At 44.9% G+C, this 144,179-nt stretch overlaps 2 protein-coding genes across 2 annotated transcripts in view; both read left to right on the top strand.

The window, feature by feature from the left end:
* The first annotated feature begins 44,236 nt into the window (after positions 1 to 44,236).
* On the top strand, positions 44,237 to 127,112 carry TMEM145 (transmembrane protein 145). The gene is made up of 15 exons (XM_073570718.1): positions 44,237 to 44,566; positions 87,992 to 88,066; positions 90,997 to 91,074; positions 91,154 to 91,240; positions 104,421 to 104,522; positions 104,617 to 104,701; positions 105,118 to 105,189; positions 105,853 to 105,921; positions 106,060 to 106,140; positions 107,489 to 107,567; positions 107,762 to 107,855; positions 118,156 to 118,328; positions 122,439 to 122,559; positions 122,867 to 123,058; positions 123,186 to 127,112. Exons 1-15 carry the CDS (start codon positions 44,468 to 44,470, stop codon positions 123,420 to 123,422), a joined length of 1,644 nt encoding a protein of 547 aa, XP_073426819.1. The 5' UTR covers positions 44,237 to 44,467; the 3' UTR covers positions 123,423 to 127,112.
* A 15,864-nt stretch (positions 127,113 to 142,976) lies between these two features.
* Positions 142,977 to 144,179, top strand: part of MEGF8 (multiple EGF like domains 8) — a 73,208-nt gene continuing 72,005 nt past the window's right edge. The window contains exon 1 of the mRNA XM_073570716.1: positions 142,977 to 143,128. The gene's annotated coding sequence lies outside the window, so the exon portion shown is untranslated. The remainder of the gene's footprint in view (positions 143,129 to 144,179) is intronic.

Here is a 144,179-nt window from a genome sequence, read left to right as displayed (position 1 = left end):
CCAAGATGAATCTGACATGGAGTGCACTGATGCACAGCCGCTGATAGATGATTCTGCTGGTACATTCACTCAGAGCACTACATTGTCCTCGCAGTGTACAGAGCCAGATTCTGACCCTGATGAGACTCAGGTGCCCCTTCCCGCACACTATACCACCATACACGGTGACACAGAGGAAGGTGCACATGACATTGAAGAGGAGGTGATGGATGACCCAGTTGTTGACCCAGATTGGCATCCATTGGGGGAAGAGGGTGCTGCTTCCAATAGCTCAGATGAGGAGCATCCACAGCAGACATCGACATCGCAACAGCTGTTATCTGGCAGGCCCGGAGCACTCCAAAGACAGGTTCCAAAAATCAAAAGAGTTGCTGGACAGCTTGTCCAGAGGGTCAAAAGATCACAGCATGCTAGGCCGCAAAATGTCTGCCAAAGTAGGAAGAGTGCAGTGTGGCACTTTTTTGAACAAAATCCTCATGATCAGGCCAAGGTTATCTGTAAGAAGTGCGCAAAGACCTTTAGCCGAGGGAAAAATCTGAAAAATTTGAATACCAGTTGCATGCTTAGACATTTAACCACCATGCACTTGCAAGTGTGGACACAACACCAAACCTCAAGTGCCACATGTGCAACTGATCACAAAGAATGTAGTCAGCAACGCTACATTGTTTCCCCCACTGTAAGCCCACCGGTTAGCACAGCAGCAAATGTTGAGGTGTCGTTGCAAGGCCACAGCAGTCAGGGAATCCCACTGTTATATCAACGAAATACTGAATCTAGGCCATCAGAAAGAACACCAACTCCATCACCATCATCAACCCTCTCTCAGTCCGCCCTGTCCACCGCTACTTCCACCATATGCAGCTCTCAAGTCCAGCTCACCCTCCCAGACACTATGAGTAGGTCAAGAAAGTACTCAGTCTCTCATCCGCGTACACTGGGTTTGAACGCCCACATTGCCAAACTAATCTCGTTTGAGATGATGCCCTATCGGTTGGTGGAAAGCGCAGCTTTCCGCGAACTCATGGCCTATGCAGTACCACGCTATGACCTACCCAGTCGCCACTTCTTCTCTCGCAAAGCCATCCCAGCCCTCCACCATCATGTAAAAGACCGCATTGTCCATGCACTCAAGCAGTCAGTGAGTGGAAAGGTGCACCTCACAACTGATGCATGGTCCAGTCGGCATGGCCAGGGCCTTTACGTGTCCATCACTGCGCACTGGGTTAATGTGGTGGATGCAGGGTCCACAGGGGACAGCGGTGGTGGGACAGTGCTGCCTAGCCCACGGTATAGGAAAGAGTTGGCTGTAGGCGTTCGACCCTCCTCCTCCTCCTCCTCCAGAAGCGAAAGCTCGTCCACAGAGCGCAGTCGTACGAGCACTCCATCTGCAGCTGCCACTGTTGCACACGAGGTGTCCCCCTATCGAGCAGCTAGTGGAAAGCGTCAACAGGCTGTGTTGCAGATGATGTGTTTGGGCGACAGACACACCGCCGAGGTGCTGGCCGAGTACTTGAAGCGACAAACTGAGTCATGGCTGGGCAGTGTACATCTTGAGGCAGGCAAGGTAGTTAGTGATAACGGCCGTAATTTTGTGGCAGCCATAGCCCTTTCAAAACTCAGCCACATACCTTGCTTGGCTCACACCTTGAACCTGGTGGTGCAGTGCTTCCTCAAAAATTATCCGGAGTTAACAGCCCTGCTCCAGAAGGTGCGAAGACTGTGCGCGAACATCCGCCGGTCGCCTGTACACTCCGTTCGTATGCAGAAGCTGCAGCGATTGCTCCACCTTCCCAACCACCGCCTCATTATCGACATTGCAACAAGGTGGAACTCCACCCTGCACATGGTGGAGCGGCTGTGCGAGCAAAGGCAGGCCATAATGCATTTGTGGGAGGATACATGGCCAGGCACTTTGAGAGCAGACATGGAGTTGACAGGTGTGCAGTGGTCGAAGCTGAAAGACCTCTGTAAAGTCCTACAGTGTTTTGAGGAATGCACACGGCTGGTAAGCGCAGACAACGCCATCCTAAGCATGAGCATCCCACTTATGCGTCTGCTCATGCAAACTTTGACGCACCTTAAGGAGCAGGCGTCTGCAGCCAATGTTGATCAGGAGGAAGAGGAGGAGGGAATCCTTGATGACATTCAGCCATTGTCTGCTCAGGGACCTCTCCTGGACGAGGTGGAGGAAGAAGAGGAGGAGGAGGATGATGATGGGGATGATTACTTAGGGGAGGAGGATGCATCTCGTGGGGCAAGTGAAAATGTTGGCATGGCAAGGTCTGGTACAGGGTTTGTGCGTGACTGGAGGGATGTGGATTTGCCAGAAAGTGCTCCTCCAACCAGCACTCGCAGTGCATCATTGACACCGGGAACATTGGCCCACATTTCAGATTATGCCTTGCAGATCCTAAAAAGGGACCCCCGCATTGCCAAAATGATGAACGATGACGACTACTGGTTGGCCAGCATCCTGGATCCACGCTATAAAGGCAAATTACAAAACATCATGCCACAGGAGAACCTTGACCTAATATTGGCTAATAAACAAGCAACTCTGGTAAATCGGTTGCTTGAGGCATTCCCAGCACACAGCAGCGGTGATGGTTCTCACACGAGCCGTACGGGCCGGGGGCAGCTTGGCAGAGGTGTTCATGGTGCACACAGCAGAAGTGGCGTTGGAGACAGGGGTTTCATGACAATGTTGTGGACTGATTTTTCAAGTACCGCTCACACAACTGGTAATACTGCATCGATGGAAAGTGACAGGAGACAGCAGTTGTCAACTATGGTTACAAACTACTTTTCCTCCCATATCAATGTTCTCCCACACAGGTCATTCCCCTTTGACTATTGGGCCGCTAAACTGGACACCTGGCCTGAATTGGCACAATATGCCTTACAGGAGCTCGCTTGCCCAGTTGCAAGTGTGCTATCGGAAAGAGTCTTCAGTGCAGCTGGATCAATCCTGACAGAAAAAAGGACCCGTCTGTCAACCCAAAATGTGGATGATCTAACCTTCATTAAAATGAACCATGCATGAGTTTCCAAGGATTTTGTCCCACCTTCCCCTGATGACACATAGGGTGACAGAAAAATGGCTTGCTTTGGTCCACCTCTTCCTGTGACTTGACCTATTTCGCCTTTTGAATCAGCTGAATGTCCAACATCAACATATGCCACTTTCTAAAACTCCCTAACTGTGCTGCCTCCCCCCCCATGGCCGGGGTCACCACCTAGCGCACGACACCGTGCGAGTGCCGTTGCCCTGGACAGGTGGGTAGGCCGACTCTTGGGCGCGGGCACTGGCACAGGGTCCCTCATAGTGCAATCAAGTGTCTCTGATGGTGGTGGTGCACACCCGCCGTCAGACACACCGCCGTACTATGAGGGGCCCAGTGCCAGTACCGACGCCCACGAGTGGGCCCCCCTTGCTTGGGCAGGGCCCCAGCATTTGCAATCTTTACCTCTCCCTGCTCCTCCGCTGTGTAGTCTGGGCCGTCAAATCCATACTGTGCCTGACACCGTCTGAGCCTGCCTCCTGATGTATAGACATATCTTTTGAATGTGTACGCTATCCATACATGTTATCCGGGGATACGGTACCCTTTCTCACCTTTGTGCAATCACGTGCAATCCATACTGGGCCTAACACCATCTGAGCCTGCCTCCTGATGTATAGACATATATTTTGAATGTGTACGCTATCCATACATGTTATCCGGGGATACGGTACCCTTTCTCACCTTTGTGCAATCACGTGCAATCCATACTGGGCCTGACACTGTCTGAGCCTGCCTCCTGATGTATAGACATATATTTTGAATGTGTACGCTATCCATACATGTTATCTGGGGATACGGTACCCTTTCTCACCTTTGTGCAATCACGTGTAATCCATACTGGGCGTGAGAACGGCTGGCGAGCTGTTAAGCAAGCTACAGCACCTGTGGTTTGCACATGTAAGTTTTTCATTTTTTCAGGAATGACGGTTAGGCCTAATTCCGGAACTGCGGTTGACCTGCACTTACTGGGAAATCATCGTTCACGGGTAATAATTGTAATCAGTGATCCCCATCACTAACGTTGTTCAGCGGGTTATCTGCACCTGTAAGCGACAAACGCTGGCTTTTCAGTGTAGCGCACACGCAGCCACGGACATGTAAGGGCATGACACACCAGTTATTGGCCAATCTCATGTGCCAGAGCCTCACGTGTCCCTCTAGTAAGCCGGACTCGGACCGCGGGGCATGACGGAGTCTCGTTCGTTAACGGAATTAAGCTTGCAATGTGTGCATCTTTTCTGTAGCTGGCATGTTTGAGGTTTCCCAGGTGGAGTCGAATTTAACCGTAGGCTCCACTCCTGGTGGTGCCCTTCTGGACATTCCTTTAAGGTTCAGCTTTGCAACCATACTGCCCACGTAAAACAAACACTTTGCCTTCATGAACGCTGTTTGGAGGGTCATGACTCGTGGGAATAACGCCGCCCAATCAGTTAACCTGCTAGAGAGATCCTTCGTTGCTCCCAAGCATGACATCACACTCCCTAGGAGGAAGGTAATGCCACTGTGGCGACCGTACTCCTCGGGGCGACACAAGTGCACTGATGCCCAGCCACTGCTTGATGAATCTGCTGGTACATTGACCCAGACCACTACATTCCCCTCGCACGCTACACGGCCTGAATCTGACCCTGATGAAACTCAGGTTACCCTTCCCATATACAGTTCCATCTTACACGGTGACAAAGAGGAAGCTGCAGATGAAAGTGCAGGTTTGGCCCACCCGCCATCAGACACACCACCGTACTATCAGGGGCCCTGTGCCAGTGCCGTCGCCAACGAGTGGGCCCCCCCTGATTGCTCAGGATCACAGCACTTGCAAGGTTGAAATACTGTGCAGTGAGATGGAAGATGGGGAAGACGAGGAGTCCAGACTAGTACAGGGATTCCCTAGCGAGGAGACTTATTTGATTGTTTTCAATGTTGGGACAGCAATTTTTGGGGAGCACTATACTCTGGAGAATGATAGATGGGGCCCACCATACACTGGAACATTCCAAAGGTGGACATCAGACACTGGAGCAGCATTTACAGGGCCCATTATACAGAGCATTAGAAATGGGGCCCATTATGTTTGGAGCATTATTTGGGCCCATAAGACAGTGGAGCTTCATCCATGGGGACCAACATATACTGTAGCATTATGTGGAGCTCATCATATACTGTTTCAAACATTATATGGGACCAATGATTCTGTATGGAGAAATAGATGGGCCTCGTCATGAGATGTAAAAAGTGAAGTATTTTTCATTGTACTATACCGTTATTTCTCTGCCGTATCGGAGCATGATGAGTTGTGGTATGTGTTAAAGGGGCGCTCTTTCGCCCAGGGCACATGAAAACCTGGAGCCAGCCCTACCCCCCCACAACTTTAGCCAAATAACCCCCATTTTTCAGTGCGTAACTTGTATTATGAAGTTCATTAAGGTTGACAAGCTTAAGTAAGAAGAATTGATGCTTTTGGCATTCAAATGGGCACTGTAGGTGTGTTTCCTGTCCTCCTCTCACTGCCGACTTTTATTCCCCATTGACTTACATTGGGTTTCGTGTTTCGGGACGACCCCGACTTTTCCCTATAATCGGCCGATCTTGCTCGACCCGACTTTTGGAAAAGTCGGGTTTCACGAAACGAAACTCGACCCTACAAAACCAAAAGTCGCTCAACTCTAGTCACGAGTTGTCAACCACCACAGCTTCAAGTTCCCTAGGGATACTTGAAAACTAAGAAAACTTTTTTTACATTTTAATTAAATAGAAGATTGAATCATCCTTTTTTCCCCAATTTAAAGATAAATTAAAAAAAAAATTAATTAGCGCACTTCAAAAAGTCTGATTTATGAAAATATAAAATTAATTAACGCCATATAAAGAGAAAAATAAATAGAAATAAACAGAATTGCCATATTTCAGCCACTTACCCAAAACAATGCAATAAAAAACAATCAATATATTGTATAGTCACCAAAACAGTAATAATAGAACACAGCTAGCCACACAAAAAAGTCCTCACACAGTTCCATCGATGAAAAAAAAAAGACTTGACGGATGAGTTGCTGTCAGCAGTTCAGTACAAAGAGGGTTAAGGAAGAGGATGGAAAAATTCATGGATTTGACAGATTGACGGAGACGTTTGTGCTCTTTGCACTGTGCTATATTCTGTTCATTCTTATCTACCTTCACAGTTCCTGCACAGGCAGTAGAGTGGCTGAAAGAATGAACGCAGATAGAAGAGGCAGCAAGTCGCTGGTTCATTAACACAAGCATTTGTTAGGTAGAAATTCTAATATTTGGATATGTCAATATCTACCAGGTTATACACAAATTTCTAGCAGATGGAATTACATTTACACATATACCTTTGGAAAGGCCATTTAAAGGAAATATCCACTAATAGAAACTTTTATAATTAATATACCGTACAAAAAAGTAAGTAGTTCGCTTTCAGAAATAGAAGTGTTGATAGTTTACTTATCAATGATCAAAAAGTGAAATAAAAAAGAGAACTCTGAATCCGAACAATATTTGGTGTGAACGTCCTTTGACTTCGCCAAATCTTTAAGGTAGAAAGTCAAAGAAATGATCAAAATTCTCATATAGGTTGAAAAACGGTTGTCAACTGAAACAGCTGTGTAGGATGCTTAAAACCGGGTGAGTAACAGTCAAATTCTATCTTCCACAACCTCACCTTTTTAGCAATTTCTTGTCACAGATCATACACCATGGAAAGACTGACACAATAATAGAGCACAAGTGTTGTGAAATCGCTTTCTGGCCTACCTCTGGTTACTGCTGAAGGTGGTGGGGCTGGTCTGGTTGACGGAGGGGTTGCGAGTTCTCTTTCTGGGCTCCCTCTGTTGGTTGCTGGAGGTGATGGAGTTGATCTGATTAACAGAGGCTTGCCACCTGATAATGAGGACGACGATTGGAGATCTGGGGTTTCAGACTGGATTTAAGACAGACGACTCCCTCTATCCCTGCTGGTGATTTTTTCCTGCCTCCTGAGGTCTTAGTTTCCAGCTCAGTCCCTGCGTGCTCGGCTGAGTGTTCTTTTGCTATTCTGTTCACATTTGATCTGGTTTTGTCTATTTCAGTTTTGTGTTGGTCAGCCAGCTCCGGCTGGGGCTGTGCTGAATCACCATACATACAGTCATATGTAAAAGTTTGGGCACCCCTATTAATGTTAACCTTTTTTCTTTATAACAATTTTGGTTTTTGCAACAGGTATTTCAGTTTCATATGTCTAATAACTGATGGACTCAGTTATATTTCTGGATTCAAATGAGGTTTATTGTACTAACAGAAAATGTGCAATCTGCATTTAAACAAAATTTGACCGGTGCAAAAGTATGGGCACCCTTATCATTTTCTTGATTTGAACACTCCTAACTACTTTTTACTGACTTCCTGAAGCACTAAATTGGTTTTGTAACCTCATTGAGCTTTGAACTTCATAGCCAGGTGTATCAAATCATGAGAAAGGGTATTTAAAGTGGCCACTTGCAAGTAGTTCTCCTATTTGATTCTCCTATGAAGAGTGGCATCATGGGCTCCTCAAAACAACTCTCAAATGATCTGAAAACAAAGATTATTCAACATAGCTTTTCAGGGGAAGGATACAAAAAGTTGTCTCAGAGATTTAACCAGTCAGTTTCCACTGTGAGGAACATAGTAAGGAAATGGAAGAACACAGGTACAGTTCTTGTTAAGCCCAGAAGTGGCAGGCCAAGAAAAATATCAGAAAGGCAGAGAAGAAGAATGGTGAGAACAGTCAAGGACAATCCACAGACCACCTCCAAAGACCTGCAGCATCATCTTGCTGCAGTTGGTGTCACTGTGCATCGGTCAACAATACAGCGCATGCATAACGCCTTTTTGTATGACCAAACAACTCAATCTTTGTTTCATCAGTTCAAAGGACCTTCTTCCAAAATGTAACTGGCTTGTCCAAATGTGCTTTTGCATACCTCAGGCGACTCTGTTTGTGGCGTGCTTGCAGAAACGGCTTCTTTCGCATCACTCTCCGATACAGCTTCTCCTTGTGCAAAGTGCGCTGTATTGTTGACCGATGCACAGTGACACCATCTGCAGCAAGATGATGCTGCAGGTCTTTGGCGGTGGTCTGTGGATTGTCCTTGACTGTTCTCACCATTCTTCTTCTCTGCCTTTCTGATATTTTTCTTGGCCTGCCACTTCTGGGCTTCACAAGAACTGTACCTGTGTTCTTCCATTTCCTTACTATATTCCTCACAGTGGAAACTGACAGGTTAAATCTCTGAGACAACTTTTTGTATCCTTCCCCCTGAAAAGCTATGTTGAATAATCTTGGTTTTCAGATCATTTGAGAGTTGTTTTGATGAGCCCATGATGCCACTCTTCATAGGAGAATCAAATAGGAGAACTACTTGCAAGTGGCCACTTTAAATACCTTTTCTCATGATTTGATACACCTGGCTATGAAGTTCAAAGCTCAATGAGGTTACAAAACCAATTTAGTGCTTCAGAAAGTCAGTAAAAAGTAGTTAGGAGTGTTCAAATCAAGAAAATGATAAGGGTGCCCATACTTTTGCACTGGTCAAATTTTGTTTAAATGCAGATTGCACATTTTCTGTTAGTACAATAAACCTCATTTGAATCCAGAAATATAACTGAGTCCATCAGTTATTAGATATATGAAACTGAAATACCTGTTGCAAAAACCAAAATTGTTATAAAGAAAAAAGGTTAACATTATTAGGGGTGCCCAAACTTTTACATATGACTGTATGTTACTGCTTGTGCCAGTTTGTTTTTGTCCCTTAGGCCTCTTTCACACTTCAGTTTTTTAGCATCAGTTCAAATCCGCCAAAAAGTCAGAGAAGCGGATCCGTTGTGAACTGATGCGAACGGATGTCACAGGATCCGTTTTCAGACGGATCCTGAAAATGAGGAAATATAAAGGAACTGCTGGCCGGGAAGGAGAGAGAGAGAGAGAGAGAGAGATTTTTGTCCGGCACCCAGAAAGAATTTCGGGTTAAATCAGTGTCTGAAGGATCCGCCAGAGAAAAAAACGTTGCAAGCTCCGTTTTGAAATCTTTCAGGATGGTGACGGACAGCAACTTTTGGCGGATCCTCACAAAAAACGGATGCAACGGACAGCAATCCGTCACAATCCGCCATTAATGCAAGTCAATGGGGAAAAAAATGGATCCTCAAAAGAAAATTGAGGATCCGTTTTTTTCAAAACCTGGCGGATTGTGACTGATTGTAAAAAACGGAAGTGTGAAAGAGGCCTTATTAGATTGGCCTCTTTTTGCTCTGCTTTCAGAATATACCAGAGTGCTGATATAGTGGGCGAAGTCGTGCAACTTCAGTATTTTTGCATCAGATGTGTTGGACCTTTTTGCAGGGTTTTTTGCATGATTGCAGACAGTGTCTTTCCTTTCCTGTACTGTCTAGTCAGTGTCTAGTCATTTGCTCAGTCTATTTTTCTACCTGCGTTTGTGTTTTCATCTTGTCTCATGGAAAATATATGTTTGGGGCTATCTATTCCTTTGGGGTCTGCTCTGGGGCAGTTTAGATTTCCCCTTTCTTGCTTTAGGCTTAGTTAGCTCTCCGGCTGTGCTGAGGCGTCTAGGATCATCATAGGCACACTCCACGGCTACTGCTAGTTGTGTGGATAGGACCAGGGGTCTGCAATCCGCTTAGTTACCAACCTCTCTGGTTTTCTGTGGCTTAGCTTGGGCTTGCTTTCCCCCTTGGTGACCCAATCGTAACACACAAGGTAGTTATACTGCATCAGCAAGGTGTCTCCCAGGCAAAGATTTCATAGTAGTGTGGGGTTTCAGGATGCGCTGTTCAAGATTTTAAAGAAAATGCAACAATAAGTGGGCAAGGTTTAGTAGCATAGATGAGGTGGGTGGCCAAGGAAGGATAGTGTAGCAGATGAAAGACATCAAAATCAGAAGATGTCCAGCATTGCCATCAGCTCAGCACTGGCATCAAACAGAGGGACCCAGCTACACCCATCTACTGTTTGGAGAAGTCTGGATGGAAATGGTCTTCATGGAAGAATTATGGCCAAAAGTCATACCTTCAAAATGGAAGCAATGCCAAGTGATGGCACAATGCATGAAAACAGCAGTGCAGAAAATGGCAGCAGATGCTCTGGAATGAGGAGTCACAATGTGAAATGTTTGGCTGCAACAGGAGGCAGTTTGTCTGCTGAGGGGCCGGACATGGGCAGAATAATGAGGGTGTAAGGATTCCGGATGCCTTTTTTGTCCTTGTCCAAGATGGATTCTGGTACTTCGCTCTGTCCTGGAACTTCATGTCTGTCCTGCTGTTTAAGTCCAGGTCAGGAGATCCTCCTTGCCTGAGTATTTTGTTGCTGTCTGCTTCTGAGCTCCCTCCTGGCTTGCCTCTGGAGTCCCTGCTGCTGCTTGTTACTAGGTGCTCTGCCTCTCCACTACCAGTTGTCTTCAGTCCTCTGAGCTGCTTTCAGATCCTGCTGGGGTTTCATACTGTTCTACTTCTAAGAGAGACTGCGTCTGTGCAGGCTGCTGTGCGGGACTTGAGCAGGACTTTTCAGCCCAAAAAGGTACTTTAAAGGATCTTCTCCTTGTTATGCTCCACCCGTGTTTTTCTGGACTTCCATGAAAGGTGTCTCCTCTGTCTACATAGTTCTGGACTTCCACACATAAAGTGCCAATCGTACTCTTGCCTCTAAGAACTGCTGGACTTCCACTTATAAGTGCAGTCACATTATTGCTTCTTATTATTGCTGGACTTCCACATATAAGTGCTGTTCGCACTATTGCTTGACTTCCACGTATCAGTGCAGTTCACACTCTCGCGTTATATTACTGCTGGACTTGTTTGCTTTAGCGGACATGCACTGCTATTGTTTGCTGGACACTTCTGTTTGTGCTGTGCATTTCACCATATTTGCAGGAAAGCCTCTGTTAGTTTTTGTTGTATTCCTTACTTTGTTAAAATACAGTTTGTCTCAACTTTGGTCTCAGATCCATTTATCCCACGCCATCAGATTCCATAGTACCTACATAATTGTTACAGAGGGTCTGCAGGAACAGTGAAGCATGGTGGAGGGACCTGCAAGTTTGTGGCTGCATGTTATCAAATGGAGTAAGTGATTAAGTCAGGATTAATAATCTCTATGCTGAGAAGGCAGATACTTATCCATCATGTAATACCATCAGTAGGCGTTTAAATGGTTCCAAATTTATTCTGCAGCAGAACAATGACCACAAACATCCAGCCAATGTCATGAAGAAGAACAAGGAGTCCTGGAAATGATGGTACTGACCCCACAGAGCCCTGATCTCACATCATCCAGTCTGTCTGGGATCACAGGAAGGATCTGCACAAGACTCACACACACAAGATCTGGGGTCAATTCTCCAAGATGTTTGGAACAATATCCTGCTGAGTTCCTTCAAAAATTGTGTGTAAGTACCGAGAAGAAGTGTTGAAGGCAAAAGGCGGTCTTCATATATTTAGTTCATTCTATTAAACTATTAACACTTCTATTTTTGAAAAAAAAAAATTACTTTGCAGCATTTTTTTCCACACCTGCCTATTACTTTTACACGGTACTGTATATTATTAATCAAAATAAAATGAACGATCACTGTGTACATACATTACATTACTGATCCTGTCCTGATACTGAGTTACATCCTGTATTATACTCCAGAGCTGCACTCACTATTCTGCTGGTGCAGTCACTATGTACATACATTACTGATCCTAAGTTACATCCTGTATTATACCCCAGAGCTGCACTCACTATTCTGCTGGTGCAGTCACTATGTACATACATTACATTACTGATCCTGTACTGATCCTGAGTTACACCCTGTATTATACCCCAGAGTTGCTCTCACTGTTCTGCTGGTGTAGTCACTGTGTACATACATTACAGATCCTGAGTTATATCCTGTACTATACCCCAGAGCTGCACTAACTATTCTGCTAGTAGAGTCACTGTGTACATACATTGCATTCCTGATCCTGAGTTACCTCCTGTATTATACTCCAGAGCTGCACTTACTATTTTGCTGGTGCAGTCACTGTGTACATACATTACATTCCTGATCCTGATTTACATCCTGTATTATACTGTAACGGACAGAGATTCCTTGGATGCAGTGGAAAGCCTGAGAAAGAGAAGGGGTTAGCAACAGGATTTACTGAACAGGCAATTAAACAAGAAATACTCCACGCAGGGAGACAGGACTAGTAGCAGCAATGACGGGAATCATGCACAAACACAATGCACGAAAGATATACAAAAACAAGGTAACTTATCGCTTGCAGTTCTTGCAGGGGAAAGGCTGGAAAATCTCCCAACGGCGTCGCAGATCGTGAACAAAGTCTCTGGCTCGATTACGGAGGAACGAGAAGCACTATTTCCCAACAGTGCTGATGTATCCGGTTTGGCTTGAGTGCGCTGACACGTGGAAACTGTCCTTTGTGTAGATTCTTCAAGAATGCTGTTGGACAAGAACCGTGGGTACATTCACAGACCACGGCAGCGAGCGGCCTTCCGGAGTAGTCTCTAGTAACGGAGCGGGTAAGCTTATCTGCAACTGCAGGTAGAACAGAGTTGACCAGGAAAACTCAGTAGTGTCAGTCAGTATTGAAGTCAGTGCGCTGAGGGATCTATGGCATAGAGTTGTCAGCCGGAGCAGCGGAAAGGGAGACAACCTTCTCCTGTCGTTTTCTCGCCAAGTCTGACCCATTCCCGCTCTCAGTCCTCTTTATATTCCCCGAGCCCCCTGCTGTCCAGCGTGACGGTCCATCCCCCCCAGGAAAACCCTCCCCCAGCAACAGTGGTGACAGTCCCGATAGTTTGGGCCTTAAAGGGCACTGGAAACCACTGACTCTGTCTCGGCTCATATTCTTACAATACCACAGAGCTGCACTCACTATTCTGCTGGTGCAGTCACTGTGCACATACATTACATTACTGATCCTGTACTGACCTTGAGTTACATCCTGTATTATACTCCAGAGCTGCGCTCACTATTCTGCTGGTACAGTCACTGTGTACATACATTACATTACTCATCCTGTACTGATCCTGAGTTCCATCCTGTATTATACTCCAGAGCTGCACTCACTCTTCTGCTGGTGAAGTCACTGTGTACATACATTACATTACTGATCCTGAGTTCCATCCTGTATTATACTGCAGAGCTGCACTCACCATTCTGCTGGTGCAGTCACTGTGTACATACATTACATTACTGATCCTGAGTTACATCTTGTTTTATACCCCAGAGCTGCACTCACTATTCTGCTGGTGCAGTCACTGTGTACATACATTACATTACTTATCCTGTACTTATCCCAAGTTCCATCCTGTATTATACTCCAGAGCTGCACTCACAATTCTGCTAGTGCAATCACTGTGTACATACATTACATTACTGATCCTGTACTGATCCTGAGTTACATCCTGTATTATATTCCAGAGCTTCACTCACTATTAGAGATGAGCGAATATTTAAATGTTCGGTTTGGCTCACGATCGCCGAATTTGCAATATTCGCCGATTTAATCTTCGATTAAACGCCGAATATAGCCGAACATAGCTGAACATATACAGTACAAAAGCCAGTGTTTCCCAAGCTGTGAGATAGTGTGGGAAAACACCGGCGTAGCGCTTCGATCAGCGGTGAAATCCCGCCGTTCAAAGAGCCGCGGTTCCCACGCTGTAAGAAGATAGCGTGAGCCCACAGCTGTGATAGGAGCTAAAAAGTTTACTTCTGGTCACTGGTGTCAGCTGATAGGACTACAGCTCCCATCACCTAACACTTGCTGCCACTAATAAGAAGCGCTACATTAAGCGCTGTTCCCCGGTGGCAGGTGCTGAAGCCTGCTCTCATCATTCTCCCTGCTCTGCCGGCGATTGGCGCGAGCAGAGGAGAATGATGAGAGTTATATTAAAGTCTGAGCGATGACAGCAGGTGGGGGCTTTAGGGACTCTTACTCCCATCATCCGTCACCTGCTGCCGCTAATAACCGTGACAGCAGGAGCGGATGATCGGGGTATTCCTCAGCCGCCACCTGTGATATAACTAAATAAAAGAATGAATGAAAAACCCGACGTGGGTTCCCCCCTATTTTCTTGAAAAAAACAGACAAAACTCACAGCTGGGGGCTGCAACCCTCAGCTGTCAGCTTCAGCAAGGTTGGTTATCAAGAATAGATGGGTTCCCACGCTGTTTTTTTTAATTATTTAAATAAATAATAAAAAAAAACGACATGGGGTCCCCCCCCATTTTTGACAACCAGCCTTGCTAAAGCTCACAGCTGGAGGCTGGTATTCTCAGGCAGGTAAGGGGCCATGCATATTGCCCCTCAGCCTAATAGCAGCCCGCAGCTGCCCAGAAAAGGCACATCTATTAGATGCGCCAATTCTGGCACTTAGACTGGCTCTTCCCACTTGCCCTGTAGCGGTAGCAAGCGGGGTTCATATTTGTGGGGTTGATGTCACCTTTCTATTGTCAGGTGACATCAAGCCCACGGCGTATTAATGGAGAGGCGTCTATAAGACACCTATCCATTACTAATCCTATAGTTATACAGTCATATGTTAAAGTTTGGGCACCCCTATTAATGTTAACCTTTTTTCTTTTTAACAATTTTGTTTTTTGCAACAGCTATTTCAGTTTCATATATCTAATAACTGATGGACTCAGTTTCTGGATTCAAATGAGGTTTATTGTACTAACAGAAAATGTGCAATCTGCATTTAAACAAAATTTGACCGGTGCAAAAGTATAGGCACCCTTATCATTTTCTTGATTTGAACACTCCTAACTACTTTTTACTGACTTCATGAAGCACTAAATTGGTTTTGTAACCTCATTGAGCTTTGAACTTCATAGCCAGGTGTATCAAATCATGAGAAAAGGTATTTAAGGTGGCCACTTGCAAGTAGTTCTCCTATTTGATTCTCCTATGAAGAGTGGCATCATGGGCTCATCAAAACAACTCTCAAATGATCTGAAAACAAAGATTATTCAACATAGCTTTTCAGGGGAAGGATACAAAAAGTTGTCTCAGAGATTTAACCTGTCAGTTTCCACTGTGAGGAACATAGTAAGGAAATGGAAGAACACAGGTAAAGTTCTTGTTAAGCCCAGAAGTGGCAGGCCAAGAAAAATATCAGAAAGGCAGAGAAGAAGAATGGTGAGAACAGTCAAGGGCAATCCACAGACCACCTCCAAAGACCAGCAGCATCATCTTGCTGCAGATGGTGTCACTGTGCATCGGTCAACAATACAGCGCACTTTGCACAAGGAGAAGCTGTATGGGAGAGTGATGCGAAAGAAGCCATTTCTGCAAGCACGCCACAAACAGAGTCGCCTGAGGTATGCAAAAGCACATTTGGACAAGCAAGTTACATTTTAGAAGAAGGTCCTGTGGACTGATGAAACAAAGATTGAGTTGTTTGGTCATACAAAAAGGCGTTATGCATGGAGGCTAAAAAACACAGCATTCCAAGAAAAACACTTGCTACCCACAGTAAAATTTGGTGGAGGTTCCATCATGCTTTGGGGCTGTGTGGCCAATGCCGGCACGGGGAATCTTGTTAAAGTTGAGGGTCGCATGGATTCAACTCAGTATCAACAGATTCTTGACAATAATGTGCAAGAATCAATGACGAAGTTGAAGTTACGCAGGGGATGGATATTTCAGCAAGACAATGATCCAAAACACCGCTCCAAATCTACTCAGGCATTCATGCAGAGGAACAATTACAATGTTCTGGAATGGCCATCCCAGTCCCCAGACCTGAATATCATTGAACATCTGTGGGATGATTTGAAGCGGGCTGTCCATGCTCGGCAACCATCAAACTTAACTGAACTGGAATTGTTTTGTAAACAGGAATGGTCACAAATACCTTCATCCAGGATCCAGGAACTCATTAATAGCTACAGGAAGTGACTAGAGGCTGTTATTTTTGAAAAAGGAGGATCTATGAAATATTAATGTCACTTTCATGTTGAGGTGCCCATATTTTTGCACCGGTCAAATTTTGTTTAAATGCAGATTGCACATTTTCTGTTAGTACAATAAACCTCATTTGAATCCAGAAATATAACTGAGTCCATCAGTTATTAGATATATGAAACTGAAATAGCTGTTGCAAAAAACAAAATTGTTATAAAGAAAAAAGGTTAACATTAATAGGGGTGCCCAAACTTTAACATATGACTGTATGTTAAATACACAGCCAGAATAAAATCCTTTAATTGAAAAAAGACAGACTCCTTTAATATTCTCAAATAAATCATACAGCATCGCCTAATTCCAGCAAAGCCCTCGATCTCCTGTAATAAAAATAAAATAAAAAAACAACAATATACCATACCTGTCCGTCGTTCTGTCCCATGCCATAATCCATGTCTGGGGGATGACTAGTTTTCAACCTGGATGATGCCAAGATGCGACCGCCCAGGCTGAAAACCACTGGTAAATGAGCTACTGAAAATGCAGCCTCAGTGACTAGTGGTGACGTCACTGAGGCTGCTCTCCCAGCCAGCCTGAACTGCGGTGACCTCACCGCAGTTCAAACTCAGTGTCTTCACAGCAGATCACCGAGAAAAATTCATCGGTCACTGCAGTTCAGGCCGTCTGGGAAGGCAACCTCAGTGACGTCCCCTATTTGTATTTACTGTATGTAATCCATCTCTTCTATCCTGTCGGCTCCTGCAGTGATTTTACAGAACCCGGCAGATGAATTACCGGCTGTTCTTCTATCTATCTATGTAATATATATACATATACACATATATATATATATATATACTGTATATATATATATACTGTATATATATATAAATATATATTTGTATTCTACGTGTATATACCTATTATATCTTTTCTATTCTAACCTGTCACGCTGTGATTTCACTGAACGCGGCACTTGAATTACTGGCTTTTATTCTCTCTTTTACTGAATGTAACCGACTTTTCCCGATTTTAAGAAAAATGCTTGTGTTACCGATCATGAATCCGAATGTACCATATTTGTGCTGAATTTATGTTTAGCGATTGTTTTCCAAACATATTCGCTCATCTCTACTCACTATTCTACTAGTACAGTCAATGTGTACATACATTACATTACTGATTCTGAGTTGCATCCTGTATTATACCCCAGAGCTGCACTCACTGTTCTGCTGGTGCGTGCAGTCACTGTGTACATACATTACTGATCCTGTACTGATCCTGAGTTACGTCCTGTATGATATTCCAGAGCTGCGCTCACTATTCTGCTGGTACAGTCACTGTGTACATACATTACATTATTGATCCTGTAATGATCCTAAGTTACATCCTGTATTACACCCCAGAGCTGCACTCACTATTCTGCATGTGCAGTCACTGTGTACTTACATTACAATGCTGATCCTGAGTTATATCCTGTAGATCTTTTATTATATTAATGAAAAACATAAAAATAATAATAACAGATACAAAACAAAAATATCAGCCAGAAAAATAATCAGTATAATGAACACTGGTCCAGTCGCTCATTCTCTCCTCTCACACATATTATACATATATACAGAATAATAACTAATATTAAGTACTTACACCTTCTGGTCCGGTCACTAAACAAACTTATAACAAACAAATAAAATAAACAATAGCAAACAAAAACTATAAACATAAATTTTATTTTATTTTTTTAAAATTTTAAATAAAATAACCACAAACTATACAAATATATACAATACTAAGCTAATCACCACCCCACACTCAAGCCCACCATTCCCAACCCCCGCATTGACCTGAGAGCTGGTCCTGCGTCTCATGCTTCAGTCCATGTCCAACGTCCATAGGCCAGATCATGTGTGGCATCCCAGAACTTCGGTTGCAAAATGGCCTTGCCTCCCTCCAGGGGAGAGTGATGTCATGCCTGGAAGCAAAGAAGGAATCCCCATACCAGGTAATTCCAGCATACAACACAGTTCCTGCTCCAAGCCAGCAGAGGGAGCTCTAAAGCCGATTTGTGGGGAGCTGCTCTCTGGTCAGAAGCAGGAAGTTAGTAGTTAATTAGTGCCTGAACAGGGTAGAGACGGGATGTGTGGGGAGAAGCTGGGGACAGGAGCTATAGCTGAGCTCACCCCCAGGCTTGAGCGCCAGAGACCGGACCCCGGAGTCCGAGGCTGTGTGGGTACTAAAGCCCCAACAGCAGACTCCAGAGGACAGAAATCCGCAGATCCTTTGTCCCCAACTGATATTCGATGACACAGCAGCATGTGTGAGCCGGAGATGCCAGAGAGGAGCGATCCCTGAAGCAGGCTACAGCTGCCTGTCATGCCAGTGGAGTTCTACCTAAGTAGCAGAAAGAGAGGGGGACTTGAATAGAGTTCACAGCAGCAAGCACCTCAGAAAATATCGCTAGAAAGGAGTCCTCACAACCCACCTGAATAAGGAGATTCCCAAATTGCTTTCAGGCTGACCGACTTCAGAACCATCTGTAACCTGAGCACTAGACTGTACCTGCACAGCTCAGTAACAGGTAAAGGAAACTGCAATCTGTTGTATCCTCTAATTATTCCTGCGTCACCTATCCAACTCTCTACATCTATCATCAAACACAACATTTTTACTATAACAACTGCCCTGGGACAAATCTCTGCCTGTGGAGAGCTATACCAACTCTGCTGCATCACCATCAGTCCCAGAGGATCTGCCCTGCAGCGCTGTTCACCTCTGACCAGAAACCACAGGTGGCGTCACAAACACTTTACAAACTCTTTATTTTCCCCTGTAAATATCCCCTTTTATTGGACTCCCAGGGCCACGGACCGGGTCACTGCCACTGTCACTGTGACACATCCCTTTAAGAACCAGCCCGGTACCGAGTATCCCCACTGCCCTGGTGGGAGCTCCACAGGCAGTGTCAGTGTTTCCCCCAAACACCCCAGTGTCCCATAGTTCCACAAGATGAACCCACCTCCCCCCTTTTCCCACCACCCAACCTAACACCTACACCCAAATCTATATCCCTTTATACAATCCGTACAGAAACAAACACTACAATACCCACAAATCACAAAGCCCAAGTTTGGTGCCTGAAGCCCTACATCACTGTATACCGATCACAAAACAAAAATCTACAGTGTCAGCAGCAGCCCACCACCAGGAAAGGAGATGACCAGACTAGGGCACACTAAAAGAAAAGCCACTCCAGAGGAGAGCGACCCTACGTGAGCCTAGGCTCTCATACTCCAGAGAGCGCACCTTCCCCAGGTCATCGAGTATGGTCCTAAACACATCATCCACTGGGAGGATTTTACGTTGCGTCGATACTAAGCACCATGCGTTCCACGTGTGATATCTAACCACTGCGCTAACTAGAAATAAGGTGCAGCGGTCTCAACCACCAAGGTCTCCGATTGCTCCATAGGCCCATTCCGCATAGGAGGCGCCCACCCTGTTGTACACCTCTGTGTTGAAGGGACAATGAAGCAGGAAATTGTCCATGATTTCCAACACAGTACCACAATGCTCCCGAGGACAGTTCCTGCCTCAGTGCTCCTACAATTCAGATTGTCCCTCACACACAGTTTCCCATGGAAGCAGCGCCAAGTCCCAAAACTTCAAGGGGATCCTGATAGAATTCAAAAGATGCAAACCCACCCCAAGATCCCGACTTAGGCAATCCCTGAGTGCCAGAGGCCTCTGGAAATGGGTCAACAGAACCCTATTGTCAAGGAGTTTCCTTGGCAGAGTCCTGATCTCCCACATTCCCAGACCCCACCGGCGAATTACCTTCAGAACCAAGGTAGCATAAGCCAGAAGATGTCCATGCGGTGTGCAAAGATCCTTCACTTGCCCTCATGTCTCCCATTCCAGGAAGAAAGGCTGAAACCATCCCCTACAGGAGAATACCCATGGAGGAGCCCTCTCTTTCCAGAGGTTTGCAGTATTGATCTTAATGAAGGTATCCACAAGGAATACCACAGGGTTGACAATACCCAACCCTCCTAGTCTCCTCGTACAGTAAGTTACCTCCCTCGACCAGGTTCAGTCTATTCCTCCATAACAGTTGGAAGAACGAACTGTAGACCTGAGACCAGAGAGACCACGGCAAGATGCACACAATGCCCAGATAAATCAGTAAAGGGAGCAGGTAAGTTTTGATCAGGTTTATCCTTTCCCTTAGGGTCAAAGACCAACCCTTCCATTCGTTCACCTTCTGAGTGGCGATCTCTAGCCTGCTGTCCCAATTTTGCTTGAGGTAATCCCCCTGGCCAAATTCGATGCCAAGGACTTTTGCAAAGACTTTGGGACCTGGAAGGGTGTCCGGGAGATGAAAACCAGGATCTCCTCCTTCCATCCAGAGATTCTCACAATTATCCCAGTTGATCTTGGACCTGGATGCCTCCGAGTAGTGATCTACCTCTGACATCAGCCACCCTGCCTCCTCATGAGAGGAAACAAAAACAGTAATATCATCGGCATACGCCACCACACTTAGAGTGGCTTCCAGTGCTACCCGGTCCATCCCGATCCTGGCCAACGGTCTACGCTCCACCCTCCTAAGAAGTGGGTCAATCACAAACACGTACAGCAGCGGGCTCAAAGGACAACCCTGGCGAACACCAGATCCAACCTCAAAAGAGCTGCCAACCGTTCACAAGCAGGAAACTCTCTGCCCCACAGTACAAGGTTTTAAGACAATCAACAACCCCCCCAGCAGGCCTTATCTCAGAAGGACAGACCAGAGATACTCGTGATTAACCCGACCAAACGCTTTTGCCTGGTCCAGTGACAGCATGTACCCCTTCCAGTGACTAGCCCTACCCTGCTCCACTGCCTCCCGGACACAGAGCACAGTACTAAATGTGCTGCGACCTGGAACAGAGCAATGCTGGGCTTCCGAAAGGAGTCGGGGTGCAAATTTCACCAGCCGATTAAACAGCACCTTTGCCAGCACCTTCCTGTTTGCATTGAGAAGCGCTATGGGATACTAATTCTCAATGCAAGATGAGTCCTTATCCTTTGACAAGATGATCAGGGCAGACCTCCTCATTGACTTTGGCAGCGTGCCAGAGTAAAGACACTTATTGAATACCTTAGTCAAGAGGGGAACTAAAGTGTCCTTAAAGGTCTTATAGAACTCAGATGTTAAGCCATCTGGACCGGGCAATTTTTTTTTGGGCAAGCCTTTCAATCACCAACTTAAATTCCTCTTCCCTGCTCATCTCTGTCAAAACATCAAGAGAGGGGTCTACCCCTAGTTCGAGAACGGCTTCAGCCAGGAAAGCCGACATCTCATCCCAATCAAGATCCCTCTTCCCCAAGAGGTGCGAGTAGAAGGGTCTGACAACCTCCAGGATCCCTGATCTGGATCGCCTCAGGGACCCCGTAGTGTTGACCAGTCCTGTAACCACTTTACTATTCACTGACATCTTGCAGTTCCTGTAAGGGTCGGGCGAGCGGTACTTCCCGTAATCCCTCTAAAAAACCAAAGATTCGTGTCTATCATACTGACACCTCATAAGCAAAGATTTCACTCTGGAGATCTCCTTGCGGCTACCTCCAGTTGAGACAAGATGCTCGAGTTTCCTCCTCAGACCCTGATACAGGCGGTACCTGCTCAGACTCCTGAGGCTCGAGTGCTGGTGGAAGAATCTCGCCACCCTTTTCTTAAACATCTCCCACCACTCTGACTTACTACTACAAAGATTTAGTAAGGGTACCTGGTGTGATGTACAATGTCTGTGAGGTATGGGGTTTTGTCCACAAAATATGATGTTTTCTGTTGTAACTTTCCAGAAAGATCCGGCAGATATGACAATCCAGGCTGCTAGCTCTGCAGCTTCATCCCTCCTCCCTTCACACACACACAGAGCAGTGCCACCCCCCCTCCTCTACAGCCTGTGTTCGCACTAGTAATAGGAGACCCCCCTGCTGCTACAACCATTTGTTTCCTTCTCTCCTCTTCAGAGCGGGAAAAACTTCTTTGTTTGAAACGAATAAAACTATGAGAGACTATACCATAAGAACCAAATACCCTAGAGATATGAAAATCACATTTTTGTAATCCGGGCGGTCACAGCGTCGCTGCCGTGGTTCTGGCGAAGCGTAATCCTTTCAGAACCTGAGATATGTGTTCCAGCTAAACGGTGTATCAGAACTACTGCATATTTGGTCTTGAATTATTGTACTCAACAAATCACAACCAATGATGCCCTATATGTGTCTGTGCGGGCTGCCCCCACGGAGTTATGATTAGTATAAGTTTTCTAGTGTAATTCTACATCCAAAGGAGAGAGGTGGGATTAACCCAGCATGCATCTCTCCGTGATGTCACATAGCAAGTCTATAAAGCATTTCCTGGACAAAACCAGAGCAGAACAGCTCAAGTCGTCGTGCTAGAAAGACCCAGATGAGCGGAGAAGTGCAGCTCCGCCTCCACCCACCTTAGCCGCATGGTCTGCCTAAGGAACAATATGGAACTGTGAGTGTACTCTCTTTGTTTTCTCCACTTTTATTTTATACCTGTACTGTACATATTTTATGTCTCAATTTTATAGCAACTTTTATCTGTAATCACTGTCCTCTTTCGGAAAATAAATGAAATAATTATTTAGATCTGTCTCTATGCTCTAAGACTCGAACTATACGCCTTTGATAGATAATCGCTACTAATTCAAGGGGTTTGCCACGGACCCTCTTAATTTAACACTGTGAATTAAGTAACCGTGACTGGTGGCAGCGCGTTGTGTACGGCTATTGCGGCTTGCTGGCAGTCTAGAAGGGTCTTATATAGCTGAATAAGGGTCTGCGGCACCAGCATTCATAATTCCCTTACTGCAGAAGCCTAATTGCCGGTTCACAACAGGCAGCCCGTCCGGCGACCAATTATCCTAGGTGCAGTTCCCTGACTGACCTGAGGGTAAGGGGGGCGCCGGGGAGCTGCAAGTTCCAAAGTGGAACTGAGAAAGTGGGATATACATAAATCCCCGCAGTACTTGGAAGATTGATAGCAGTGGTGGGGCATCCAAATTAAACTCCCCCTGCGGCAAATTGTAGAGCGAGATTAGCTTGCTGGATATTTTTGGTCACATGGTGCCAGTGTTGGGATAACTAAGATAAGCCCCACTGCGCCTGTGATAGCCGTGTGCCGGCATTGTGTCACGCCCCTCCGTCCGCTGATACACTGGTGTCAGTGGTGGGATTGTGACATAGTGGTGACACAGGGTCCGCTGTCCGTCGCGTTTTGGTGGCAGCGGGACCCCCGTTAGTGTCGCCCGTAAGTGGACGAACGGCGGTGGGCTGTTCGTCACATATTGGTGTCAGAGCGGTGGGATCATCCTAGAGCATTAGTGATTTGGTTTGAGCAATCATTCCTCTCACTAAAAACCTGCACGGTTCCTGCGGGAATCCTGCATCATAGGTTTTGGAGAACAGACTCAGTGGTTACTAGTCCTGAGACATTAGTGTGTACTTGCAAGTATCCCCCTCCCGTTTCTTCGTTTTTCTTTTTCTATCTTTTATTTGGCAACCATGGCGGCAAAAGGAGAACCTTGGTACAACCGGCAGACAAAGGAAGTTCTTGCTGGGTTATGCACGTACCAAGGCCTTGACGCCACGAACAAAAACAGAGCTCAAATGATCGCAGCTCTAGTGCAGCTGGACAACGACCAGAATCCAGCGAGCGCAGAAGTTGGCCCAAGTGACAATGGGGCTGCAGCAGAGGCTCCACTCATGAGCGCAGGCCCCACATTCAACCAGAGCACGCTGGACCCCTACCTGCAAGCGGCCTTGGACGCACTCCCTGCCGAAGACCGTGACGGACGTCTGCAGCTGATCCAGCAAGCTTGAGAGAGAGCAGAGCAGCGAGCCGAGCGGGAGGCGGAGAGACGCGAGCGCCAAGCTGAGGCTGAGAGAGCAGAGCAGCGAGCCGAGCGGGAGGCGCAGAGGGCCCATGAACTGGAGGTACTCCAGCGGGGTGGGAATGCCCCCACAGCCCGAAGCAGTGAGACCAGCAGCGTCCAGACTCCTAAACCCCGGCCAGAGCACTTTCCCGTGATGGAAAAGGATGGGGACTTGGACACGTTTCTGCGAGCCTTTGAGAAAGCCTGCAGACAGTACCGACTGCCCGAAGACCAATGGGCCAGGTACTTGACCCCAGGGCTAAAAGGCAAAGCTCTGGAGGCGTTTGCTTCTCTTCCGCAAGCGCATGATGATGACTATCGCGCCATAAAAGAGGCGCTGATCGCCAAATATCGGCTGACACCTGAGGTATACCGAAAGAAGTTCCGACACCTCCAACATGGCCCACATGATAGCTACAGTGATGTGGTGCAAGGACTCAGGACCCACTTTGACCAGTGGATCCATGGACTGTCCGTTGAAACCTTTGAGCAGCTACGGGACCTGATGATCAAAGACCAGTTCCTGCATCTCTGCCCAGCTGAGGTCCGACAGTTCATCCTGGACCGCGAACCAACGAACGCGGACAAAGCGGCGCAGATCGCCGACAACCACGAGGCCAACCGGAAGCCCGAGACGCGGAGGCCAGTCGCCACCAGCTGGAAAGGGGGTAAGCCAGCAACCAACCCCAATGCCCCAGCTAGCCGTCCCTCCGGAGGCCCTGTCCCTGTTGCCAACAACAGGCCGGCTACTGACAGTCGCCTGTGTCACCACTGCCAGCGGCCTGGTCACTTCTTTTACGCCTGTCCGAACAGGCCGAAGAACCCCCCAGCCAAGGCCCCCGGGCCCAACGCCTCTGTTCTTTTGGTGGGAGGTGTGGTTGGGAGGGCTGACGACAACGTTCAACCTGTTCAGGTGGGGGCCTGTCTTGCTACAGGCCTCAAGGACACCGGGGCTGAACGAACCCTCATCCGTCCTGGACTGGCGGCCCCTGAAGAGTTTGTTGAGGGGAAAACCCTGACTGTCACCGGGATTGGAGGCACCCGTTGTCCCTTGCCAGTGGCACGAGTTTTTCTTGACTGGGGTGCCGGGAGCGGGTTGAGGGAGGTGGGAGTGTCTGAAAACCTGCCCACTGATGTTTTATTGGGGACTGACTTGGGGCGGATGGTTGCATACTACGTCCCTGACACCCTTCCCCAAACTGATAATAAGGGTAACGTTAACCCTGATGATGATGATGATGACGGGAAACTAACTGTGTTACCTGCTAATGCCTTGATGAGTAATGATGCAACTAACAAACATTCCTTCCCCAGGTATGATGCTGATGCTGATGTGAATGTACCAAAGCAAACTGATAACCATTCTTCTCCTAGGAAGGATGATGATGTTGATGTATCTGTGCCGACTGAACCCGTTAACCCTTTCTTTGAAGCGGTAGATGTGTCCACAGGTACCGAAGTGCTCAGCCCCGTCACTCTGCGGAGTGAGACGGCTGAGGAACCCCTGGCAGGAGTAAGCAGCGGTGCTCAAGGAAATGGGGAGGTGCGTGGGGACCATGAGGAAGGTAATGCCATGCAGCTGACCAGTGCCACCGAGGAAGGTAACTGGCCCATAAGTAGCACTGCTCCTGAAGTGTTGGGGGTGGATGGGGAGGTAGAGCCCAGGGCAGCACCGGCTGGTGGGTCTGTAGAGATCCCCAGGGAGACAGCATACATAGCAGCTGTCACACGCAGTCAGAGTGCCCAGATCGCAGGTAACGCACTGTCTTATGGACCCTCTACTGCTACAGGAGAGACTGAACCAGAGGTGAACCCAGAGCCGATTCCAGAGGGTCCCAGTAAAGAGGGGACCCTGACGTCACTTCTGGCAGCCTCCAGCATGGAGTTCCAGGCTGCTCTGCACACAGATGCCAGCCTGGAGAAATTGAGAGGTCTCGCCGAGACGCCCACCTCCAAGTCTGATAAGGAGAGGGTGTTCTGGGAACTAGGAAGGTTGTACCGGGAGACAGTACCCGGAGATCCTAAAAAGGAGTGGTTGAGGGAAAGACAGCTGGTCGTCCCCTATCAGTTCAGAACCGAGTTGTTGCGGATTGCCCATGAGATTCCACTCGCTGGACACTTGGGGATCAGCAAAACAAAGGCACGGCTGTCTCAACACTTCTATTGGCCCAAGATGGGGACAGATGTAACACACTACTGCCGCTCCTGTGCCACCTGTCAAAAAGTGGGTAAGGCGGGGCCTGCTCTTAAGGCTCCCCTTATTCCTTTGCCGGTGATAGAGGAGCCTTTCCAGAGAATCGCGGTGGACATTGTAGGACCGCTGTCCGTCCCCAGCAGCTCCGGAAAGCGATACAGTCTCACCGTGGTAGACTACGCTACCCGGTACCCAGAGGCAGTAGCTCTGTCTTCAACCAGGGCAGATAAGGTGGCTGACGCACTGGTGACCATCTTTTCAAGAGTAGGATTTCCCAGGGAGATGCTTACCGATCAAGGGCCCCAATTCATGTCTCGCCTAATGGAGGCTCTCTGTGAGAAAATGCAGGTGACGCAGCTGGTATCGAGTCCGTATCACCCACAGACTAATGGTTTGTGTGAACGTTTCAACGGTACCCTCAAACAGATGCTCCGCATACTGGTTGAGACCCAAGGGCGCGACTGGGAGCGGTACCTCCCACACCTGCTGTTCGCTTACAGAGAAGTTCCGCAGGCCTCGACCGGGTTCTCCCCCTTCGAGCTCCTGTATGGCAGGCGAGTCCGGGGACCCCTTGGGTTGATAAGAGAATCCTGGGAAGATGAGCCAAACCCCACAGAAGTGTCCATCGTGGATTATGTCATGCGCTTCCGTGACAAGATGCAGACCTTGACGCAGTTGGTGCATGACAACATGACGCAGGCTCAGGCTGACCAGAAGCGCTGGTACGACCAGAACGCCCGGGAGCGGACCTACCAGGTGGGTCAAAAGGTCTGGGTGCTGGTCCCCGTACCAACGGATAAGCTTCAGGCAGCCTGGGAAGGCCCATACGTCGTCCACCAACAGCTCAACCCGGTCACCTACGTGGTCACGCTTGACCATGCTCGGGGTAGGCGCAAGGCCTTTCACGTCAACATGCTGAAGGCGCACTACGAATGTGAAGCTTGCGTCCCACCGGTCTGCAATCTGCCAGAGGATGGGGAGGAAGATCCCCTCCTGGACATGCTGGCCCAGGCCAAGGCCAATGGGTCCATTGAGGACATGGAGATAAGTGGTTCGCTCACCGTGTCCCAGCGGTTGCAGTTGATGGCCACCCTGAAACTCTTCCGGTCCGTGTTCACCAACCAACCGGGGAGGACGGAGTTAGCGGTTCATGAGGTGGACACCGGGAATCACGCCCCATTACGGCGAACACCCTATCGGATCTCTGAGACGGTGCAACAAGTCATGCGCCAAGAGATCGATGAGATGTTAAGGCTGGGGGTGATTCGACGGTCAAAAAGCGCGTGGGCTTCACCTGTAGTCCTCGTGCCTAAAAAGGATCGAACCACCCGGTTCTGCGTGGACTACAGGGGGCTCAACGCCATCACAACCTCTGATGCCCACCCAATGCCGCGCATCGAGGATCTGCTCGAGCGGTTGACAAACGCCAACTACATATCCATCATGGATTTGAGTCGGGGATACTGGCAGATTCCCCTGAGCCCTGAGGCGCAGGAGAAATCCGCCTTTATCACCCCCTTTGGACTGTACGAGTCCACGGTCATGCCCTTCGGCATGAAGAATGCCCCTGCCACTTTCCAGCGGAAGGTCAACCACCTGCTTCGGGGACTGGAGGAGTACGCAGTGGCGTACTTAGACGATATTGCCATCTTCAGTTCCACCTGGGAGGAACACCTCCAGCACCTCCAGGAGGTTCTCAAGCGTCTTCACCAGGCAGGCCTGACCATCAAGCCGGGGAAGTGCCAGATAGGCATGCACAAGGTCCACTACCTGGGGCACCGGGTAGGCGGGGGTTCCATGAGTCCGGAGCCAGGAAAAGTGGACGCAATCGTGTCCTGGCCCACCCCCAGGACCAAGAAACAGGTGAAGTCCTTCTTGGGCACTGCAGGGTACTATAGGCGGTTCGTACAGGACTATAGCGCCCTTGCCAAACCCTTGACTGACCTCACCAAGCAGAGGCTACCCCAAACAGTCAACTGGACAGATGACTGTGAGGCGGCTTTCCAAGCTTTGAAAGCAGCCCTGTGCAACTCTCCAGTGTTGAGAGCAGTCGACAGCAGTCGCCCGTTTCTGGTACAGACCGACGCCAGCGAGTTTGGCCTCGGTGCTGTGCTTAGCCAGGTCGACTCGGGAGACCAAGAACACCCCGTGTTGTACCTGAGCCGGAAACTTTTGCCAAGGGAAGTGGCATACTCGACCATCGAGAAGGAGTGTCTGGCCATGGTGTGGGCACTGCAACGTTTGCAGCCCTACCTGTACGGGCGCGCCTTCACGGTGGTAACTGACCACAACCCTCTGAGCTGGTTGCACACAGTGTCCGGAACCAATGGAAGGTTGCTCCGCTGGAGCCTTGCCCTTCAACAGTACGACTTCACTGTAAAACACAGGAAGGGCAGTGAAAACGGCAATGCCGATGGGTTGTCCCGCCGGGGCGAATCCGCTGAGGTGCGCATGGCCGATTACCGAGAGGTAATGCCTCCTTAGCGCCCTCTTAAGGGGGGAGGTGTGATGTACAATGTCTGTGAGGTATGGGGTTTTGTCCACAAAATATGATGTTTTCTGTTGTAACTTTCCAGAAAGATCCGGCAGATATGACAATCCAGGCTGCTAGCTCTGCAGCTTCATCCCTCCTCCCTTCACACACACAGAGCAGTGCCACCCCCCCTCCTCTACAGCCTGTGTTCGCACTAGTAATAGGAGACCCCCCTGCTGCTACAACCATTTGTTTCCTTCTCTCCTCTTCAGAGCGGGAAAAACTTCTTTGTTTGAAACGAATAAAACTATGAGAGACTATACCATAAGAACCAAATACCCTAGAGATATGAAAATCACATTTTTGTAATCCGGGCGGTCACAGCGTCGCTGCCGTGGTTCTGGCGAAGCGTAATCCTTTCAGAACCTGAGATATGTGTTCCAGCTAAACGGTGTATCAGAACTACTGCATATTTGGTCTTGAATTATTGTACTCAACAAATCACAACCAATGATGCCCTATATGTGTCTGTGCGGGCTGCCCCCACGGAGTTATGATTAGTATAAGTTTTCTAGTGTAATTCTACATCCAAAGGAGAGAGGTGGGATTAACCCAGCATGCATCTCTCCGTGATGTCACATAGCAAGTCTATAAAGCATTTCCTGGACAAAACCAGAGCAGAACAGCTCAAGTCGTCGTGCTAGAAAGACCCAGATGAGCGGAGAAGTGCAGCTCCGCCTCCACCCACCTTAGCCGCATGGTCTGCCTAAGGAACAATATGGAACTGTGAGTGTACTCTCTTTGTTTTCTCCACTTTTATTTTATACCTGTACTGTACATATTTTATGTCTCAATTTTATAGCAACTTTTATCTGTAATCACTGTCCTCTTTCGGAAAATAAATGAAATAATTATTTAGATCTGTCTCTATGCTCTAAGACTCGAACTATACGCCTTTGATAGATAATCGCTACTAATTCAAGGGGTTTGCCACGGACCCTCTTAATTTAACACTGTGAATTAAGTAACCGTGACTGGTGGCAGCGCGTTGTGTACGGCTATTGCGGCTTGCTGGCAGTCTAGAAGGGTCTTATATAGCTGAATAAGGGTCTGCGGCACCAGCATTCATAATTCCCTTACTGCAGAAGCCTAATTGCCGGTTCACAACAGGCAGCCCGTCCGGCGACCAATTATCCTAGGTGCAGTTCCCTGACTGACCTGAGGGTAAGGGGGGCGCCGGGGAGCTGCAAGTTCCAAAGTGGAACTGAGAAAGTGGGATATACATAAATCCCCGCAGTACTTGGAAGATTGATAGCAGTGGTGGGGCATCCAAATTAAACTCCCCCTGCGGCAAATTGTAGAGCGAGATTAGCTTGCTGGATATTTTTGGTCACATGGTGCCAGTGTTGGGATAACTAAGATAAGCCCCACTGCGCCTGTGATAGCCGTGTGCCGGCATTGTGTCACGCCCCTCCGTCCGCTGATACACCGGTGTCAGTGGTGGGATTGTGACATAGTGGTGACACAGGGTCCGCTGTCCGTCGCGTTTTGGTGGCAGCGGGACCCCCGTTAGTGTCGCCCGTAAGTGGACGAACGGCGGTGGGCTGTTCGTCACACCTGGCTCTGAATAAAATCCTCAAAGTACTGTCTCTTCCAAGAGAGACGAATTGAGCCACCAAAAGTCTCTTTCCATCCGGAGGGTCTCTGTAACTTTCAAAGAAAACAAAATTAAACAGTGGTCGGAGAACTCCACCTCAACAACAGACACAGCTGAAGAGACAGCTTCCTCCTTTAAATAAAACCTACAGTTGTGGCCAAAAGTATTGACACCCCTGCAATTCTGTCAGATAATACTCAGTTTCTTCCTGAAAATGATTGCAAACACAAATTCTTTGGTATTATCTTCATTTAATTTGTCTTAAATGAAAAAACACAAAAAGAATTGTCCTAAAGCCAAATTGGATATAATTCCACACCAAACATAAAAAAGAGGGTGGACAAAAGTATTGGCACTGTTCGAAAAATCATGTGATGCTTCTCTAATTTGTGTAATTAACAGCACCTGTAACTTACCTGTGGCACCTAACAGGTGTTGGCAATAACTAAATCACACTTGCAGCCAGTTGACATGGATTAAAGTTGACTCAACCTCTGTCCTGTGTCCTTGTGTGTACCACATTGAGCATGGAGAAAAGAAAGAAGACCAAAGAACTGTCTGAGGACTTGAGAAACCAAATTGTGAGGAAGCATGAGCAATCTCAAGGCTACAAGTCCATCTCCAAAGACCTGAATGTTCCTGTGTCTACCGTGCGCAGTGTCATCAAGAAGTTTAAAGCCCATGGCACTGTGGCTAACCTCCCTAGATGTGGGCGGAAAAGAAAAATTGACAAGAGATTTCAACGCAAGATTGTGCGGATGTTGGATAAAGAACCTCGACTAACATCCAAACAAGTTCAAGCTGCCCTGCAGTCCGAGGGTACAACAGTGTCAACCCATACTATCCGTCGGCGTCTGAATGAAAAGGGACTGTATGGTAGGAGACCCAGGAAGACCCCACTTCTTACCCCGAGACATAAAAAAGCCAGGCTGGAGTTTGCCAAAACTTACCTGAAAAAGCCTAAAACGTTTTGGAAGAATGTTCTCTGGTTAGATGAGACAAAAGTAGAGCTTTTTGGGCAAAGGTATCAACATAGAGTTTACAGGAGAAAAAAAATTCAAAGAAAAGAACACGGCCCCTACAGTCAAACATGGTGGAGGTTCCCTGATGTTTTGGGGTTGCTTTGCTGCCTCTGGCACTGGACAGCTTGACCGTGTGCATGGCATTATGAAGTCTGAAGACTACCAACAAATTTTGCAGCATAATGTAGGGCCCAGTGTGAGACAGCTGGGTCTCCCTCAGAGGTCATGGGTCTTCCAGCAGGACAATGACCCAAAACACACTTCAAAAAGCACTAGAAAATGGTTTGAGAGAAAGCACTGGAGACTTCTAAGGTGGCCAGCAATGAGTCCAGACCTAAATCCCATAGAACACCTGTGGAGAGATCTAAAAATGGCAGTTTGGAGAAGGCACCCTTCATATATCAGGGACCTGGAGCAGTTTGCCAAAGAAGAATGGTCTAAAATTCCAGCAGTGCATTGTAAGAAACTCATTGATGGTTACTGGAAGCGGTTGGTCGCAGTTATTTTGGCTAAAGGTTGTGCAACCAAGTTTTAGGCTGAAGGTGCCAATACTTTTGTCTGGCCCATTTTTGGAGTTTTATGTGAAATGATCAATGTTTTGCTTTTTGCTTCATTCTCTTTTGTGTTTTTTTCATTTAAGACAAATTAAATGAAGATAATAATACCAAAGAATTTGTGTTTGCAATCATTTTCAGGAAGAAACTGAGTATTATCTGACAGAATTGCAGGGGTGTCAATACTTTTGGTCACAACTGTATCTATTCTGGACCTACAGTTACCTCTATGATAGGTGAACCCCTTGTGGCCTGGGGTGTGCCGAATGTGGACATCCACCAGGCGAGCCTCACTAGCTATACTATTAATGGCGACGCTATCATAAGTCAGCTTGTCTCTGGAACCTCCTCTAACTCGGGGCCTCGTGACAGTATTGAAGTTCCCTCCAAAGACAACCTGCTGACTTGTAAAAAGGTGGGGCTTGATAATCATAGAGACACTTCCGGTCCCACTTAGATTGGGGACTATTGATGTTAATAAGCCTGAGCACTTGTCCCTTCATGAGGACATCTAAGATCAGGCACCTTCCCATTTCTAACTCAATAACCCGTCGGCATTCCACCGATGAGGTAAAAAAGTCCGCCACTCTGCTATATGGCTCGGACGCAAGAGACCAAAAGGAGGGCCCGAGTCTCCACTCCCTCTTAGCTTTAAACACATCTGCCATATTTGGCAGCCTGGTCTCTTTCAAAAAGAATATGCCAGCTTCAACCCGGCTGAGAAGATCAAAGGCAGCAAATCTAGCTGTATTTGACTTCATGCTGGCGACATTATTAATGGACACTAGCGTCAACGGAGTGTTTACCGCCATCATTGGTGATTGAGTTAAATGGCTTTCTTCTTTCCACTCCCCTTATTCTCTGCCTCAGAGGAGGAATCCTTCGCCCTCTTTAATGACAGCTGTCCATTTCCGTGTGTTTTTTCTTTTTATCATCCTCGTCTCCGGACTCTGGACCAGTCCCTCCTTCCAAGGACCTTACATTACAGAAGAAGGAGACTCGGCACCCCTGTAAGCCCCACCGAAGCCGAAACCTCACCCTCAGCTTCCTCCTCAGAGGAAGAGATGTTCTCAAGAGCTTGGAACCAGTTAGAAAGACCAACCAGAGGGGAGTCAGTTTTTCCTACCTTAGGTACCTTGGTGAGAGCGGGAGATGTTTTATCTCCCTTCTTTTTGGTGCTGAGCATACGCTTGTTCTCTAGCCACCGCCTATTATCCTCATCCATACTTTCATAATGGGAGGATTCGGAGGCAGTGGCGCTTTCCTCCCTGTAGATCCTCCTGACTTCCTCATCCAACTCATCATCCCTCGGGGCCTCAGCAGCAAGACTGGGGTCCAGGACAGGGGCCACCTCAGTAGCCCGGGGCTCGCCCAGCTCCCTCTCCTGTCTGCGCTTGTCTAGACGCCTCAGTTGGCCAGGCATCTTTTTATTGCTTTTCCTCCTTGGCCCCTCAGCTCCCTCGCCCCTGCTAGTCCCTTCCCCAGCAGAATCAGCCTCAAGGCTTTCTCCCACCAAGGTCACGACTGCATTAGCGAAGGAGCGAGGACAACGACTGAATGGGTGACCTAAATCACCACACAGGTGGCACCTAATCTCCACACAAGATGCAGAAAGATGGCCGATATCCCCACACAATGCACATTTCTGCACAGTGCAGTTTGCACTGAAGTGTGCGGGGTCGCCGTACTTGTGACAGCGCTTTGGTTGCCCCTGGTAGAAGACCTGGATATGATCCCTACCCAGGAAGGCAGATGATGGAGAATGTGGGCAATCATACCACCTGAACGCTTAAGTTTTACCATAAACGTCCAGGCATCTGACCAGATACCAATCTCATCACGGTTTTTCTTCAGCATCTCCACCACCTCTCCATATCAGTCAAGCCATGTCATGATGTCATAACAAGAAAGCGACTCGTTACAAGTAATCACAGTCACTTTCTTAACTTGATTTTGGCGAGACACTGCCTGGATGGCAAAGTCTCGCCAACCAGGCTCATTTTTTGCCATTTGCCATCTCATAATTCAACCAGAAGAGCTCACGCCCATCTGGCTGAACAAAGCTGACATCAAACTCAGGCGTGGAATAGGGATGTATCAAGGAGTAGATGTCAATAGCCTTGAAACCCATCTTCAGCAGGAGCTCCAAAACCTTAGACCTTGGAGGACACGCATCACTGCCCGTCCACCGAAGACGGACCACATTCCGACGCACACTACCTGAATCGGCTGTCGGGAGGGACCACACTGTATTTCCCCCAGTTTACTCTCGGAAGGCTCCGAGGCCATGCCTGTCTATCCAGAAGGATAGATCAACCTCTCGACCCTCTACCATTAGTGATCTCTCCCCCTTCTTTAGAGCCTCCAGGAGACGCCGTTGCAACATGCTGTCCCCAGAACCCGGAGACGAGGAGGGTGCCCTATTTTCCCCGGAGGTGAAAGCGGCATAACTCCTGACGGGTTCTGCCTCCATCAAGGGGGCAACCGGACCAGTGACCACATCAACACCAACAGTATCACTATTACCCTCCTCCTTAACACACTCACTCTCCACCAAACCAGCAACTACACCACTAGACACAGAATTTTCCACATTCATACCCCTCACCACTTTCACTCCTGCTGGACCAGTGACAACAGGGGTGACACTTTGACCTCCGCATTATCAGGCACAAGGGGCTCAGTCTCCTCCACAGAACTGGAAGCGACCTCACCCCTGGTCTTACGTGTGCCCTCCGCATCATCAGTTGATATTTTCTTCTGCTTTATTGTTGATATCAGGTGCCGCTGATCCTTAGCCACTGTGAGGTGCCACTGATCCTTTATATCAAAATCTTGCTGACCAGTGGCGCCAACACAGAACAGGACATTGGGAGGATCGGAACGCCCTGCCCCGACAACCCCCTCACACTGCTGCCGCTTCTCAACTAAGTGGCAACAGCATTCAGGGGTGCCGAAGTTACCGGAGCTGCCCCCGACACCGGGCCGCTCCCCCCTCCCTCTGAGGAGCGCACCACAGTATTGTGGCCTAACCATATGCCCACCGCACGGGCCACCCTCACTGTCCAGCCTCTCGGCTGATGCACCTCCTGCTACGTCCCCGCTACTACAAGCAGAGATGGAGCTCTGTGCCTCACTACCGTGCTCTGTACTCTCCTCTCACCTTTGCATCGGATCCACAGCAGAACCCGGGCTGGGCAACGGGGCTTATACAGCGAGCTGACCCTGCAGCTGACTCAGGGGGTACAGGGAGGGGGGCATATACATGGCTTACCGCTTCCTGGAGCTTTGGCTTGGTCTTCTCTGCCTTTTAATTCTGGCCCCCAGGTGCCTCCCCTGGTAAATCGTCACCATGATGGAAATTCTGAAGGCACACTGGGGACTCCAGGAGCTTGATCTCTGCCATTAGTGCCCCTCCCTGGCCGCTGTTATCACTGTCCTCCCCAGAGCCAGCAGAACTGCGACCAGATGACAGTGTCACCTGTTCTGCAGGGAGCTCGCAGTATGTGGCCTGCGGTTGACTTTGCAGGCTGCCACATGGGGCTTTCTGCTGGTCATCATCCTCATCATCATCCACCTGGCTCCCAGGCTGCAGCCCCATCTGCCTTTGTTCTCTGTTATCAGCCGTTTCTCTGAATCTGTCCTCATTCAGTATTTTCTCTTTAAATGGTCCACTTTTTTCTCTAAGGAATGCTTTCCTCACCTCCAGCTCATTAATTTCAAGCTTCAGCCTCTTTACCTCCGCCTAGAACTGATTCTGCCTCGGATTGGAGGTACCGGCAGCTTTGGCGCTTGTGCAGCGCAGCTCCTCCCGGAGCCTCCTGAGGGTCTTACTCCCCTCTTCTTACTCACGGTGGTTGCTCATGACCCGGGAGGCATATATGGACACAGACTCCTTGGGTTTCTGCAGCACCCCAGCCTTCCTCAGTGAGGTCGGCCTCACCTCCGTGAGCACTCAGCTTTCCTCCAGAAGGACCATCATGCACCCTTGCAGGCTTCTCCATGTTGTAAGCCTTGCGGCTTCTCTGGGTCTCTGCAGACCCGGGGGGAATAGGAGCTACATTGCTGCAACTCCTAGTGGAGTGTCTCACCCCCAAGTCCTCTGATGTGCAGGCCGGTTACTGGTTTCTCCTGCGCCTCGCCGGCCTGGGAAACAGTAGCCTGGGACTTGGCTTCATTGCTCATCCCAGGACACCCACTCCTCCCTGGGTAAGAGAGAGAGCAGGTCCCCGGCTGGAGAGGTGTTGGATCTCAGAGCTCAGGAGCACACAGCAGGATCAGTGTCGACTGCACCCACAATCACCACAATGAACAGCAGCTGAACAGAGCTGCACTCATTTTTCTGCTGGTGCAGTCACTGTGTACATACATTACATTACTGATCCTGAGTTACATCCTGTATTATACCCCAGAGCTGCACTCACTATTCTTCTGGTGCATTCACTGTTTACATACATTACTTATCCTGTACTGTTCCTGTATTACACCCCAGAGCTGCACCCACTATTCTGCAGGTGCAGCACTGTGTACTTACATTACTGATCCTGTACTGATCCTGAGTTACATCCTGTATTATACCCCAGAGCTGGACTCACTATTCTACTGGTATACATTACATACATACTGTACATTACTGATCATACATTACATTGTACATACATTACATTACTGATCCTGTACTGATCCTGAGTTCCATCCTGTATTATACTCCAGAGCTGCACTCACTATTCTGCAGGTGGAGTCACTGTGTACATACATTACATTACTGATCCTGAGTTCCATACTGTTATTATCAGTCTTTTGCTTTTCTTTATATTTGCAATTGACAACTACCTGTTTTGGTGGAATATTCTGGAATTCCACTAGTGGAAGAGGATTTGGGTTTTAGTTGTTGATAAGTCTGGGTTTTACACTGGAGCCCAGTTTCGCCTCTGATGCTTCTCTATCAGGTTGTTACACACTGTATGGGCAGCCTAATGATCTCCTGGTGGTGGTTATGAAAAGCGCTGACAATGTACGCAACTTCACATCCGCTGATGTCTTGGTTTGTCGACTCCTGCTGTGCTCATTAGATGGAATGAGAAGTCGTTTCCTCCACCCATCTCTAGACACAAGCTCATCATCTCCCTGAACAAGAACCAAGAACATATATATATACACACACACAATATTTGTCTATATATCATAGTGTGCAAAGGAGTTAGGTAGATGTGAAAAAATGCTGCAAAGTAGGAATGCTTTCAAAAATAAAAGTGTTAATAGTTCATTCTTGTAAGTTAGCAAAATAGAAAGTAAAAGAATAAAGGATAAATCTAAATTTTATCAATATTTGGTAATCACCTTCAACAATTCTTCTAGGTACTTGTCACTTGGACTCAGCAGGGACCTTGTTGCAAACATCTTGGGAGAACTAACCTCAGATTTTCTGTGTATGACATTGGCTGGATGTTTTGGGTCATTGTCTGGCTGCAGAATACATTTCAAGCCAATCAGATGCCTCTTTGAAAGTATTACATGATAGATAAGTGTCTGCCTGGATGTCAAGCAATGCCTTGGAATTGTCGGCACTGACCAGGTCCCTAGAACTAGGGGCACCCTAGTCTATCCCTGTTTCCCAAAACACTCCTGAAGGTGGAGATGTCGGGTGCAAAAGCCTTGCTATGCTCCTATATCAACCCTAATCTATCCCCTCCCCCACCAGGGAGATAGGAAGCCGAAGTGTATAGGATAAAACTAACCAGACAAACAAGGTAAGACGGACAGGGATGAATGAAAAAAACAATCATACAAAAAATAATCAACAAACAAAAGAGTGGTAGACAGGGGAGTAAAAGGAAGGAGAGACCAAATAGGAGAGGATGAGGATGTACTCACAAATGAAACTCCAAGGAACAATCTGCTCAACAAATCTCCAAACGCCAACTCCTACCACAAACTACACCTCCAACTCCTAACCAGGCCGTAAGAATTAACACTGGCAATTCCTAAGTGCCAGAGGTGAGCATATATAGCAGAGGGGAGTGGCAAACACTGAACTGCTGAGACAAGCAAAATACAAAATCTCCAGGAGCTTCAACTGAACAGATACACCCTTCCACTGCCAGCAAGGAAAAAACCTGCACTGTTTAGAAAGATGGTGAAGTACTTCTAACCAGTGCATGAGTGTGTGAAACCGGAAGCTGCAATCTTCTGGACCCTCACTGTTGCGGTATCCCCATGACACTGGATTTCTCAGCATTGAGGACACTATTAATCCTGACCAAATTCCCAATTTTATTTGCTGAAACGTAGCCATAAACTTGCAGGATCCTCCACTGTGCGTCATTGCTGCTTGCAGACACTCATATCTCTCCTGACCTTCACAAACAAGCTGCCTTCTGTTGCATCCAAATATTTCACATTTTGACTCATCAGTCCTGAGAACCTTCTGGCCTTTTTCTGCACACCAATTCCAATGTTTTGGTGCATAGTTGAATCACTTGGCCTTCTTTCCATGTTGAAGGTTTGGTCTCTTTCCATAGAGATGACTACTGGCCAGACTTCTCCAAACAGTAGATGGGTATAGCTGCGTGCCACTGGATGATGACAGTTTTGAGCTGATGACACTGCTGGATATCTTCCAATTTTGAAGGCAAACATAATGTCTCTTTTATCTGCTGCACTGTTTCCTTGACCGACCACAGCATCTACAGTCCTCTACATTGCTCATGCACTTGCCGTTTCTTCAAAAGATCTTGAACAGCACATCTTGAAAATCCAGTCTGCTGTGAAATTTTTGCCTGGAAGAGACTTTGCTGATTCAGTATAAGTACCTTGTGTCATATTGCTGTGCTCAGTCTTGGCTAGGTGTTTGACCTGCAACATGAAACTGTCTTCCATAACCTCACCTTTGTAGTAGAGTTTGGCTGTTCCTCACCCAGTTTTAAGCCTCCTACATAGATGTTTATGACTGTTTATCAACCTACATATGAAAATTAACTATCATATTTGGTATAATTGTTAGTCATACACTTGACTATAATCCTACAAAATCCCTTCATGGAAGTGTACCTAGGAGAACTGATGCTTTCATGCTGTTTTAATCTAGATTTCTCTTTTGTTATTCATATTGCATTTTCTTAACTGATAAAAAAATACTAACACTTTGATTTTTGAAAGCTTCTTACTTTACAGTATTTTTGCCCACTTGCCTAAAACATAGCACATGCACTGATCAGCTATAATGTTTAAACCATTGACAAGTGAAGTGATTATCCTGGCGCGTGTCAAGGACTGGCCTAGTTTAGGAATCAAGTGAACTGTCAGTTATTAAAGCTGATGGGTTGGAAGCAGCAAATATGAGAAAATGTAAAACCCAAGTGACTGTGACAAGGGCCCAATTGTGATGGTTGAGTCAGGGTATCTCCAAAACTGCAGGTCTTGTGGGCTGTTCCTGGTACACAGCTGGTCTTGTGGGATGTTTCTGGTATTCAGCAAGTATTGTGGGGTATTCACGGCAATGCTCATTCAAACTCACCTGCGGCAAGTAACAGGTGTGGGCAATATGAAACTCACACCTGAAACCAGATAAAAAGGGGAGAAGTTGACTCAATATTTGCATTGTGTGGTGGTTCCACACTAAGCATGGAGAACAGACAGAGGAGAACTGTCTGAGGACTTGGGAACCAAAATTGTTGAACAATATTCAACAATCTCAAAGTCCTTCTCCAGAGGTCTTGACCTTCCTTTGTCCATGGTGAGAAACATAATCAAGAAGTTTACAACCTATGGTACTATAGCTAATCTCTCTGAATGTGGACAGCAGAGAAAAACTGATGAAAGGTTGCAATGCAGGATAGTTCAGATGGTGGATAAGCAGCCCCATTCAAGTGCCAAAGAAATTCAAGTTGTCCTGCAGGCTCAGGATGCATCAGTTTCAGCACAAATTATCTGTAGACATTTGAATAAAATGAAACGCTATTGCAGGAGACCCGGGAGGACCTCACTGCTGACACAGACATAATAAAACTAGACTGCAGTTTGCCAAAATGTACGAGAATAAGCCAAAATCCTTCTGGGAAAGAGTCTTATGGACAGATGAGACCAAGAGAGAGCTTTTTTGGTAAAGCACATCATTCTACTACTTTCCGAAAACAGAATGAGGACAACAAAGAAAAAAATACAGCACCTACAGTCAGATATGGTAGAGGTTCAACAATGTTTGGCGGTTTTTCTGCTGCTTCTGGCACTGGGTGCCTTGCCTGTGTGCAGGCATCATGAAATCTGAAGATTTTAAAGGGATTTTGGGTCACAATATAGTGCCCAGTGTCAGAAAGCTGGGTTTGCGTGTTAGGTATTGGATCTTCCAGCAGGATAATGACCCCAAACATACTTCAAGAAGCACCCAGAAATTGTTGGAAAATTAGTGCTGGGAAGTTCTAAAGTGGCAGCAATGAGTCCAGATCTTAATCCCATTTATCACCTGTGGAGAGATCTTGAAATTGTTGTTGGGAGAAGGCGCCTTTAAATATGAGAGACTTGGAGCAGTTTGCAAAAGAAGAGTGGTCAAAAAATTCAGCTGAGAGGTGTAAGAAGCTTGGTGATGGTTATAGGAAGCGATTGATTGCAGTTATTTATTCCAAATATAAAGGGGAGGGTGCCAACAATTTTCTCCGGCCCATTTTTGAGGTTCTGTATGAAATTATGACCAATTGGCATTTATTTCTACATTTTTTGCTGTTATTCCAATACACACAAAGGAAATATATGTGTGTATAACAAAACAAGTGTAATTGCAATAATTTTATGGGATAAATACTTAATTTTCTGGAACAATTTCAAGGGTGACAACACTTTAGGCCATGACTGTTCGTCACGTCTTGTGAGGTGTTCCTGGTAGATGGCAGGTCTTGTTTGGTGTCCTCGGTATACGGCAGGTAATGTGGGCTGTTCCCTGTATACAGCAGGTCTTGTGGAGTGTTCCCGGTATTCGGCAGGTCTTGTGAGGTGTTCCCTGTATACGGCAGGTCTTGTGGAGTGTTGCTGGTTTACAGCAGGTCTTGTGGAGTGTTCCATGTATACGGCAGGTCTTGTGGGGTGTTCCTGGCATATGACAGGCCTTGTGGGTATGTTCCCAGTATACGGCAGGTCTTGCGGGGTGTTCCTGGTATATCGCTAGTGGTCTTTGGTCTGAGACCCCCCAAATCAGGTTTCAAATGTGGCAGAAAATGTGGAGCAGTATGTCTACCCCAAATGCAATTGTAACGGTCTCTTGTATCAGGTCTCTACAGGTTTCAGCAGCGGGATATAAACAAGAATCTTCTCCGGCAGATTTCTGATGTTATTTACGCCACTTTTGTAGGGTGAACGGTGAAGGATCTGTCAGTCCCGGCCATCCCAGCTAAGCTTTGTACACTTCCAAAAAGTTGTCGGAGGTAGCTTGGATTAGTGTAAAAAAATGTCAAAAGTCGTAGACATACATCTAAATTTCGGTGAAAACTGTTTGATGAGACCGGACCTGAGTGCATAAGAATGTCACCGAACTTTTCATTAGACGATGATTAAACTTCATTCCCATAAAATCACTTGGTCTGGAGCCGAATTATATTAGTATCCAGCAGCCATCTGTCGCGTCCCTTTAATGTGATGGATGACCATGTTGGATGCAGTTCATGTGTTATATGGGGTGAGTGATTCATATCACTAGGACTGGTGTCACACAGGCCCAGGGTGGGTTACTGGGACGTGCACTAGTGTCAGCGAGAGATGATTGTTGTCTGGGGACCCGGGAGAAGAAGCAACACCTAATAGCCCGGCTGCTCCTCCAGTTACAGGTGGCTGAATGGGTGTCTCAGCCCTAACAATAGGGATCGAGCCTTTATTAATGCCCCTTACATCTGATACAGCTCCATTACCCCGGGCATGCCGGGTAAGACACAGTGGCGGAACTTGAAGCTCATGTGCCCAATGCAAAACCTCCATCGAGGACCCCAATTATTAAAAGTCTCTAGTACCATTGGTCTTTTAATACACGTCAAAGGGAGGTTTTGGGCCCCTTAGGTTCTAGGGCCCGGGTGCAATTGCAACCCCTATTGTAGTTACCCCCCTGCCGGGGCACAAACATGGTAATGCACATGTGGGACCACCACCCTGCTCATTGTCTATGGGGGATGTGGCTAGGAATGCGAACATACACTCTATTCACCACTCTTCTATTTTTCTTTTGAGCAAACATCACTTTTTTTTTACAATGCATATAGTTAAAACCTAGGCAAATCCATGACAAAAATGTACATGTTTTGTGGATCAGCCACAGATTGGTGGAAAAAAGACACTACAAATCTACTCATTTAGATAATTCGCACCATGAACCCCTGCACCAATTACCTCCACTTCTGGAGACCCCTCACTACATGACCACCAGAACACATCAATCATATTTCAGCATCCTTATACATATGACCACCCTACACCCTGATTCCCTCTCCAAAGTGACCCCCCTCAGAGCCTCAACACCCACAAACCCTACTTCACATTGATTCCTTTATTACTGCACCCAGATTGAATGCAAACTGATCCCCCACATCCTGGTTGCCTGCACTCTGATCCCCGACTCCCTGATCCTTTGTGCACCCTAAGCTCCTTTGCACCCACATCCCCATCTCCTGTGCACCTCTATCCCCTGTGCACCTACTTCCTGTGCACCCCAATCTCCTATGCACACCTACTCCCTTTGCACTCCGATCCCCTGTGCACCCATCCCCTGTGCACCCCTATCTTCTGTGCATCCCGATATCCTGTGCACCCCATCTCCTGTGCACCCCGATTCCCTTTTCACCCCATCTCCTGTGCACCCCGATTCTCTATGCACCCCGATTCCCTGTGTACCCCATCCCCTGTGCACCCAGATCCCCGTGCACCCCTATCTCCTGTGCACCCCTATCTCCTGTGCACCCCGATCCCCTGTGCACCCCTATCTTCTGTGCACCCCGATCTCCGTGCACCCCTATCTCCTGTGCACCCTGATCCCCTGTGCACCTTGAACCTCTGTGCGCCCAGATCCCCTATGCACCCTGATCCCCTGTGCACCCCTATCTTCTGTGCACCCCGATCCCCTGTGCACCCCTATCTCCTGTGCACCCCGATCCCCTGTGCACCCCAATCCCCCGTGCACCTTGAACCTCTGTGCACCCCGATCCCCTGTGCACCCCAATCCCCCCGTGCACCTTGAACCTCTGTGCACCCAGATCCCCTGTTCACCCCTATCCTCTGTACACCCCAATCCCCCGTGCACCCCTATCTCCTGTGCACCCCGATCCCCTGTGCACCCCTATCTTCTGTGCACCCCGATCTCCGTGCACCCCTATCTCCTGTGCACCCTGATCCCCTGTGCACCTTGAACCTCTGTGCGCCCAGATCCCCTATGCACCCTGATCCCCTGTGCACCCCTATCTTCTGTGCACCCCGATCCCCTGTGCACCCCTATCTCCTGTGCACCCCGATCCCCTGTGCACCCCGATCCCCTGTGCACCCCAATCCCCCGTGCACCTTGAACCTCTGTGCACCCCGATCCCCTGTGCACCCCAATCCCCCCGTGCACCTTGAACCTCTGTGCACCCAGATCCCCTGTTCACCCCTATCCTCTGTACACCCCAATCCCCCGTGCACTCCTATCTCCTGTGCACCCCGATCCCCCCGTGCACCTTGAACCTCTGTGCACCCAGATCCCCTGTTCACCCCTATCCTCTGTACACCCCAATCCCCCGTGCACCCCTATCTCCTGTGCACCCCGATCCCCTGTGCACCCCTATCTTCTGTGCACCCCGATCTCCGTGCACCCCTATCTCCTGTGCACCCTGATCCCCTGTGCACCTTGAACCTCTGTGCGCCCAGATCCCCTATGCACCCTGATCCCCTGTGCACCCCTATCTTCTGTGCACCCCGATCCCCTGTGCACCCCTATCTCCTGTGCACCCCGATCCCCTGTGCACCCCGATCCCCTGTGCACCCCAATCCCCCGTGCACCTTGAACCTCTGTGCACCCCGATCCCCTGTGCACCCCAATCCCCCCGTGCACCTTGAACCTCTGTGCACCCAGATCCCCTGTTCACCCCTATCCTCTGTACACCCCAATCCCCCGTGCACTCCTATCTCCTGTGCACCCCGATCCCCCCGTGCACCTTGAACCTCTGTGCACCCTGATCCCCTGTGTACCCCTATCTTCTGTGCACCCCGATCCCCTGTGCACCCCTATCCTCTGTACACCCTAATCCCCCGTGCACTCCTATCTCCTGTGCGCCCCGATCCCCCGCAGCCCCCTTCCTCGCTCACAGGACCCCGCGCTGTACACGGAGCCCCCCCCCGTATCCCGTGTCTCCGCAGTGCTCGCCCCCGTGTCCTGTGCCTGCGCTCTACTCCGTTCTCCCGGTGCCGCCTCTCTTCCCGGTGATACAGGCGCGGGCTCCTGCAGTCCGGCTCCACAGCTGCAGTGACCGGATCCGGCGCCTTCTCCCCTCGGTGTCGCGCACTGGAGGATTCTCGCCCTCGTTCTTGCACCGCCCGGAGCTGCAGCGTCCCAGCCTCTCAGCCCCGACCCCCGGCCGGTAATGGGGCCCCCAGCGGGCCCCGGGCTGCTCCTGCTTCTCCTCGGATCCCTGCGGTTCTGTGCGGCCAAATATGTGCGGGGAAACCTGAGCACCAAGGAGGTAAGAACCGGGGCCAGAAATAACCGTGTGTCCATATATCTGTGTGTGTACGGGACCAACGGCAACTGCGCTACACGGAACACCTGTCAACTAGCCATCCAGTATCTATTATCTATCCGTCATCTATCTATCTATCTATCCATCTATCTATCTATCTGTCTATCTATCTATCAATCATCTGTCTATCCATCTATCTATCATCTATCTATCTATCTATCTATCTATCTGTCTATCTATCTATCAATCATCTGTCTATCCATCTATCTATCATCTATCTATCTATCTATCTATCTATCTATCAATCATCTGTCTATCCATCTATCTATCCATCTATCTATTATCTATCTATCTATTATCTATCTGTCTGTCTATCTATCTATCAATCATCTGTCTATCCATCTATCTATTATCTATCCGTCATCTATCTATCTATCTATCCATCTATCTATCTATCTATCTGTCTATCTATCTATCAATCATCTGTCTATCCATCTATCTATCATCTATCTATCTATCTATCTATCTATCTATCTATCCATCTATCTATTATCTATCTATCTATTATCTATCTGTCTGTCTATCTATCTATCAATCATCTGTCTATCCATCTATCTATTATCTATCGATCATCTATCTATTATCTATCATCTATCTATCTATCTATCATCTATCTATCTATCTATCTATCCATCTATCTATTATCTATCTGTCTATCTATCTATCAATCATCTGTCTATCCATCTATCTATCTATCTATCTATCTGTCTATCTATCTATCTATCATCTATCTATCTATCTATCTATCATCTATCTATCTATCTATCTATCCATCTATCTATTATCTATCTATCTATTATCTATCTGTCTGTCTATCTATCTATCAATCATCTGTCTATCCATCTATTATCTATCGATCATCTATCTATTATCTATCATCTATCTATCTATCTATCTATCTACCTATCATCTATCTATTATCTATCCATCTATCTATTATCTATCTATTATCTATCTATCTATTATCTATCTGTCTGTCTGTCTATCCATCATCTATCTATCTATCTATTATCTATCATCTATCTATCTATTTATCTATCTATCTATCTATCTATTATCTATCTATCTATCTATCTATCTATCTATCTATCTATCTATCTATCTATCTGTCTATCTATTATTTGGCACAAGGAATGCAAAAATCACATTTTTCTATTATACCTAGAAGTTTAGTAGAGCCGACCTCATTTCATTGTCACCTCTTGGCCCTTTTTGAGGGTTATCTATGTGATACCCGGGGAATGAGTCGAGCAGATGCCAACGAGACATGTAAGAAGGTGTAAAGGGACTTTCTTCTTACCCTCGTCTTATGCCAGGTACACGTTGACCACACATCGCTGCGCAGTGATGCAGGAGGGTAACCTGCAGTCCCATGTAAGAGCACATAATGTTTTTGTTGTGGTCACTGTATTTGCTATGATCAGAGCTCCTTTACATTCTGCTCCCCAGCCTTGGTGACTGGCGCTCACCTGCTTGCTTGTGTCCTTATAGTTCTACTAGATGGTGGCCCGATTCTAACGCATCGGGTATTCTAGAATATGTATGTAGATTATTTCAAGGGAATCTGTAACTCCATTTTTGCCCCATAAGCTGGGGCCACTGCCATCAGGGGCTTATCTACAGGATTCTTACAGCCCCCGATGTAACCTGCAAGATAAGAAAAACACGATAGATTATACTCACCGGGAGGCGGGTGTCGCGGTCCGCTCCGGCGCCTCCCAGCTTCATACGATAGTGTCCTCCTCCTTGCTTAACCCTCAGCTCCTGCGCAGGCGTACTGCTCGGCCCTGTTGGGTGCAGAGTAAAGTCCTGCAGTGCGCAGGCACCGGGAAAGGTCAGAGAGGTCCGGCGCCTGCGCACTGCAGTACTCTGCTTTGCCCTCAACAGGGCCGATAAAGTACATGTGCGCAGGAGCCAAGGGAGAAGCAAGGAGGAGGACACTATCGTATGAAGCTGGGAGGCACCGGACGGGATGGCGACACCGACCGCACCAGACCGAACGCCGGGGTGAGTATAATCTAACTATTTAGCCGCTGATCTCCCGAAGGTAGCGGTGGTGTGCATCGTTCGAATTCCGTGCCAATTCGTGGCCGGACTGCACCTGTCGCTGATTGGTCGCTGCCGGCCGGGCGTGACCAATCAGCGACGCTGGATTTCCATTACTAACAGACAGACAGACAGACAGAATTAGACGATTATATAGTAGATGGAGGATCGGTTCTGGACTCATTTTTGGATATTTAAAGGGGTATTCTAGATTTTCATAAATAAAGCTTAAAGGGGTTGCCCTGCAAATATACCTCACTGCAGGATTGGTGGCACAGTCGTGGTCCCTCTCTAGGACCCCTGTTCTGGTGATCGGTGGGGAGGTCCTAAGGAGCGATCAGACATGTATCACCTAATCTTATGCATCGGCAATAAGTTGTACTTTTTGGGATAATTGTGATAATTCTGCAACTTTCTTGTACTTTTTACTTTTCAATTTTTCACCAATTTCCAGATCAGGAGCTCTGCTTGCTACACTGAATGGAGACAGGGGCTAAAAACCAGTTCAGGTCTAAAGCTTGCAGTTTGCTATAATTGTACAGTGTTTACACCAGACTGATACATATTTACTACATTGTTGCAAACCGTCCAGTGTTTGCTGCTGATCCCAGAGGATCGCTTCTTTCTTCTATTCTCCATAGAAGTCAAAGGAAAAAAATGCATTAAGTTCGGTAACAGCACGGACCCCCGCGCTGTGACCGTGTGGGCTCGGGCTACCAGACTGTCGGCAGAACTTCAGCCCTGCTGGGTTTTTTTGCTTTACCTAATTCACTGTCATTTCTTGCGAATCTGGCAGCGGGAACCTACCGGCCTCATGAAAAATTGCATACCCCAGTGTAATTTTACAGGGATTGTTCATCTGCTTCAGCGCCTGGCAACCAGCTGTGCTTAAAAGGGGTTGTCTTAAGTTTTTAAATTGTTAAAATTGCAAATAATGCTTGTGAAAAAGAAGCAGCTTTGCAATTTCCCTCTTTTTAAAAATCCTCTTTGTTCTCAAGAACAAAAGGATTTTTAATCCTATGAGTTACTGTTCATTGCCTCGGTTACCGGCCACCACCGCGGTCTTAGAGTAGTACTTAGGTAAGGAGCAAGCGCCTCAGAGGTCCTGCTCTTCTCCCTGCTACCTCTGCTAGTAGCATGGGTGAGCGCTCGGCTATACCGCTGGTCCGGACTGTCAATCATCAGGAGCACATCGCCTCTGGAACCAGAAAGCAGGGAGGCAGAGGAGCACTGTGCTCCCGTTTTAAAGTTTCCCTGCAGCGCCTCTGCAGGGTAAGGAAAGCATTACAAATAAATGGATTATCTGCACAATGTATGGACGGCCCGGGTCCTCCAGTCATAAAGGCGCTGTCTGAATGACGGACAGTAAAATGACATTGAAAGCACTGATTCCTCTCCCATATACCGCGGGCCGACGCTCACCCACACGTCGGCCTCAGCTGAACAATGGAGACACTTCTGCCTGGAATAACTAGTTAATGCTGATTGCATTCAGATTGCATTGATTTCCGTGCTGTGCCTTTAACATTAGTAACTGATTAATCAATTAGTCTGCCTCTAAGGACGGAATCTGACAACTGCAGATCTGCATCAGACACCGACAAAGGGTGAGATGATATATTATCTACACCCATCAGCCAGAACATTACACCCAGAGGGTGAGATATATTATCAGCAGGTGAACAGTCAGTTCTTGAAGTTGATGTGTTGAAAGCAGAAAAAATGGGCGACTGTAAAGACCTGAGTGGCTGTGACGAGGGCCAAATTGTGACTTCTAGATGACTGGGTACTTGTATCTCCACAATAACAATTGAGGTGTTCCTGGTATACGTCAGGTCTTGTGGGGTGTTCCCGGTATACGGCAGGTCTTTTGGGGTGTTCCCGGTATTCGGCAGTTCTTGTGGGGTATTCCCGGTATATGGCAGGTCTTGTAGGGTGTTCCTGGTATACAGCAGGTCTTGTGGGGTATTCCCGTATTCCCGGTATATGGCAGGTCTTGTAGGGTTTTTCCTGGTATACAGCAGGTCTTGTGGGGTAGTCCCGGTATATGGCAGGTCTTGTAGGGTGTTCCTGGTATATGGCAGGTCTTGTTGGGTGTTCCCGATATCTTCGTGGGCTGAAGTCGGTAACAGGAAGGGAGGTCGAAGTGCCGTTTTCCCCGGGTTCCTTGTTCCACTGTCACTTTGTGGTACATTCTGGTGTAGCTGAAGAAGCTAAATGTTGCTGTAGAAGATGTATTGTTGGTTCCGTGTCGAGAGTCCTAAAGATGTATTGGATGTGCTGTGTCCTGAGGAAAATAAAGCGGAACTGTTTGAAGTTATTACGGCCTCTGCCTCCAGTCTTTTGAACCCCAGGAGGAGTGAGAAACGAACCAGGAATGAAGCAGCCTCCAGCACAGTGAGTACCAAGCGTGCTGGTGTCCACCCCCCGACGATGGTTTTACATATACAGCAGGTCTTGTAGAGTTTTACCGGTATTCGGCAGGTCTTGTGGGGTGTCCTCATGATATGGCAGGTCTTGAAGGATGCTCCCGGTACATGGATGTGCTTGTGGGGTGTTTCAGGTATAAGGCAAGTCATGTGGGGTGCTCCCAGTATATGACAGGTCTTGTGAGATGTTCCTGGTATACGGCAGGTCTTGTGAGATGTTTCTGGTATATGCCAGGTCTTGTGGGGTGTTCCCGATATACAGTAGGTCTTGTGAGATGTTCCTGGTATACGGCAGGTCTTGTGAGATGTTCCTGGTATACGGCAGGTCTTGTGGGGTGTTCCCGATATACAGTAGGTCTTGTGAAATGTTCCTGGTTATACGGCAGGTCTTGTGGGGTGTTTCTAGTATACAGCAGGTCTTGTGTTGTGTTCCCAGTATGCAGCAGATCCTGTGGGATGTTCCTGGTATATGACAGGACTTGTGTTTTGTGTTCCCAGTATGCAGCAGATCTTGTGGGATGTTCCTGGTATATGGCAGGTATTGTGGAGTGTTCCTGTTATATTGCAGGTCTTTTGGGGTGTTCACAGTATACGGCAGATCTTGTGGGGTGTTCCCGGTATTCGGCAGGTCTTGTGGGGTGTTTCTAGTATCCGGTAGGTCTTGTGAGGTGTTCCCAGTATACGGTAGGTCTTGTGGGGTGTTCCTGGTATACGGCAGGTTTTGTGAGATGTTCCCAGTATATGACAAGTCTTGTGTTAAGAACTTGTTAGTGCCTACTCAGAGTGGCCCAAGGAAGGACGATCCTAGAAGGCAGGAGGATCCACTATTGGAAGAAGACGGCGGAGGTGGTGTGATGGTGTGATGGGATGATGTTCTGCTGGAAACAATAGGTTCTGGCATCTAGTGGATGCAACATGTACCTAACACTGTAAAGACCAGCAATCCCATGGATTCCACCTTTCCCACACACCCCACCCCAGCAGCAAGCATGGTGGAGGAGTTGGTTTTCTCCTGTCAGATAACTGCTCCTTCACCCCAATCCCATTGCCACCCTCTGTTACCCTCCCTTCCTTTCAGGTGCACTCTGTGCGCATCTACTCCCCCTCCAGTCTCCAACTAGCTGTCATATACCACCCTCCAGGGCTAGCCACCACCTTCTTTGACCACTTTACCACCTGGCTATTTCATTTCCTTTCCACTGATATCCCCACTATCATCTTGGGCGACTTCAACATCCCCACTGACACTTCCCTCTCAGCTGCCACTAAACTTCTATCTCTCACTTCCTCCTTCGGCCTCACTCAATGGTCTTCTGCAGCCACTCATAAAGATGGCCACACACTAGACCTCATCTTCACCCGCCTCTGCTCCCTATCTAGCTTCTCTAACTCACCTCTTCCTCTCTCTGACCACAACCTACTTACATTCTCTTCCCTCTCCTCCTCAGGTCCACAATCCCCACCTCAAAAACTTGCACACCCTCGCAGAAATCTTCAACACCTCGATCTACACTCATTGTCTGAATCCCTTCTCCCTCTTACAGACATAAGTTCCCAACACAATGCGGATGCCGCTGCCGCTCTGTATAACACCACAAGAGCTGTAGCTTTGGAATCAGTTGCCCCTCTCAAAACATACCAAAGCACACAAAATCAACAGACAGCCCTGGCACACCAGTCTGACCAAAGAACTGAGGCGGGCTTCCAGGGCTGCTGATCGGAGATGGAAAAGATCCCACTCCAATGAGGACTTCATCGCATTCAAACAGTCCCTCACTACTTTCAAGGACACACTCGCTGCAGCAAAGCAAACCTACTTCTTATCTCTCATATCCTCCCTGTCTCACAACCCTAAACAGTTATTCAACACCTTCAATTCTCTCCTCCGCCCCCGGCACCTCCTACCTCCCCACTCATCTCAGCTGAAGACTTTGCCTCATTTTTCAAGGACAAGACATAACATCAGAGACCGTTTTGGTCAACAACCCCCAGTGCCTTTCCTCCTAACTGCCCTGCCCTCCTCCTCCAAAACCAACTTCTCCACCATTACAGAAGATCGACTCTCCACTCTACTCTCAAGATCACATCTCACTACCTGTCCACTTGACCGGATCCCATCCCACTTCATCCCAAACCTCACCACAGTCTTCATCCCAACCCTAACCCACCTCTTCAACCTATCACTAACAACTGGTGTTTTCCCCTCAAGCTTTAATCATGCCTCAATCACACCTATCCTCAAAAAGCCCTCTCTTGACCCATCCTCTGTATCTAGCTATCGCCCTATATCACTTCTCCCCTATGCCTCAAAACTACTGGAAAAACACGTCCATCTTGAACTGTCCTCCAACCTCTCTTCTTGCTCCCTCCTTGACCGATTACAATCAGGCTTCTGGCCACACCACTCCACTGAAACTGCCCTAACTAAGGTCACCAATGACCTACTAGCCGCCAAGGCCAAGCGACACTACAATGTCCTCCTCCTCCTGGACCTGTCTTCTGCCTTTGACACAGTGGACCATTCCCTTTTACTACAGACCCTCTCCACTCTTGGTATCACAGACTTGGCCCTATCTTGGATTGCGTCATACCTAACAGACCGGACATTCAGCGTCTCCCACTCGCACACCACCTCCTCACCGTGCCCCCTATCCGTCAGAGTCACGCAAGGTTCAGTCCTAGGGCCTCTGCTCTTCTCCATTTACACCTTTCGGCCTTGGACAGCTCATAGAATCTCGTGGCTTTCAGTATCACCTCTATGCTGATACACAGATCTACATCTCTGGACCACATATCACCTCCCTACTAAACAGAATCCCTCAATGTCTGTCTGCTATTTCATCCTTCTTCTCCGCTAGATTTCTAAAAATTAATATGGACAAAACAGAATTAATCATTTTTCCCCCATCTCACGTGACCCCCTCAACGGACCTATCCATTAAAGTAAATGGCTTCCCACTCTCTCCAGTCCCACAAGCTCGCTGCCTCGGGGTTATCCTTGACACTGATCTCTCTTTCAAACCACATATCCAAGCCCTTTCCACTTCCTGCCGACTTCAACTCAAAAATATTTCACGGATCCGTTCTTTCCTCAACCAAGAATCTGCAAAAACCCTAGTCCATGCCTTCAACATCACCCTCCTTGACTACTGCAACCTTCTGCTCTGTGGCCTCCCCTCTAACACTCTCGCACCCCTCCAATCTACTCTAAACTCTGCTGCCTGTCTAATCCACCTGTCTCCCCGCTATTCCCCGGCCTCTCCCCTCTGTCAATCCCTGCACTGGCTCCCCATTACCCAAAGACTCCAGTACAAAACCCTAACCATGACATACAAAGCCATCCACAACCTGAGTCCTCCATACATTTGTGACCTCGTCTTCCGATACTTACCTGCACGAAACCTCCGATCCTCACAAGATCTCCTCCTGTACTCCCCTCTTATCTCCTCTTCCCACAATCGCATACAAGATTTCTCCCACGGATCCCCCCTACTCTGGAACTCTCTACCACAACATATCAGACTCTCGCCTACCATGGAAACATTCAAAAAGAACCTGAAGACCTACCTCTTCCGACAAGCCTACAACCTGCAGTAACCACCGATTCACCAAACCGCTGCACGACCAGCTCTACCCTCGCCTACTGTATCCTCACCCATCCCTTGTAGATTGTGAGCCCTCGCAGGCAGGGTCCTCTCTCATCCTGTACCAGTCGGTCCTTGTATTGTTTAAGATTACTGTACTTGTATGTATTATGTATACCCCTCCTCACATGTAAAGCGCCATGGAATAAATGGCGCTATAATAATAAATAATAATAATAATCCCATTCATAGAAGTGAGGTTTGGCAGTGCCTCATTCAGCAGGGTGATGCCTTTACCACACTGCAAAAATTGTACAAAAATGGAGGACGAAGAGTGGAAGATGATGATGGTTTGCATTGTAAAATACCTTCCTAATCAAATTACTGGATAATGCCTTGTGTGAAATTTACACTGTTGGCCAAGTTGTACATGTTTTGCCAGCAAGGAATGCTGGGATATTTTAGCTTTGAAGTCTGTGAAATTGTTAATGCAGCTCTGGGCTATAACACGGTCCGTCACCCAGGATGAGATCCTGTAACTTCTGACTATGAGCTCTTTACCTAGCAGGTTCATCATTGTTTCTGGCAGTTAATGGGGGATTCATCTTATCACAATTTGATAGGTCAGAAGATAATGAAAAGCGGCATTCCCTTTTAAATCAGGTATTTGCCAAAAAAGAATCATATAAGCGGATAGGAAGAACATGACATCTGTGTAATTATACTGCACATTGAGTGACTCGAGGCCACAAGGTGAGTTATTTTGCAGAGGAGGGAGACATATCAGAGACATCAATGCTTAAAAGGTTAAATTGCTTTGATATAAATTTTCGCCTTTAAATGGACGGTGTAATGTACTGAGGAAATGTGAAGGTGATCACACCTGTACCCATAGTGTCGATAGAGCCTAGGCCTACTGCACTAGCCTCGTATCACTAATATCACCCGAATACTTCTACAGCTAATGGCAATATTCACAGCAGACATAGGCCCATCATGATATTTCCTCTAAAAGGGGTTTTCTGTGATTGGAATAAAGTTCTGATTTTTTTGGAACTGCAACACTTGTTTTTCATTTTGCATCTCAGACCGACTTCCTAGAATAAAGCTGAGCAGGACTCGCAAGCTTTCTGTATGAGTGGGTGAGAGAAGTAGGACTCACAGGCTTTCTGTTTGAGTGGGTGGAGGAAGGAGGACTTGCAGGCCTTCTGTTTGAGTTGGTGAAGGAGGCAGGACTCACAGGCTTTCTCTATGAGTTGGTGAAGGAAGCTGGACTCGCAGACTTCTTGTCTATATGGGTGGAGGAAGCAAGACTGACAGACTTTCTGTATAAGTGGGTGGAGGAAGCAGGACTAGCAGGTTTTCTCTATGAGTCCCTGGAGGAAGCAGGACTAACATGATTACTTTAGAATAGCATGGCCTTCAGAATGATGTAAATTACATATGCTTTTATTGGGGGAACAGCAGCCAGTAAGAATCCACAGCACCATAAGTGGACAACGTTTCACCCCATCAATGTCAAGGCCTCAATGAAGCAGCATAGGTATGGAGCAAAACATTGGCTGTTTATTGCACTACGCAATCTTGCCTCTTGCTGATCTCCCAAAAAAAGAACGTTTAAACTGCATCATTTTGAGTGCTGTGGATTCACCTGGATCCTTCTACTCAGCACCTACTAGGATTCATGAGTGCCCACCATATTTTCTCCTAGGATTTCAGTGTCTCCTCTTCAATCCGATTCTGTCTCTTAAGCTTCCAACTTCCACTAATGATGTCTTGAATTATGGATGTGACCAGACCAGATGGTCTTGTCACCTTCTAGAACTTCAGCCCATCACAGCGCAGTGTGATCCTGACTCGCTCTGTAGAGATCCAGCTTCTTGCGTTGTACGTTCAGGTTACATGTAATTCAGGAGATGGGTACCAGAAATGTAGAAGTGGTTGGAGCCTTCCGCACAAAGGAACGGAGAAAATGTGCGGTCGGCTTTCATGAACTGACAGGCAGAGTGATGCTCCATAACAAACATTTGCTTTCTAAAGCGCTCAAATATTTTCCAGAGTGTTGATGTCCTTGAAAAGGAAGGTTGTTATGGAGAATATTCTGTGACTTATTCCTGCTGTCAGCGACTTGATCTAAAGTCCCAGTAATTTACGCTCCTCAGATGAGATGGCACAGGTGGAAACAGTTCTGAGCTTATTAGCAAAATTTGTAGAGATTATGGGGCATTCATTTCATCTCTTGCCCTCATCTTTTGGATGGGGCATGTTAGATTTGTGTGTGTCCCACCACTAGTGGGATCAATGGGATCTCTAGAATGGGGGACTTATGTCCCCTGTTTTCTCCTTGCACAAGACCTCAACCAGGAATAGTTGAATTGAGCAGTTGGCTGCACATGCTCCATGCCATTCTATTCTAAGTCTGTGAAATCTAGCGCTGCTTGGCACTTGGCTGTTCTTGGGTGTCTTCAGTGCCATAGACTTAGATTTTAGTGACAGGGCGCATGCATGACCAACTGCTCCATTCAACATTGGTTTCTCCTGGTTTTCCTCAGGAGGAGTGGAATGGAGTTGTTGGTTGTGCATTCTGGCTGCCACTCCTTTATTGTTCCATAGCACTGAGCACATGCACAATTAAGCTCTCCATTCAACTTCTCTTGCCTGAGATTTTACCATGTTTTCTCCTAGATTTCCCCTTGGCGCAAGACCATGGCCAAGATAACCCAGATAGAGTAGTTGGTTGCACATGTGTCCTGTTATGCCAACATACGATTATGGCACTTAGCGCATGCGCAATTAAGCTGACCATTCAACGCCTCCTGACTGTGGTTTTCTCCTGTTCTCTCCTGGATTTTTCTTTGGCATAAGTTCATGGTCAAGACGAGATAAATGATTGGTTCCGCGTGCGCCTTGTCACTCCATCATCCGTCAATGGCACTGAGCGCATGCACAATTAAGCTCTCCATTCAACTTCTCCTGGCTGAGGTTTTACCATGTCCTCTCCTGAGTTTCCCCTTGGTACAAAACCATGGCCAAGAGAAGCTGAAAGGAGTAGTTGTTTGCACATGCACCTTGTCATGCCAACATAAGACTATGACACTTAGTGCATGCACAATTAGGCTCTTTATTCACCTACACCTGGCTACTGTTTTCTCCTGTTCTTTCTTAAATTTCTCCTTGGCACAAGACTATAGCCAAGAGGAGCTGAATTGAGCCGTTGGTTGTGCATGCGCCCTGTCACACCATCACACAAAAATGACACTGACCGCATGCGCAATTAAGTTCTACACTCAACTTCTCCTGGCTGAGGTTTTACCATGTTCTCTCCTGGTTTCCCCTTGGCGCTTGGCCAAGAGGAGCTGAATGGAGCAGTTGGTTGTGCATCTGCCCTGTCACTCCCTCACCCAACAATGGCACTGACCGTATGCGCACTTATGTCCTCAACTCAACTTCTCTTGGCTGAGGTTTTACCATGTTCTCTCCTGGTTTCCCCTTGATGCAAGACAGTGGCTTAGTATTTTATGACAGGATGCTTACACAATAAACCACTCCGTTAAACTTCTCCTGTCTGCAGTTTTCCCGTCATCTCATGGTTTTCTCCTTGGTGTAGTACCAAAGCCAGGAGGTGTTGGATCCACATGTGCCCTGTCACTCTATTGCACTGAGCGCATGCCCAATAAAGCTCTCCATCCATCTTCTCCTAGCTGTGGTTTTCCCATGTTCTCTCCAGATTTTTCCTTTGGTTCAAGATATCAACCAGAATCGGCTAAATGGATCGGTTGGTTGCACATTCTCCCTATTAGAAGACTACTAAGAGCTCCACTCAACTCCAAGGGTGCTGATTCCTCTCAGCCGATCTGGCTGATACGTCTCTGTGTGTAAATCCACAGTTGTGTCCAGTATAGAAACCTTATGCGTTAGTAATTTCCTTTAAGAGCGCCTCATATCTCCAGGATGCAGATGTGTTATTTCTTAGAAGCCTTTGACTAGACGACATGACGCCTCTTTCTTGATGGATCGCAAGGGACTGAGAAGAGTTTGTTGACGATCCCTCGAAGACTGACGTAGGGAAGGTATAAGGAATAGCTCAAATGATGCAGTGCAGACATCAAACATCTCCCGGGAGGGAGCTCCATCTTTATCAGCTCCTGTTAATAAAGTATGTCAGAAGACGATGATGAATGAAACAGCCCGAAGTCGATGCTCGCCCAAATCAAAGTCTAAAGTAATCATAAATATACATATCCATATATACAAGTCAGCTGCGCCTGTGTTTGAAGAGATCTGATGCCCAGACACCATGTAAAGACTTCTTATCTGGGTCTGCCCTTGAATTTGCAAATAATTAAAGGGATGTTCTGTCTTAAAGGGAGCGCCACTTCTAATTCTTAGATACGATTTTCAGTTAGAGTGATCTAATAGACGTCAGAAAAAATATCAGAGTCAATTAAAGTTTTTTTCCCATTTTCATAAATGGGTATTGTCGGATAGAACTCGTAAGAACAAGTACTTTTGCAATATGTTGTTTATTTATGTTTACAACCATTCTGAAGTTATTAGCTCTTTTCTTTTGCTTACATCTCATTGCCTAGGAGACCGTCCACTGCTGCTGTCTGGTTTGCAATCTATGTTCTGAAGCTGGCCAGGATTAGGAGGTAACTGCACTCCTGTGATCCTAGCCATGTTCAATACAGTGTTTACAAGCCCAACAAGGCTAACGTTCTGGTTTTAAGCAGCAGTGGTCGGTCTCCAAGGTAACGAACTGTACACAAAAGTGTTAATATCTCAAGAATGGCTCAACATTTTCATAAGCAGTGAATTGCAAATTTGCTTGTATTTACAATATCAATTTATCAAAATGGGATTGTCCCTTTAGGTGTTTCCCTAATTTACAATTGATAACTAATATGGCCGCCTTACAGCGACTCAAAGATTTCAATTTCCAAGTAATTCTCTTTCATTCTCATTGTGTTTAGTGGCCCTTTTTCCTGATAAAGTACTTTTTATGGGTGATGTGTGCTGTGTATACGACTAATAGCCAGGATCCCTTTATCAGACAGTCCAACTCCTCTGATTACCAGCTATTTAACCACTTAGATGCTGCAGCAGCTATGCGGTGACACAGAGAAAAGGTTCTTGCTTTCTTATCACTCCTGCAACAGAACTGTGGAGTATCTGTGGAATTGCATGGCAGCTGGTTACCTGATAATTATTTAGCGAGAATCTGCCACCATGTTTTTTTATGTAATCAGAAAGCAACACGATGTAGGGTCTGAGACCCTGATTCTAGCGATGTATCACTTAGTTTACTGGGTGCGGCAGTTGTAACAGAATCTCTGTTTTCTCTGCTGTAGATCTAGCAAAACTCAAATGCTGAGCTGTGTCTAACCCCACCCACATCACTGAATGGCTGAAGGCTGTTAGTCAGTGGTGGGGGTGGGGTTACACAGAACAAGAAGACTAGGGGGCACAAGACAACTAGTCCTGTAGTGATAATCTGCTGTTAAAACACTGATTGAGGTGAAACAACATTGCACAGTCTAGTGAGTGATGCATCGCTGGAATCAGGCTCTCTGACCTGTGGCATGGCTAAAGGCCCTTTTACATTTAGCGATGCACCAGCGATCCGACCAGCGATCCCACCCGGTCAGGATCGCTGGTGCATCGCTAAATGATCGCTAGTGAGCTTTCATACAGAAAGATCTCACAGCGATGCAGCAGCGATGCAGCAGCGACGCAGCGCACGATACTTACCTTTCACACACAGCGATCCTGACGTCCTCCCGCCCGCCTCCACGCGTCGCTCGTCGTCACAGCAGGAAGTCTCAGCAGGAAGCGCCCGACGAGAAATGGAGCCGGACATTCTCGCGCGATCAGCGATGGACAGCGGGGGAGCCGGTCGCTGGTAAGTATCACACATAGCGATATCACTAGCAATATCGCTATAACGTCACGAAACCAGTGACGTTTTAGCGATATTGCTAGCGATATTGCTTAGTGTAAAACCCCCTTAAGGGTCGTATAGTCGATGGGAGGTATGTGTCTCAGAGATGGCTTGTCTCTGTGATGTAGCCCAGAGTGTTTTCTTTAGTGCCCATAAGCACTAAGGGATGTCACCAAACTTATATATGTGTTTAAGGACCTGTGGTGATGTCACAGTTATGTGACTAGTCAGGTGGTGGGTTTGTGGGTGTGGCTATACCAATGTAATGTAGCCTACTGCTTAAAGGGAATCTGTCACCCTTTTTTTTTACTATTTGCTGCCGCTACCGACATCAGGGGCTTATCTACAGCATTCTGTAATGCTGTAGATAAGCCCCCGATGTAACCTGAAAGATAAGAAAAACAAGTTAGATTATACTCAACCGGGGGGGCGGTCCGGTCTGATGGGTGTCGCGGTCCAGCGCCTCCCATCTTCATACGATGCAGTCCTCTTCTTTTCTTCCTGTCGTGGCTCCTGCGCAGGTGCACTGGTCTGCCCTGTTGAGGGCAGAGCAGAGTCCTGCAGTGCGCAGGCGCCGGGAGAGGTCAGAGAGGTCCGGCGCCTGCACAATGCAGTATTCTGCTCTGCCCTCAATCGCCCATCCACGAGGTCTCCTGGATATTGCCAAGGAAACTGGGATACTGAAGTCACGCCCCACAGAAGCATCATTGAGCATGTGGCACTGATGCAGCAGAGGATTGCAAAGGTGATGCCCATCGTGAAAGAACACCTCCGTCAGGCACAAGAGGCTCAGGCCAGAGTCTACAACCTGTCAGCAACAGTGAGGCAGTTCAATCCGGGAGACTGAGTTCTCGTGCTAATTCCGACGGTGGAGAGCAAGTTCTTGGCCAAATGGCAAGGGCCGTATGAGGTGGTGGAGAAGCTTGGTGAGGTAAATTATAAGATTCACCAACCAGGAAGACGGAAACCAAACCAGGTTTACCATGTCAACCTCATCAAGCCATGGCAAGATAGAGAGCCAGCGGTAACTTTGTGCTTGCTGGGCAACCCAGAAGGTGAGGTTGGAGCGGTTACTATAGCGGAGACGCTATCGAAGGCCCAGAAACAGCAGTGTCGGGAGTTGCTCCATAAGAACAGGGACCTGTTTTCGGAGTTGCCGGGGTGTACGAAGGTCGTTGAGCACGAAGTTCTGACAGAGCCACATTTGCGGGTGAGCGTGAAGCCTTATCGAATTCCTGAGGCCCGTCGAGAAGTAATCTCTAAGGAGGTGCAGCGTATTTTGAAGCTCGGGGTCTTTGAGGAATCCAAGAGCGGCTGGTCGAGCCCAATTGTCCTGGTCCCAAAACCTGATGGTGAATGGAGATTCTGTAATGACTGTAAGAAGCTGAATGAGGTCTCCAAGTTCGACGCATATCCCATGCCACGCGTTGATGAGCTCATCGAAAGACTTGGGCCCACCAGGTACATAACCATCTTGGATTTGACAAAGGGATACTGGCAGATCCCCATGGCACAGGAAGCCAGGGAGAAGACTGCATTTTCTACACCAGACCGATGCTTCCAGTATGTCCGAATGCCGTTTGGCCTGCAGGGAGCGCCGGTGACCTTCCAGAGGGCTATGGATAGAATCCTTGCACCTCATAAGCTACAGTGCCTACAAGTAGTATTCAACCCCCTGCAGATTTAGCAGGTTTACACATTCGGAATTAACTTGGCATTGTGACATTTGGACTGTAGATCAGCCTGGAAGTGTGAAATGCACTGCAGCAAAAAAGAATGTTATTTCTTTGTTTAATTTTTTTTTAAATTGTGAAAAGTTTATTCAGAGGGTCATTTATTATTCAACCACTCAAACCACCAGAATTCTGTTTGGTTCCCCTAAAGTATTAAGAAGTATTTCAGGCACAAAGAACAATGAGCTTCACATGTTTGGATTAATTATCTCTTTTTCCAGCCTTTTCTGACTATTTAAGACCCTCCCCAAACTTGTGAACAGCACTCATACATGGTCAACATGGGAAAGACAAAGGAGCATTCCAAGGCCATCAGAGACAAGATCGTGGAGGGTCACAAGGCTGGCAAGGGGTAAAAAACCCTTTCCAAGGAGTTGGGCCTACCTGTCTCCACTATTGGGAGCATCATCCGGAAGTGGAAGGCTTTTGGAACTACTGTTAGCCTTCCACGGCCTGGACAGCCTTTGAAAGTTTCCTCCCGTGCCGAGGCCAGGCTTGTCCGAAGAGTCAAGGCTAACCCAAGGACAACAAGGAAGGAGCTCCGGGAAGATCTCATGGCAGTGGGGACATTGGTTTCAGTCAACACCATAAGTAACGTACTCCACCGCAATGGTCTCCGTTCCAGACGAGCCCGTAAGGTACCTTTACTTTCAAAGCGTCATGTCAAGGCTCGTCTACAGTTTGCTCATGATCACTTGGAGGACTCTGAGACAGACTGGTTCAAGGTTCTCTGGTTTGATGAGACCAAGATCGAGATCTTTGGTGCCAACCACACACGTGACGTTTGGAGACTGGATGGCACTGCATACGACCCCAAGAATACCATCCCTACAGTCAAGCATGGTGGTGGCAGCATCATGCTGTGGGGCTGTTTCTCAGCCAAGGGGCCTGGCCATCTGGTCCGCATCCATGGGAAGATGGATAGCACGGCCTACCTGGAGATTTTGGCCAAGAATACCATCCCTACAGTCAAGCATGGTGGTGGCAGCATCATGCTGTGGGGCTGTTTCTCAGCCAAGGGGCCTGGCCATCTGGTCCGCATCCATGGGAAGATGGATAGCACGGCCTACCTGGAGATTTTGGCCAAGAACCTCCGCTCCTCCATCAAGGATCTTAAGATGGGTCGTCATTTCATCTTCCAACAAGACAACGACCCAAAGCACACAGCCAAGAAAACCAAGGCCTGGTTCAAGAGGGAAAAAATCAAGGTGTTGGAGTGGCCTAGTCAGTCTCCTGACCTTAACCCAATTGAAAACTTGTGGAAGGAGCTCAAGATTAAAGTCCACATGAGACACCCAAAGAACCTAGATAACTTGGAGAAGATCTGCATGGAGGAGTGGGCCAAGATAACTCCAGAGACCTGTGCCGGCCTGATCAGGTCTTATAAAAGACGATTATTAGCTGTAATTGCAAACGGGTTATTCCACAAAATATTAAACCTAGGGGTTGAATAATAATTGACTCACACTTTTATGTTTAAAATTTATTAAAATTTAACTGAGCAACATAACTTTTTGGTTTGTAAGATTTATGCATCTGTTAATAAATCCTGCTCTTGTGTGAAGTTTGAAGGCTCTAATTTATTTGCATCTTATCAAACCTGCTAAATCTGCAGGGGGTTGAATACTAATTGAAGGCACTTGTATATGCCGCTGCGTACCTGGATGATATCGTGATCTTTACCCCGGACTGGGAGAGTCACCTGGAAAAGGTCCAAGCAGTGTCCTGGATGATATCGTGATCTTTACCCGGGACTGGGAGAGTCACCTGGTAAAGGTCCAAGCAATGTTTGATGCTCTAAGGGAGGCGGGGTTTACAATAAACCCAAAAAAGTGTGCCTTGGGTAAAGAAGAAGCCAAGTTCCTGGGATATGTCGTGAGTCGAGGCAAAATAAAACCTCAAATCAGTAAAGTGGAGGCAATTCAAACATGGCCGAGACCTTTGTCCAAAGAGCAAGTTAGAGCCTTCCTGGGGATCGTGGGATATTACAGGAGGTTCATCCCAAACTTCGCCATGGTGGCTGCGCCTCTAACTGATCTTCTTAAGGGGACAAAATCAGTAATGGTCAGATGGTCCGAAGAGGCAGAGTCAGCCTTCCAAGAAATTAAAGGGGCTCTATGTAAGCAACCCGTTCTGGTGGCCCCAGACTTTAAGAAAGAGTTTATTCTTCAGACAGACGCCTCAGATGTCGGGGTAGGAGCAGTCCTTTCCCAGGAGATACATGGGGAGGAGCATCCTGCCCTCTACCTGAGTAGGAAGCTATCCTCGTGTGAAAGGAATTACTCAGTCGTAGAGAAGGGGTGCTTGGCCATAAAGTGGGCAGTGGATACGTTACGGTACTATCTGGTGGGACGAAAGTTTAGGTTGATATCCGACCATTCCCCATGGATGAGGGAAACAAAGGGCAAAAATGCTAGGGTCACCCGCTGGTTCTTAGTCCTGCAAGACTTCAGCTTCCATGTAGAACATAGGGCAGGGAAGCTACATGGTAATGCCGATGCCCTCTCAAGAATCCCTTGTCTAGTGGGGGAAAGTGCCAATCCCCACGGCTTTATGCAGAGGGGTGAGGTATGTGGCATGGCTAAGGGTCGTATAGTCGATGGGAGGTATGTTTCTCAGAGATGGCTTGTCTCTGTGATGTAGCCCAGAGTGTTTTCTTTAGTGCACATAAGCAATAAGGGACGTCGCCAAACTTCTGTATGTGTTTAAGGACCTGTGGTGATGTCACAGTCACGTGACTAGTCAGATGGTGTGTTTGAGGGTGTGGCTATACCTTTATAATGTAGAATACTGCTTAACACAGGGCTGTATGTGGGGAGGGATAAGCCTCCTGTGTGTGTGGAGGCTCCAGGACTGAGACTAAAGTACTGGACATTTGTACTGTGGTTTGCCTGAGCTAAAGGCTATTTCTTTTGTTCTCTTTTGTTTGTGGATTTGTGGAGCAATAAACCCCGTGAACTTTAAAAAGAACGTGCCTCCTGATGGCTACCCGTTGCACCTGAGTGAGTACAATCCCTACAGACCCTACATCATGCTGCTATCCTGTCATATTACATAACAAAACCTGTCGATGAATTTAATTTAATGTAATCGATTATAGTCAAGTCAGACTAAGAAATTGTGTAGAAAAAAGGTTAATACAAGAGTGTCCAAAAGTTGTTATGTCAGGGTAGTGTAGGGACGGTCAAAAGGAGCACCAGCCGTGCGTGGCTTAGGGGAAGTGCTGCACCAGCCGGGCACCTCAAAGAGGAGAAAAATTATGGCAGTTCAATAACCGGTCATGAAGGAGCGCAGAAAATGGAAGTGGGGAGTTAAAAAGCTTCTTTATTATCCACAGTGGATAATAAAGAAGCTTTTTAACTTCCCACTTCCATTTTCTGTGCTCCTTCATGACCGGTTATTGAACTGCCAAAAGTTGTTATGGTCACAGCTCTCTTTCTAAAAATACCATTTTATATAATAGAAGGATAAGTCTATACTCTTACCAGTATTTGTTTTGTTTTTTTTCTTGGAGGTGCCGATAATCCAAAAGTAAGTCAGCGAAAAAGGAAGAGAAAATAAGTAAATGTCACGTTGGTTGGTGGTGGCGATAACACAGCACAAAGCAAATGTTATGACATTTTACTTGCGGCTTCTTCCGCGTAGCTTAATATCAGTTTAGGATCCTGAGGACATAAAAGCGTTTTGCGAAAAGTCAGTTGATAATGTATAAATGGTCCCATCGGGGTAATTAACATTGTTTTAGTTGGTGCCGCTCTCTCTATCCTCTCCATTAGTCTCAGCCAACAGGTAAAATTTGCATCATGACTCATGAGCGCCGATCATCTTCTAACCGTTCCATGTATTTACATAGACTTTATCAATCAATCCAAAACTTAGCAAGTCCTACCATTGTAGATTAACCCAAAGTTCGAGAAGTCCATGTCCACGGTTGACTCGACTTTATAGGAGGCATCTTTGTTCTCCAATGACTTTCTTCTGGCCACGACATCTCTGCTATGCAGCGGTGAAAGTTCGAGATTACTTTGTGGCTTGTGATAATATTTTGATATACTTGCCCAATGCCAATTCTACGTTCCTTAAGAAGGGCTGTTAGGTTAGTATGTGAGGGTGAAGGCTTCTGATCACATTTTGGCTCGTTTCTACTTGCCCTAGTCTTACTGAACTCTACTGTCTCTTACCACTACTACTACTACAGTGGGTTCAAAGAATTCCCCACCACCATTTTCTATATAATTCATATTTTTATGCCTGAAGAAGACCCCTTTGTGAGACTGAAACGTGTTCCCTGTGTGTTTGCCAGAAGAGAATTATAGATCTTCATTTGTAGACGTTATCAAAAAGATTTTCAATGGCCATGTCGGCAGTCTTAGGCCATTGGATCAGAGCACCGCAAACCTCCTTCCATCCAGGTATTTGATCTGATTTGTAGAGCGAAACTCGCACAATGTCAAGCTGGCGATGCCAGTGGGGAGGAGGAGGTCTACTGGCCGTGGACTGTCGAAGTGACCGCTGTACAAGGGTTTTGATTATCTTCATTAATTTGTCTCTGGATCTCCGATGGTGTGTACCCATAGATGAGAACAGGATCTGTATCACATACCTAACCTTGCCCAGTATTATCCCAGGCTTTGAAGAAGAATCTGAAGATTCTCCGAGGATGTGGAACTCCAGATTTGGAGGTCCAAACTATCCAAAGCTTGTGCCTAATGAAATGTGTTACCTATGGCTAAGATAAGTCGCACCAAACAGTATTACGAACACTGGATCAACAACTTGGGAAGATGACTGGGAAAGTCAATACCTTTGTACTGGGCTGAGCAAAATGAAGACTTGAAGGTCACCCAAGACTCCGTTGCCTATTTCAGCATCAACTCTTTCGAGACCTTAAAGGTCCACATTCCTGTATATGTCACTAATTTGCAACAAAACACTGGCCAGGTGTTTTTTCATTTGGACTCTTTTTCAGACTTGGTTTGAGGACAGAGATTCTGGAACAGAAATGATTAACTGGTAGCTATAAGGTGATACTATAAATATGTGCCCTTAAAATGGGTACTACTGGCATAACACCAGGCTAATAACCTTTGAGGATTGCTAAAATGGATTGAAATGCAACTGAGGGGAAAAAATGGGCACAAGGTTGATACAGTATCCTCAATGCATATGCCGTTAAAGAAAAATTAAATTTTCAATTATTGTAGTTTATACTAATGTAATATAAAACCTTATGCCACATCCAATCTGATTAAAAATTCTATTTTTTTAGTAACATCTAAAAAAAAAAATCATTTTGCAGAAAAAAATAAATCAAAGAAATACATTACACATATACAAACAAAAAATTAGAGGCATGATCACAAAATAAATGTAGTGATGAACAAAAGGGTAACAATGTTTTGAACTTTTGACTTTCAGGCTCCATATCTCACCATCCACTACGGCTTTAATCGTGAGACCACCATCATTTTATAGACAATCATCTTGGCTATCTTGTACGTAATTCTGACTTGTAACTATTTAGCATATGGTTAGTTCTGCAGATTCTCGTCATGTCGCTGCATTGTTACAGTTTTACTCCTACACATTTCATTTTTATTATTTTGTTATTATTTTGTAAATCCACCTTTTGGCATTCACCATTGCCAGAATCCTTCTGGGCAGCTCTCGATCAGATTCAAACATGTGTCGATCGAAATCTGATTCCAGGTCTCTTTTACACGTTCCCCATGTTGGTGCACACTGGTCGCATCACTTGGTATGTATACAGCTTTTTTTTCTTCTACTCTACCCACAAGTGTTGGATTGAGGTCTGGGGACTGTGAGGGCCAATACAGTAACTCTACTTCATTGTCATTGAACCATTTCTTCGCCAATCTCGACTTATGCTTCTTGTTGATGTCCTGTTGGAACACTATGTCACCCTTTTCATACCCATAGTACAAGTAATTTGTCTTGTAGGATTCTCACATATAAATCAGCATATAGACCACCATCAATTGTGGTCATGTATCCAATACCTCTGGCTGTGAAACAACCCCATATCAACAGGCTTCCTCCACCAAACATGACAGTTCCTTCAATTTCTCGATCCGTTAGCCCCTTTTTCCCTTGTTTCTTCCAGACCGATTTGCACTCATCAGAGCTGTCTATTGACTTTCGTGACATCGCTCCAAATCACTCGCTTCCAATCTTCTAATGTCCACTTTTTGTACTTTTTTGCAAGCTCAAGCCAACGCTTCTTATGACGATCCTGAACTTAAGGCTTCTTCACCTTTTTCGGGCCACCATTCTAGACTTGTGTAACGTGCGTTACATGGTGCTTACATCAACATTTTTGATCTCACTATTACAAAGCATACGTGCCATCTCCACTGCAATATTTGTAGTGCCAGAGCCGATAGACCTTAGGATGAGCCTCTGAATGGATTGCTGGACTTCATTTCGTATTCTTCCAGCTGTCATGGCACTCACATGATGCAATTTGGCAATATTCTTGGCCGAGAGACCGCTTTCGATGAGCTGAATGATACTGGCTCTCTTTCCTTGGGAAATCTTCTTCATGGCGGCTCCTTGATTCGAACCAGAGACCTTTCACTTGGGAATCAACCCAATAACACACTGAGCTGTTAGGAAATGTGAGAACAGGTTGTAATTTGTAGTATTCAGGAAGAAAAAGATTTCTCCACCGCCAGAAGCAAAACAGTAACAATGCAGTGACATGACAAGAATCTGCGTAACTAATCGTATGCTAAATAGTTGCAAGTCAAATTTATGTATGAGATAGCCAAGATGATTGTCTATAAATGATGGTGGTCTCACGATCAAAGCAGTAGTGGATGGTGAGATATGGCGTGTGAAAGTCAAAAGTTCAGAAGATTGTCACCGTTTTGCTTGTCACTGTATATAAATATAATAATATGCCATGAAATATTCTATGTAAACCAAGCACAGGAACAGACAAACTTTATACAGTTACATAAATTGTAGTAATTTATTAAACTTTCAACATTCTCGTAGCATATGGAAAAAGTTCATAGGAGATAGCACAATGTAATAACCGTTTCACCTTAGGCTTTGTCAAGGGATATGCCATTAATTATAGAAACATGGGTAAATTCTCTGCTATTAGGATAGATTAATTCTCGCTCTTCAGATGAAAGCATCTGCCACCCGCACATAGATGTCTGCTACTAAAACAGTTGTAATGTAGTATTATTGGTTTGATGTGATGCTGTCTGCTATCACGTTATTATCAAGGGACTCGTCTGGATGCCAGGTCTTATCATTTCTCAGCACCCGGGCACTCGCTACTGCATGTTAAATAGACAATTGGTAATTAATATTATGCTTATTGTCTAAACTCCGAAAAACATTGCACATCCTAATTTGCCTTCTACTTTTTGCAGATAATGTTTTCTTAATTAGGTTTCTTGGCTGTGTTTCACTTTGAGCTTGTCACGCTGACTAATGTCCCAGTCAAGCTGGGAATATGTCATTTTTACTTGGTGTCGCGTTGCTAATTTTACTTTGTTCATACTGCCCCAAACATCTTTTTATTCATGCTGCCAAAACTTAACCTAAAATTGTAGCTTATACCTCCACAACCATCAATAGATAATCCTCCACAACCCTATAACTCTGCTTTAGAGGGTCAGAGATTGGGTCACATGCATATGAAAAAATCTCAATGACTAAAAATAAAACTTTTTAACTTTACATAATATAAATGTATAGTTTCAGGGTTTTTGCTGATTTTCAGCCAGGGAAACATTTCACTTGTTCTCTTTATTTTCATTTGAGCTCTCAAAGCTAGCTTGCGCTGAGCCGTGTTGGACGGATTACAGATGCTGTTAAGAGACCCTCTTATTTATTTATGAGGTGGTGGATTGTTGATGATCAACAGTTAATTAGGACACACCATCTGCCTGGCAGACAGTGTGTAATCTGAGATGCATAGTGAAGACTACATGCAAAGCAGGAGCTGCTGCTGGGTATACTGGAATGCTTGCACCATATCTGTATATATATATGTTTGTGTACAAATAGTGAACCAAAAGTGCAACCATTTTAAATTTAAAGCAGTGTTCTGCAAGATGGAAAAAAGACATCGTCAATATACCTTCAGGTATAATGTGATCTAGTAATGGCGTACTTATTGTCCAGCAATCTTCCCTTCCAAACCATCATCAGCCTTTAATCTATGCCAGCATTTATCTATGTCCATCCACACGGTCATCATCTTTTGATGCTTCCATCTAGCTAGTAATTATAATTATCTGTTTGTGTATAATTCCATTTATCTGTGCAACTTGTCTTTCTTTCCCATTTTTTTATCTATACCTCTATCTATGTAGTAATCCTTCCTGTCAGTTCCTTTGTTGATTCCTCCATCCATCCACAACTACCATATTTCCCCCAAAATAATACAGGGTCTTAAATTATGTTTTTGCTCCCAAAGATGAGATAGGGCTTATTTTCAGGGAATGTCTTATTTTTTTTCCAAGAACAACAATCGACATTTGTTCTTGTACAAAAAAAACCCATCAACATTCATTCAAATATAATCATGTCATCACACACTGCACATACACATGTATATACACACACACACACTGCATATACATTCACATGTAGACGTTCTGATAGGGAATTTAGATTATGAGCCCCATGGGGACAGTGCCGATAATGTCTGTAAAGTGCCGTGAAATTAATGGCGCTATATAAGTAAGTAAAAAATAATAAATAAATAAATGTATATACACAAACACTGCACATACATACACATGTATATGCAATGGACGTGTCAAGAAAAAAGTCGGTCGGCACCGCCAACACTGCTACTGGTTTTAAGCTGTCAAGTCCATTCTGCGCATAGAGGCAGAACCCCGTGATCTCGGGTGCTGGTACAGAAAACACAGTGTATGCAAATCCACCAATGAGGAAAGAAAACTGTTGCACTCACCGATCCACTCACGGACCCGTTGAAGCTCCTTTCTTCAGCCTCCCGGCCATGAAGTTTTAAAATGGATTGCTAATAAAAGCGGACTTTTTCACCTGGATCGGTGAGTGCTACAGTTTTCTTTCCTCATTGGTGGATACACATGTATATACACACGCACACTGCACATACACATGTACAATAGATATACACACTGCACATACACATGTGTACAGTAGATACACACACTGCACTTGCACATGTACATACACACACTGCACATACACATGTATATACACACTTCACATACACATGTACAATAAATATACACCCTGCACATACACATGTGTACAGTAGATACACACACTGCACTGCACATGTATATACACACACTGCACATACATACACATGTATATACACATCACACTGCACATACACATGTATATACACACACACTGCACATACACATGTATATACACTCACACTGCACATACATACACATGTATATACACGTTACACTGCACATACACATGTATATACACACACACTGCACATACACATGTATATACACACACACTGCACATACACATGTATATACACACACTTCACATACACATGTATATACACACACTTCGCATACACATGTACAATAGATACACACACTGCACTTGCACATGTACATACACACACTGCACATACACATGTATATACACACACTTCACATACACATGTACAATAGATATACACACTGCACATACACATGTTTACAGTAGATACACACACTGCACTTGCACATGTATATACACACACTGCACATACATACACATGTATATACACGTCACACTGCACATACACATGTATATACACACACACTGCACATACACATGTATATACACTCACACTGCACATACATACACATGTATATACACGTTACACTGCACATACACATGTATATACACACACACTGCACATACACATGTATATACACACACACTGCACATACACATGTATATACACTCACACTGCACATACATACACATGTATATACACGTTACACTGCACATACACATGTATATACACACACACTGCACATACACATGTATATACACACACACTGCACATACACATGTATATACACACACTTCACATACACATGTATATACACACACTTCACATACACATGTACAATAGATACACACACTGCACTTGCACATGTACATACACACACTGCACATACACATGTATATACACACACTTCACATACACATGTACAATAGATATACACACTGCACATACACATGTGTACAGTAGATACACACACTGCACTTGCACATGTATATACACACACTTCACATACACATGTACAATAAATATACACACTGCACATACACATGTGTACAGTAGATACACACACTGCACTTGCACATGTATATACACACACATTGCACATACACATGTATATACACACACACTGCACATACACATGTATATACACTCACACTGCACATACATACACATGTATATACACGTTACACTGCACATACACATGTATATACACACACACTGCACATACACATGTATATACACACACACTGCACATACACATGTATATACACACACTTCACATACACATGTATATACACACACTTCACATACACATATACAATAGATACACTGCACTTGCACATGTACATACACACACTGCACATACACATGTATATACACACACTTCACATACACATGTACAATAGATATACACACTGCACATACACATGTGTACAGTAGATACACACACTGCACTTGCACATGTATATACACACACTTCACATACACATGTACAATAAATATACACACTGCACATACACATGTGTACAGTAGATACACACACTGCACTTGCACATGTATATACACACACTTCACATACACATGTACAATAAATATACACACTGCACATACACATGTGTACAGTAGATACACACACTGCACTTGCACATGTATATACACACACTGCACATACATACACATGTATATACACGTCACATTGCACATACTCATGTATATACACACACACTGCACATACACATGTATATACACTCACACTGCACATACATGCACATGTATATACACGTTACACTGCACATACACATGTGTATATACACACACACTGCACATACACATGTATATACACACTGCACATACACATGTATATACACACACTTCACATACACATATACAATAGATACACACACTGCACTTGCACATGTACATACACACACTGCACATACACATGTATATACACACACTTCACATACACATGTACAATAGATATACACACTGCACATACACATGTGTACAGTAGATACACACACTGCACTTGCACATGTATATAAACACACTGCACATACATACACATGTATATACACGTCACACTGCACATACACATGTATATACACACACACTGCACATACACATGTATATACACGTCACACTGCACATACACATGTATATACACACACTGCACATACACATGTATATACACACACTTCACATACACATGTACAATAGATATACACACTGCACATACACATGTGTACAGTAGATACACACACTGCACTTGCACATGTATATACACACACTGCACATACATACACATGTATATACACGTCACACTGCACATACACATGTATATACACACACACTGCACATACACATGTATATACACTCACACTGCACATACATACACATGTATATACACACACACTGCACATACACATGTATATACACAGCACACTGCACATACACATGTATATACACACACTTCATATACACATGTATATACACACACACTGCACATACATACACATGTATATATACACACACTGCACATACATACACATGTATATGCACAGCACACTGCACATACACATGTATATACACGTCACACTGCACATACACATGTATATACACACACTTCATATACACATGTATATACACTCACACTGCACATACATACACATGTATATACACTCACACTGCACATACACATGTATATACACACATACTGCACATACATACACATGTATATACACAGCACACTGCACATACACATGTATATACACACACACTGCACATACACATGTATATACACACACTTCATATACATACACATGTATATACACTCACACTGCACATACACATGTATATACACACATACTGCACATACATACACATGTATATACACAGCACACTGCACATACACATATATACACTCACACTGCACATACACATGTATATACACACACACTGCACATACACATGTATATACACTCACACTGCACATACATACACATGTATATACACTCACACTGCACATACACATGTATATACACACACACTGCACATACATACACATGTATATACACACACACTTCATATACACATGTATATACACTCACACTGCACATACATACACATGTAAATACATACATTGCACATACGGTAAATACCAGCCTGTTTCCTTTTCAGTTTCTCAAGGCTCCTGCAGTTAAGCGACCTTTGGTGAAATCATAGTTACATGACCTTGATATCACCAAAGCTCCTTAAGCAGTCTTAACCTCAGAATATAAATGCTGGTGGCTCCTAGGAGAATGGAGGCCCTGAGGAATTGCCGAGTTTCTCCCCCTTTATCCTATCCCAGCTCCTGCATACAGAGGATTCTTGAGTTCATCTAGGCTCCTGCAGGTAAAGGAACTTTGGTGACATAATTGTCACATGACATGATGTGACCAATGGTCCTTAACCCCTTCACGACCTTGGTATTTTCCAATTTTGCGTTTTCGTTTTTTGCTCCTCTTCTTCCCAGAGTCACAACTTTTTTATTTTTCAGTCAGGGCTTGTTTTTTGAGAGACGAGTTATACTTTTGAGCGACACCATTGATTTCACCATATAGGCAAAATGCGAAAAAAAATAGTGAAATTGCAAAAAAAAAGTGCAATTTCAAAATAGTTTTTTGTTTGTTTTTTTATTACCATGTTCACTAAATGGTAAAAATGATATGGTAATATGATTCTCCAGGTCATTACCAATTTGTAGATACCAAACATGTATATTTTCTTTTCTATTTAAGTGGCAAATTTTTTTTTCAAAGTTTTTTTTTAAAAAAAGTGCCATTTTCCGAGGCGCGTAGTCTCCATTTTTCAGAATCTGGGGCTGGGTGAGGGCTTATTTTTTTGACATTTTTATTGATACCTTTTTGGGGTAGATACAATATTTTGATCGCCTATTATTGCAATGTTGCGGCTACCAAAAAAACGTAATTCTGGCGTTTTAATCGTTTTCTTGTTACGCTGTTTACCGTTTATATTTTGATAGCTCGGGCCTTTCTCAACGTGGTGATACCGAACTTGTGTATTTTTTTTATTTGTGTATTGTTTTATTTTGAGAGAGGTGATTGGAACTTTTATTTTTTTAAATATTTTACACTTTTTACTTGCTCCAATAGTCTCCTTAGGCGACTTGAAGCTTCGATTGTCTGATCGCTTGTGCTTGAGTTTCCACCGTTTGGTCCTTCTTTGTATCCATATTAACATCTATTCATCCATCTTTGCAACTGATCCTGCCTGCCCATTCCTGTAGTCATACCTTCACCCATGCATTCAATCCTTCCCTTCTGTCCCTCTATAGGTACCTTCATCCATCCACAATCCTCTGTGCATCTGTCCATACCGCCATCCATGCATACATTCAATTCTTGCTGTCTGTCACTGTCACGACTCAGCTGTTGGGTGACTTGGGACCAGGGGCTTCTTCCCTGTCCCTACCACTAGGGGATGCCCTAGCTCACCTTATTCCCTGGGATACTTCTGAAGGTGAAGATACCGGGGCTGCCACGTTTGCCTTATCTCCTTTGTTCTCTTCCCCCACCCAGGGAAGAGGGGCACTACTGTGCACCGCAGTAAACCAGGCTCCACAAACAAGGGTAACAGAAAATACCAAGCATACGAATATTCACTCACATATAACAGATGAATGCATTGGGGCATTGTGGAGTGGAAGAATGGGGAGAAACCAAAATAAGAGGAGGAAAAGGAATTCCTACACCTACAAACCACACAATAGTCACTCAGGGGATGGGAGTGGCTAAATCAGGTCAGCTGAGAGCTCAGAGTTTCCAGCATGGTCTATTAACCCCTGTTCTGCCAAAAGAAATAAACACCATTAAAATAAAAAGAAGTACTTCTCAGCGCAAGAGTTGGAGCAATCAGGCGCTGCGGTCTTCTGGCATCTCTCTGTTGCGGTAACCCCATGACAGTCCCCTTATTGATATCTTCATCCTTCTACAATTCTCTGTGCATCTCTCCATACCTCCATCCATGCAATCAATCCTTCCTGTCTGTCCCCTTATTGATACCTTAATCCTTCCACAATCCTCTGTGCATACCTCCATTAATGCATTCAGTCCTTCCCGTCTGTCCCCTTATTGATACCTTCAGCCATCCACAATCCTCCGTGCATCTCTCCTTACCTCCATCCATGCATCAAATCTTTTCTGTTTGGCCCTATATCCTTTCTTCCATCCGTCAGAGCAATGGCAAATACCATGCAACGATCCTTTCATTCATCCTTGTAGAGAACTTCCATGCCATCCCTCTACTTTTCGCTCCATCACTTCCTCCCTCCTACCTTCCTCCGTATAAAATCCTCCCATACTTTTTATAGATATTTGGAGCACCTAAGCTTTGCGGTGCCGTATATTGCTATTTCACAAACCCTGGCGTCCAGCAATTGAATGTCACTTGTGATAAATGCAGTAAAATTCACATATAGAGCCAGGAGAAATGGGGCAGAGCTTATAATGTAATTGGAATGGCAGCACTCTGTCTTTGAAATTGGATAACCTTTTCTCGTTAGATTCATCCATTGTTTCTACATTCACACAGACTATTGTATCGAAATTCCCAGGGTGCCGATGTCACAATGAAAATGACATCAAAACGAGAAGAAAGGGTAAAATAGAAGCTTAACGGAATAAATTGGCTGCTACCGAAATATTTGCTTTTGTAGGAATCTTATAACATGGAGATATCATAAAATATGTACGCAGACTCCAAAATTCAAATTCTGAAAGAAATCTGTAAATCTTAAGTACCCCCATGCAATACAGCTAGTTGTCCTCAATTCTGCAATCTGATAAATAGATTCATCTATTTCTGCCATTAAGTTAATGAGGAGCGACTCACTATTATTCTTGGCATTTCGTACTCCAGAGCTGCTCATCTTACAAAAATTGCTCAAATTTAGAAAACATTCCCAAATTATATCATGATATGGTCTATATAAAATTGCTTGAGACACAGACCAATTGAAATTCAAATATGCCGAGTACACGTAAAGCCAATATCGTACACCGTATTAAATATCAGCTTTGCTTAATGGGTATGTGCACACATTGCGGATTACCGTGCGGATTTTTCTGCGCGGATTTTGCTAAATCCACAGGTAGAATGACCTGCGTTTTACCTGCGGATTTAGTGCAGATTTCCTGCAGATTTTGTACGGATTTCCCCTGCGTTTTTACATCTGTGGATTCGTATAATGGAGCAGGTGTAAAATGCTGCGGAATCCGCACAAACAATTGACATGCTACGGAAATGAACCCGCAGCGTTTTTCATTTTAGATGGACTTTAATGGTACTGTACAACGCAGGAGAATCTGCTGCGGATCGCAGCAGAATCCGCAATGTTGCACAGACCCTTAATCTCTCTGCGATGACAATTTTTGATTTTTTTTAAGATAGAAATATGAGCTGATGTTCAGAATTAGGACATTTTAGGAATATTCCTAATTTCTCAGTGTTTTTAGGCTCCAAGTTTTACAGATATGTAGACGACATCACAACTTGCCTGATGTGCTAAAAAGGTGCGTGGTTTCCACGTTTACAAATTTTTCATGTAACATTGAAAAAGTACTTTGATTTTCTATAGATTTTTAAGTCTAGAGAACCCAGCTTGAATCAGGTGCCTTGTTTGATGCTTTTTAATTTTTCCAAAATCAGGAATGGATCCTACCGAGAAAGAGATAAAAGATTTTGCCTTCACGTACTCAATGCACCGAGATTTTATCCTATGGTGCCTGCTTTCCGTCCCTTTAAATTGCAGTTAGAATCACTGGTGTCTTCATTTTGCCTTTCTCCAGTCATACATTTCCATATCTATTTCTAATCATCTCCTATTTGCAAATTATCCATGCATATAAGACCCTGGCAGTACTTAAATGAAAGCCTGAAGGCTTTGGAGAGTTCTGTGACGATTCACTACGGGGATCAAAAGATTTCAATTTTAGAATCGAGTGTCGTCAGTCACAGCTCTTGTAACTCTTCCTTCGTAGGCTTTAGTACACTTGTTCAACAATGTAAGTGTTGTGCCACCCACAGTGGCTTTAGAAAACGATCAGAGTGCATTCATACAGCACATATATAATATATATTATTCATTTTTTGTTCTAACACTACATTGAGTGGGAACAGATGTAGGATAAAGTATAGAGAACTTAATCATCAATTGTCTGTCATCCATAGGAAGAGCATGCTGGTACCAGTGGCACCCATCCATAGTTCGGATATATAAAGATACAAGTGAGCATTCAGGTCTTGAAATTGATGTGTTAGAAGCAGGAAAAATGGATAAGCGTAAATGTTATGGGCTCAACTCCTAAGGTCAGTTCTCTACGTTGTAGATCAGGGTGAGTAGCACGGACTAGAGGAAATGATGACGCTTAGTTGGACATGCTAGATGGCATGGAGATCAACGAGGACTACTACAGCAGGGGGATATCCAGGTCAGGAGATGGTCAAGCAGAGCTGGAAGCCCTAGGTGCAGTTGAACGAGATGTGCGAATTGACCATGAACAGCAGAGATGTATATCAATATTGGCATCTTGCTTGCAGAAATGCATGTACACACAAGAACTATAAAGATTGTGGGACTGCTACTCACTTGGTTGCGTGGTGAGCTAATACAGGAACCGTTTCCATTTAAATGTCCAGGCTGGTTTATTGGTGCTTCATAAACCATGCCAGAAGCAGAGGAAAATAAACGTCCTTTCAGTGCAGGTAAAAGAAAGTAAACAGTTCTTAACAAAGTCACTTTAGCGACAACCCAGGACATACAGGCTGGATAACATCCAGTATACCGGCTCAGTCTGACTACATCACACAGGAGGTCTTCTCACCTCCGGATATAGAACACTGAGTCAAATAAACAGATTCCATTCTACCTTGTGAACCACACCCGGGGTAAATATGTGGATAGCAAGACCCGCCCATCTCTGAGACTGCCTGTAAGACCTGGCCCAGATGCACAAAACAAGCCTCTTAGTACTATGTGCACTAGAGCAATACTCCAGGTTTACATCACAGAGGACGACTATCTCTGTGATACATACCTCTGTAACGGGCCGGGTGATGGAAGCACTGTGCCAAAGCCCAATGAAGATCTGGAGGGGCGTGACTAGGAGCTTCACCCAATCTGACCACAGACACACAGCAGCTAACGACACTGCAGTCCATGGAGAGACAAGGGAGGTGATACAGGTGCTACTCCAGGACTGACCTTGGGTAGATGGCGGCTGACCCATAGGAGCGGATAGCTGGAATGGCCCAGGGGAATGTCCCACAGATGCATGCAAGTAGAGAAAATGACAGGAACCGCAGGTGCAGACAGGACAGTCTGACTGAGAAGATGAGCACTGGTTGGTACAGCTGGCTTGGCTGCGATTGAGGTGAGCACTGGCAGATGCAGCTGACTCTGCTGCCATTGAGGTAAGCACTGGTGGGTGCAGCTGGCTCTGCTGCTGTTTTGGTGAGCAATGGTGAATGCAGCTGGGTTTGCTGCCGTTGAGGTGAGCACTGGTGGGTGCAGCAGGCTCTGCTGCCGTTGAAGCGAGCGCTGGCGGGTGTAGCTGGCTCTGCTGCCGTTGAGGTGAGCACTGGTAGATGCAGCTGGTTCTCGTGCCGTTGAGGTGAGCACTGGCGGGTGCAGAGGGCTCTGCTGCCGTTGAAGTGAGCACTGACGGGTGCAGCTGGCTACAGAGACCTGACAACTGAAAAGCATGTTAGGAACAAACTCACAACATTGCACAGACACCTCCATGTTGGATGAGGCGGTTTAAATAATATGAGACCTCCAGCTATTGGCTGGGGACACTTTAGAGGAACCTGCGTGGCCCCATTAAGGAAGAGGAAGTGTATGCGCTCTAAGCACAGTGCCTGGAGACCTGCTAGGAGTGCGTGCACCCCGGGCAGCAGAAGACCCAGAAGGAGCAGGACAGGAGTCTTGGTGGTGAGTGCGCTGATGTCTCTGCAGGGAGAGAGGGACTGCAGGCAGAGATGCGGGCGCTACAACCTCCCATCAACTATGTGTCTGGTAGCAAGTTTACAAGTTATATAGGCAAATTGGTTAGCTTGCTTACAGTGATTTACGCACAGGAATAGCAGATATGTATTGGTATATTGCTATCTGAAACTCTTGTATATATGCACAAAGGAATAGCAAAAGTATAGGCAAACTTGAATGCAGAGATGTGGTTACAAACAGAAATAGAAGAGAAATATAGGCAAACTTGCACTAATGCAATAATTCACAGAAATAACAGAGCAGCAAATGAGGACAGCATCAAGATAGCCAAGATGGGCTTGCTAAAAAAACCAACAACTTGACAAAGCAGAGCTGACAATGCAATAGCAACAGGAATGGCTGGGCTGAACTTGGAAGTAGTAGCTGGTTGCAGAATTGCAGAAAGGAGTAGATGGGAAGATAATTAGAAACCTGACTGAAGCAGAATCAAAAGTAGGATGAGGTGACGGCCTGGATAAGTGTAACAAACCCTGCCGGCATCACTGCATGGCCTCCCATCCCCACACACCAACTTACTCACTGCTCCAGGCCTTGCTGTGTGTTCTGTCTGCTGTCGGCTCCATGCTGTGTGCCTCTTGCTTCCTGCCTGCTCTCTGCATGCTTCCTGGCTGTGTGCATAGGGGGGCGGCGCCAGAACTATCTGGTTCTTATGGAATCAGGGTGCACCTGTCTAATGTGTCCCTGGCTAATTACCAAGAGGCCTCTAGTATTTAGGGCAGCTCCACCCAGTGGAACCTGCCTGTGCAATGTCTTAACTCAGTTAGTGTCTTGTTGCTGAGTTGCCCGGTCCTGCTCTGTGTTTTGCCTTCTCTGGAGGCTTGATTCCTAGCTTTGCCTTGTACCTGTCTGTCCGCCCTTGAGGAGGCAGAATATCCTAGTCTCTGTGTCTTTGTTCCTACCTTGCCTTGTACCTCTCCGTCCGCCCTCCAGGAGGCAGAACATCCTGGTCTCTGTGTCTTTGTTCCTGTACCTTGTCTCGTACCATTAACTTGTCTGAACTCAGCCCTACCTCTGTCTCTCGGTCTCCCTGTCTGTGGCTACTTTCCCTGCTGAGTCTATCATTGTGTCCTCTCTGTCTGCCTGTGCCCTGTACTCTTGCGGCTCTGCCTGCTCCGTACTCTTGTGACTCTGCCTGTGCTCCGTACTCCTGCGGCTCAGCTTGCTCCGTATGCTTGTTACTCTGCCTGTGCTCCGCACTCTTGCAGCTCTGCCTGCTCCGTACTCTTTTGGCTCTGCTTATGCTCCACACTCCTGCGGTTCTGCCTGTACCTCACTTCTGCTGCGGAACCTCTTGCTGCATACTGCAGCTCTTCTCTGCAATCTTGCGGTTCACCCCCTGTGTGAACAGGTCTCTGCCTGTTCCTTCATACACCATTCCTTCCTGCCAGTACCAGTACCTGCAACTGCTGTGTGAACAAGACCCCACTTATTCCTTCCACCATTCCTTTCTGCCCATGTCCCTGGGCCTTTTGAGTTGGTCCCTGCCCCTGTGTCTCAGCCATGCCCGCCTGCCTGTGTCTCAGCCGTGCACGCTTGCCAGTGTCTCAGCCGTGCCCGCCTGCCAGTGTCTCAGCCCTGCCCGCCTGCCTGTGTCTCAGCCGTGCCCGCCTGCCTGTGTCTCAACCGTGCCCTCCGCGCTCACCTGCCTGTCTGCTAGTCGTGCCTGTTGCCCGTACCTGTCCTAGTGTTCCATCTTCCCAAGTGGGATCAGCAGCCACAGCTAGACACCACCCTGGAGTGGCACCCTTCACCCTTTACCTGTTGTTTTTATTTGTTTGCTTGTTTTTTTGCCTAGAATTGGTATATTATATTCAAGTGTAATAGCATAAGTGCTGTATAAAATATTTATCTTTTGTCTTACAGAGTCTATTCATATGCAATAAAGGACTTGAATACAGTAAAAATAGGAAATTAAAAATGCAAAAAGAGAAAAGCACTCTCACTCTCTGGTTCGGGAAGTATAAATGTTTAACAGGCGAACACAATGTATGAAGTGTAAATGTATTTTAATTCCTTTTTCCAGGGGCAAACTACATGCCTGAGAGCAATCATGCAGCAGATTACTTCACTTTTTCATTACTTTGTAATTCAGAACTAAAATAAAAATCCCGAACAATAAAATTGAAAAGAATGATTCATATAGTATAATGTCTTTTAGTAAAAGAAAAAACCCCCCCAAAACTCTCACATGATAAAAGACAAACAAACAATTGCATAACAGTGTTCGGATTAAGGTCAAATTCAGACATCCGTGAAACAAAGTCCGTTTAAGAACTGTGATGTACGGACTGGCGGCCATGCGTTTTGTGACTAGAGTTGAGCGAATATGTTCGGAATCGGTCGCCGAATATGATTTTGCCATATTCGTGCCATATTGGTACCTTAATCGTGACGAATTTATGTTTGACCATCGATTCCGAACATATTAGTTCATTTCAACTCCCATTGACTCCAGTGATGTTCGTCTGTGCTTGGCGAATATTGCAAAAATAATATTCGCCGCTGATCGTAATCAGAACCGAATTTTGAAAAATTCGCTTAACTCTACTTGTGACTCGAACTTGGCAACCTTGCCTCTTATATGAGACTGTTGAGTTTGGTTTGGGAGCCCTGCGGCCAGATGTATTACTAAAATAACTATGACCCAACTTTTGTGTCTTGTTGATATAAATGAACTAGCTGAACATGATTATTGCTAAGCGTAACCTTCTCGAAACTATCTTAGTACATTATCTGTAGTAACCATAACCAAATCTAATATATGTGTGTGTGTATGTTTGTATGTATGTATGTGTGTATGTCCGGGATTGGCATCTGCACCGTCGCAGCCACAGCCACAAAATTTTGCACAGTCACACGTCTGGACCCCGAGAGCATCATAGGCTATGTTGTGAGGCGAAATTTTAACCCTGCGCGTTCCAATTCACCAACCAATTTTGCCTCTATCTACATAATGGGGAAAAAGTGAAAGGAAAAGTGTTGGAGGCAAATTGACAGCTGCCAGATGTGAACAAGGGGGACTTAAAGAATGAGAGTGATGGCGCCAAAGAGTATATACCGTACAGTTGCTAAGGTGGGGCCCTGACATGGGATACTCACCACACACGGGGATATGAACACAGACACAAAATGCGCCACACACTACCACGTGCTTCAACCCATATACCACCCTCAGCACACATTTCACAACACATACACCAACCTCGCCACATAAAAGTCTTAATACAAAAGTCGCCACTCAAAACTTGCCACTCTGTCCCAGAGCTGTTTAAAAGATGAAAAATGAGCTGTGATTGGTTGCTATCAGCAACAGTTTTCTTTGTAGACAGTTGTGGTAACTGAGGCCTATTATTCTTATCATTTCTATGGTGTTATCGTCCTTCTGTAAAGCTGGAAATAACACAATTTATTACCGTGCCGACACAGACCACCCTCTGACACAGACTGCAGGGGGAGCCCAGTATCACACAGGATAGGATTAGATACACAGCTCAGCAGTCAGTATCACACAGGAGAGGATTAGACACGTGGTTCAGCAGTCAGTATCACACAGGATAGGATTAGATACACAGCTCAAAAGTCAGTATCACACAGGATAGGATTAGATACACAGCTCAGCAGTCAGTATCACACAGGATAGAATTAGATACACGGCTGAGCAGTCAGTAACACACATGATAGGATTAGATACGCGGCTCAGCAGTCAGTATCACACAGGATAGGGTTAGATACACGGCTCAGCAGACGGTATCACACAGGATAGGATTAGATACACAGCTCAGCAGTCAGTATCACACAGGATAGAATTAGATACGCGGCTCAGCAGTCAGTATCACACAGGATAAGATTAGATACGCGGCTCATTAGTCAGTATCACACAGGATAGGGTTAGATACACGGCTCAGCAGACGGTATCACACAGGATAGGATTAGCTACACTGCTCAGCAGTCAGTAACACACAGGATAGGATTAGATACACGGCTGAGCAGTCAGTAACACACGATAGGATTAGATACACAGCTCAGCAGAAAGTATCACACAGGATAGGGTTAGGCACACAGCTCAGAAACAGGATGTGCCAAAGGAGAGGACATTTTCATTCCAAGAATTCCACTCAATCCATCTGATTTGTTTTTTGATTTTAAACGCCTCCAGTTTCCAGTTCAACTGCTATTTGCAATGTCCATTAACAATGCTCAGGGACAGTGCTTGAAAGTAGTAGGGATCGATTTAAGTAGTAGGGATCGATTGTCAATCTCCATGCTTTTCTCATGGTCAACTTTACGTGATCTGTTCAAGAGTTGGAACTGCCAAAAATCTTTTCATCTTTGCACCGAAAGGAAAAACCAAACATGTTGTTTATCAAAAGGCTCTTGAATGAGTTGAAAATAAAATACTATTAATACTTGGGTAATCATTTAGTTAATTTGTGTTGCAAATCTGTAGTGTTGAATATATGATGTGAAATGTTTTAATGTGCAATATAATCATTATAATTTGTTATAACTAACCTCAGTTGGTTACTATGCCCAGGCAACGCCAGGCTCTTCAGCTAGTAGCCTATATAAATGACACCTAACGTCACCATGATCTAGCTATGTCCATCACCTAGCATTACCATTACTCATTATAACCATGACCAAGATATCTATGTCCATGACTTCTATTAGCATAACCGTGACCCAAAGTCCATGTCCTACAGTATAGTAGAATAATGATGACCCAACTGTCCATGTCCATCACTTGGCATAACCATGACCCAATATAGCAATGACCCAGATATCTATGTCCATCACCTGGCATGACCCAATATCACCATGACTTAGATGTCTCTATCACCTATTGTAGTGTAACCATGACCTGTTTATGCCCATCACCTAACAGGACCATGGCCCAGTTGTCTACGAGCATCACCTAACGTGACCATGACCCAGTTGTATATGTCCATCAGCAAACAAGACCATGGCCTATGTGTCTATGTCAGTCACCTAATTGCCATAGTCCAGCTGTCTTTGTTTATCATTAACAACCATGGTCCAGCTGTCGGTATTGATCACCTATCATATCTATAGTCCAGCTGTCTATATCCATCACTTGACAACCATGGCTTGCCTGTCTATGTCCATCACCTAACATGACAATTGCCCAGCTGTTTATGCCCATCACCTTTCATAACCATGGCGAAGCTGTGAATGCCCATCTCTTAACATTACCATGCCACAGCTATTTATACCCCTCATCTATCGTGACCATGACCCAGCTTGTCTATGTCCATCACCTAACATGACCATGACCCAGTTGTCAATGTCCTCACCTAATGTGACCATGAGCCAGCTGTCTGTGTCCATCACCGGGCATGAACATTACTTTGCTGGCCATGTCTATCGGTAGTTAAGAATGGTCTTTTGCAAAAGTTTATACTGTATATTTCCTAAGGTGGTCAGGGACATGCTAATATAGGATTGGTTAGTGATGTCCTTTCGATCCTTACCTGAAGGTGGGGTAGCCTCCCTGTGCCCTGACATCAGGTTCCTTTATTTTTGCCATTTGATCATAAATGCAAATCTTAGGGTCTTAGATGAAATTCGCCGCAATCACGATCTACACTTCTAACATCAATAACCACAGGTACATTCATAACTTACATAAAGGATGCCACACAAGTCTCCCGCTCTGTCTTGACAGCCTGTATTTTGTTTTTTTTGCACCCAATTAAGCTACTTTCTTTGTTCTCTTTTCTATATCTCAAATGTTCCATGATTCATAGCGGCACAGTGGTCAAGCCATTGTTTGCCCGGAGAAGCTGTGGTATTTATTTCCTATATATTGTCAGATATACAATAAATGAATAGAGAGCTGTAGCGCGATGAATAGAGAGCGCTTTATGGATTAGATAATGTGGCGGCATAGGCGGCATTTTTACCGACTTGTCAGAAAAAGTTTACTACGTGAAGTCACATTATTCTTGACCTTTTTGACTAAAATCACAAGTATGACTTACTAGAAGAAGACCACAGAGGATAATGATGAAGAGTATAATAATTGTAAATAAAGCCACTCGGGAAACCATTTTAAGCGCCCTGCCTTCCCCATGAGTGAGGAACCGGTTCAAGCAATTGTGAGGACCTTTAGTCCTGAACACAAAAATAGCTGCAATTGAATCCATGATGGGTTAGCATTAGGCTGCAGTGATGTGGCAGTAAAAATCGGAGGGGATTGGAACACAATGCTTGGACTGGCCAGTAGCTCTCCCAACCGAAGAGTGACAGCTTTTTGTATTTCTATGCAGCTGCCACACTCGGGTTGAGAGAGCCGACGGCCAGTCCGAGCACTGTGTTCTGATCACTGTCCAATTTATACGGCCGTCTGACTGCGCCCCGGCCCCTAAATTATGCAGGCACCCCTACGCCATAGGAACCATTATTGAGAAAGTGATCTGTCGGTAAAATTTGGGAGGCCCCATATACATTAGTTGGTTGACTGATCCTGCCAAAATCAGTGGGTTCGATCAACTTTTAGGTAATAAATATGGGGGTCCTCTTTTGATTAGCCGCCTGTTACAATGTCACACACAATGTTGATCCCAAGAAGACGCTCTGCTGCCGGCAAGTAGGGAGTGGTTCTCAAGACCACTGATGTGGCTACTGGACCACAGATTAATTTGCTCAGATCTACTTGTTTCCCAACCATAACCCCTTCTGGGAGGTATGGAGGTTGCTACAGTGGTCCCCAGAATAGACAAGCATTGGCGGCAGTACTAGCATCTCCAGGAACGTCGCCAAGGATATGGCCAGGATGTGAGATCCAGAGGATAAGACAAGAGTGTAGTCAGAGATGGAGCCGAGGATCAAAACCAGGAGTCAGTCAGCAAGAATCATCAAGACAATCTAAAGGACAAGGTGGTCCGATCGTAGACGGAGATCGGAATCAGGAGCCAATAGCGCAGTCCATGGCGACACATAGGAATGGTATGCACCTTAATTACTAGGATGATTCTCCTTGACATCTCTTTGCCTGAGCCAAAAGAGCCGTGGGAGAAACCAGGAGAAGAATGAAAGGAACCGTTCTGTACCTAGCAACCTTAGAAGGCTTTCCAAAATGACGTTACACCTGAGTGAAACGAGTAACTGGTAGAAGGCTTTGAGTGCATCGGGGTTGTGGAGGCAGCCAAATTCTACCTGTCGGTGCCATGCAACCATTGTTGAACATGTTCACCTTTTGTATATGCTAAAATGGTCCTAAAAGGGCTATGTAATGTAAATGTTTCCCATGATGCTGCGGCCTTTATTTTAGCATAAGTATGTTGGGATTTCTAGTTCCACCACAACCTTTATCGTCGTACTTGTTCTGCTTTCCGTATTCTTCCAATTTTTTTTCTTCTCACCATTCTTTTTGGGATCTTTCCCAGTCTTTACATCATGGTTGTCATAGAAACCGCCGACCCAGAACTAGTTTCCTAGCAACTGTTGTTTAGGTCATGGTCGCCCAAATATCAAAAAAAGGGGCGCCTTACTACTTATATACTTGTGGCGGTTGGTTTAATAAGGGGACACGGTGTCCTCGGGGCAGGATTACAGACAACAACTTTGGATCATAAAACGCCACAAAGGCAGGAGGTGGAGGAGGACTTTCTGCAGGCGTGCGGTGAATGACTCCTTTGTCTGCCTTCCTGCAGAGTATGCTAGAGAAATGCAAGGCGAATATTAACATATCTGAATCCAAATAGGTTTTCTTTTTATATTTATCCAGAAAAGCATATATGACATGGCCAAAATTATGTGAACACCTGAAGATGAGATCCCTTGAGGGCCCCAAAACTATGAACATTATTGGAGTTGGTCTTGGCTGGTACCCCTTTCCCATCTACAACGTTGTGTTCACTCTTTTAGGAAGTGATGACTTTATATTTTGGAAACCTAGCAAATAGGAATCACCTCCTTCACCCACAAGAGATCATAGTCGCAGTAGATGTTGACTTGAACTTAAGTCTGTCCCTTCAGGAGCGAATAGGGTCTTGTGATATTGTGCACCCCTTAAAAGAGGATATTGCACCAACTCAAAAGTGGCTAGTGTTTCCTCTTGTTTTATTCCCACTGCTACCCTCTATATTCTGGGTTTATTTTTTTTAATCCTCCATACGGTTCCAGAGATATGGATCTTTTTATTTACTACTGGTTTTTAATAGTCTTTACTAAGGGGTGTGGCTCATGGGATCCTCTTGGGCGTGTCTTCAGGCTGCTTTGCATAATGTGAGCACCGCCCCCTCAGAAAGACTCTAGAAATAAAAACTAAATAAAAAGGTCAATATTTCTGGAACCACATGGCAAATTTACATAAAACAAAAAGGGAAAACTCATGGGATCAGCCAGAATAAAATAAGAACAAAAACTGGACACTTTTGACCCTTTAAGGATGCTGACATTTTTTTGTTTTAACTCTTTCATTTTTTGTTTCCTTTCTTCCAAGAACCAGAAAGGTATGTAGCTTTGATTGACATTATTCATCTTACCACACAGTGTACCAAAAATCAAGAAAAAAAATTAGTAGTGAGATGAGATGGTGAAAAAAAATGTAATTCTGCCATTGTTGTTTGGGTTTTGTTTTTTACAGTGTTCATTGTGTTGTAAAAAAAAATATTCTCCAGGTCAATACGATTACGATGATATTTTTTTTATGTATTATTTTAATAAAAAAATTCAGATGTTTGTAAACAAACAAAATTTTCCAAGACCCATAACTTTTTTCATTTTCCATCCGATCTATAGTTTTTAATTATTCCATTTTGGTATGTTGATTGTTCTTTATTGCATTTTTGGGGGGGAAGTGCAAGTCTGGAAAAGCTGCTGTTTTGGTGTTTTAACTTTTTTTTTGTTTTTATGGCATTTAGTTTATTATATATATATTTTGAAAGATCAGACTTTTATGGATGAAGCAAAACCAAATCTATATTTAAAAAAAAAAAATTCTTATTTTTATGATGGATTCAAACTTTTGGCCATTTAAAGTGATTTTCTAGTAAGAAGTAATCACTGCGCCATTGGCACTGATTGAAACAGCCAAGCATATGGTTTACAGGATACTGGGTGATGACTGTAGCGGATAACACCGGGGGGGGTTACAAACCTCCATCCTATGGTGTGCAGATACGATACTAAAGGGAACAAAAACTCATGTAAACCTATTACCTACAATTTTTGGGGCAAGACATCGGGAAGGAGTTGGGTCTAAATCACTCTATAGTTTTTTGCTGACTTTTTATATTTTCTCTTCTCTCTCAGGACTGGGTTTTCCTCACACGATTCTGCTTTCTATCAGATTTTGGACGCCTTGAGTTTAGATTTAAGTATCCGGAGGTGAGTGTCCATAATGGAGTGAATAGTCGGCTGTGATACAAGAGGGAGAGGTGGATCATTGAAGGAGATGCCAGGAAGTGATGGTTAAATATTTAGCAAAATTGTTTACATAGAGTATATCTGTCCCATTTATATAAAACAGTCCATTAATGACCCTTGCATTACACCCCAAAATAAATATGTGACCCCAGACGAGATCCTATAAAGATCCCAGACCAGATCTTACACATAAATATACAAACTCTGGACCAGACTACCGAAATAAATACAGATCCCCAGACTAGATCCTATAAAGATCCCAGACCGGATCTTATAAATAAAAATAGAAACCCCAGATCAGATTACCTAAATAAATACAGACCCCCAGACTAGATCCTATAAAGATCCCAGACTAGATCTTACACATAAGTATACAAATCCAGGACCAGATTACCTAAATAAATACAGATCCCAGACTATATCCTATAAAGATCCCAGAGCAGATGCTACACATAAATATACAAACCCTGGACCAGATTACGTAAATATATACAAACCCCCAGACTAGATCCTACCCCAAAATAAATATGTGACCCCAGACGAGATCCTATAAAGATCCCAGACCAGATCTTACACATAAATATACAAACCCTGGACCAGATTACCTAAATATATACAAACCCCCAGACTAGATCCTATAAAGATCCCAAACCAGATCCTATACATAAATATACAAATCCTCAGACAAGATTACCTAAATAAATACAGACCCCCAGACTAGATCCTTAAAGTTCCCAGACCATATCCTACACATAAATATACAAACCCCCAGATCGGATTACCTAAATAAATACAGACCCCCCAGACTAGATCCTATGAAGATCCCAGACCAGATCCTACACATAAGTATACAAACCCCAGACCAGATTACCTAAATAAATACAGACCCCCCCAGAGTAGATTGGTAAACAAATACAACAGATCTCACACTAGACCTCCTAAATAAATCCAAACTCCAACCCAGATGCCGTAAACAACTAAAGACTAAATCCATAGATAAATACTACAGACCTCAGACCAGGTACCCAAAATTAAAAATGACCTCAGACCAGCCCCCCTAAATAAATACAGACCTCAGACCAGCCATCCTAAATAAATACAGACCTCAGACCAGCCATCCTAAATAAATACAGACCTCAGACCAGCCCCCTAAATGAATATAGACCTCAGATCAGCCACCCTAAATAAATATAGACCTCAGACCAGCCCCCCTAGATAAATACAGACCTCAGACCTGCCACCCTAAATAAATACAGACCTTAGACAAGACCTCCTAAATAGATATAAACCCCTGACCAGACTCTCTAATTAATTATAGACTACAGACTAGACTGGCAAAATAAATGCAGATCCCAATTCAGACACTCTACAGTAATACAGACCAGACCAACTAAAGTAATACAGGCCCTAAACCAAACCAGTATACAAATATAGAACCATGATCAGAGCTGTAAAATACAGACCCCTGATCAAGCCCCCTAAATATACACATCTCCAGACCCCCTTAATAAATAGAGATCCCCAAACCAGACCTCCTATATAAATACAGATTCCAGACCGCACCCCTAAATAAACACAAGGACTCCAAACCAGAACCTCTAAATTAATACAGACCAGTATAACAGAAGTCATTACCTACTGTGCAAACACATTCTCATATAGAGGAGGGATACAACCACTATACACAATTAACAATTATTTGGCCACCATCCATAGTAAATCTGAGAGTCATATATAATGAATGAGTGATGATGAGTAATGGGCTCCTCCGCCTCACATTTTATTGCAGTTTCGCCTCTGCTTCCTCAGGGTGTGGTGGAGGAGGAATGCAACCGGTACATACCTTACACAGAAAAAAGCTGTGACGAGAAGAGAGACCATACTCTATAACTCTTGAGATGGTGGCCAAATCTTTGGTAATGGACTCTATTTCCCTCTCCTCATTCCTGCAGTCTTCTCCATAAGTCCTGTTGTCAAGACATTACTTTTGGTGATTCCATGGATGCCTAGTACATGTGCCAACTGGGGGGTGGTCCCTTTCGGCTGTGAGACAGACTGAAGACAGACGCAGAAACACGTTCAATCATGTCCACTTTATTGGGTGTCTTTGACATCCACAGCAATATGACAGCTTCTGCACCTTGGCCCGGGTACCTGTCACCTCCTCACTCTCCTGTTGGCGATGACCCTCTGGGTTCTTTTACTGTGGCTGCCGTTAGGCCCACGGCCACAGCGCTTCCCCCGGTCGAGTCCGCCCGCTGCAACACTTACTACCCCTTCGGTGTCCAGCCGTCCGGTACCACAGGCGTCCTTTAGTCTGCGTCCTTTGATCTGCAGCTGTCCTGTCAGGGCCACCCCCCGACTATCCGTTTCTCTCCTCTTTCTTTTCCTGAGCTCTTCTTTCCTCTGTCTTCTCCAGAGCTCTTCTCTCCTCAGTCTCCTCCTGGGTTCTCTCTAACCCTGGGACTCTCTTTCCTTTTATCCCCTTTCCTGGGAATTCCCCTCCTCAGTCCCGTAACTCCGCCCACCATGACTCTGCATTTCCTAGCTTTAGCTGTTGTTAAGTCGTTTGCTCACTATCCTATGTCTCCATCTAGTGGCCGAAACCCAGTAATACACCGTCTCTCTCTAATTCTAGCTGTTTCCTTACACATATATACAAATTCCCGTCAAGCATTGTACACAGCATATTTTACATTTTCCTTCTTCATCAGACAGGTCCAAATATCAGTCCTCCCTCCTACAGATGTTGAACATCTGGGAGCAAACTTAGTGTCCTAATGGTTACATACTGTAGGTTGTTTCACAGCTTTTCTTGGAAATGGTCGAAATAGAATTTTTCACAGCAGGGGACGACACTACTGTAATAAGGAATTTCTTCCTCTCCGCAGGCTAAATGCTGCCAGAACATCCTGCTGTATTTTGATGATCCATCCCAATGGCCGGCCGTGTACAAGAAGGGGAACAAGGTCAGTTGGAGCTGGGATGTGTCTTGGGGTGTATCTGTTGGCTGTATGTTGTAGTGATGACAGCACCTCTTCCTCTCAGGACTGTCTGATGAAGGAGTCTGTAATCCGACCGGAGAACAACCAAGTCATCAATTTGACCACACAATACGTTTGGTCCGGCTGTCAGGTGAGCTCCATATGCTTTTCTTGTCCATATCTTCTGGAGTTCTCCACCTAAATTCATTAGGGTTCTTATGCGACCAGGAAGACTTGGTGTAAGTTCTACCAAACATCTTTGTCCCTTCACTGCTTTGTGCCTAGGGGTTTCCCAGATTTATAGCTTTGGACCACTTTCAAGATTTGTGCTTGCTGCAATTGTATCCAACCTAGACAATTCTCTGTGAGCTAAACAGACTGGACTCCCTGACTGATAAACTGTAGCAAACTACCAGAGGAGCATGCATGTCTTATATGTTTCCTCACCCTGGCATGCCAGGCTTGGCTTGTCAATCTCCACAAGGAGAAAGAAACATCACCCCTTAGACCCTAGCAAACTGCCAGGAAGACTTGTATATTTAGCTCACAGAGCATTGCCTAGACTGAATACAACTGAAGCCATCTCTTGAAAATGGTGATGCATTGAATCTGAAAGTGTATGAGAAAGTTGGGATTGAGAGTCCTCAGTAGTTGATACCTTTTAATGGCTAACTGAAAAGATGGTAATACATTGCAAGCTTTCGAGACTACTCAGGTCTCTTCATCAGGCTAGACTAATACAAAATCTGAAGTCACATATTTATGCACAATACAACCTAGAAAAAATGCAATAGATAAGACAAGTGACGTGAAGCAGAACTATCAATATGGGAGAGGGAGAAACATAAATATAAACATTGGACCAGTTCATAGATAAGGAGTCTGGATGTTTTATGGTCCTCTGATTGGGGTCTAGTTCTGTGTTGCCCTGCAAGGTTTTAAAAGGAAATTCCTTAATTGATGTAAAAAGACATAAATCCATGCGACACATTCATTCCAGCACTGAGAGTGTCAAAGTTCGTCATAAATTTGTACTCCCAAACTCGTCTCTCTATCTGAGATGTGAAGTTACCTTTCAATACCAGTAATTTCATATCCATGCTGCTGTGATCAGGGATACAGAAATGTTTTGCCACAGGTAGATCCATTCTTTTTTCTCTTATTGTGTGACGATGAGCATTCATCCTTGTTCTAAGCTTTTGCCCTGTCTCCCCCACATACAGACCCCCAGTTGGACATTTAGTACAAATAATTAAGTACACCACATTAGATGTAATGCAGGTGAAAGTACCTGGGATCTTGTAGTCCTGATGTGAGTTGGGGATCTTTATCTTGTCCGTGGTCATTATAAATGGACAGGTTTTACATTTTTTCTGGTTGCAAGGAAAGGTTCCTGCAGCTGTTGGAGAGGACAGGGAGCTTCTGACAATGATGCTTCTTAAATTTGGGGGCTGCCTAAAACACAGCAGTGGGGGGTCTGGAAAAATTGATTTTAATCGGGCATCTTTTTGTAGTAAAGGTTGTAATTTCCGTGCAGCTCCCCTTAGCACCTCCAGATTTGGGTTGTAGGTGTAACCCAAATCTGGAGGTGCTAAGGGGAGCTGCACGGAAATTACAACCTTTACTACAAAAAGATGCCCGATTAAAATCAATTTTTCCAGACCCCCCACTGCTGTGTTTTAGGCAGCCCCCAAATTTAAGAAGCATCATTGTCAGAAGCTCCCTGTCCTCTCCAACAGCTGCAGGAACCTTTCCTTGCAACCAGAAAAAATGTAAAACCTGTCCATTTATAATGACCACGGACAAGATAAAGATCCCCAACTCACATCAGGACTACAAGATCCCAGGTACTTTCACCTGCATTACATCTAATGTGGTGTACTTAATTATTTGTACTAAATGTCCAACTGGGGGTCTGTATGTGGGGGAGACAGGGCAAAAGCTTAGAACAAGGATGAATGCTCATCGTCACACAATAAGAGAAAAAAGAATGGATCTACCTGTGGCAAAACATTTCTGTATCCCTGATCACAGCAGCATGGATATGAAATTACTGGTATTGAAAGGTAACTTCACATCTCAGATAGAGAGACGAGTTTGGGAGTACAAATTTATGACGAACTTTGACACTCTCAGTGCTGGAATGAATGTGTCGCATGGATTTATGTCTTTTTACATCAATTAAGGAATTTCCTTTTAAAACCTTGCAGGGCAACACAGAACTAGACCCCAATCAGAGGACCATAAAACATCCAGACTCCTTATCTATGAACTGGTCCAATGTTTATATTTATGTTTCTCCCTCTCCCATATTGATAGTTCTGCTTCACGTCACTTGTCTTATCTATTGCATTTTTTCTAGGCTGTATTGTGCATAAATATGTGACTTCAGATTTTGTATTAGTCTAGCCTGATGAAGAGACCTGAGTAGTCTCGAAAGCTTGCAATGTATTACCATCTTTTCAGTTAGCCATTAAAAGGTATCAACTACTGAGGACTCTCAATCCTGAATATTTTTCTATCTACTGGCTAACACGGTACAAAGATATACATCTTTCCTGTGAGAAAGTTGGAGAACTTTTCTTTCTTTTAGGCTGGAGTCACACACTACATAGAAAAATACGGTCCGTTTTACACGGAAGAGAATCTCAGAAATTTTCCCTGAACAGTGATCCGTACGTCATCCGTGTTCAATGCGAGGATGCGATTTTCTCGCATGTAAGCATCCATGTGACATCCGTATGGCGAGATTTCCTCTCGACTTGCAAAATGGACATATAATGGATTCATGGCCTCAAATGTTCATGAAAAAATATATACAGTCTATATACTGTGTATATACTGTATATATATATATATATATATATATATATATAGTTGTGGCCAAAAGTATTGACATCCCTGCAATTCTGTCAGATAATACTCAGTTTCTTCCTGAAAATAATTGCAAACACAAATTCTTTGGTATTATTATCTTCATTTAATTTGTCTTAAATGAAAAAACACAAAAGAGAATGAAGCAAAAAGCAAAACATTGATCATTTCACACAAAACTCCAAAAATGGACCAGACAAAAGTATTGGCACCCTCAGCCTAATACTTGGTTGCACAACCTTTAGCCAAAATAACTGCGACCGACAGCTTCCGGTAACCATCAATGAGTTTCTTACAATGCTCTGCTGGAATTTTAGACCATTCTTCTTTGGCAAACTGCTCCAGGTCCCTGATATTTGAAGGGTGCCTTCTCCAAACTGCCATTTTTAGATCTCTCCACAGGTGTTCTATGGGATTCAGGTCTGGACTCATTGCTGGCCACCTTAGAAGTCTCCAGTGCTTTCTCTCAAACCATTTTCTAGTGCTTTTTGAAGTGTGTTTTGGGTCATTGTCCTGCTGGAAGACCCATGACCTCTGAGGTAAACCCAGCTTTCTCACACTGGGCCCTACATTATGCTGAAAAATTTGTTGGTAGTCTTCTGACTTCTTAATGCCATGCACATGGTCAAGCAGTCCAGTGCCAGAGGCAGCAAAGCAACCCCAAAACATCAGGGAACCTCCGCCATGTTTGACTGTAGGGACCGTGTTCTTTTCTTTGAATGCCTCTTTTTTTCTCCTGTAAACTCTATGTTGATGCCTTTGCCCAAAAAGATCTACTTTTGTCTCATCTGACCAGAGAACATTCTTCCAAAACGTTTTAGGCTTTTTCAGGTAAGTTTTGGCAAACTCCAGCCTGACTTTTTTATGTCTCGCGGTAAGAAGTGGGGTCTTCCTGGTCTCCTACCATACAGTCCCTTTTGATTCAGACGCCGACGGATAGTACGGATTGACACTGTTGTACCTTCGGACTGCAGGGCAGCTTGAACTTGTTTGGATGTTAGTCGAGGTTCTTTATCCAACATCCGCACAATCTTGCATTGAAATCTCTTGTCAATTTTTCTTTTCCGTCCACATCTAGGGAGGTTAGCCACAGTGCCATGGACTTTAAACTTCTTGATGACACTGCGCACGGTAGACACAGGAACATTCTGGTCTTTGGAGATGGACTTGTAGCCTTGAGATTGCTCATGCTTCCTCACAATTTGGTTTCTCAAGTCCTCAGACAGTTCTTTGGTCTTCTTTCTTTTCTCCATGCTCAATGTGGTACACACAAGGACACAGGACAGAGGTTGAGTCAACTTTAATCCATGTCAACTGGCTGCAAGTGTGATTTAGTTATTGCCAACACCTGTTAGGTGCCACAGGTAAGTTACAGGTGCTGTTAATTATACAAATTAGAGAAGCATCACATGATTTTTCGAACAGTGCCAATACTTTTGTCCACCCTCGTTTTTATGTTTGGTGTGGAATTATATCCAATTTGGCTTTAGGACAATTCTTTTTGTGTTTTTTCATTTAAGACAAATTAAATGAAGATAATAATACCAAAGAATTTGTGTTTGCAATCATTTTCAGGAAGAAACTGAGTATTATCTGACAGAATTGCGGGGGTGTCAATACTTTTGGACACAACTGTATATGTCAGTGAGACACACATATATATATATATTTATATGTCATACAGAGCTAGATAGCAGAATAGTCGATAATTCAATTGTCGGCTTCTGTAAAATCATTACAGTGCCCGACAGGATACAAGACATGGTTTACATATAGTAAACCATTGCATATCCATTAGATTTATATATGTACCTCACTAATAATGTTAGTAGTGTGTGTGTGTTAAATTTTGGAGCTGTAGGTGTTAAATTAAAGGATTAATTCACGAAAAAAAAATGGCGTGGACTCCCGCCCAATTTTCTCCGCCGGAGAGGGAAAGCCAGTGACTGGGGGCAGATATTAATAGCCTAGAGAGGGACCATTATTTTTGCCCCCCCCCCGGCTAAAAAAATCTGCCTCCAGCGTCCCCAGAAAAGGCGCATCTGTAAGATGCGCCAATTCCGGCTCTTACCCTCTCTCTTCTCATTGCCCTGTATGTAGCCTTTGCTATTGTAAGGTGACATTAAGCCTGGTTAATAATGGTGAGGTGTCAATAAGACACCTATCCATTATTAATCCACTTGTCTGAAAGGGTTAAAAAAACACACACATTAAGAATAAAGACTTTTCATTAAATAAACACATTTTTTCCATCTTTATTACTCTCCCCAATCCAATTGAAGCCATCATTCTCCTGTAAAAAATCCAAAATAAAAAAGCAACAATATCCCATACCTAAAGCCACACAAGAGAAAAGTGTATGCACCAATATACAGGGATCACCACCAAGCCAAATATTCAGGTTTAACAAATTTATTTATTACAATGAGCAACACAAACACTTGTTTAAAAGCAGTTAAAAAGTCTGGAAAGGGGGGTGTGTGGCTATGTAGCGGTGAGGGAAGGACGCACACTGCAAGAGCTCCTACTTATCCTCCACATATCCTGCACTTACCGCCTGTATTAAGCTCAGGACTTGACAGCGCATGGTGTCCGCTGGTGTCGGGACCCCCCGGGAGCTCTGAGGAGAGGCACAGGACGGCTCCGGGGAGCGGGAGCCTTGGAAGACGGGGGTGGACGGCGGGGCCCCTATCAGAGGGAGCGCGGCGTCCAGTTTACAGCGTTGCAGGGACAGCGACCTATATCCTGCAAGATCTGAGAGGAGTGCGGTGAGTGCCCTGAAAGATGGGCCCTGCATAATTCCCTCTCTCTAAGCTGAACCGCTGGCCTGCTAGTGCCATTACAGTGGGGAACCTGCTCCCCCTCCCATTGCTGCTGTCTGGGGGTGGATGTTCCTCCCCCCTGCCATAGGAGCCTTGGTGACATTCTGTCTTCATTTACACAAACTCTGCTCCCAGGCTGTAATTAATGAGTGTGGTCCCTACTGTGTATATACAACTGCAACGGGAAGATTTCTGGACTGTATATCAGCTATACCGGTGTATTTCACGGTTCTTAATCATGAACCGATCTAAAGGATCGACGGCAACAGAAAAATTGAAGGAGTTTGTCAGACCCGACCCTTCTGAGAGTGCACGTACTCTACGAAATGCCCCCTCACAATCTCAACGTAAAAATTGACCCTCAGGGGGTGGAGAGGAGATCGAACAGGAAGAAATGACCCTTAAACAGGCATCTGAACAGCTCATGCAGGCTATCTCCCTCCCTAGGACATCTCTGACGGAGAAAATAGAGGATGTCTCCACTGAGGTGGGGAGACTCCGTCATGATATGCAGGCCAAGAGGGGGCGTATCACAGAGGTGGAGACAAGGGTGTCCCAGGTGGAAGACACCATTACACCAATGGAGGCTAAGTTAACCAAGGTAGCGAGATCTATGAACGCCTGGAGGCAAAAAGCAGACGACCTAGAAAACAGAATGCGGCGGAATAACATCCGTGTCATCGGTCTGCCTGAAAGCTCTGAAGGTCAGCACCCTGAGCAATTCTTAGAAGGCTGGCTTAAGACCTCTCTGGGAGATGAGTTCTCCATTGAGAGAGCCCACAGGGTTCCCACCAAGCCTTTGCCTCCGGGAGCCCCACCTAGACCCTTCCTGGCACATCTCCTCAACTGTAAAGATAGAGATACCATTCTACGCCTCGCACGACAAAAGAGTCCTATCAAGTTCAACAACGCCGTGATCTCAAACTTCCCGGATTTCTCCATGGAACTCCAGAAGCAACGTGCGCAATTCATCGACATCAAGAAGCGGCTCAGGGAAAGGAACATTGTATACTCCATGATCTATCCGGCTCGGCTTCGGGTTGTTCACGGGGGTTCCTCCGTGTTTTTCACGGATCCAGCGGAGGCTACCGAGTGGCTGTGGTCCCATAGAGGATCTCCTGCAAAGGAATCCTAGAGTGTCTACTTTCATCTGGATCCTTTTATTGCAGGCCTAATCGGAGCTCTCCTGGCGGGCACCCAGATATCTACAATATCGGACACTGCGTTCAGTGATGGTATCCCCTTGTTTGTTTTTTGATAGGGGTGCGGGACTTTGCTCCTATGTTGCTAGGTTTATATTTTGTCTTCTTTTTTTCAAATGCTTTTGTTTTAGCTTTAAGTGTTACTTAGGTAGAAGTTGCAGCCAATGGAAGTCTTGCTATTTATGTGATGTCTCTGAGTATTACTTATCCACAACATGCCCAAATAAGTGGAGATGGGTTCTGATTTAATATGCTTGACATGGAATGTGAGGGGTATCAAGACCCCCCGAAAAAGGTTAAAGTATTTTCACAGATCAGGCACTATCACCCTCACATTGTGGCTCTGGTCGAGACACACTTGATCAGAGATTCAGCTCGGAGTGTACAAAAACCATGGGTTCAGTGGTCTATACACGCATTTCACACCAGCTACTCCAGGGGGGTCTCATTACTAATACACAAGGACGTTAGATAGGAGGTCCGGGAGGCCCGGAGAGACTCTGAAGGACGTTTCATATTCGTATATGCACTGATCAACTCTAGGAAATATGTTATTCTGTGTGTTTATAATCCCCCTCCAGCGGGTACGTCAATTCTCCAGAAAGCACTGAGTTTTGCTTTGAATTACCCAGACGCAGATGTCATTTGTATGGGGGACTTTAATGTGGTGATGAATAATCGCCTCGACAGATTGAGACTGGATGATGGGACACAGGGTGGGACCCCGACAGCAGCTACATCCCAATTATCACAGTTTATAGAAGGTAGTGGATGGTTAGACCTATGGAGAACGCGTCACCCAGAGACAAGAGAGTATACTTGCCATTCCTCCACTAGGCGTTCCTTATCCCGTATAGATTACATTTTTGGATCTAGTGGTCTGGCAATGTGGGTGGATAGTATTGAACATGGAGGTAGAGGGATTTCAGATCATAGCCTAATCATTCTTAAACTCAGGTATGGCCCGCCAAGTGGTAGGATAACATGGAAATTAAACCCTTTCTGGCTGAAATTGATCAAGTCACCTGACAGAACAACTGACCAATTACATGTCTTCGTGTCCTCCCACCCCGAACCCCGGAATGTTAATTTATTTTGGGACACCCTTAAGGCGTACTTGGGGGGCTGCCTATCTTCTACGATCACCTACATCAAACGGGTGACGTCGGGGGAGGATGACGAAATAGAGCAACGATTGAAAGATTCAGAGGCCGCTTACATATCCAATCAAACTAGTGGTAATAGAGTGGAGTGGTTGACTGCCCAAAGATTATATACTCAACATATAGACTCCAAGTCCAAACGTAAATTATTTTTTACTTGCCAGTCCTACTTTGAACTAGGAAACCAGTCTAGTTAATTTCTGGCCTATGTGGTGCAGCAGCATAATACATCTAACACAATATTACAGATCTGCAGCTCAGATGGTACATTGGTGTCCTCGACGGAAGAAATAATGGGATGTTTCCATGATTATTATAGCTCACTGTACAGTTCGAAAAATGATATTGGTAGCCAGGGGTGTCTAGACTATCTATCAGATATAACGTTTCCCACGTCTGCTACCCATGCTTCGTCTGGCAAGATTAGTGTGAAGACAAATTAAGAGGGTGGTTGGATTTAGTGATATCATAGCTGAAATGCCCTTATGGAACAATAGTTATTTTCCGACACTGCTTGCCCACCCAACTGCTGAATTCTGGCCTCAGTGCAATGTCTCTACGATAGGGGATATATGTGAATGTGGTACACTATTATCTTTTGAACAATTACAAGCTAGGTGTGATGTCCCGAGGTTGCAATTCTTCCAATATTTGAAATTAAGATCAGCCTTTCAATCGCACATGAGACATGTCGGTATGAATAATGCTATTTCGTCTCTACCCTTGATAGGCATTCTTAAATCACTGGGTCACCAGGGTCTCATCTCCTCTCTGTATACACACATGCTATCGGTGGGGACGGAATCTGCCATATGCTTGGTTAGGGGGAAATGGGAAAGACTCATCCCTGATACACGGGGAGAGGAGTGGGAGGAAATCCTGGAGTCACCAACTAAGGTGTCTCCGTCAATCAACAATAGAATGATACAATTTTATATTATAAACCAATCATATTTGACTCCGACTCGACTTTTTAAGATGGGCCGTTTCCAATCTTCGGAGTGTCTGAGATGTCATACATCAGATGCAGATTTTATTCACATGATTTGGCAATGTCCAATTATAGCACACTATTGGAAAGAGGTGACGTCATTATTAACCTCCCTGGTACAGATTCCTGTTCTCCTTGAGCCATTGGTTTGTCTGTTTGGGGTGTGGGATGAAGAGACATGGGGACATTATACGGGGATTTTCTTACGGGAGACATTGTTCATGGCACGGAAGATACTGGCACTGCGGTGGATGGGGGGTTCGGATCCCTCCCTTAGGGCCGGGATAGAATTGGTGAATTCGATTATACCATACGAGCGTACGCTGTACCAAAACAGAGGGTGCCCGAGTAAATTTGAGAAGATATGGGAGGGGTGGAATTCCTCTCATCTCACGCTGTAGGACGGAGATATCGCATGATAAAGAGCTAGTTATATAGACATAGGCTGCAAATAGTTGTTTTGTAGTAGTAGTAATGGTTTAGAGGTTTGGCAGGCTTTATTATTTGAATAATAACACACAGACTATTGTAAGGCAATTGACAGTATGTTTTATTCTATACACAACTGGTATACATACACTGTTTGACATTAATGCTCTGTGGAATGTATATGTGTTATATGGTATTTTTATCGTTGTCAGTTTGCATTTTGTATACCCTGTCTTTGGTTCAATAAACGAATTTAAAAAAAAAAAAAAGTCTGGAAAGAAACAGACATGAATCAATAGACAAAAAAAAATGGGTCATGATGTTAAACAATAGTCAAATACTTAGAGCCCCACAGTAACTCCACAATCAGTGTGCTGTAAACCAATACAAATGATTGCTGGCTAATATTGCCTAAAGCCCCCGTCACACACAGCGATCTCACTAGCGAGATCGCTGCTGAGTCACAAGTTTTGTGATGCAACAGCGATCTCACCAGCGAGATCGCTGTGTGTGATAGCTATCATCGACCGCCCCCCCCTGCCGAGTATCGCTGATCGCTGTTGAAATGTCTGGACATTTTTGGGGTCGCTGGTCTCCCGCTGGCCAGCACGCATCACTGCGTGTGACAGGCGGGAGACCAGCGACCAGGAGCTGGTAACTAAGGTACACATCGTGTTTGTAAGGGGGCGCGCTGTACCTAGAAACCCGATGTGTACCTTAGTTACCAGTGCGCTGATGCAGGGAGCTGGTAACCAAGGTACACATCGGGTTTCTAAGTGTTGCGCGCCCCTTAGAAACCCGATGTGTACCTTGGTTACCAGCTCCCTGCATCAGCGCGCTGGTAACTAAGATACACTGCGGGTAACTAAGCGTCGTGCGTCGTTTGTTACCCGTGTGTCGCTGGTCCTGATCGCTGGTGAAGCTGCCTGTTTGACAGCTCACCAGCGATCACATAGCGACTCACCAGCGATCCTGACAAGGTGATATCGTTGTCAGGATCACTGGTGAGTCGCTATGTGTGACGGTGCCCTAACTCCTGCTATAGCAGTAGTCCATCCGTATGCTGTTTGCATATAAGCCTCAATCATGAAGTGCTATCAGTATTAAATACACAGCCAAAGATAACATAATCAAATAAATACAAAAATATGCTGTATACCTACAAATCATGAGCACTCAGTTCCATTATGGAAGAAATACAATTATATCATGCAAACACAGCTTGTTACCAGCAAAGATGGCTAAAGAGGTACAGATTAAATCACTCCTTCCCCCAGGATGATGGCGGTTAGCCCCTGAGCACAAGCACATATCTGGGTTCCATGGGGCCCAAGACCCACGTGTATCGACACAATAATGTGTCTTTCTCAAGGTCATTGCATGGCATAATTGTATTTCTGCCATATTAGAACTGAGTGCTCATGATTTGTAGGTATACAGCATATTTTTGTATTTATTTGATTATGTTATCTTTGGCTGTGTATTTAATACTGATAGCACTTCATGATTGAGGCTCATATGCACATATGCAAACAGCATACGGATGGACTACTGCTATAGCAGGAGTTAGGCAATATTAGGCAGCAATCATTTGTATTGGTTTACAGCACACTGACTGTGGAATTACTGTGGGGCTCTAAGTATTTGACTCTTTATTGTTTAACATCATGACCCATTTTTTTTTGTCTATTGATTCATGTCTGTTTCTTTCCAGACTTTTTAACTGCTTTTAAACAAGTGTTTGTTTGTGTTGCTCATTGTAATAAAGAAATTTGTTAAGCCTGAATATTTGGCTTGGTGGTGGTCCCTGTATTTTGGTGCATACACTTTTCTCTTGTATGGCTTCATGTTCATTTGTATGCTTCAGGTGATCCCACTTCAAACTATTCAAAACTTAAATTTAGGATGGTGCCCGTTTATTCTATTTTTTTGCTAAATATCCCATACCTATCCACCATACCGTCAAGTCGCACGCTGCAATCCATCTGAATGGGTTAAATAGTTTACAACGGGCGTGGTGCTAATGCGACCGACCCGGCTGTAAACCACGGAGGACTGACTGAGAAGCTGCCTGCGCAGCTTCCCCACCTGACCGGAGATGAACTGATTAGCGTGGGAAAGTTTCTGGACATTTTCCCATGCTGTCAGTTCACCGCGGGTCAGGCGGGGAGTCAGCGCAGCCTAAGTAACGTCAGCGGTAGTCACATGTGTGCATGGCCCATGCGTTTGTAGGTATGGGATATTGTTGCTTTTTTATTTTTAATTTTTTTACAGAACGATGGCTTTGATTGGGTTGGGAGTGTAATAAAGATGGAAAAAATGTGTGTTTACCGTATTTTTCGCTTTGTAAGAAGCACTCCCCCCCACTAGGTCCCCCATGTGGTTCTGGGATTTTTGCTCACCGTTCTTGTGATCATTTTGACCCCACGGGGTGAGATCTTGTGTGGAGCCTCAGATCGAGGGAAATATGACATAGTACAAAGCAAAATTAATGACGCTTCAGATAGCAGTCATATACTGGTATGAGGTATACCAACTGCGATATAACAAATCAGTTACCAATGCCCTAATGAGCTATCATATACTAGTATAAGGTATACCAATTGCAACCATCCAATCAATATACCTGTGCCTCAATACCCTGTCATATATAAGTATATGGTGTGCTAATTACAGACTTTTTCCTAATCAGACATATCTAACACCAAAGTTATAATGCCCCAAATGAAACGGTTGCATATCCAATAAAAAAATAATAATACATATTAATAATATTTCAGACTGTTGATAGATTTATTTGCCCCCTTTGTGATTATAATTGTGTGCTCCAGCATCCCCTATTATAGCATTTTACTTTTAATCATTTTTTGTATTTTAACTTTAGTATGGAATAAAAATTGTTTTTATATAATTTGGGATCTCTTCTTTGTCCTGTATGAATGTATATGGGATTTGTGGAGATATATATATATATATATATATATATATATATATACATATATATGTGTGTGAATATGTGTGTGTATATATATATATATATACTGTAAAAAAATACAAAAAATATACAGTATATATATATAATAGTAAAATCACCCCATGTTTGCATTCAAATAATTTTAAAATAATAAAAATAAAATAATAATATTTGCCATCTCTCCACCTGTAAAAATCCAATTTATCAAAATATACAATTAATTAATTCAAATGTTAAACACCGTAAACAAGGAGAAAATATTACTTGCCAGAATTGTGTTTTTTCAGTAGCCACACTTTTAAAAAATGCACTAAAAAGCAATAAAAATGTATGTAACCCAGAAAGATCTAAAAACCCTTCAGCTCGTCATGCAAAAAAACAAGCACCTATGCAGCTCCAGTGATGGCAAAGTAACCTTTTAAGTCTCAGAAAGAGGCGACTCAAGTCATTTTTTTTTATAAGCTTCCAAATTTTATTTGCCATGTAACATGTACACAAATTTGATATTCCCGTGCTATGTCAATGGAAAAAAAAAAAACTTATAGGAAGAATGAAAATTCAAAATAGGGATTAAACTTTATTTACCTAAAACTAGAAAACCCTTTAAAGAGTAAGTAAACTTTTACAAGTTTTTTTAAGAGACACTTTAATTGCTCGAGACCGCCACTGATCGCTGAGAATGGCAGGAGCTTGCCCGAGCGAGCTCACATAGCATGGATTCAATAGAAAGCCTATGACTGTGGACTGTATCCGTACTCCGCTCTCCTCCTTTTATCGACAGGTTTACATTTGGGTGGAGGACTCGACCACATATTAGTCCCCCCATATAACCTTCTAATCTGATACTTTTTCTGATCTTGAGCACTTTGCCCACAGGTGATAAAGGAAGCCGGACAGAGCTACCTGAGCTGCAACAGTGGGAGAAGCTTCCGATCGGTCCGCGAGCGATGGTGGTACATAGCGTTGAGCAAGTGTGGGGTGAGAAGAGTTAGGGTTTAGGGGCAAAGTAAAGGGTCAACTTTTTAAGTTCCGGGTATTGGCTATGATATATGACGTCTGTCACTCTCTATAGGGCGATGGTCTGCAGTTAGAATACGAGATGACGCTTACAAATGGCAAATCGTTTTGGACCAGGCACTTCTCGGCAGATGAATTCGGTCAGATTACAATTTTTTTTTAGTAATGTTGAAATGGAGCTGAATTGGTGCAGATCCTATATATATCGGTGGCATTCAACTGAAAAGGACTTCTGGGCGGAGCATTGAGAGTTCCTCTGCTCAGCCAATCAGCCCTTACTGAGAATACGCCCAGTGAATCTGATTGGCTGAGTTGTAATGACAGTGCAATACTCGAATGTCCTTTTCAGTCGGATACTATGAAAACTACAAAACTTCTCAGTAAAAGGGAATTTGCAATAAAAAGTAACATATATATATACAGCATATATATATATATATATATATATATATAAAATTTATATATACAGTATATATGTAAGGACCATCATTTTGTAAGCTGGGGGTTACTACAACAGTTTGTAGATTATAATACTGTCATTGATCATTTTATGCAGGGATCTTGGAGACTGATATCACCTTCCTTCTGATCTTCACCCTTATTCTTTTTCTGTCTTGTTATTTTGGCTGTAAGTATATTTTATGCTGCATTGTGGATTTAATGGATAGATGCCTAAATGCTAAATCATCCCCATTCTTACTATAACTCCAAATTTAAGGCCCAAACATTATGTGATCCCAGTTATAACCTGCTAAAAATACAAAAGCATCGCCACCTGCTGGCCAGACTGTAAGAAGCGCAGTGAGCGTCATGCAGCAAAAAACTGGTGGTGTTGACCACAGCCGCCATACTGCATTGATTTATGCACCTATTTCAGCTGCTATGATCGTATAATAGATCTTTAGGCGCATTTTGCAACGTTAAACATCCTAGTGATTATGTAAGCACAAGGAATAAAGGGGTTGACCCCCTCTGGCACCACTTTTTTATTTAAATGAATTAATTTGGGCTAAAAATACCTTTTTGCAATTGAGTTTCATATTCAACTTTCAAGTGGTTTGTGGTCATAAAAAAAGACAGATTAAAGAGCTCACTGATGGATACTCAGTTAACTCATTCTGCAGCCGGCCATTGATAATGCAATACAGAGGCTGTAGAAGGCGAACGGTTCAAAATTTTCAATGAAACCCAATTGCAAAAATGATTTCTAGCCCAAATTAAATACAGTACATGTATGTAAAAAAAAGTCCCGTAAGGTGGACAACCCATTGAGACTCTTCTATCCCTCCAGATATACTACGAGGACGGCAGCTTCTGCACACCACATACAAGATGTTTATGGCCGCGGCTGGAGTAGAAGGTGAGTGATGCATCTTCTTTAGTCCCGCGCTCCATGAAGACACCTATCACAATTGTAGTCGTATCCTATACGCCTCCTGGTAAGTCTGTCTACGCTATGTAGTGGCATAATATTGCTAACGTCATGTTTTCCTCCTAGTGCTCAGCCTGGTCTTCTTCTGTATATACTGGGGGCAATATGCACAGGATGGAGTGGGCAGCCCCAGTATTAAAGTACTAGGTTTGTATGGTGATTTTTTTTTACTTCTAATGTTTTACCGAAGACGATGTATAACAGTGTTGTATCACTGGGCCGATCCCTTTAAATGACACTTTTATGGTAAACTTATACTATAGATGCTATTAAATCAATCTACTTTTAGAGAATCCCACCAACAAAAAAAGTATGGAATCTGTGTAAAACGCCTGTTATCGTACATCAAAAATGTGAAAGCCGTTTCCAAATATCTTTCTTCTGAGTTGAGATATGATCGATTGAAGTTAAAGGCCCTGAAGCCTGAGGCTGCACCAATCAGAGATATTATATATCAACCTGCATACAACGTACAATGTTGAACTGCAGAGAATAAAATACATCTACAGGTGCATCTCACAAAATTAGAATATCATCAAAAAGTTAATTGATTTCAGTTCTTCAACACATTAAGCAAAACTCATATATTACATAGAGTCATTACAAACAGAGTGATCTATTTCACGTGTTTATTTATGTTAATGTTGATGATTATGGCTTACAGCCAATGAAAACTCAAAAGTCATTATCTCAGTAAATTAGAATACTTTATAACACCATATAATTTGTGTGTGTGGGTGGAGTATGGAAGGAGATACAAAGTAATCACCGAAAAACAGTGTTTAGAAATAATAGAATAGATTGGAGTGTATGTGAAGACATTTGCACTGATAAAAAATAACATCAGCATGTCTCAGTAGTGCAGCCACAGGTTTTGAGCCTGTAAATTCAAATTGCTATATCTTGGCATAAGAATGAGATATCACAATACCGCTTTCACCTTTTTAACAGACAGTTAGTGACCTTTATATAATTTTTAAGGTGACATATCCTTTTTAATGCCTTTATATAATGGTAAAGCACAAAACATAATTTTAGATTTTAGATTTTTTTACAAAGAGAAAGACCATGACATTGGTCTCTGTTTAAAGGGGTATTGAGCCTTCGGAACAAAGCAGGTGTACCTCAACAACTACTATGAAACATTAGGTTACATTTTTCTTTAAAGGGGTTGTCCATCTTTGGTGATATTTGTTTTTTTTAATTAAATGCATGAATTTGGGGCCTAAGAAACATTTTTGTTGTTGGGTTTCATTAAAAATATTGCACTTTTTCCCTATTATAGCCTTTGCGTTGCACTGGCTGCAGAAAGAGTTAACTGAGAATCTATCAGTGAGCTGATTAAGATTGATTGACAGGAGAGTTTTTAACTTTTCGGGGTGCTAGATGTCAGCACATGCCATAATTAATTACTAGCCGAAGGAGATGTACGCGGCGGTGTAAGGTCTCATGTAAGGTCTACGCGGATGGACTCACTTGCCTTTCTCTGTTGCAGCCAAGCTGCTGTTTTCCGCCAGTTTCCTAATCTTTTTGCTAATGCTGATTCTGCTGGGGAAAGGCTTCACAGTGACAAGGTGAGGAGGATCCCAGGAGCTTTGGAAATCTCACATGATGCGCCACCCGGGTGGTTAGTTAGAAAACGTAGTAAACCCTACAGTGGGTGATGCAAAATAAAATGTGGGTGCAACAGCAACTCGCTACCAGAGCCACAAAAACGACTCAAAAATTACAAAATAGTAAAAAAATTATATTTTTCGTGTCATTGCAGAGGACGGATAAGTCATCTAGGCTCCATCAAGTTGTCGGTTTACATGACGCTGTACACAGTGACTCACACGGTGCTGTTCATACACGAGGCACAGGTAATAGACGTCATCAGCCAGGAGTCCTACAGAATATATACAGTATATATTACAGATGAGGAGGACCCTGGTCCAACAGGAACATCAGTAGTTGGTGGCTGCCTCTGAACGCGGCCTGATTAGTTGTCATCGATTCTTCTGGGTACACTGGCACGAAGTCAGGGATTTTCTAGGATTATAGTCAGGTATATGAGTAACCAATTATACCAGACAGGCGATAACTGTCATTTTAATATATAAGTTGAAATAACAGAAACAGCTGTTTAGAAGACTTAAAACTGAGTGAGGAACAGACAAACTCTGCTAAAAAGGTGAGAATGTGGAAAACAGTTTCCTGTTACAGATCATACACCATGGCAAGGCTGAGTGCATCATCAAGGCTCAAGGTAAATATACTGCATCAGCAAGGTATGTTCCAGGAAAAGTTTTCTCTACAGATTGGAGTTTCAAGATGATCTGTTCAAACTCTTTTGAAAAAAAAAAACAAAGAAATGGGGAGCAACGAGGACTGTAGACAAAGTGCGTGGTCAAGGAAACTTAGTGCAGTTGATGAAAGACTTAATGATTACTTCTCTTTGAAATCGGAAGGTGTCCAGCAGTGGCATCAGTTCAGAACTGGCAGCAACTAATAGGACCCAGCTACACCTATTGTAGGGAGTAGCAAGAGTGGACCCTCTGGGTCGCGGTACGGCGGTCCCTGGAGCGAGCTGGCCAGGTGGTGCTGACCCCTACACAGGGACCGTTAGGAGCAGGCCCGAAGGAGTCAAATACAGCAACAGCTGATACCAAGAGGGGCTGCTCAAGTGCGGATGTGGCAACAAGTCAGAGGATCAGGAGCGAGCGGAGTCAGGAGCGACCAGAGTCAGGAGCAACTGGAGTCAGGAGCGACCGGAGTCAGGAGCGACCAGAGTCAGGAGCGACCAGAGTCAGGAACGTCTGGTGACAGGAGCGACAGGACGGGGCCAGAGTATCGTACTGGAAGGCACACGATAATCTGGCGCCTCCAAGAAGGAGGAGCCGCCTGATATACCCCACAGCGGCGGCTCCCGATTGGAGATCACTCCTCAGGGAAGGTGCTGAAGGGGTTAAGAGGGGATGGGAGCGCATGCCTGCGGCCTAAGGCGCATGCCCGGAGCTAGAGCAGGGCAGAAGCAGGAGGGCGGAGAGAGCCCACGCTGGATCCCCCGGGTGGCAGGACGGGATGCAGGAGTCGCAGCTCGGCGGCGCTGGGAGCGGTAAGCGGAGGGCCGGGAGACACATGAGGCAGAGGCAGCAGGAGCGGGCACTGGCATGGCAGCCGACACCGGCATGGCAGCCGACGCCGGCATGACAGTACCCCCCCTCTATGTCTCCTCCTCCTGAGATTGGTCAGGAATCTGTTCAGAATGCGAGGAGCATCAACATTCTCTCGAGGTTCCCAAGACCTCTCCTCAGGACCGAACCCTTTCCAATCGATAAGGAAGAAGGTCCTTCCCCTAACCCTCTTCATGGCCAAAATATCTCTCACTTCAAAGACGTTATCGGCCCCTAATGGCTGAGGAACAACGGGAGGCGCAGGGCAAAACTGATTGAGGATGACCGGTTTCAGGAGCTAGACATGGAAGACGTTAGGGACCCGGAGTGAAGCAGGCAGCCTCAATTTATAGGCCACATTGTTGATGCGTCCAAGAATTTCAAAGGGACCGATGAACCGGGAACCCAGCTTATAGGAAGGGATTTTCAAGCGGATGTGCTTGGTCGACAGCCAGACTTTGTCTCCTGGATGGTATGGTGGGAGATCCCTCCGCCTCTTGTCGGCATGTCTTTTCATCCGGGCTGCGGCTTGTACGAGAGCCTCTTTGGTCTTCCTCCAGACTTGGGAAGACTCTTGGGAGAGGGCATCGGCAGCGGGTACGCCAGAGGACGAAGATACTGGAAGAGGTACACCTGGGTTCTGACCGGATACCACAAAAAACGGTGGTGGATTCACTGGAATGATTGTTATGGGCGAACTCTGCCAACGGAAGCAGATCGACCCAATTGTCTTGATGGGCGTTAGAGAAGTTCCGCAGGTAGGAGGTCAAAACTTGGTTAACCCGTTCGACTTGCCCGTTGGTCTGTGGATGATAAGTGGAAGGGAAATCCAGAGATATGCCCAAGAGTTTACAGAGTGCTCTCCAGAAGCGGGAAGTAAAATGTACCTCGCGGTCAGACACGATCCGCTGAGGAAGCCCATGCAATCTGAAAATCTGATGAAAGAAAATTTTAGCCAATTCAGAGGCCGTAGGCAAGCCAGGTAACGGAACAAAATGGGCCATTTTCGAAAACCGATCGACTACTACCAGGATAGTCATGCATCCGGAAGAGCGGGGTAAATCGGTAACAAAATCCATGGCGATATGTTCCCAAGGAGCTTCGGGAACAGGCATCGGCTGAAGGAGGTCGGAGGGCAAGCTTCTAGGTACCTTGTTCCTGGCGCAAATTGAGCAGGAGGCCACAAAGTCCAACACATCTTGGCAGAGAGAAGGCCACCAGTAATAACGGGAAACCAGAGCAAGAGTTTTCTTGGTGCCAACATGTCTAGCGATCTTGGAGGAGTGACCCCAGTGTAGTAATTCTACCTTTTTGCCTTGCGGGACGAGGGTCTTGCCAGGCGGCACGGAACGAAGACTCACGGGAGCCACCGTGATAATCCGGGCAGGATCGATAACATACGAAGGAGCCTCCTCCACTTCGGGTGACTGCAGGGACCAGAAGAGTGCATCTGCTTTGGTATTCTTGTCACCGGGGCGGAAGTGGAGCTCGAAGTCGAAGCGAGAGAAAAACAATGACCACATGGCTTGTCTGGAGTTGAGTCTTTGAGCTGACTGGAGGTAGGCCAGGTTTTTGTGGTCAGTGAATATTGTGAAGGGATGGACTACCCCTTCCAGAAGATAACGCCACTCCTCCAGCGCCATCTTTATGGCCAGCAATTCTCGATCCCCAATCATGTAGTTACATTCTGCAGGTGAAAATGACGTGGAGAAGAACCCGCACTGAGCCAAGCGCCCAGTAGACGTCTTTTGGGAGAGAATCGCCCCAGCTCCCGTAGAAGAGGCGTCCACCTCTAAGACGAAGGGCTTGCCGACCTCTAGCCGATGCAAAACCAGAGCTGTGGCAAAGGCCCGTTTCAGGGCGAGAAATGCGTCCTCAGCTTCTGAGGGCCAGATGTTCGGCCTTGCTTCCTCCCGGGTAAGGGCAACAATAGGCTTGGTTAAAGAGGAGAAGTGAGGGACGAATTGCCTATAATAATTTGCGAAGCCCAAGAATCGTTGGATGGCTTTCACTCCGACAGGTCGCGGCCATTTGAGCACCGCGGACAATTTCTCTGGGTCCATTCGCAACCCCGAGTCCGTGATAATATACCCCAAGAAGAGTAGGGAGGTCTGTTCAAACAGGCATTTCTCTATCTTGGCATAGAGTCGATTCTCCCGCAGGCGTCGCAAGACCAGGCGAACACTCCTCCTGTGAGAGGACAGGTCTGGTGAAAAGATGAGGATGTCATCTAAATATACCATGAGGCACGAGTACAGAAGATCCCGGAAGACTTTGTTAACAAATTCTTGGAAGACCGCTAGGGCGTTACAAAGTCCAAAGGGCATGACCAAATATTCGTAATGGCCATCCCGCGTGTTGAAGGCGGTCTTCCACTCATCTCTGGCACGTATTCGGACCAAATTGTAGGCCCCCCCGTAGATCCAGTTTAGTAAAGATCCGGGCCCCATGCAGGTGGTCAAAAAGTTCGGGGATAAGTGGTAGAGGATACCTATTCTTGACCGTGATGTTATTTAAGCCTCGGTAGTCGATGCAAGGTCGAAGGGATCCATCCTTCTTCCGAACGAAGAAAAACCCGGCCCCTGCTGGGAAGACTATTTCCGGATAAAGCCCCTGGCTAAGTTCTCCCGGATGTACTCCGTCATGGCTGAGGTTTCTGCAGGTGACAACGGGTAGGTTCTGCCTCTGGGGGGAGTAGCTCCAGGAACTAGCTCGATTGGATAGTCGTAGGCCCGATGCGGGGGAAGGGTCTCAGCTTCCTTCTTGTCGAATTTTTATGGAAATAATTTATGGACTTCCATGTGCTACTTGACAAAATACAGGATCCCAATTATGGTGAAAGATTAATCATTTATTCCCAATCTTTCACCATAATTGGGATCCTGTATTTTGTCAAGCAGCGCATGGAAGTCCATAAATTATTTCCATAAGAATTGATGTATTGGCGGTCACTCGGTTTGACCTTTGGACGTGCAGCAGCTGACTAGGAATCCTATGTGTTTGATCTCCCCTGCAAATAGGTGAGTGAATTTCTTTTACTTTTTTTATATTAACTCGGATAAGACCCTATTGCGCTTTTCTGTTCCTTCTTGTCGAAGACATCCGCAAACGAATGATATGCCACGGGAAGCCCAGGAAGGTCCGTGGGTACTTGGTGCAGACAGGTACGGGTAACAGGCAGCAGACAACGTTCTTGGCAAGAGTGACCCCAGCGAAGGACTTCCCCAGAGCGCCAAGCAGAGCGTGAGACAAATTAGGCAAAACATAAAAAGCAATTCTCTCCCGGTGTAGGGCTCCGATTTGCATCTCCAGCTCGAGAGTGACTGTGGTGACGGGGACAGGTAACGGTTTGCCATGCACAGAGGTGATCACACGCGGCTCTTCAAGGGTGACAACAGGAATCCGGAACTTGTCTACCTCTTCCAACCGAATGAAGTTGCCTGCCGCACCCGAGTCCACATACGCCTCCACAGATCTACGCTCCCGACCTAGGAGAATTAATGCTGAGATAGTAAGGGGTAGAGAGGTAACAGAGTCACTTAGGGAGGCCTCGCTTACCTGGCCTAGGCGGAGGAGTTTCCCGGCCTCTCCGGACAGAAACGCAGAAAGTGGTTGGTTCCACCACAATAGAGGCATAAACTTTACACGATCCACCTGCATGGGCTCCGGGGCAGAACTACTGGCAGGCTTGGTCGAACAAGGGCTAGGGACTGGGTTAAACCTAGACGGGCCTCTCTCCCTGACTGACTCGCGAGAACATTCCTGGAATCGTAAGTCACTATGAGTGGCCAGGGATATAAGGTCCTCTAAAGAGGTGGGAGTGTCCCGACCAGCAAGCTCGTCCTTGATTTTCACCGAAAGCCCCCTCCAAAAGGCCCCTACCAATGCCTTATTATTCCACCCCAGCTCTGAGGACAGTGTCCGGAAGCGAATGGCGTACTGTCCCACGGTAAGAGTCCCCTGTCGAAGATTGAAAAGGGACTAGGTGGTGGAGGCCAGACGCCCTGGCTCGTCAAAGACCCGGCGGAAGGTGTCCAGGAAGTCTTGTATGCAGGATACCACCAGGTCATGCCGTTCCCACAGGGGGTTCACCCATGCCAAGACCTCCCCCTCGAGATGGGATACGATAAATGCCACCTTAGCCCTATCAGTCGGGTATTGCTGGGGCAGCAGCTCGAAATGTAGGTGGCACTGATTAAGGAACCCTCAGCACAATTTGGGATCCCCGCTATACCTTGGAGGCTTCCCCAGACGTGGCGGCGGGTGAGGTGCAGGGTCGCGGGGCAGAGCAGAGACCGCGGCAGAAGACTGAAGGGACTGTAAATGGTCATCAACGGAAGCCATGTAACTAAGAATATGGGACTGTGTATCATGCTGCTGCGTGAGCTCCTGCTGGAGTCCCGCCAGCAGAGGGGCGCTCCCTGGATCGGAGGTTTGAATGGCGGACAACCGAGTGTCCATGGACTTCATAAAAGCCATAATCTGGGTTTGGTTCTCCCGAAAAAAGAGTAAATCTTTTTGGGTCGCTGCCGAGGCACCAGCGGGTCCATGGCCTGATTATGCTGTAGGGAGTAGCAAGAGTGGACCCTCTGGGTCGTGGTACCGAGGTCCCTGGAGCGAGCTGGCCAGGTGGTGCCGACCCCTATACAGGGGCCGTTAGGAGCAGGCCCGAAGGAGTCGAATATCGTGACAGCTGATACCAAGAGGGGCGGCTCAATGTGGATGAGACAACAAGTCAGAAGATCAGGAGCGACCGGAGTCAGGAGCGACCGGAGTCAGGAGTGACCTGAGTCAGGAGTGACCGGAGTCAGGAGTGACCAGAGTCAGGAGCGACCGGAGTCAGGAGCGACTAGTCAGGAGAGAGCCCACTCTGGATCCCCTGGGCGGCAGGACGGGATGCAGGAGTCGCAGCGCGGCGCTGGGAGCGGTAAGCGGAGGGCCGGGAGACACATGAGGCAGAGGCAGCAGGAGCAGGCATCGGCGTGATAGCCGACGCCGGCATGACACCTATCTACTGAAAAGGTTGGCCAGAAAAGGAAAAATTGCAGTGAAAGTCCAAACTTTCGACGTGGTAACAAAGCCAAGCGACTTGACTATACACTAAAACATAGGAAATGGGGTGCAGAAAAATGGCAGCAGGTGCTCAGGACTGATGAGTCAAAATGTGAAATATTTGGCAGTAACATAAGGCAGTTTTTTGGTGAATGGTGGCACACTAATGAGGGTCTACAGGAACAGTGAAGCATGGTGGAGGGTCCTAGAAGTATGAGGCTGCATTTCAGCAAATTTTTTGGGGGGGATTTAGTCAAGATTAATGGTGTTCCCAATGCTGACAAATCCAGGCAAGCATCCAAATTTATTCTGCAGCAGAACAACAACCCCAAACATCCAGTCAATGTCATGAAGAAGAACAAGAAGTCCTGGAAGAGATGGTCCTGCCCCCCACAGAGCCCTGATCTCACATCATCCAGTCTATCTGAGATCACATGAAGGATCTGCATAAGCCTCATACACAGAAGATCTGGAGTCAGTTCTCCAAGATGTTTGGAACAACCTCCTTCCGAGTTCTTTCAAAAATGGTGTGCAAGTACCGAGTGATGGAGGCAAAGGGCGGGCCCCAAATATTGATGATTTAGATTTATTTTCCAGCATTTCTCCACACCTATATACAGTGTCGGACTGGCCCACTGGGGCACTGGAGGATTCTCCAGTGGGCCCAAGCACTTAAACCTGCTGGCATACAGGGCCGGCATCTGCCTAGGGCCCCCGCTGCTCCTGGGGCCCCCACCCAGTGGCATGTCTCTAACAGCGGCACACCCAGCTGCTATGGGGCCCGTGAATGAGCGGGGACGGGGGGACTGCCAGGTGCCAGCAGGGCAGCAGCTGGAGACAGGAGCCTGTCCCTGCTGCTAAAGAGAAATGAATATTCATGCTTCCCCACACCCCCATGGGCATGGAGAGGGGTAAATATTCATTTTGCTTTAATAGCGGGCAGTGTTAGCCGCAGCCTGAAGCTAACACTGCCCGCAGGGGCGGAGATACCGCATGTAAGCTGGTGCGGCTGCACCGGGGCTCCGGAGGTGGGTCCCTGCAGGGCAGATAACACTGAGGGCAATTGGCGGGCATGGAGCGATCACTGCCGCTCCGCTGCCTACAGGAGAAAATTGCAGCGGAGCAAAGATGCAGGGATCCAATTCCGTCCTGCTTCCTGCCCGACGCTTCCTGTCTGACACAGCAGCGCAGCTTGATGACATCATCATTCAGCACGTGGCTGTTTAACAGAGAAAGCTGCCGGCGACGAAGATGCTGCCGGGATGTGCTGTGGCTGCGGGGAACGTGCGGATAAGTGTGTGGTACTGTGGGTGTGTGTGAGAGTGGTGCTGTGTGTGTGTGTGTGTTGGAGAGGGCAATTATTTGGGTGATGGAGAGAGAAGTTATGGGGGTGGTGGGGAGAAGGCAATGTTGGTGGTGGTGGAAAGGAAGATGGGGTGGTGGGGGAGGAGGCAATGATGTGGGTGGTAGGGGAAAAAGCAATGATAGAGGTGGTGGAAAAGGCAATGATAGAGGTGGTGGAAAGAGCAACGATGGAGGAGATGGAGAGGGCAATGATGGGGAGAAGGCAATAATGGGGGAGAAGGCAATGATGTAGGAGATGGAGAGGGCAATGATGGGGGTGGTGTTGGAGAAGGCAATGATGGTTGTGGTGGAAAGGACAATGATGGTGGTGGTGGGGCAATGATGGAGGTGATGGAATGGGCAATGATGGGGGTGGTGGGGGAGAAGGCAATGATGGAGGAGTTGGAGAGGACAATTATGGGAGTGGTGGGGTTGAAAGCAATGATAGAGATGGTGGAAAGGGCAATGATGGGGTGGAGGAGAAGGCAATGATGGTTGTGGTGGAAAGGACAATGATGGTGGTGGTAGGGGAGGAGGAAATGGTGGAATGGGCAATGATGAGGGTGGTGGGGGAGTAAGCAATGATGGAGGTGATGAAAAGGGCAATGATAGGGGTGGTGGGTGATAAGGCAATGATGGAGGTGGTGATGAGAACAATGATAGAGTGGAGGAAGAGAACAGTAATGGAGGTGGTAGAGAGGATAATGATGGAGGTGTTGGAGAGGCATTGATGGAGAGGGCAATAATGGAGGTGGGGGAGAGGGCAATGATGGGATGCGGGGGGAGGAGAGGACAATGAGGGTTGTGTGGGATTGGGATGGTAGGAAGGGAGACTTATAATGGACTTACGAACAGGGGGAGAGGAGGAAGATGTTAGATATGGATATAAAATGAATTGGGTGGTGGAGGAGGGTGCTAAGCCCCTGATAGCGTCCTCCCACATCTCACAATTCAATGTGATGCTATTGGGGACTTTAAATTTATTGGGGAATGGGAGAGGAGGCGATAAGGTGCATAGGACCCCTGATAATGAACTGAAAGGTGGGAGAAGACGCTGTCGGGGACGTGTAATGAATTGGGAGGTGGCGGAAGATGCTCAGTACCTGATTATGTCTTCTTCCACCCCCAAATTCATTATGATTCTTTCAAGTACTTGTAATAAATGGGGGCGGCACAGGACAGGGACTTAAGGCTATGTGCTCAAGTTCAGGATATGTAGGAGAAAATTCTGCTGCATGTGTTGGCAGAAGGAAAGTTGCGTAAAATAGATATATCTTTTTTCAAAATTTTTGCCATGCTTTTGTTATGTATTTTCCCCCATTAGTATGGATGAAATATGCTGATTTTAATCTGCTGCAAATCTGCAAGGAAAAAATAAGCAGCGTGTGCATGAGACTTCAGGGATCTCATTCACTGTAAAACCTTGCATATATTTTCCATGTGCACATAGCCTTACAGGTAATTTGGGAGAGTCACAGACTGAATAATTTATATTATAGGGAGTCAGAGATTATAGTTAATGGGGGGCACAGTGCTGCTTATCATTTTATATTTTTAATGGTGTGTGGCTAACAGTATACTAATGGTGGGGTACATATTTGTATTTGAGGGGAGACACATGTATGTATACAATGCATGTGACCTTGTTATATTCAGGGCTGCGGTGATCAGTGTGACAAAATAAGTTGTGGATGGGAAATGTTGACATGAAGGTGTGACCAGATGGAGAAGAAACAGCGGAAGGGGGGGCTGCATTATACCCTATGAGGGGGCTGCTTTATACCCTATGAGGGGGTTGACTTATACCCTATGAGGGGGGCTGCATTATACTATATGAAGGGTCTGCATTTTACTCTATTAGGGGGGCTGCATTATATTATATTCTGTGGGGGGGGGGCTGCATTATTCCCTATGAGGGGGGCTGCATTATACTATATGAGGGGGGCTGCATTATACTATCCGAGGGGGCTGCGTTATACCCTATGAGGGGGCTGCATTATACTTTATGAGGGGGCTACATTATATTCTGGGCAGTGCTACATTATACTATATGAGGGGGGCTGCATTATGTCCTATGAGGGGGCTACAGTATATTCTATGGGGGGCTGCATTATACCTTATGAGGGGTTGCATTATACTCTGTGGGGGCTACATTATATTCTGTGGGTGGGCTGCAGTATACTATATGAGGGAGGCTGTTTTATATTCTATTAGAGGGCTGCATTATACCCTATGAAGGGGCTACATTATATTTTATGAGGGGGTTGCATTATACTCTGAGGGGTCTGCATTATATTCTGTGAGAGGGGCTGAATTATATTCTATGAGGGGGCTACACTGTATTCTATGAGTGGAATACTTTATATTATATAAGGGGGCTACCCCAACCCTGCTACATAATTAAGACGTGTACTATCTCTTACCCTATTAGCATGCTTTACTACACAATTGGTGGTCTTGTATGTATTTCTATGTAGCTACATAGTGGGCCCCAAGAATGATTTTCTCTTGTGGGCCCAAGGTGCTCCAGTCCGACGCTGCATATATATATTGTACCACAGCATTGCTACATAAGGTCGCAATAATGTATTGGACCTCTTTGTCTTCACAGTTTTTTGATCCTGCTCAGGTCCTGTACACGTATGAGTCTCCGGCAGGTTACGGGAACATTGCCCTCCAGTTTCTGGCCTACATATGGTTCTGTTATGCCGTCTTGGTGACATTAAAGCATTTCCCTGAGAAGCAGGCTTTTTACGTCCCCTTCTTTGCAGCCTATACACTCTGGTAGGTATTAGTAGCCTCCACATTGGTTTGACCTCTACATCTATGGCAAGAGTTCCTCTATATGTGGGCAACATACATCTCAAAATAGCATGACTTACTAAATGCATTGGAAATTCAGGTTTATGTATTAAATTATCTTATAGTGTTCACCAATGGACAGACGTAAATCAGGAGAACTGAACTCATTGTAAAGTGAAAAGCCTTAGACGGAGTAGGAAGGATAGCGCAAGGGCTATATGTTAGTATGAAGCCTGGGTGACTCTGTGACAAAGTGGCATCTGAAAAATTGCTAAAAAATGTCTCATGTAATTTATCCTGGAGTGTCTATCAGCCATATCCTCCTTTTTCACCTCTCGCTTCCTAAAACTCAACGTAGAGAAAACTGATCTCATTATCTTTCCTCCATCTCACGTATCTTCCCTACCCGATCTATCTATTATGGTAAACGGCATCACGCTCTCTCCCGCACCTGAAATCCGCTGCCTCGGAGTAACTCTCGACTCTGCCCTGTCCTTCAAACCACACGTCCAATCTCTTGCCACCTCCTGTCACCTCCAACTCAAAAATATTTCCAGAATCCGTCCCTTCCTCAGTCCTCAATCCACTAAAACTCTTGTACATGCCCTCATCATCTCCCGCCTTGACTACTGCAACACTCTCCTCTGTGGCCTCCCTGCTAACTCTCTTGCACCACTCCAGTCTGTCCTCAATTCTGCTTCCCGACTAATCCACCTCTCTCCTCGCTACTCCCCTGTCTCCCCCCTCTGTAAATCCCTCCATTGGCTCCCAATTCCCCAACGAATCCAGTTCAAACTACTAACACTGACCTACAAAGCCATCCACAACATTTCCCCTCCCTATATCTCTGAACTAATCTCCCAATATCTTGCCTTACGTAATCTTCGATAATCCCAAGACCTCCTACTCTCCTCCACACTTATTCGTTTTTCACACAACCGCCTCCAAGATTTCTCCCGAATATCCCCTATCCTCTGGAATACCATGCCTCAACACGTCCGATTATCCACCACACTCGGATCCTTCAAACGGAACCAGAAAACCCATCTTTTCAGGAAAGCTTACAGCCTGCAATAACCATTCTGCCGCCTCACCACCGCTTGAGCAGCCGCTTCATCACCACCAGAGCTGCTGCACCCCCGACCTTCTGTCTCTTCCCCACTATCCCATAGAATGTAAGTCCGCAAGGACAGGGTCCCCTCCCCTCTGTACCAGTCTGTCATTGTAAATTTGTTTACTGTTAACGATATCTAAAACTTTGTATGCAACCCCTTCTCATGTACAGCACCATGGAATTAATGGCGCTATATAAATAAATAATAATAATGTAATTTAGCCCCTAATTTGGACCCAATTTGTATACATATTGACAACCTAACTTGATTGGCTGGTAATGCTATCAGTCTATAGAAGGAGTGGGCAATTAATTTTCCCGAGAGGCCACAAGAGAGACTGTGACTGTTGATGAGGGCTGAACCAATACACTAAAATTAATTCTGTTCAATAGTAATATTATATCAATTATAATTAATATAAAATAATTATATAGCTTAATATTAAGCTGAATTAAATATGCTGATGCCCCCTATATACTGTATGAGCCTGCACACAGCCCCCCATATACCATAAGAGCCAGCACACAACCCCCTATATACAGTGTGAGCCTCCACATAGCCTCCTACATAGTTTGAGCCCCCACATAGCCTTCTATGTACAGTGTGAGCCCCCAAATAGCCTCCTATATACAGTGTGAGCCCCCATATAGCCTCCTATATAGTGTGAGCCCCCACGTAGCCTATTTAATGTGAGCCCCCACATACAGTTGTATTGTAAAGTATTGACACCCCTGCAATTCTGTCAGATAATACTCAGTTTCTTCCTGAAAATGATTGCAAACACAAATTCTTTGGTATTATTATCTTAGTTTCATTTGTCTTAAATGAAAAAACACAAAAGAGAATGAAGCAAAAAGCAAAACATTGATCATTTCACACAAAACTCCAAAAATGGACCAGACAAAAGTATTGGCACCCTCAGCCTAATACTTGGTTGCACAACCTTTAGCCAAAATAACTGCGACCAACCGCTTCCGGTAACCATCAATGAGTTTCTTACAATGCTTTGCTGGAATTTTAGACCATTCTTCTTTGGTAAACTGCTCCAGGTCTCTGATATTTGAAGGGTGCTTTCTCCAAACTGCCATTTTTAGATCTCTCCACAGGTGTTCTATGGGATTCAGGTCTGGACTCATTGCTGGCCACCTTAGAAGTCTCCAGTGCTTTTTCTCAAACCATTTTCTAGTGCTTTTTGAAGTGTGTTTTGGATCATTGTCCTGCTTGAAGACCCATGAACTCTGAGGGAGACCCAGCTTTCTCACACTGGGCCCTACATTATGCTGCAACATTTGTTGGTAGTCTTCAGACTTCTTAATGCCATGCACACGGTCAAGCAGTCCAGTGCCAGAGGCAGCAAAGCAACCCCAAAACATCAGGGATCCTCCACCATGTTTGACTGTAGGGACCGTGTTCTTTTCTTTGAATGCCTCTTTTTTCTCCTGTAAACTCTATGTTGATGCCTTTGCCCAAAAAGCTCTACTTTTGTCTCATCTGACCAGAGAACATTCTTCCAAAACGTTTTAGGCTTTTTCAGGTAAGTTTTGGCAAACTCGAGCCTAGCTTTTTTAGGTCTCGGGGTAAGAAGTGGGATCTTCCTGGGTCTCCTACCATACAGTCCCTTTTCATTCAGACACCGACGGATAGTACGGGTTGACACTGTTGTACCCTCGGACTGCAGGGCAGCTTGAACTTATTTGGATGTTAGTCGAGGTTCTTTATCCAACATCCGCACAATCTTGCGTTGAAATCTCTTGTCAATTTTTCTTTTCCGTCCACATCTAGGGAGGTTATCCACAGTGCCATGGGCTGTAAACTTCTTGATGACACTGCGCACGGTAGACACAGGAACATTCTGGTCTTTGGAGATGGACTTGTAGCCTTGAGATTGCTCATGCTTCCTCACAATTTGGTTTCTCAAGTCCTCAGACAGTTCTTTGGTCTTCTTTCTGTTCTCCATGCTCAATGTGGTACACACAAGGACACAGGACAGAGGTTGAGTCAACTTTAATCCATGTCAACTGGCTGCAAGTGTGATTTAGTTATTGCCAACACCTGTTAGGTGCCACAGGTAAGTTACAGGTGCTGTTAATTACACAAATTAGAGAAGCATCACATGATTTTTTGAACAGTGCCAATACTTTTGTCCACCCTCTTTTTTTATGTTTGGTGTGGAATTATATCCAATTTGGCTTTAGGACAATTATTTTTGTGTTTTTTAATTTAAGACAAATTAAATGAAGATAATAATACCAAAGAATTTGTGTTTGCAGTCATTTTCAGGAAGAAACTGAGTATTATCTGACAGAGTTGCAGGGGTGTCAATACTTTTGGCCACAACTGTAACCTATAATGTTAGCCTCCACATAGCCTCCTATAATGTAAGCCCCCACATAACCGCCTGTACACAGTGAGCTCTCACACCACATAGCCTCCTGTATACATTATGAGCCTCCTATATACTTTATAAGCCTCACATCGCATCCTACATACAGCATGAGCCTCGACATAGATCCCTATATACAGTGTGAGCCCCCACATAGCCTCCTATTTACAGTGTGAGCCCCCACATATCTTTAAATATACAACATGAACCCTCACATAGCCTCATATACAACATAAGCCCCCATACAAGCCCATTATGTACAGTATGATACTCCATGAGCCACTGTTTTCACCCCCTCAGCTATTTTGGTCCATGGGCTGGCCTGGAACAGCCAGTGGGCCGGATGTGGTTTGCCGGGGGCCGGCCTGGAACAGCAAAAGGGCTGGATGTGGCTTGTGGGCTGCATTTTGTCCAGCACTGGTCTATAGGATGGGTCCCAGTGGAGGTCTTGGAATATGGTTTAGGATTTCTCTGCCAGGCAGGAAGGTAAATTATATGATTCTTCACTTTCGGGTACTGTTATAACATCACTTAGCAAGCTGGGTTCCAAAATGTCTGTATCTGTTTGAACGCCGTGCGTGCCTCTCTTCTTAGGTTCTTTGCGGTACCAGTCATGGCTCTGATTGCTAATTTTGGAATCCCTAAATGGGCTCGTGAAAAGATTGTGAATGGGATCCAGCTGGGAATACACCTATATGCACATGCGGTTTTCCTGGTGAGTAGTCGTTCTCACAGATGTCATTCTACTTTTGCCAAATAAAAAGACTTTTCTTTTAACAATATTTGACTTGTTTTGATGCATACCAAGATCCATGGTACTTTTATTTTTCATCTATGGAGTTGTGTGAGGACTTGGTTTGTTTTCTTTGCAGATACAATCTGTCACCTTTTGCCATAGAGATTTTTTTTTCCAAATGGTCTTCTCTCCAATGGTGCCTGGTGTTTGGACTATATAGTGTGACATATTTGTTGTTCTACCTGCTTTGTCCGTTATGAATTTATCACATTCCGTTTCCTTTTAGATAATCACGAGGCCGTCTGCAGCCAATAAAAACTTCCCGTACCACGTACGCACCTCGCAGATTGGCATCATGGAGCAGAGCACAGAGAAGTTCCCGCATCATGTGTATGGAAATGTCACCTTCATCAGCGACTCTGTTCCAAATGTTACAGAGCTATTCTCTATTCCAAGCAGCAATGGCAACGCCGGAACGGTGAGCGATAGGATCTTACATTCGTTTGCATCATGGTCTGGGATTCGGTATATATAAGGTATGTTTGGAAATGCTAGGTATGAGCATGACATACTGACAGATACTTTTTCTTGTTTTGCCCGCTCAGATCAATAAACCGGTTCAATATCCAGTGACCCTGGGTCAGTGCTATTCCCAGCTGACGTCAGATCCTCATCATGTTATCACCACTCCGTCACTAAACGGAGCTCCTGGAAACCAGAAAGTGCCAGTCGGAGAGACACAACTTGGGGGACTCCAACAACTTCACGCCCCTCAAATTCATCATCAGAATGGATTTCCTGAATACTTTAGTATACGCTCAGCGGGCCCTCAGCCAATATAGACGCCATCACTGGAAAAAGAACCTGCAGTCCTAGTCAGAGTCAAGATGGGCCATAGCGAACTTACTGCGCCGTAAAACGTAGTTTCATTGGAAAGATTTCCTGAGCCAGGAACCATAGGATGAAAGTGTGTGAGTGTGTGAGCAACTTGTTAGTTTATCCGAGTGTGTGTAAATGTGTTTCTAATGACATATCCATATGTATATATTTTCATACTTCTTTTATGTATGTTGGTGTGTGCATGTACATAGATATACAGGACAAAAAAATAGTTATGTGCCTACGTATGTTGATATGTGCCTCTGCCTCGGCTATCGTCTCTCACATGAACAGTGTTTTAGATTTCTGGAATCCCGTCTGTAATATCATTTATTCATTCTTACCGAATTTGTTTGTGTTTCTAGTTTTGAGTTTCCATATTCTTCCATTTAATCCCCTCGCATTATAACCATTCGCCAACTGTCATTCTCTGTGTGTTATCGTGTGCAGTTTTCTGATTCTTTCACTTCTATCTATTTCATGTCTTATTATTATCTGTAGTCTCGAAATTCTCCTTTTATGAGCGTCTGTGTGGTTTCCTGGTTGTCTGCATTCATTCTGTGTACATTTCATTGTTCCGTTGACTTCTAGATCATCAGTGGATCTCTAAGTAGATTCTGCAATTACTCTTAATAAAAATCATGGCACCAACATCCTCATTCCATCCTAATGTAGCCATCACTTCGAAACTGATTTATGACTTCTCTGTCTAGCCTATCTTTCTGGATTTCACCGTCGTTTCATTCCATTAGCTTATAACAACCTTAAACCGTCTATTGCAGTTCATTTTTTAATAACCTTTTTCTCTCTATCTACATTTCCATTTCCCTCGATTTTGTTGAATTTTTTTTTCACTTTTTTCTATTCAAGCTTCTTTATTTCAGTCTGTGATTTGGTGGTTTTATCTGGTTTTTTTCTCATCTATTTTTTTCTAGTTCTAATTCCGCTTCTCTTCATTTCATGTGTCATTTCCAATATCGCTTTATTCTCTGGTTTTCTGTGACTCTTTTTTGTTCTCTTTCTCTTCCTTCTGTTATCTTGTATACTTTCCATTTTGTTTCTGTATCAACAGTTGTATCTTTCATTTTTTCATCATGTTTAATTCTGTTTGTCTACACTCCTCCTTATCTATTATATTCTGTGTTGTTATTTCTTTTAAATCTTCATTCCTTCTGTCTTCAGTCTTGCATCGTTTCCCAATATGTTCTTCTCCGATGTTCTTTATCTTTTCATTCCTACTTTTGTTTCTTGTACATCTCCATTCGTTCTAGCTTCAGTTTTACCTTCTTTCCTATTCGATTTTTGTCCAGTATTTTTTTTTCTTCATGCTGTCTAGAAATGTTTGTATCTTTTATTTATATCTCTACATTTGTTCTGTCCAATTTTGCTTTCTTTCTCATTCTGTTCCTATCCAGTGTTTTTAACCTCTCCATTTTAGGTCAACTTTTTTTCTACCTTTGGTTTCCATATCTGAATTCTCAATTAGTTTACTAGTTTTAGAGTTGTTACCTCTTCTTAATTCTGCTTTTATTATTGAAATATTATACAACTAAGGTAAATGCATTGTATATTCCAATAGTCAATGTTTTTGCTAGACTGTTTTTTTTTGCTCAACGCTCATCTATTTGTTCTAGTTCCATTTCTCTTCATTTCATGTGACATTTTCAATATCTCTTCATTCTCAGTTTTTCCGTGACTATTGTTCAGTCTTCCTTCTGTTATCTTGTATACTTTCCATTTTATGTTCCTGCATCCGCAGTTGTCTCGTTGACTTTTTTTGGTCATGTCCTATTCTATTTCTTACAAACGCTTCATTCCTTCTGTCTTCAGTCTTGTATTATTTCCCAATCTGCTCTTCTCCAATATTTTTTTTTTTCCATTCCTAATTTTCTTGGATTTCCCTGTTTGCTTAGTTTTGCATTCTTTACCAGGTAGTTTTTGTCCAGTATTATTTTTCTTCATTCTTTCTATAGATGTTTGTAGCTTTTATTTGTATCTCTAAATTTCTTTTGTCCTGTTTTGTATTCTTTCCTATTTTGTTTTTACCTAGTGTTTTCATCCCCTTCATTTTAGGTCAGCTACTTTGTGAGTGTCAAACTACCTTTGGTTTCCATATCTGAATTTACACTTATTTTGAAAGTTGTTACCTTTTCTTAATTCTTTTATTTTTGCACTTTATTGCTATTTTATTCAACTATGGTTAGCTCATTGTGTATTTCAATGGTGAATGATTTTGCTAGACTATACTTTTTTTTAAATTACATGTGACATTTCCAATATCTCTTCATTCTCTGACTATTGTTCAGTCTTCCTTCTGTTATCTTATATACTTTCCATTTTATGTTCCTGCATGATCAGTTGTTTCATTCATTTTTTGTATCCTGTCATATTCTGTTTGTCTACACTCCTCCTTATCTCTGTGTTATTCTGTGTTGTTATTTCTTGAAATTCTTCCTTTCTTTTGTCTTCCCAATCTGCTCTTGTACAATGTTCTTTATCTTTCCATTTATTGCATCTCTCCATTCCTTGTCACCTCAGTTTTGCCTTCTTCCCCAGTCAGTTCTTGTCCAGTACTTCATTCTGTCTGTAGATATCCATATCTTTTTTCGTATCTCTACATTCCTTCTGTCCCGTTTTGTTCTTTTCCTTTCTGTTCCTATCAGGTGTGTTTTTAACCTCTCCATCTTAGGTAAGGTACTTTGCGTATATTGATGTCAAACTACATTTGGCTTCCAAATCTGAATTCACACTTAGTTCATTCCTTTTAGAGTTGTTGCCTTTTCTCGATTCTTCTTTCATTTTTGTTCTTTATTGCAATTTTATTCAACTATGGTTAGCTCATTGAATATTTCAATATTGAATATTTTTCGCTATACTGTTTTTTTTCAGATGTACAAATGGGTTGATGTAGTAAGGATATCAGGTGTATAATGAATAGCAGTTTATAGAGCACATATAAGATATTGACATAGCACTGGGGATGTTATTACTCTCTTACAATCAAAGTATTTTGAGGCATGAATTCAAGCTATTCCCCATGCATAATTTCTGATTTTTTGCTTATTTTTATAGTGAAACTAAAGAGCCAAAAGCAATGGGATTGTACTTTTTACTCCCGTTGTTACAGATGGTCTAGTTGTCAATGCACAATCTGTATATATAAATAACACCAAGTGAACTTCTTGGGCTAATTGTATAGATGGCATGCTAGCCAATGCATGGGTAACAAAAAAAAAAACACTAAAACATGACCCTGCCTAGTTACTAGTGAAGATTGTCTTTCCCTGTCACTTTTAGCCTTCAGAAACCCCCCCCCCGCATATTTTGGTCAGTTCATGGTGCCAGCTATACAGAATTATTGAAACTTTGGACATAACGTAAAAAAAATGCATAAATGACATTACTTGACTTTATTGAATGGATGATATAAAATGAGCTCAGTCTAAAAGGTTTCTGCCTTTATTGCATATATTATCTGTGACAGGTCCTCTTTGCCCCATCTATTGCTGCTGGAATGGTAACTTGTATTTTGCAATTCTATTCTTAAAAAGAAAGTTATATTTTGCTCTGGCAGAACCTATCCATACATACTGCACACAGAATGACAAAGGTGTTAAATGACTTGCAAAATAAATTTCATTTTTATATTGAAATGGTCTGTTATTTTTTTTTATGTAATTCAAGCAGAGAGACTCTTCAACGGAGAAGGGGAAGCTCTCTTGGTGTCTGAAGCAAGATATCAGAATGGTATATACTGTATATACTCGTGTATAAGCCAACCCGAGTATAAGCCGACACCCCTAATTTTGCCACAAAAAACTGGGAAAACTTATTGACTCGCGTATAAGCCTAGGGTGGAAAATGTAGCAGCTACTGGTAAATTTCAAAAATAAAAATAGATACCAATAAAAGTAAAATTAATTGAGACATCAGTAGGTTAAATGTTTTTGAATATCCATATTGAATCAGGAGCCCCATATAATGCTCCATACAGTTCATGATGGCCCCATAAGATGTTCCATGCAAAATACACCCCATATAATGCTGCACAAAGGTTAATAATGGCCCCATAAGATGCTCCATACAAAATACACCCCATAAGATGCTGCATAGAATAATATGCCCCATATGCTGCTCCATAAAGGTTATGACCCGATAAGATGTTCCATAGATTATGCCCCATATGCTGTCACATAAAATGCTCCATATGCCCCATAAGATGCTCCATAGATTATGCCCCATAAGATGCTATATAGATTATGCCCTATAAGATGCTCCATAGATTATGCCCCCATAAGATGCTCCATAGATTATGCCCCCATAAGATGCCCCACAGATTATGCCCCCATAAAAAGCCCCATAAGATGCTCCATAGATTATACCCCCACATTCTGCCCCCATAAGATGCTCCATAGAATAGGCCCCATATGCTGCTGCTGCGGCAAATAAAAAAATGGCATACTCACCTCTTGTTGCTGGGGGCCAGGTGCCGGGGCAGACAGGGACACCGGTGCGCTATGGGGGACAGGTGCCGGTGTCGCTGCTGGCTCAGGGCCCTGGCACCTGAGATATTCACCTGTCCCCGGTCCACTGCTGCCGCTCTCTTCCGGGTCCTCTGTCAGTGACGTTCAAGCAGCCCTCTGCTGCCTGAACATCACAGCCAGAGTACGCGGAGGGCAGAGAAGCCGCAGCGGTGGACCGGGGACAGGTGAATATTGCATATACTCACCCCCTCCTGGCGCAGTCTCTGTAGCCCCGCTTCTCCCGGTCTTAGACTCCTGCGCATATTCATGACTTTAATGAGCGGTACCACGTGACCTCTGAGGGAAGGAGCCTGAGACCGGGAGAAGCTGGGGGGCTGCATATACTGTAAGCTGAGAGGGGGACTTTCAGCCCAAAAAAATGGGCTGAAAATCTCAGCTTATCCGCGAGTATATACAGTAATACATAATGATTGGAGAATTTTAGTCTAAGTTTGAAAATACGTAAATTGCACCAATCTCAAAGACGCCTTAGGCACCTGCTTACTCATCTTAGCCCTCACTCAAAAAGTTCTGAAACAAATGAGAAACAGCTTTTGATTAGCTAAAAGATTGACCCATTGTGTTCCTAATATGAAAGAAAACACCTACTGGACCTTAGCCATTCCTCTGTGCTGCTTTCTCTTCTGACAGAGGGCATCAGGTGACCACTGCTGCTAATCAGCGGCCAGTCATTTTCTAGAGTGGTCACATTCTGTCTGAGACAGAAGATAGAGTTGGAAAACTGTTTCTTTTGGCTCAGATAGAAAGTAAATGTCGCTGCCAATAAGTGGCCACCAATTGCCTGCAGCGGTCAGCTGATGCCTTCTCCAGGCATAGGAAGCTAAGAGACTAGCGGGATAGACCGGCAGCAAGAGAGGTGGGGAAGCTGTATGTATGTGTTTTTTCTTTTCGACGACCCCGCCGAACGCAACATGTTGCATTTCTGTGCATTTGGCGGGCACGTCCAAATGACGCATGCGGACGCATCCGCATACAACGCATGTCCCTGCGTACCCAATGTTAAAGATAGGTACGCAGGACGCATGCAGAAGTAAGCGGAGCTTAAGGGAAGAAGTGCGTAAGTAGGCAGAGCTTAAGGGAGGAAGTACGCAGCCCTACGCACTCTACCCAAACGCAAGTGTGAACCCGGCCTAATGAAATCGTGGCTAACACATTGTCTCTTGGTACTTTATAATTAAGCTGATCTTCTACATTATCTACCCAGACCATTAACAAGAATTCCATTTTTTTGTCACACCTAACATAGTAACATAGTAACATAGTTATTAAGGTTGAAGGGAGACTTTAAGTCCATCTAGTTCAACCCATATCCTATCCTAACTTGCCCTAACATGTTGATCCAGAGGAAGGCAAAAAAAACCCATGTGGCAACAGTAAGCTTCACATTGGGGAAAAAAATTCCTTCCCGACTCCACATACGGCAATCAGACTAGCTCCCTGGATCAACGCAATATTAAGGAGACTAGTGTATATACCCTGTAATATTATACTTTTCAAGAAAGGCATCCAGTCCCTTCTTAAATTTTAGTAGTGAATCACTCATTACAACATCATATGGCAGAGAGTTCCATAGTCTCACTGCTCTTACAGTAAAGAATCCGCGTCTGTGAGTATGCTTAAACCTTCTTTCCTCCAGACGTAGAGGATGCCCCCTTGTCCCCGTCACAGGTCTAAGAGTAAAAAGATCATTAGAAAGGTCTTTGTATTGTCCCCACATATATTTATACATTGTAATAAGATCACCCCTAAGCCTTCGATTCTCCAAACTAAATAACCCCAAGTGTAATAACCTGTCTTGGTATTGCAGACCCCCTAGTTCCCTAATAACCTTGGTCGCTCTTCTCTGCACCCGCTCCAGTTCAGCTATGTCTTTCTTATACACCGGAGACCAGAACTGTACACAGTATTCTAAGTGTGGTCGCACTAGTGACTTATATAGAGGTAAAATTATGTTCTCCTCATGAGCATCTATGCCTCTTTTAATGCATCCCATTATTTTATTTGCCTTTGCAGCAGCTGCTTGACTCTGGCCACTAAATGTGAGTTTGTCGTCCACCCATACACCCAGGTCTTTTTCAGTGACTGTTTTGCCCAGTGTTTTACAATTAAGCACATAATTATACAACTTGTTCGTTCTACCCAAGTGCATGACCTTACATTTATCCCCATTAAAGCTCATTTGCCATTTATCAGCACAAGCTTCTAGTTTACATAAATCCTCCTGTAATATAAAATTGTCCTCCTCTGTATTAATTACCCTGCAGAGTTTAGTGTCATCTGCAAATATTGAAATTCTACTCTCTATGCCCCCTACAAGGTCATTAATAAATATGTTAAAAAGAAGCGGGCCCAAAACTGACCCCTGTGGTACCCCACTGCTAACCGTGACCCAGTCCGAGTGTGCTCCATTAATAACCACCCTTTGTTTCCTATCCCTGAGCCAGCTCTTAACCCACCTACACATATTTTCCCCTATCCCCATTGTTCTCATTTTATGTATCAACCTTTTGTGTGGCACCTTATCAAAAGCTTTTGAAAAGTCCATGTACACCATGTCCACTGCATTCCCTTGGTCCAGTCCGGAACTTACCTCTTCATAAAAGCTTATCAGATTAGTCTGACAGGAACGGTCTCTTGTAAACCCATGTTGATATTGGGTCATAAGGTTATTCTTCTCCAGATACTCCAGTATAGTATCTCTTAGAAAACCCTCCAGGATTTTACCCACAGTTGAGGTTAAACTTACTGGCATATAATTTCCAAGTTCAGTTTTTGTCCCCTTTTTGAATATTGTCACCACATTTGCTATACGCCAGTCCTGTGGTACAGACCCTGTTATTATGGAATCTTTAAAGATTAAAAATAGTGGTCTATCTATGACTGTGCTTAATTCCTGCAGTACTCGGGGGTGTATCCCATCCGGGCCCAGGGATTTGTCAATTTTAGTGATTTGTAGACGCCGCCGTACTTCCTGCTGGGTTAAGCAGGTGACATTTAATGGAGAATTTTTATCCCTGATCATGTTATCCGTCATGGGATTTTCTTGTGTAAATACTGTTGAAAAAAAGTTATTTAGCATATTGGCTTTTTCCTCATCCTCATCCACCATTTCACCCAGACTATTTTTAAGGGGACCAACACTATCATTTTTTAGCTTCTTACTATTTATGTAGTTAAAGAATATTTTGGGATTATTTTTACTTTCTCTGGCAATGAGTCTCTCTGTCTCAATCTTTGCTGTCTTGATTTGCTTTAAAATTTACAGAATTTATTTAATCTTCTGTATTTATTTAATGCCTCATCACTACCTACTTGCTTTAATTCTCTAAATGCTTTATTTTTATCTCTTATTGCACCCGTTACAGCTCTATTTAGCCATAGTGGTTTCCTCCTATTTCTCGCATGTTTATTCCCATACGGTATATATTGTGCACAGGTCCTATTCAGGATGCTAATAAATGTCTCCCATTTTCTTTGTGTATTTTTATGTCTCAGGATATCGTCCCAGTTAATTGCACCAAGATCATCTCTCATCCGTTGGAAATTTGCCTTCCTGAAGTTTAGTGTCCTTGTAACCCCTCTACTACACATCTTATTAAAGGATACATGAAAAATTATTAATTTGTGATCACTATTACCCAAGTGACCCTCAACCCTTACATTTGATATGCGGTCTGGCCTGTTGGTTAATATTAGGTCTAGCAGTGCCCCCCCTCTTGTTGGGTCCTGAACCAGTTGTGAAAGGTAATTGTCTCTCATAGTTGTCAGAAACCTATTACCTTTGCTGGAACTGCAGGTTTCGGTTCCCCAATGTATTTCAGGGTAGTTGAAGTCCCCCATAATAATGACTTCTCCTTGAGTCGCTGCTTCATCTATTTGCTTTATGAGGATATTCTCTGTAGCTTCCATTATTTTTGGAGATTTATAACAAACCCCTATCAGTAATTTATTATTTTTCCCCCCTCCCCTTATCTCTACCCACAGGGACTCTACATTTTCATTAGATTCATATATATTATCACGAAGGATGGGTTTTAAGGATGATTTTACATATAAACACACACCTCCCCCTCGCTTATTTGTCCGGTCATTTCTGAACAGACTATAGCCCTGTAAATTAACAGCCCAGTCATGGCTCTCATCCAGCCATGTCTCAGATATCCCCACCATGTCATAATTATGTTCCAACAACATTAACTCCAATTCCTCCATTTTGTTGGCGAGACTTCTGGCATTAGTATACATGCACTTTATGTATCTCTCTGTACCTCTATTCTTTCTTAAATTATTAACTGTTCTAACCCCACCCCCCATGCCACCTCCACCCCCAATGTCATTATTTGTGCCCAGGTCTCTATCTGCACTGTCTTCCCCTCCTATAAAAGGAATACCCTCCCCCCGTCCCTAGTTTAAACACTCCTCCAACCTTCTAGCCATTTTCTCCCCCAGCACAGCGGCACCCTCCCCATTGAGGTGCAGCCCGTCCCTAGCGTAGAACCTGTAGCCAACTGAGAAGTCGGCGCAGTTCTGCAGGAACCCAAACCCCTCCTTCCTACAACAATTCCTGAGCCACTTATTAACCTCCCTAATCTCCCGTTGCCTCTCTGGTGTGGCACGTGGTACAGGAAGTATTTCCGAAAATACCACCTTGGAGGTCCTTGCTTTAAGCTTACAGCCTAATTCCCTGAAATCATCTTTAAGGACCTTCCACCTACCTCTAACTTTGTCATTTGTGCCAATGTGCACCATGACCGCTGGATCCTCTCCAGCCCCTCCCAGTAATCTGTCAACCCGATCAGCGATGTGTCAGACTCGAGCGCCAGGTAGGCAGCACACCGTTCGACGATCCCTGTCTTTGTGACAGATTGCCCTATCTGTTCCCCTAATAATTGAGTGTCCCACTACCAGAACCTGTCTGGCCTGCCCTGCTCTCCTATTTCCCCCCTTACTGGAGCAGACACTCCTCCGGCTTTCAGAGGACATGCCTTGCTGCAGCAGTGCTACTCCTGCACTCCTGCAGTGCTACTCCTGCACTAACACTCCCCTCATCTGCCTAAAAAAATAGAATAAAAATCAAACTGTCATGTATATCTTAAAAGAGCAATGATAAAACCATTTAGCTTGCTCCACAAAAAAAAGGGAAGAATACAAACCTTACAAGTCTTGGAATTTTTTTTTTTTTTTAACTCCCTGAACCGCAGGCGATTTTTGTTTCTTCCTTTCCTTCTTTCAAGAGCCATAACTATTTTATTTTTCCATCAATATAGCTGTATTCTTGCTTGCGGGACGTGTTGTGCTCTTGAATGGAAAAAACTTCCATGTGCGTTGAAAATGCAAAAAAAGTGCACTTCCACAATTGTTTTTTTTTATTTACCATGTTCACCATACAGTCAGACTGACCTGCCAATATGATTCAGTGCAACCATGCACATAGCAAACGTATTTTATTTTATTTAAGTAGTGAAAAAAAAAAATTGAGGAATTTATTAAAAAAAAAATTAAATTAAAACTATGCTTTTCCAACACCCGTAACATTTTCATTTTTCGGACTATGAGGGTTCATTTTTTGCGTCCTGAATTGATGTTTTTTAATTATATCATTTTGGGTACATACAATGTTTTGATCGCCTCATATTACATTTTTTTACATTGTTGAAGGCAACAAAAAACATAATTCTGGAGTTTTGATTTTTCTCTCGTTAAGCCATTTATTGATTTGATTAATTTACTTTATATTTTGATAGGTCGGACTTTTACGAAAGCTGTCAAGTGTGGGAGAAGAGGGTTGCATTGACAATCCAACACAATGGGCAGCACTTTGGACACATTTTATAAGTGGCCATAAACTTGTAAATAACTCATGAAAGAATAAAGTTATATTAAAACCAAGCACACCATTGTTTTTCTTGTGAAATTCTCAATAAATTTGATGTGTCACATTACCCTCTTCCTATTGAAAAAAATAAAGTTGGATCCAAAATGGCCAACTTCAAAATGACCGCCATGGTCAACTTCAAAATGACCACCATGGTCACCACCCATCTTGAAAAATTTCCCCCCTCCCATATACTAATGTGCCACAAACAGGAAGTTGATATCACCAACCAGTCCCATTTTATTTAGGTGTATCCATATAAATATCCCACCCTGTACATCTTGTGCGTTAATGGCCCTGAAATACATTTTATATTCGCCTGACTGACATCTATATAATACATAGAAAACTTTTTTTTGGGGGGAGGATCTCAATTGCTATTGGCCCCCATACTCATTAAACTAATATCGGCCAACAGTCCAGTGTATGGGGGTCTCCACATTCCTCATCCTGCTGTCAGGGGAGTTTACAATCTGCTATGTTCGATTTCGGACGGCAGATTGTTTTGTTGTTGGTGAGAGAAACCATCAGATCTGTGGCAGCGGCTCTTGTAGACAACACAGGAACGCTCGGCAGAGAGAAAACTCTTGTGTATGGAGGAGTTCGAAGAGATAGCTGCCGGCTGAACGATGCTTCAGCCAACATATCTACTGTGTACGGGGCCCATAAGACTTTCCTCATATCTGTGGTACAGTTTCCGTCTATAACAGATACCATGACAGTGTCTCGGAACAATGGCACTAGAGCCAACCTGCGCCACATACTTATAGCAGTGTACTGAGGTTTGCATCGACTTGCTGGGAAAATCAAGCAATTATTTATCTTCAATGTAATAAAAAAATTCACCATGAAACTCCTGACGAAGCCTCATGTAAACATTTCTAAACAAAAATCTGATAATTTACAAAGGGCTCTGCTATTATTCAGGCCACAAAGATGGAGGACACAAATTTGTATTAAGGGGAGCTTTGGAGAATTTGGGCTTTCAATTTTTCGTCCCCTTCTTCCAAAAGCCATAAATGTATTTTTTTGTCAACACATACCTTTGAGAGCTTTTTTTTCTGGATGTTTTGTAGTATTTGAATGATATGATTCAGTTTACCATATAATGCACTGAAAAAACAGGAAAAAAATTCCATGTTAAAAAAATGCAATGCCACCATTGTTTTTTTTTCTTTTTGTGGTACTCATTATGTGGCAAAAAACAACCTGGAAACATTATCGTCCATGTGAGCAACAGCGATGCCGAACATGCATCAACTTTTTTTTCCCAAAATTTTAGAGATTTAAAAAAGATCACAATATTGTTAACAAAAAATAAAAGTTTTGTTTTGTGTCACCATTTTCTGAGACCTGTAATGTTCTCATGTTTCGGTTGATGGGGCTGAGTGAGGATTTTGAGGCTGAGTGACGATACCAAATATGATTATTTATTTCCTTTATATTTAACCCCTTTTTACGACCATGGATGTATAGGTACGTCCAAAGTAATATCTCTGAATTTGATATGGACTCTGGTGCTAAGTCTGCAACTTTCCCTTCACATGGCAGCTGATCTGATCAGTTGTCATGTGCCTGCACCTGTGGCTGTTAACATGTTAAATGCCATTTTCAATCTTTGACATCAGCATAATTTAACTTGCACAAACCAGAGGCACGTCATTAGACATGCTCATCGGCACCCCTATCGAGTGATCTTGGGGTGCCGATGGGTTATCATGACCAGGGGTCTGCAGAAGGCCCCAACGCTGGTCATTGTAAATTTCTTAAAAAAATGCCGGTCTGTGGCCGGCGTTCATAGGAGATCATGATTAAGGCCAGGGTCACACTTGCGAGGAATACGGCCGAGTGAGAGGCGCTAAAAGCACGCATTACACACGGACAAATGATTCTCTATGGGGTCCCTCGCACCAGCCGTATATTTCTCATCCGTATTCTACGGTCCGTGACAATCGCAGCATGCTGCGATTGTCAGCGTACTACGGCCGTAGTACGCCAATGCAAGTCTATGGGTGCGCAAAAAATACGGATTACACACGGACCACACGTGTGACCTGCGAGCAATACGCAGGTCTTTTGGCTGGTGACAGGAAATGGGCCTAGGAAGCCTAGACATGCAAATGAGCTCAAAAAGCGCTCCAGACATCCAGGAAGTACGCCTCCACGGAGTACAGCAGCATCATGGCGTCCACTTACATTAATGTGGAAATGTTAATAGTCCTGGTGCAGGAGTGTCCCGAACTCTGGGACCAACGTGATGCCCATTATTCCAACCGGGCAAGAAAGGAGGCGTCATGGAGGCGCATCTGTCGCCAGATGTACCATGACTTTGATCGGCCACGTGAGGAGCAGCATAAAATTCGTAAGTACAAGCCAAAACATGAGTAACCTTAGCGCACAACAAAAAAGGAATATAGAATCAGCACCCCCCTTCCTGTGGTTGTACTTTTTTCCTCATGAGGCCGTTAGATTTGGATGTGACACGTGGATTCACACAGCCATAATTTGGGTTTAGGCCACAAGCTCCTCATCCTCCCTAGACAAACCAATTATTAAGTGTAGCTATTTGATACATCAACTAAAGAGACCATGTGTATCTGCCCAATTAGATATGCCACCGTGGGTAGAAAGCACACCCCAGAAGGCCCCATGCCTAGACTACTGGTAGCAAATGTGACCTATCAAATATGTGATTTTGACAATATTTCCTGTCACATTGCAGTGGAAGATGTGATGAGACGCTGTCGAAGCATCCGGGACCAATACCGCCGGGAACGCCAGCAGCGGTCCAGGAGTGGGGATGCTGGCTACGTTAAAAGAAAATATATATATTACGACCGCCTCTCCTTCCTCGCCCCAATTCTGGATCTGAGACCGTAAGTAGATACCTCACACCACATTACACAGATACTTTACAGGGCCAAAAATAGGTATTTATTTTTGGCTCTGTTCTATTTCTTCACAGAACTCAGTCCAACCTTACGGACAGAGGCGCTGGCTCGGATACAGAGCCCATCATTGATCCTGGGTCTGCAGGGGAAGAGGTGGCTGGCCCATCTTCTCCCCCTACTAGGAGCAGGGGTGAAGACTCGAGTCAGGATGTGCCATTGCCTGCGCCCCAAAGCCCACCAACAGGACCATCTGGTGCTGCTGCTGCAACAGCAGAGGATCAGGGCAATATCAGCAGCAGCCCAATTGGCCACATCCGGGGCTCCCCTCAGCCTGCTGCCACATCCCGGCGAGGAAGCCGAAGACGGCAAATACCTGCCCCTGATATCCGCACTAATCTGGACACTGGGGTCCTGAATTATTTAGCCAGAGTTAACACTGATGATGGGGAGGAGGCATACTCTCGCAGCCTGGCCAATTATCTCCGTGCCCTTTCCCGTGAGGTCACGCTCCGTATTAGAGGATGCTTTCAGATGCTGCTTGATGCCTGCACATACCCCAATACACCCTACGAACTATTTGAATACATTGAGAGGTGGCAGCTTTCACCACGAAATCTCATGCGCCTTAGGCACCCCCCACAAATGCAAGCTCAAGCAGGATCTGAGGATCCTCAAATATGTGAGCCTACACCTCACCCCCTTCCTCCCACTACCCAACCTTCAATTCAGCAGCCCCAAATGTCAGCCTCTAGCCAACCCCACCAATATGGCCACTTGTACCTACCCAGTGTTGGAGGCTGGTCCCAACCTGGTTGGGGACGATATGGCTATCTTGGTGGGTATGAGCCACATGCCTACCACAGCCAACAAGATGCCCCTCCCCATCATTACTCTGGCCAGTACCACCAACATTCCCAGGAGGCAGGACAATTCCCACATCATGGGCAACAGTATGGCCCCTCACAGGGCGATGTTGGCCACAGTGTCCAGCAGCACCCACAGGCTGCTCTTCCACGTTCCCCTTCCCCAACCTATGAGGATTTATAAGTCTGATGGCCGTAGATGTCCAGTGCGGTTTCACTGGTGCTACAAATACAAAGGAAAAAACAGGTGGTCTCCATCACCAAACTTTGTTTGAAAATTTAACATTCAAATTTTTTAACAATGTTTTCCAATCATATTAAGAGTCCATCATGACAGGCAAGGCTACCTCACGCCTTTCAGACAGATATTACATGTCTGTACAAAAGAGAATATTTAAACGCGCTATACTGTAAAGTCAAAGGATGAAAATACAGTACTCACTTGCTAATGCCTAGGAAAGGCGTGCTGGCCTTAGTGAAGTACTCACCTTTTTTGCTAGCAATCTATAGTAACAAATCAAGGCGACCAGCCTTCAGAATATCACGCTCTCTCTATGTCTTAACAAGTGAGTTTTTTTTTCATCCTTTCCAGTATAGCATGGTTAAATATTCTCTGTTCTACAGACAAGTAATATCTGTCTGAAAGCCGTGAGGTAGCCTTGCCTGTCATGGTAGAATATTTCTATGATTGGAAAACATTCGGAAGAAATGTGAGTGTTATCTTTTAGCTTTCATTTTGTTTATGGAGATCACCTATTTTTTTCCTTTGTATTTAAATACTCTCAGGCAGCAATGTTGTTATTGCCTAATGTTTTTTTTGGGTTATGTTATATAATGTTACTTTTCAAAAAAGTTTAATAATGCAAAAAGGGCAATTTTGCCCATTGCCAAACTTTTCATATGGCAATATTATGTTTGCCTTTAAGATAAAAAAAAGCAAAAAGGCAAAACTAAAAATTTGTCTACTACAGTTAACGTCTCTGTGTGATTTATCAAAAACCCTGTCAATATACTAACAAACACTAACCAATGCAATGAAACAGTCATCGAATCATAAGGGGTTGAGTAATATATATTTAGACACACTTAAAGAAACAAATTATAACATAGACACAGCATTCTCTTGCCAAGAAGTTGCCCCCTCAGGTGAGATAAAGTAATTAGTGAAAATATCACGCACTTTGAGGCCAGAGAGCGGTCTACGTTGAGGGTTCATAGGTGGTCTCACCCTGCGCACATTGTCTGGCCTACGCACAACACCAGCAGAGGAGGAACAATCATGTATCCTGGTGAAGTTATGAAGAACCACACAGGCTTTCACAACTTCATTAACATTCTGTTCACTCAACTGAATGGCAGACTGGAGTAGCCGCCATTTGGCACAAAGAATGCCAAATCAACACTCCACCAGTCGCCTAGCACGTGATAGGCGCAAGTTAAAAATTCTGCGCCTGTGGTCAAGGTTGCGCCGGGGATATGGCCTCATGACATTGCGCGATAACTGAAACGCCTCATCTGCCACAAGGACATAAGGGACTGATTCTTCAGTGGATCCTGGTAGCTGGCGTGGTGGTGGTAGATCCAACTGGTTGGTGCGTAGCCACCGAGCCATTATGGAAGTATTGAAGACTCTAGAGTCTCCCGTCCTTCCATAGGCCCCAATGTCAACAATTATAAACTTGTATTGAGGGTTTACCAGAGCCAACAATACAACAGAAAAGTATTGTTTATAATTAAAGAATTGGGAGCCAGAGTTCGGCAGCTTACGCACCCGGATATGTTTGCCATCCAGCGCCCCAATACAATTAGGAAACTGGCAGTCCTCCTCAAAGTCCCTTGATAGCCTCAACCAGTCTTCCATCCTGGGCTCGGGCGTGACCACTTGATGGAGTCTTGTCCAGATTTCTGAACATGTAGACCTCACTATGCCAGAAATGGTTGATCTTCCAATGAGAAACTCATGGTGGAGGGCGGCATAAGACAGGCCAGTGGACAGGAAGCTGTAGAACAACAGAAATTGATAATTTTAGAATGCAGAAAGTCAAAAAACATCAGTTACATGCCGACCAAACTTGGTAGGAATTGAGATAGAATAACACACACATATTTGGTTGCACAATGACTAAGTGATATGCAGTACATATTAGAGCTAACATTCTGGTGTGTAAGTTGAACCATATTTTGAGTAAGATGAGGGCATTAAACTTAGTCCAAGAAGGCAAAAAAACATACTTTAGTCCACACATTATGAACATAGAGAATGTGGTTGTGTAGTACATACCGTAGTAGAAGTCGCTCCTCTGCAGATATAGCTTTGAGCATCCTTGTGTCCTGAAAGGTTATCCCAGGGCGCACTGTCTCCAAGAGTCGATCAAATGTGGAAATTTTCATGCGACAGTATTGGTAAAATTTCAGTGGATGCTCCCGCAGAGAAGAATAGAGGCGGTGAAAATGACCTCTTGTGAGTCGCTGCCTCAAAAGTGGATGTACCCACATGCGTCTCCTCCTCCGTGGATCCACTATCACTGGGTATGGTTGCCCAAAGCGCAGTGACAAAAGCCAGTTGAAGAGAACCTGCTCAGTTGTATTGAAACTCAGACCCTCTGCCATGTTGCACATACAACACCAACACGCCTAGTGAAGGCAAGGTCACAAATGGCCAGAATGGAGGCAGCCACCTGTTCGTGAGCCAATAAATAGGGTGGAGGCTAATGATTTAAGTTGTTAGCAGGCCTCAAAACCGTTAAAGGTCCATATACGGATTGCGTACGGATGCCAGACGGATTACATACGGATGCTCACATGCGCAAAATACGCGACCGCACCTTGCTTACGGATGACCTACGGACCACTATTTAGAGGTCATTCATCCGTATTACGCCTGTAAACTAGGGACCGTATTTTGCGCAGGTTAGTGTGACCCCGGCCTTATGCTACACATGTGTAGCACAGGCAATCAGACTGTTGCAGCTTTAAGTCTCCTAAGGGGACTATTGAAGCAAGTAAAATAAAATGTTTAAAAAACATAACTTTTTAAAAAAATAAAAAAGTTAAAGTCAGCTCCCTTTTGCCCAATTTAAAATAAATGCATCAATGAAAAACACATTTGGTATAGCTGAGTTCAGAATAGCCCGATCTCTCAAAATAAAGAAAATTAATCAGTAAACTGCGTAACGAGAAAAAAAAAAAAGTAAAAACGCCAGAATTATGTTTATTTGGTTGACACAACACTGCAATAAAATGCAATAACAGGTGATCAAAACATTGTATCTATCCAAAAATGGTATGAATAAAAACGTCAGCTCAACGCACAAAAAAAAGCCCTCAAGCAGCACTCGATCACAACAAATGGAGACGCTACGGGTCTCGGAAAATGGCAGTTTTTTTTTTGTTTTTTTTTTACAAGCTTAGGATTTTTTTTATCACCACTTAAATAAAAAAAAAAAAAAAGCCTAGATATGTTTGTTATCTGCAAACTCGTAATGACCTGGAGAAAAATAATGGCAGGTCAGTTTTAGCATTTAGACAGAGTGCAGACGGAGTTTTGAGCCCTGCGGATTTTTCCGTGCAGAATGGAAGAAAACCGCAGGTCAAATGACCTGCATTTTTCCTGCGGATTTCTTCCATTTTTCACGCGGTTTTTCATTGCGGTCTTCCCCCTGCGGATTTGGTAACAGGGGAGATAGAAAACCGCACAAAAGAAGTAACATGCTGCAGATTTTGTACCGCAGGAAAACCGCGTGGAAAAATCCGCAGCGTCTGCACAGCGGTTTTTTTTTTTCATTCATTTTAAAGGTACTGTACATCACAATGCGGATATGCAACGTTTCTGCGCGGTAAAATCCGCTGCGGAAACGCTGCAAATCTGCATCGTGTGCACACAGCCTAAGTGAACATGGCAAATAAAAAACCCCAAAGGGCATTGTGGAATTGCACTTTTTCTTGCAATTTCACCATACTTGGATTTTTTTTCCCGTTTAGCAGTACACCGTATGGTAAAAGCAATGGTGTCATTCAAAAGTACAACTTGGCCCGCAAGAAACAAGCCCTCAGATGGCCATATTGACAAAAAAAAAAAAAAAAAAAGAAAAAAAAAAAGTTATGGCTCTGGTAAGAGGGGGAACAAACAACAAAAAAAGTCGCAAGGTGGTGAAGGGGTTAAAATAATCTGTTTAGTCCCCTTAGGGTGTCTAGCATGTCTGATCATTTGATCACTTACGCTATATGCTGCAATACCACAGTGCAAAGTGAAAACCTTCAATGGAGGACTGATATCTCGGCGACGGGGATGGATAGACATCCGGCTGCCATATTAACCCACGAGTCCCCCGTGGTCACATCACAAGAGGAGGGGTGGGTGATGGGAACTGGTGCGCGGGCCATGTAAATGTACCCGACAGATTAACGTCGGTGTTCAACTGGTTAAAAGCGCCGGGTTTTTTGACAGCCCACTTTCAGGACGTTAATTAACATCCTAATGTAGCAATGGTTTCAACAACCCAGTAATTTGCCACAACCCATCCTGGCAAGTTCACCAATTCACCGAATACGATGGTAAATTTGGAATTTTTTTGCCGACGGAAGTCTCAAGGCTATTGCAAACAAAGACTTAGGCCTGTTTCACACATCCGTATTTTACCATCAATCAAAATCCGCCGTTTTGCATAAAAAACGGATCCACCATTTTGCTTGGCGGATCCGTTTTTTTCCCATTGACTTGCATACCGGCAGATCTTGACGGATGGCCATCCGTTGGATCCGTTTTTTGCGGATCCGCCAAAATTTTGGCGTCCGCCGACATGCCTGGACGGACAATGCAACGTTTTTTCGGGCGGACGGATCAGGAATTTTACATTGCGCATGCCCGGAGGATTTGCCTCGGCCGCAAATTTAACCCTAAACCGTTCTGGCGGCTGAAAAAAAATCTCTCTCTCCCCATCCCATGCAGCGGTTCCTTTAAAATTCTTCCTTCGCCGGATCCGTTAAAACAACGGTCCGGTGGCAAACGTTGTAGTCAGTACATGAACGGATCCGTTGTCCACCATTTTAGCGGATTTTAACTGAGGAAAAAAGCTGATGTGTGAAACAGGCCTTACAAAGAAAGCGAAGCTTCGCGAGAAATGAAAGATTTGCGAAAATAGGCAAAGACTCTTATATTGTCCCTAGCAACCAAGCCTGTCAGGCAGGTAATTACTGCTAAAACAGTTTTTAGAAGCCGCTTTGCCCCAATATTATGATACACAGAGAGTCGGATTAGGTCGGTCCCACAGAGAGCACCGACCCACGCGACTCGTCCTGAAGCGTCGAGGCGACTGACCGCTCGTTCTCGAAGCGCGCACTCTGTATATATTGCGTGACGTCACGGGCTTCCACGAAGTGGGCGTGTCCGCTGCTCCAGCTTCCTGTTTCGCTGGCCTCCTCCTTTCCATTCCCAGCGAGTTTTGCTTCCGGTTCACAGGTGACCACAGCTGCAGATAGCGGATTGAGGCGTAGGAGGTGAGTGCATTGTGCTGGACGCTGCTCCCTAATAGGTTTCGCCATCTTTCAGGGTTTTTTTTTTTGCAGTCAGGTTTAGCACATTTGGGATTATTCCCATGCGTTTGTGCAGTAGGTTTGGTCAGTGACTCTCCAGATGTGGAGGAACCATAAATACCAGCAAGCCTTGCAGATCACTGCACCCTATGGAACTGTGTATTCTTTATTGGTTGTGGATCTCAGTTTTATTGCATGCTCAGGGTGGCTGGGCATGCTGGGATTTGTAGTGTAAAAAGCACAATTTGCATTTTGTGCTTTTCTCATTGAGAAGTTTCCGTTGTTACTGTATTGGTTGCCAAGGACAACACCATTTGTTTGTATTTGCACTAATCTACATGCTCCCCGTAGTGTTGCCTTGCAGTGATAAAGAGGATCGCAAGCAGGGAGCCCAATGTGCCAATTTGAAGCTTAATTTATCTGTGTACTCCCTTATAAATAGTATTCCCGGTGACCCATTATAAAGTAATAATAGTCCTGGTGACCCCTTATAAAGTAACAACATCCCGATGCCCCATTATAGTGTAATAATAGCGCTGAGTGCCCCCTTGTAAAGTGGTAATGCCTCCTGATTGCCCCCAATGAATAATATTGCTTTCATGTACCCCGTTAAACAGTAGCATTTGCCTGAACATACAGCCATGATCTACATGTGGCTCACAAATTACTGGTTGGGACCCCCAGGAAGGAAGCGGATGATTAAATACCTGCGCTAACACATTGGAGCAACCTATCAGTACAGTTTGGTGCTACTGAAGTGTTTTAAGGAATACTGCTCCAGCGTCTCCCTTCTGCAGCTCCCCGATGGTGTTTGTTTGCGGGGGACAACATGTGACCTCTGCAGCCAGTCACGGGTGATGCTGAGGTGTATGCCCCAAAAACACGGAGGCCAGTGATAGTCTGTTGACATTGAAATTACTGATGCAGCCCTGCATGCAAAGAAAACACCTTTTCGTGGGTCACGAAGGAGAAGGAAAACCTTATACTTGTGCAGAGAAGTTGCAAATTTCACCCC

Source organism: Dendrobates tinctorius, unplaced genomic scaffold (genome assembly GCF_039654945.1).
Source record: "Dendrobates tinctorius isolate UK_male_01 unplaced genomic scaffold, ASM3965494v1 ptg000028l, whole genome shotgun sequence".
Classification (NCBI taxonomy): domain Eukaryota; kingdom Metazoa; phylum Chordata; class Amphibia; order Anura; family Dendrobatidae; genus Dendrobates; species Dendrobates tinctorius.
Note: the sequence above shows the minus strand (reverse complement) of the source record. Positions and strands in the feature narration are given on the sequence as shown.

Coding starts and splice junctions, on each gene's coding strand:
- TMEM145 (XM_073570718.1), top strand. CDS start 44,468: ATGGGGCCCCCAGCGGGCCCCGGGCTGCTCCTGCTTCTCCTCGGATCC. Junction 104,523..104,616: donor TAGCGTTGAGCAAGTGTGGG/GTGAGAAGAGTT, acceptor CACTCTCTATAG/GGCGATGGTCTGCAGTTAGA. Junction 105,190..105,852: donor TCTGTCTTGTTATTTTGGCT/GTAAGTATATTT, acceptor CTATCCCTCCAG/ATATACTACGAGGACGGCAG.